This window comes from Henckelia pumila, chromosome 3, assembly GCF_033568475.1.
Source record: "Henckelia pumila isolate YLH828 chromosome 3, ASM3356847v2, whole genome shotgun sequence".
In the NCBI taxonomy this organism is placed as follows: domain Eukaryota; kingdom Viridiplantae; phylum Streptophyta; class Magnoliopsida; order Lamiales; family Gesneriaceae; genus Henckelia; species Henckelia pumila.
In genome coordinates, this window is record NC_133122.1 from 39575832 (window position 1) to 39697313 (window position 121482).

The 121482-nt window shown below is 34.1% G+C and overlaps 12 protein-coding genes, 1 non-coding gene and 1 pseudogene across 17 annotated transcripts; 7 read left to right on the top strand and 7 right to left on the bottom strand.

The window, feature by feature from the left end:
- The first annotated feature begins 7776 nt into the window (after positions 1 to 7776).
- On the top strand, positions 7777 to 9046 carry LOC140891884 (thioredoxin-like 3-1, chloroplastic). The gene is made up of 5 exons (XM_073300555.1): positions 7777 to 8151; positions 8352 to 8426; positions 8511 to 8577; positions 8708 to 8725; positions 8860 to 9046. Exons 1-5 carry the CDS (start codon positions 7850 to 7852, stop codon positions 8956 to 8958), a joined length of 561 nt encoding a protein of 186 aa, XP_073156656.1. The 5' UTR covers positions 7777 to 7849; the 3' UTR covers positions 8959 to 9046.
- A 625-nt stretch (positions 9047 to 9671) lies between these two features.
- On the bottom strand, positions 9672 to 13218 carry LOC140887710 (uncharacterized). Its single transcript, XM_073295144.1, has 4 exons — positions 13101 to 13218; positions 10545 to 11503; positions 9986 to 10065; positions 9672 to 9890 (listed from the first exon to the last, which is right to left on the bottom strand). The coding sequence occupies exons 2-4, from the start codon at positions 11442 to 11444 to the stop codon at positions 9797 to 9799; spliced, it is 1074 nt and encodes a 357-aa protein (XP_073151245.1). The 5' UTR covers positions 11445 to 11503; positions 13101 to 13218; the 3' UTR covers positions 9672 to 9796.
- LOC140887709 (gamma-tubulin complex component 3) lies at positions 12859 to 16361 on the bottom strand. Its single transcript, XM_073295143.1, has 2 exons — positions 13771 to 16361; positions 12859 to 13677 (listed from the first exon to the last, which is right to left on the bottom strand). Exons 1-2 carry the CDS (start codon positions 16290 to 16292, stop codon positions 13365 to 13367), a joined length of 2835 nt encoding a protein of 944 aa, XP_073151244.1. The 5' UTR covers positions 16293 to 16361; the 3' UTR covers positions 12859 to 13364.
- A 596-nt stretch (positions 16362 to 16957) lies between these two features.
- On the top strand, positions 16958 to 17590 carry LOC140888524 (RING-H2 finger protein ATL16-like; annotated as a pseudogene).
- Positions 17591 to 47823: 30233 nt separating this feature from the next.
- LOC140892648 (probable ribosome biogenesis protein RLP24) lies at positions 47824 to 50112 on the top strand. The gene is made up of 5 exons (XM_073301593.1): positions 47824 to 47905; positions 48534 to 48638; positions 49294 to 49407; positions 49518 to 49654; positions 49750 to 50112. The coding sequence occupies exons 2-5, from the start codon at positions 48558 to 48560 to the stop codon at positions 49919 to 49921; spliced, it is 504 nt and encodes a 167-aa protein (XP_073157694.1). The 5' UTR covers positions 47824 to 47905; positions 48534 to 48557; the 3' UTR covers positions 49922 to 50112.
- A 365-nt stretch (positions 50113 to 50477) lies between these two features.
- Positions 50478 to 56443, top strand: LOC140887906 (E3 ubiquitin-protein ligase SINAT2). 4 transcript variants are annotated; one of them, XM_073295497.1, is made up of 4 exons: positions 50478 to 50562; positions 54809 to 55099; positions 55298 to 55681; positions 55934 to 56443. In XM_073295497.1, exons 2-4 carry the CDS (start codon positions 54896 to 54898, stop codon positions 56249 to 56251), a joined length of 906 nt encoding a protein of 301 aa, XP_073151598.1. In that variant the 5' UTR covers positions 50478 to 50562; positions 54809 to 54895; the 3' UTR covers positions 56252 to 56443. The 4 variants fall into 4 exon arrangements, with proteins under 4 accessions (XP_073151598.1, XP_073151596.1, XP_073151599.1 ...); XM_073295495.1 differs by lacking the exon at positions 50478 to 50562 and adding an exon at positions 53361 to 53498; XM_073295498.1 differs by lacking the exon at positions 50478 to 50562 and adding an exon at positions 53656 to 54016.
- A 967-nt stretch (positions 56444 to 57410) lies between these two features.
- Positions 57411 to 59934, top strand: LOC140886289 (probable protein kinase At2g41970). 2 transcript variants are annotated; one of them, XM_073292817.1, is made up of 8 exons: positions 57411 to 57459; positions 57726 to 57928; positions 58078 to 58331; positions 58407 to 58533; positions 58604 to 58877; positions 59229 to 59361; positions 59475 to 59561; positions 59651 to 59934. In XM_073292817.1, the coding sequence occupies exons 2-8, from the start codon at positions 57817 to 57819 to the stop codon at positions 59774 to 59776; spliced, it is 1113 nt and encodes a 370-aa protein (XP_073148918.1). In that variant the 5' UTR covers positions 57411 to 57459; positions 57726 to 57816; the 3' UTR covers positions 59777 to 59934. The 2 variants fall into 2 exon arrangements, with proteins under 2 accessions (XP_073148918.1, XP_073148919.1); XM_073292818.1 differs by lacking the exon at positions 57411 to 57459 and adding an exon at positions 57496 to 57527.
- Positions 59935 to 60255: 321 nt separating this feature from the next.
- LOC140886290 (F-box protein At3g58530) lies at positions 60256 to 64625 on the top strand. The gene is made up of 12 exons (XM_073292819.1): positions 60256 to 60740; positions 61236 to 61295; positions 61568 to 61651; positions 61754 to 61884; positions 62002 to 62077; positions 62176 to 62246; positions 62784 to 62870; positions 62959 to 63031; positions 63111 to 63178; positions 63269 to 63337; positions 63957 to 64062; positions 64160 to 64625. Exons 1-12 carry the CDS (start codon positions 60573 to 60575, stop codon positions 64223 to 64225), a joined length of 1059 nt encoding a protein of 352 aa, XP_073148920.1. The 5' UTR covers positions 60256 to 60572; the 3' UTR covers positions 64226 to 64625.
- A 4265-nt stretch (positions 64626 to 68890) lies between these two features.
- LOC140886533 (carbon catabolite repressor protein 4 homolog 1) lies at positions 68891 to 76093 on the bottom strand. Its single transcript, XM_073293137.1, has 12 exons — positions 75498 to 76093; positions 73124 to 73886; positions 72076 to 72162; positions 71917 to 72000; positions 71757 to 71843; positions 71544 to 71630; positions 70860 to 70913; positions 70677 to 70768; positions 70452 to 70566; positions 70208 to 70352; positions 69886 to 70037; positions 68891 to 69204 (listed from the first exon to the last, which is right to left on the bottom strand). The coding sequence occupies exons 1-11, from the start codon at positions 75653 to 75655 to the stop codon at positions 69892 to 69894; spliced, it is 1818 nt and encodes a 605-aa protein (XP_073149238.1). The 5' UTR covers positions 75656 to 76093; the 3' UTR covers positions 68891 to 69204; positions 69886 to 69891.
- Positions 76094 to 81493: 5400 nt separating this feature from the next.
- On the bottom strand, positions 81494 to 83275 carry LOC140890763 (large ribosomal subunit protein eL21z/eL21y). The gene is made up of 2 exons (XM_073298794.1): positions 83004 to 83275; positions 81494 to 81987 (listed from the first exon to the last, which is right to left on the bottom strand). The coding sequence occupies exons 1-2, from the start codon at positions 83238 to 83240 to the stop codon at positions 81730 to 81732; spliced, it is 495 nt and encodes a 164-aa protein (XP_073154895.1). The 5' UTR covers positions 83241 to 83275; the 3' UTR covers positions 81494 to 81729.
- On the bottom strand, positions 82643 to 82760 carry LOC140893919 (small nucleolar RNA SNORD14). The gene has a single exon (XR_012153478.1). It is a non-coding gene; the product is annotated as a small nucleolar RNA SNORD14 (small nucleolar RNA).
- A 3105-nt stretch (positions 83276 to 86380) lies between the features above and the next one.
- Positions 86381 to 88685, top strand: LOC140891258 (uncharacterized). The gene is made up of 6 exons (XM_073299663.1): positions 86381 to 86542; positions 86631 to 86681; positions 87249 to 87300; positions 87385 to 87443; positions 87607 to 87652; positions 88533 to 88685. The coding sequence occupies exons 1-6, from the start codon at positions 86417 to 86419 to the stop codon at positions 88676 to 88678; spliced, it is 480 nt and encodes a 159-aa protein (XP_073155764.1). The 5' UTR covers positions 86381 to 86416; the 3' UTR covers positions 88679 to 88685.
- A 4431-nt stretch (positions 88686 to 93116) lies between these two features.
- LOC140888526 (uncharacterized) lies at positions 93117 to 95508 on the bottom strand. Its single transcript, XM_073296215.1, has 5 exons — positions 94810 to 95508; positions 93730 to 94575; positions 93588 to 93659; positions 93331 to 93498; positions 93117 to 93227 (listed from the first exon to the last, which is right to left on the bottom strand). Exons 1-5 carry the CDS (start codon positions 95506 to 95508, stop codon positions 93117 to 93119), a joined length of 1896 nt encoding a protein of 631 aa, XP_073152316.1.
- A 6773-nt stretch (positions 95509 to 102281) lies between these two features.
- Positions 102282 to 103450, bottom strand: LOC140892933 (zinc finger protein 8). The gene has a single exon (XM_073301996.1). The coding sequence runs from the start codon at positions 103206 to 103208 to the stop codon at positions 102339 to 102341; it is 870 nt and encodes a 289-aa protein (XP_073158097.1). The 5' UTR covers positions 103209 to 103450; the 3' UTR covers positions 102282 to 102338.
- Between the last annotated feature and the right edge of the window lie 18032 nt (positions 103451 to 121482).

A 121482-nucleotide genomic window follows, 5' to 3' on the forward strand; every position in this document is an offset into this window, starting at 1 on the left:
TCGAAATCGTATTCATCCAGAATATCAAATCTAATAGACTGAATGATTATCTGAAGTGATTCTCACTTCAATCATCCACTCTGTATTTTGTATCTCACTTCATCTTTCAAACTCTTGTCAGATTATTACTTCGAATCTGCTTCTATTCTCTTGTAATCAGTATCTATTCAGTTGTACTTTAAGTCATTGAAATGACTTTGTTTTGAGATGTTTCTTTCTTCAATCAAAGATTTGTCGAATAATCGACTTAACTCAGAATCTCGTCAATATCTATCTCATCTGAATAAAGTTCATACGAAGAATCTACTGATACTTCTTTCACTCTCACTTAGATACTGAACTTATTCAGTTGAAAAGAATACATTCGGTCAATACAATCAACAATTCCGTCTGATATGTCATTCAATGCAATTCAGCTTTGGTGACGACTTGATTCTTTCTCTATATCATTCTATACAGAGTATAGAAATAAATCAAGTCTATACTGTTATTCAGTTCATCGCTTTAAGATTAGTATTCAACTTCATATTTTGAATCTATAAATTAAACTCTGCTCTTTCTCTATTCTGAATTGAATGATGTTCAGGAATAACTTTTATGCTTAACGAGTCAGTTTCAGCTTCAAAAGTTATATCTATCCTTCAATTACTTCTTCTGATTCTTCTTTTCTATTTTCATTTCATACAGATTCATCTTCAACATCTTTGTGTCTCTCAAATCAAATCGGATCTGATATCGACAAATCATGGTTGATCTGATATCATATACTTCAATAGTAGCATTTCAACACAAAGAAAATCAGATTTTCTTTCATCATATCATCATAACATTATCTCAAAATCGATTTATTAGTTGTTACAGGAATTATAATCATCAAGTGGCAACACATCAAGACAAGTAATACCGAATCAGGTATTAAATTTCTGAGAATAGTCTCAATATCTGGAAAATCAACTCAGATAATCCATCAATCGACAAATGGTATAATGCAATCACATATAACTAACTTTCAGAACATCAATCAATCAATCGATGCCACATATGTCGAATAAATCTAAAGTCTTACTCCTGACAATAGATTGTAATCATTCCTGTAATTCATCATATCTCTATCTTCTTCACAGATTTGAATCGATAGCTGTTATTCACATCTCATATAGTGTATTCCACAAATTTGATTAGTCTATTTGGATTATTTCGTAATCAGAATTTATGCTGTATTCACAGATTTCAACGTATTCAGAACTGTTGATAATCGGCATCATATCAGATAAAATTTTATTCTCGAAATTCAATTCATCTTCTCTGATTATTCTTTCAATTCAAGGATAGCATGTTGTACCTTTACCTCAAAATGTACTCAATGTCTTCGAGTCATCTGTATTACAATGTAATAGTAAACCCAATGTTTCAATCTGAAACATTATTTCTTGGCTTACTGTTCGTCTTACAACGAATCTAATCACAATTCAGTGATTTGATCATACAGACAAATCATTGTAGACAGTAATTTCCATCAATCTGTTCATAACTACCATCTGTTTACATCATCTATACTGTTTCATCATGGTAGTTTCACAAAATATTCTTTCAAATCACAATCTCGTAACAATTTTGGAGTTTCTAAACTATCACTGAACTCATCTGGTCAACGATTTTCAAATTCATCGGAAACTCTCTGTACGTTTAACATCGAAAACGTACTAATTCTGTTACTTCTATTTGCTTTATCATCTGATAAAACAATTATCGGATGAATATTGAATTTATTGTTGTGCAATTCTTCAAATTCTGATATCTCTTTTCGGAAATATCAGGCACAATCAAATAATCAATCATAATAGAATTCATTCATTCTGATCTGAGGCTTCAATTCATATCTCTATATGGCATTCTATACTGAATTCTCATCACTTCAGTTACTTTCTGTGTTTCTTTTATATTCTAAATAGTTCTGGATTGCTTTCAATCAAAAATCATTCTGATTGGTCATATATTCATCTGAATATTCAAACCAAAATACACAAAATCTGAAATCAATTGATCGAATGCCTGTTTCGTTCTTCATTTCTATTTCTCAATTGAATTCTAATAACTTGATCTCATCTCAATGTGCTTTAATCCTTCCAAATCAATTCTCACTTAATTTGTATTACAGCAATTCGGACTGTTTTCGTATCTATCTCGATACTTCAAGCACATAAATTCAAAAGATAAATCAATCACACATTCATCTCTTATCTTCGTTCTATTTCCCAAATCTCAATTGGAAATTCTATCAGTTACGAGTCCAAAAATATTATAATATACTGATTGTATACATCAACCAATCAGTAACTCTTGAAATTCATAATCAAGAAAACTTACTTAAGTCAAGGTCATACACAGAACAATAATATGAATGACAATATGCTAAGTGAAAACAACTCACTAACATCTCAACTCAAGACGAGTAGATCAAATCAGACTCTATAAAAAAAATAAGAGTCAATCAAAATCGATTGAGGTCGGTACCAAAACCTCAAAATCAATATCAAGAATTTCAAAAATCATGATTTATGATGTAATAACTTCAGTAAAATCAAATAAAAGACTCATCTGTAACTGATTTTCATATCATCATCTATTTTGTAAACCTCAAAAGCAGTATTCAATTCATAAACATTTCAATTCTCTGATAAATTCCAGTTCACAACTTAAACTAAAGTCAAGAATCTTATAGAAATATATCTGTCATCTCTACTCATCGGCATATCTTTTCATTCTGGTTTAGATCATGAACATATCTAGTGCATTGAATATATTTATTTCGGCATACCTCTGTAATCAAACATCATATATCAACCCGAAATCACGAAATCTTAATTCGAGATTCTATATTATCATATTCAATTGCACATTATGTTCTTACTGTTCTAATTTAATCGCTTCTTATCATCAATTCTTCTACTAATCTGTATTCGATTATTGCATCATCATCTATCATGCAACATAAACAGATATTTCAATACGAACAAAAATCATCTTCAGTTTCAGTTCATCGAAGCAATAGTTCCATTCTTCAGTTCAATTCACACAGTCTCTTTTCTGATACATAGGTGATCATATAATAAGCTTTCAGCTATCATGAATCTATTGCACCAATAATAGACAGGTCAAAACAAAATAAATCTGTTATCTGAAATTTCATTCTCAGGTGCAATTTCATTCTGATTTTCGGTATACTTCTGAAATAGAAATTGTAGATAAATATGTGTTTTTCTCACACACCGTAGCATCTTTACACTTTCAGTCCTTTTGCTTCATCATTCAGCTTTAGTTCTATTAAACAAGACTATGTCTTTCATAACATACTTCATTCGTCAGCATTTATTCAGACCTATTTTTCGAATTCAAGCCATAACTAAACAACTCAATCTTGAGCTTTTTCATCATCTCCAATTCAAAGAATTATAATAGGCTTGAAAATCTAATAAAACATTCTTCAATACTCAAAATATTCAGCTTCTAAAAGGTATATGTTTTTTTTTTCCCTTCTCATCATTTTTATCTGTTGTGGCAAAGAACTATAAACAAAAATCATGTTCTAAGCACTTACCAACAAAGTAATATACCTCTGTTCTTTCATCATTTCTTCATCAAAATTCATCAACTGATTTCTAGGTTTCAAAGTTGTTATTCAATCAATCTGATGCGTCATTCATCTGTATCTTTCAGGTATCTGAACGATTGATCAAGTTCTTCAGGCCAACTTCCACCTACAATAACATCTATTCATTGGCTGATATGCTGTTCTGTTCTGTTCAATCATAGATACTTCTTTCAGCTGAGCAATAATACAGCTCTGTTCAATCTGACCATACCATTATGTTCAGTCTGGCCATACAACTCTGTCAGTCTGGGGTGCTTACATCACCCAAAGAACAATATTCTCTTCGATTCTGGGTGCTTACATCACCCGGGGAAATTCTTATAATAACATCGATAAGAATTTGAAAATTTACAAATCAATAAATTAATCAATTCAATTTCAAAAGTAGATCAAGAGTACATACAATTTATTAAATCATCGAATCAAATACTGCATAATCATGCAATACTATAAATGCATATGACTCACTCTACCCCGCTCAGCTTCTATCTCAGTCCAGAACCTACGCTCTGATACCACCTGTTGTGGGGACCTCGAGTTGCTAATCTCATTTTAGGGCAGCTAATGATTAATTAAATAATTAATCAAACAATTAAAGAATAATAAACCAAGAGCAGAAATTTTAATTTTTTTTTAAAATTTCAGAGCCTCGCTCGATCGGTTAAAGTCATCCGATCGAGCGAGCGTGAAAACAAAATTCTCGGTTTGAACAAAAATTGGTCTCGCTCGATCGGTGAACATCACCCGATCGAGCGAGCCCCAATGTATTGCTCTCGGCTCCATGTTTCACATGCCGCGCTCGTCGGTAACTATTACCCGATCGAGCGGGCACACTCCCAGAAAAATGACAGAGCAGAACTTCTTGCTGTCAAGTCTTGGTACAAGGTATAAATCATAATCAAACTCAATCCCAACATGTTATCAAATCTAAAAACATGCATATACACTTGTATCAAGTCCCACATATAAAATCATGCATTTACTACATTGAATAAATAGCATAAAAACATGCAACATCAAGCTACTCAAATTTTCAAAAGTAAACTTCTAAAATACAAGCTTCATGCTATCTATTATTCTCCATCTTAAACCCGAGTCCTCACGTGCTAAGTCTCGTTCCCAACCTGTCAATGTCATCTCAGACCAGCTCCTGCCCCATCTGTTGTGATTCACACATACAAAACAAAACAACAGCCGGATAAACTCCGGTGAGAAATCATTCTCAGTATAATCGACATATAAATGCGTTAAATAAATTCATATCAACTCTAAACATATCAACTCAAGAATAGAGTAAAATAACGCATATATCGACTCAACTTCAAATCAAGACTCAATTTATATAGCGCGCTAGAAAATAAGGCTAACCGCAACCTTGACATAGAATCAATTCAATATACAATCATATCAAAATCAATAAAGATCCACTACCTGTGATGGATCGACAATAACATAACAAGTTCATAATCAAAATAAACATAACTAGTATGTGATTTGGCGGACTACTCAAGATTCATCAATCTTGAGTATCATAGTCCTGAATCTCGATATCGTTTTATACCTTCGTATTTCTTCTGTTTTGAATGCTTCAAATCTGAAACATAACATCAAAACATTCATATCAATCTTCATTCTAGTCAATCATTTCATAATCGAATCAAATTCAACAATATATCTTCAATCAACATCATGTCAAACCTCACTTCTTCTTCTTCTTCTTCTTCGGTTCGAATTCAATGTTCTTGAGTCGTTAGCCTTCCAAACTAGTCTGAAATGAAAGAATAAGGATGCTACAACATCAGCAACATCGTAAAGAACATCTCATCTAAGTCATAGGCTATCAAACCGGCTTCAAAACATTAATCGACGGCGTAGCGACTGAAAATCGGTAACCGACGAAATATCGAAATCAATTCGAACTTCATTTCAATATTCATATCAACAATAATCATCACATATCAGCTGAATAACATCATATTCCCAGCATATCAAAAGTATACATTCGAGATACATGCTGTGACAACTCATGAGAAATCATACGACTTCAAATAACCGATTCGACATCGATACGGAAAAGATATAACCCATCAAAATCAAGATTCATGTTCAACGTCTGATCATTCCAACATACTGATTTCGAAATATATCAAAAACCACACAATACTTACATCAAATCGAATTCCTCGTTGCAAGGATTCCAGAACACTTTTCGAAATTGAAATCAGACGATCGGATCAAAAAATATCAAAGTTTTAATTGTTGGAAATGGTTTGGAGCCTTTCTTCTCCTTCACTCTCGGTTTTTCTCTTCAGATAAGATGAAGAATTCTGATATTTACAAGCCTTACACGTTTTTAAGGCAACTTGCAAGGAAATTGCTTATTGGCCCCTCAACTCTTCATTAATTGCAATTTAGTCCTCGACCAATCATTTAATTCAATTTCAATCCCAATTAATTTAAGAATATTAGAATTTAAATCGAAACTCTAAATATTCCCAAAATAAATATACTCGGATTAAAATTAAATAAATTTGGATTAATTAAATAATCCTGGCCTTTTACACTTTAGCCCTCGAATCTTCGATATTCTCCAATCAACCCCTGATCGGGTTTCATCTTCAAAATACATATTCTTTAATTTCCGAAATATGGAATTTAATCTCAAATTCCATAAATATTCAAATCAAATATTTATTCTTTTAATTTAAGAATTCTCGGAATTTAATTTTCAAAATCCGTAAATTCTCAAATTAAATATTTTCGGCTCGAAAATTAAATCTATCATTTCCATAACTTCTCAAATCAATATTAGCCCTTAATATGAAATTTAATTCTCAAATTCCACAATTAATAATTTAATATTTTCGGGCCTTACAATAAGTCTTAAAAAAAAACCTTGAATTCGAGAGTCGCTTGAGAATTATTCGAATCGAGCTCGAAATCGAAGAGTAGCACTACTCCGTTGAGTGGTAACTCAAATTCAGTTGCTGCTTTTTTCCTGGTCTAAAGTTTAACTCCAATCAAAATTTTAATTTAAGTTTGATTCAAGCTTAATTATCTAGCCATACCAAACAATCGCCCAAAGTATAAATTTGTAAGTTTTCACTTCAAATGGATAAAATCAAGGCAATCATTTAGAGCTCGTTTGACACTAACATCCTAAATTCAAGTAGAATCTCATATTCGAAACACAATCATTATAAACTAATTCGCAAACCATACCCGTTTGTTACAGAGATTAGGTAAATCTTAGATTAGAATGTCGATTGATAAGTGAAGATAAATATGTATTTAATAGTTTTTTTTATGTTTGATATGATTTTTAAAAGTGAGATAAGTTAGTACAAATAATTTAGATTGACCAAAATACCCTTTTCTCTCTCAATTATTAATCAAGTGGACCAATTTCTTTTTACCCATGTGATTTTCATTATTTATAATGAAGGAGGTAGTTTTGTAAATTACTTTTGTAATCCATGTGAACAAATATAATCAAAGATAGATTGTGTTGATGAGTTGTCCATGTGCTAGTCCAACTTTTGTCAATTCATATCACAGTCCATGTTCAAAAACCAATTCAAACATGGGCTTAGTTATCAATCCAGCAGATATCATGTTTATCAAACGGGGTTCACAAACATTAGAGTCCGTTGATTGGAGAAACCGAGAGATTCAAAAACCATTTTTTTTTTCTTAAAAGTAAAAAAAAAATTAAAAAAATAGCTTATTTAGAAGTTATAATTTTTAGGTTTTTAGCTTTTGTTTCTAAATTTCATTATATATAAAAATAAAAAAAAACATTTTTTTAACATATATCCAAATGCTACAACTATTTTTGTTTTTTTAAATAAAAATACTTAAAACAAACTGAAGTCGTTTAAACATTTTTAAAATTGTAGCTTCTGTCAAAATAGGCTTGTAATCAACCCCATCCATCCGGATAAGGTTTTGAAGTTGAGAGTTGGCAAATTTTATATATAATAAAATAATAATAATATAATATTATACAATCAACAATATGTTAGAATTAAGATATGAGTTCTGTAGGAGAAACAAAAATACATTTAATTTTAAAAAAACACAAAAGAAAGAAAGAAAAATGGAAGATATTTTGCAGTTTCTTTTTCTTGCATACACTTGTTAGGCAAAAAAAGAATAACGATCTTATCTCTTTTTCTCTGGAGAACACACACAAACATGTCTATATTATCCCCAAACCCACACATTCTGTACAGAGAGATCCACCAAAGGGAACCCCAGCAGCTTCACGCCTGGAGCTCCGGACCCGGTTCGATCTTCGCAAAATCAAACGGGTTCGGATTCGATCGGAGCAGCAACGAGTGGAAAGGAAGAGCTAAAAGAGATTTCAGGGCACATTCATTCTGGCCAGAGCTGTTCAAGCCCGACACTTTGGAGATGGAGCCAATTCAAGATTGTGACCAGTTTGATCAGATACTAGAGCAAGCTAAACTTGCCTCAAAGCCCATTGTCGTTGATTGGTCCATCTCTTTTCCTCTCCTCTCATATCCCACACTTTTTTTCTATTCGTGAAACGAGTCGACTTAATTTATATCATATGATCGTGCTTTTATTCGTCCTCTAATCCCATGAGCCAAGTGCACGAGTATAAAAATGGTGGGATGTTCGTTTATTGATTTACATGGATGAGTTTATGATATGTTAAATAATTATGTGACAGGATGGCAGCTTGGTGTAGAAAGTGCATTTATTTGAAGCCAAAGTTAGAGAAATTGGCTGCTGATTATGATACCAAGTGAGTTGTGTTCGATTTTCTATTCGTTTCTTGATATTTTATGGCGATGTTTTGCATTTGAGATGGATTTGGTTGAAATGATAGGGTGAAATTCTATTGTGTGGACGTCAACAATGTGCCTCAACCACTTGTAAAGCGTGGAAACATATCGGTATGTCGATTTTTAGCTAGAAAACTATATTTTCGTCAATTTTGATGTGACATTATTTTTTTTTAATCTCATTTTATTTTGGCTAATGTTTGTTGCTAACATTTGTGTTTTCATTGTGCCTTTCGTGAAGAAAATGCCAACAATTCAGGTTAGTTTATTATCTTGTGTCATACAGTTGATTTGGTTTTATAATATACCCAAATCATGGTTAATTGACATTGCATGGTTTTTATATAGTATCTTCATTTTTATTAATTTATAAGAATGTGTGACGCTTGGCAGTTGTGGAGTGACGGAGAAATGAAAGCGGAGGTGATCGGAGGCCACAAGGCATGGCTTGTTATCGAAGAAGTGAGGCAAATGATCCAACAGTTTGTATAAAAAAAAAAAATAGAAACAATAATCTCTGCCATATATCACAATTATCTAATGTAACACCACATGTAAATACAAGTTCTTGATTTTGTTTTTTTGGTTGATTGCTTATACATATCAACAATTCTAGGCATGTTTCACCTGAAGAAACTGCCATCTTCTACATCTTAACACACCCCCCCCTATCGCGAGTAAACCATGTATCAATCCAAAATTCGGGAGAAAATGAACCAAACAAGTGAAAGGGATATTCTATGCTACATTACGCTAAAAACAATAGATATTCACATGAACATCTCACTGGAAAAAAAAAAAAAAGTGGACCTCATCAATATTTTTTTTTGTTTTTTCAACATCATGTTCATGTGAACGGAGAAAAAATGGGGTGTATCTCTCCTCATGTAGCATATAGACTACCCCCAAGCAAAGAGGCTTTTGTGGCTTCTAACCCTTGCCTCGAAATTCATAGGCTTTGTAATCACTTTTCACCAAATTAGATTGGGATGAATCATCTATAAGTGACCAACTTAACTCCACTAAAAGGCTACAAATGCCCAAAGGTAGCATTTCCCAGTGGATAAGCCATATTGCAACAGTACTGGTATGAATTACAACTTTGCAAATGATTTGTCAAGGGCCTCAGCCATTTTACTAAAGTAATAAACAAGGAGAGGTTGAAATAAAGCAAATACGCACAACCAAACATGAGCCACAATCACTCACAGAAGAAAATCTCTATTTTGATAGCCAGACAAGTCAGGTCTTGTGTCAAATATGCCAAATTAAATAGTCGAGTTAAACATTGCATAGTTCTATTCTCGCAAGAATAAACCTGAAGCATCATTCATATTCCAAAGCCAAAAACTGCCCGTATTCTGTGGAATATGATATCTCTCCATCCCCTCTCAGTATTTTCCACCACAGTTGAATTGCCATATCTGCAATATCTTAGCCATTTACTCTCAAAGCAAATTGAAACTTGAAAATGACAAATTCAAAAATGTCAAAAAAATGTTCATCCAGGGACACTGACCTGTCTTCTTCGGGTACATCAGTGTGTGTGAGCTTGACGACTGTCACCCCAGATTCAGGCTCGTCGAAGCTAAGCCGCACCTGCATGGATATCACCATTTCTTATCACTATCAGCAAATCGAGTAACAAAATGTTTGCCTAAACTTGAATACCTACAAGGTGTGTGAAATGTATAAACACATACAGAATCACACATTCATTGGACGATGATTAAATGAAAGATATGTAGCCACACAAACGCTAACCAATACTGCGAAAGCTACAGAGACATTTGCTATGAAACATGATTTGAGGAAATAGAAACCGCAACACAAGTAAACATGAATAAACAAAATGTCGCAGTTCAATCCAAATTTTTTTTAGAAAAAATATCCAATCTTCCAAACAACTACACAGGAACCTCTAAGGACTTGGTTACATTCAACCAAGGAATGAATGTCATCTTTCAGTAACTCAACCTAAAAGCCACATATTCATAATGTGCATTATACAAATCTAATTCGCAGTAGTAACAGATGGTTTGAACACATTAAAGCTCAAGATAGTTCGGATACTCTACCGTTGACTGGATTCCTTCAGGCCAGCTACCAAATCGCCAGTTCTGAACAATCAACTTTCCCTCCAGCAACTCAACATTTTTCCCCGTCACTGAACCATCAAAGATACTAAACTCCCCTCCCACCTCTTTATTTATCCGAGCATTGCTTTGAGTAAACCCCTTCCACCTATTCTCATCCATTAAAATCTCGTACAAATCCTTAGCTCGACAGTTAAACTTTTCAGTCATAGTAATTGTCTTGAACCCCTCCTTCCTCTTCTCCTGCTTCTTACTCTCCTTAACACTTGAGCCACTGTTACTGGCCGAAATATTATTACCCGAACCAGCAGCAGACCCAGAATCAGAAGCTGGTTTTTTTACCGTCACTTTCTTAACTTCCAAATCATCCTTAGCAGGCCCACCTTTCGCCATTGCATCGACAAAATCTCTAACTTTCTCGAACACAAACGGCTTCCCTTTCGCAAGAAATGCTTCCTTCACCCTTTTTCCAACCGGCCCATCATCTTTTACACTAATTCTAATCTCGGGATCCTCCCCAGCATTCTCATCGGCTATGTAAGGAAGCTCAACAGTACCCTCGGTATTCAAAATCACAGAACTACCGTCGGAATCTTTGACCTCAGCCTCGTAAGAAAGAACCAAATTTAACTCATACCCAGGTATTATTTTCCCCTTTCGAACGTTGAGGTATGCTTCTCCTTCGAGTTTTTCGATGCCTTTGGTTTTGATGTAGAGATTTCCTTCGCCAGAAAGGATTGTTTTGTTGCACAGAAGGTTGGTGAGGAAATTCCGGGACCAATCAAGGCAATCGGTCTCCGCCCAGTGCCAGTTGTGGACGTTGGCGCCATCGGCGCGGTCTTCCACGATCCAGCGTTTGTCTCCCTCACCAATTTTGGCCATTTTCTTACACAGACAGATGCTTGGCGTGCGTTCTATAAACTGATTATCACTCTAGAACCCTACTCGAGAAAAATCGTTTTATTTTATTGAATTAATTAATTAAACATAAAACAAGAAACTACGCTATTTTTTTTTTAAAAAAATAAAGAAAATATATTTGTTTCGGATTAAAATGGACCGAATTTAGATCGATCCGATTAATTCAATCCGTTATCAATGCTCATGAATAGAGTTCAGTCTACCAAGTGTATCATTCTAACTATAGATATCATGACTCATGATCATGATAATTATGTATGTCAACTCTGAGATAAGAAATTTATTTAATAATACTTTTTACGTACAAAATAATATATTTTTATAAGTCATATCGAAAATATGTCTTACAAAATTGAACCGTGACACCATTTGATAGACGTTATTGTGTATATTTTTTTAGGTTACAAGACATTGAAATTCTAATGATCTCGTGTAACAATACCGGATTTATCAAGTAAAACTTTCAGGGTGCTCACAAGTCATAATTTGTTCATATATATATACCATAAGATTAATGTTACAAATAAATTTATTCTTAATTTCTATAAGATAGTCGGGCGCCCGATCAGCACCTAGCGCTTAGGCGGGGACTAGGCGGATTTCGCGGTATATCAAAAAAATCACATTATATAACTCCAACACAAAAAAAACATCAAATTTAAAAATGATTTCAAGTATATAGCTTCTTTTCTTTGTTCAGAAATTAAAAGTACAGCAAATGAAGATGAAGATTGGTCTGGGTAGAAACCTTTTCTATTTTCCGGACTCTGGCCACTTCGTTGGATTCCTCACAAATGAGGATGAAGATGGTTAGGTCAAGCCAACAAGTTATTTTGGCTTGTTGGACTTTAGTTTGAGGCCTCATTGGCTTTCATTAAAAGCAAAAAAAAAAAACCAGAACGTGCATCTTCCCTTCCCCAACGCCTAGCCGCCTAGGACGCACAGCTCAATTAGGCGCCGCCTACTGCCGCCGATGCCCAGGGCGGCCGATTATCACCTTTCCGGCGCACAGCTCAATTAGGCGCCGCCTACTGCCGCCGATGCCCAGGGCGGCCGATTATCACCTTTCCGGTGCGGCCAGGGGCCACCTAGCGCTTAGGCGGCGCCTAGGCCGAATTTTCGAACACTGGAAAGAAGAGTATGAATAACATTGTACTATAAATTTTAAAAGTTTTAACATTTAACCATGAATCACTAAATATTTTAACATATACACCACAATCCTATCACCAAAAGCTTGATCTTCAACACAACCAAATCCCATCCAAGAAATCAAGCAGAGCATGATGCAGTGGACATAAATCAATATTTATATTTCCCTTAATTGAGTACTACTACCAACACATAACTTGAAGTCGCACAAGACAGTATATGATTGAAACTCATAGATAAATCACTTTTTCTCGCTACTAAACCAATACAAGAATGTTACAGGAAATGTACCAGAAAACAAGAACAAAGACGCCAATTGCTCTATCACCCCTAACACAGGGTCGGAGCAACATTACAAAACTAAGACACAAAGCTCATAGCCAAAACAGCTAATGGATAATCAAATACAAATACGTGTAGAATGATAAAGACACAAACACAGGTGACAAGACAACGGCAACATACCTTCAATTCCACCATACATTACCCTCCCAGAGTGCATTTTTCGAAAGTTGCAGAAGCTCTCCTGATAGAGGAAGAGGCAACAATGATAAATATAAATGAAGTCTGATGTGAAAATCTGTCGCACGCCTGAAGTATGATTTATATACACGATCTGGCCAATATGAGATAGCACTAGACACAGAAGTTGTTCGAAACTAGCACAGCAAGGATGGATTGAACAGGCTATATGTGATTCCAATGGCAATTAGTACTGTTAGTCGCATGTTATAATAAAAGCTTCCCGGCTGAACTGGATTTCAACTGGCTGTAGAATTCCGTGAAGTCCAACCGGAACATGAGAAACTTCAAGTCAACATGTTGTTGTATCGGCAATTGTGAAATAAAACCCTCAAAAAGTGATGAATATTCAGTTGCAGTTGCATCAACAGCTTGCCCCATATTTCTAAGAAATTCCCCGGCTCGTCTTGTAAGTTCTTTCCTGCCTTCACCAAGCCAAGAACTGGGTTCTGAAGATCTGTTACTTGATTGCTTCCTTAATTTGGCTTTGTCCCGATATGAGCAGGAAGTCTCCGTGGTTCTGGATTTATTACAAACAGCAAGGAGAAAAACTAAGAAACAGTACTCATCCAGTTTAGTAGGAGAATAAAGGATGCAAAGAAAAAAACAATACCTTGATTGCAACTCATTTATGCCTTCGTAAAGTCGATCTGCATGACTTCGGAATCGCAATATGAGGTCAAATAATGTAAAAAGGGTCTTGTTAAGGTTTTCAGATCGTTCACCTAAGAGAGACTTTTCAATGATTGAGTGGAGGTACTTCTCATGTGCTCCAAGTAGATCATCTAGATCTTTAGCTACTTCCATTTCCTTGGAGAAATTAGACCACGACACCTCCAGGACTTCAAACATTATGTAGTACTGAAGATTTGTGACAAAATGATTCATCTCGTCCCAGAGAACTTGGCACTTCCTAGATGTCAAAATCAACTGCAACGTAACAGCACGTGGCAACTTAGAAAAGAACTGAGAAGTAACACGGTTTGGTTTCATTCCTTTCCAAACACCAATCAGTGCATGCTCTATCCTTCTAAGCTTCCACAAAAAGTTAAAGATTCTGAGATACCTAGACATGACAGATTCAGTGAAGACAGTATTCAATGGAACTCTTGCATCATATTCTAATGAAAACACATCCCATCCTCTATCTCCTGTCTTATGTGGCATCATTTTAACTCTTAACCTATCCAGCATATCACGATCATCGTACTGCGCATTTGATGATCTAATCGCACTTTCCAAATTTCCAGCAAGCTTGAATGAGCTTATAGTGTTAGCAGGCTCAGACAGCTCAGGGCCAACGATATCCATTAGGTACTGAACAAAATCACCTTGCCCAAGAAGTAAATATCTCTTGATTGCAAGGCAGTGTTCTCTGAACTTATACCGCGTATACATAACATCCAACAAATGCTTGTCTATTCGCTTTGCTGCTTCTGCTACTAAAGATTCCAGCGCATCAGTCTCACCATATCCAAGATCACCTCTCCTAGTAGTGGTACCAGCTGCAGCTGCCGCTTCTTTCGCCGCATCAGCCCATACTCGATCCTCGCAACAAACTCGAAGGTAATTAATGGACTTTCCAGTCCTTAGGATGCGTTGAGCAAGAGATTGAGATATGAAAGAAGGAAGCATTGCATCAAGTAGACGATAACCTTCCCTCCAGAGACAATCTGCTTTCACAGGTTGACTTACAACAAAAAATTCCGCAAAAATATCCTCGAGCTCCCCTTCCAATACCCAGCTCCTCACCATTTCAAAAAGTGGGGAACATACTTGACGAAGTAGCCTTTTCATGAAATCATTTACAAGCGGATCACCATGTTGAGCACGCATATGAATGGCACCAGCCATAGCCCCACCTTTTAGAACTTTACAACTATCAACCAAAACAGCCATTAGCCTCATCTTCACCATGGGTTCAGCAAACCAAACTGACAATCTCCTCAATGAGAGATAGTTCCCTGAGCATGCATTTTCAGAGACTAAAGGAATCGGATTCATTGCCTGCCCTTCAAGCACAACCAGTAACTTGTAGTATACCGACAATTCATCTTGTAATGCAGCACAAAATGCTTGTCCAACAGTCCCAATATCCTCAGCTGGAAGACGATCCATACTCTCTGTTATATACCCCTTGACCTTTCTAAACAACCATCCAAGCTCGCAGAGCTTCCGGACCATTGTCCTAGTAGCCCTTGGAACCTTGACAAAATCTGGAAGAATATACTCATCGGCCTTATCATCAAACTTCAGATATGCCCCATCAATCCCTTGGCATGCATAGAGCACATCCCTCACCAATACCTCTTCTGAAACCTCATTTTCTTCCTTAATCAAGTCTGCAAATTCCCTATATGCCATATCTCGAAGATTTTCAGGGTCCTTTGTCACCATCAATACCCCTCCATTCCATCCTTTCTCCACAATCTCCTTGGCTCTAACACGACTCGTGTTCTCCCTCAATCCCCTCCAGTGCTTCACATTTTCATTTAAACCCACAATATTATCTGAATAATTGCCAACATCCCATTCGCTCCGACCTTTATCCAATTTCCCAAGATTGCTCAAACCCCTCGAATTCGACCCGTCAAAACCCCTCGAATGATCAAAACGGCCATTAAACCCTTCATCACCCAAATCCTTACTCGTTTTCACAAACCTACCACGACGATCACTCAATACGTCACTCTCATGTAATGCTGGCAACCCGCCAGCAAACACAGAATCCAAAAACCCGTTAGAAATCTTATCCGAAAACCGATTTTTCTTCAATTTCTGATCCTCAGATATTCTATTCAGCAAATACAGTACAGCCCACTTATTTTTCACGCACCCGGGACCGTTTTTTAACGAGAACTTAGAGTATAGATCGGCAAAAGTTAGGGCTTCGGAGGACTTACCGGTAGTGGCGAGCCGGCGCTTGATGGACTCGACAACGGAGAACTCGTCTGCGGAAATGGAGGGCTTCATACGGCTGGAGAGGATGCGGAGAGAGTACTTTAGGGCTTGATTGTACTCTTCCTGAGTGGGGACTGAAGAGGACGTGGGATTGTCGGGTGTTTGAGAATCGGAGAGTAAGCGGTGAACAAGTTCTTTGACGAGATCTACTACTCTCCGGTCGGCGTCTTCCATGGTGGAATGGCGGCAGCGGCGGCGTCGCCGTTGTACACTGAGTTTCGTATTTTGAGATTTTTTGAGTTTTTAATTTGTTATTATATTGGGCGGGGAAACGAATAATATGGCAAATGGAGTCTGGAATTCTGTATATTGAATTACAATTAAAGAATTTTAATAACCAAAATATTGATTAAAAAATATTAAATACACAATTAATTATCAAATAGAGATATCACTTTGGCACAACTACAAAAGATAACAAAACTAAAATATTATACAGAATAGAAGATAAAATATTGGTGTGAATTTTGAAGAACAATGTATTTCAAGGCTGGATTCAAGATTATCAAATCTCCCCCCTCGTTAAATAATTTTAATTTAGTCAACTAATATATTATATTTTATGATAATAAGCAATTTTAAATATTAAAAAAATTAAATATTTGTCCCCATAAAATTTCACAAGTTCCTTTCTCATTGAATCATCTCCATTTCATTTCATTCTCCAAACGTGATTCTCATTTCAATGGAGAGATCACAAAACACACCTGAAACTCAATCTCCTCAGCACCTTTTCCAACAATGGCTTCCCAATAATTGCCATCTTAATATTAGCCATTGCAGCCATAGCATTCCTACTGATCAGCTAACTACATTTTCGTGACCAAACGTTACTTCATATGGCAACAAGTCGACCCTTTACGGCGTTTTTCCTTCATGCGAACACCGCCAAGTGTAATCATGCATTCCATCTGGATTGCATTGATTTATGGCTTCAGAACTGTTCCAACTGCCCTTTATGCAGATCGGCCATTTCTGGTCGAAACCGCTTTCGGCTTGATAAAATATGGGCGCCTAATTCATCACCTCAAGATCCACAGCCAATGGCAGGAAGTGAAGAAGACTTTGCAGTGATTGAACTAAGTGGGGAAGATGGGAATGGTGGTTTAGCTAGTACACAGCAGGAAAAGAGTCAATTTGAGTCGTTTCTTGGCACAACCTAGAACCCATTCATCAAGAAAGATTGAGCAGAATGTTGGGAAATCAAAACCAAGACAGTTTCAGCATGTTTCTTTCGATCATGGGAGATGAAGATATTCAGATTTCAGTTCAGCCCATCAGAAGATCTTTCTCTATGGACTCCGCGGTGGATCGCCGCGTTTACTTGTCAGTTCAAGAGAATTTACGGCGAAACGGGATCTTAGTCAGGTCAAAAGCAATGAAAGGAAGCAGCAGCAGAAGCCAAAGATCGTTTTTTTTCATTTCGACATGGAAGAGGATCAAGAAATGCAGTTCTTCCCATTGAGTTTTAGCACGCAGAAGGAAAGTTACCTCCCTCAATTAAAATTTTGCATCCACTCCTTCGTGTATAGTAAATGGAATCAAAAAGCAGGCACATGCAAAAGAGTTGTTACACTATATATATTTCTTGTTGCTCTAATTTTTCATGAATGAAAATTTTTTTGTTCCAAGTTTGGGAGCTTTCTTTTATCTAGACCACAAGGCGTGATTAAGGAGCCAGCGATATTGCAAATTGAGTCAAACTGGGAAAATACATTATGAGGTTCAAGATAGTGCGATCTTGGGGGAAATATCAGATCCTAAGCTTGCCAGAATCTCTTGAAAATATTATTTTAATCGAAAGCCCACATGTTTCAAATATCATTTGGCTTATATATATACATGTACAAAACTTAAAAATATAGAACCAGTACACTTTTGCTGCTAAATCTTGTGCTATATTAACCAAGTAATTGTCATTTTCCAGAAAAATGTGAAGCCATTTCAAACAAATAATAAGAATGTATCATCAAGCATAGCAAAAAAACTTGAAATGAGCAGCAAATGCAGCTTCAAATGGTTCCCCATCCAAGCCATTCAAGCTGACCTTTTACATGCAAATGTATCTTCAAAAATGTACCGACAGCCAGACTTCTATAATCCTTTTGACCAGTGAATGAGAACATGATCCATGTGACAAACTCCACTCCCCAAGTAAAAATATTATTTTTACTTGTTTTAAAATTTATTCACAATTTTGGTTGAACTTTGATATTGTTGGGAAAGATAGCCAAAATTAATTGACTTTTATGTAGCGGAAGCTTTTGATTCTTTTTTCCTTCAGTGATACTATAGGATCAAAGTGTTTCCATGATATCAATATCAATCAAGATAATAAGCACGAAGAAAATGACACAAGGATTTTTACGTGAAAAACCCAAATTAGGGAAAAACCACGGGACCTAAGTCCACCAAGAAAATCTCCACTATATCAATAATGGGTACAACACATTCCTAGAATAATAGAAGATAACAACAACGCTCCCTAGAACAACTTAGGGGATACCAAGAACTTCAAGAATAATAATTCTTGGATGACACACTCAATCTCACTTTACAAGTGGAACTCACACAAATCTAATCACATAGAAAATTTTTTCTGATGTGGAAGATCGGACATCGCCGCAACCACAGAGCATACTAAAATTTATCTAAATGACTAGGCTACAAAAAACACTATTTATTGCTTGTGTTTTTGGAATTTCTTGGGATGATTTGAAACAATGGTTTTGGAGTGTATTTTGAAACGACTCTAACTCTATAATTATTAAATAAATATGCGGAATTTTTTTTTTTTTTTATATTCCTACTAAACAAAATATGCACATATATGCCCATACATACATGCACAAAATAAAAAGATTTAAAATAAATAAATAATTAAATAACTTAAATAAAAATTGCATTCTTTAAATAAAATAAATATCTGAGTCAAACATTTAATTAAAAATACGGCATAAGAAAAATGATGTAAAATTTGCATGCACTGAAATATTCAAATAAAATATTCAAAACTCACAACCACTGAAAAATAATATAAAATGTGTAACATGCTGACATAATAAAAAACATGCAATGTGACTCAGACATCTATCACGGTCACGGGGTCACTGCATGTCCGCTCATAGGTCCTCGCCGCCGGTAGGAGCTACATCCTCCTCTACGAACTCACCTGCACCATACCAATGTAGTGAGCCTAGAGGCCCAACATGCTAACATAACAAGGGTTTAAAATAATTTAAAACAATTAAATATTAATACATAACATATACATGAATGAGCATGCTTAAAAATATCATGGCATAAACATAACTTAAATTAACTTAAATAACATAGACATACATAATACATAACATTGTTGAGCAAGGTAATTTTCTAACATCGCATGGTTGTATCCGTAGTGTAACCTTAAATCATACATTAAATACTGATCAGCGTGGAAACCAACGTACGTGGCGGTGACGAATCACCTCTTAAATTGGCAGTAAACTGCCCTTCAATAGTTCACATATGGGGACGAATCCCCCTTAAATTGTCACACTACTTCAACTTCCAACATAAAATATTTTATTATTGCTCAACCTTAAACATTTAATTATGCATAAAATTATTTCATGAATGCATGTACTTAAATAAAATATGTGTCCTTCATATATATTTAATTTAATTTCTTACTAACATATAAATTTTAAAATAACTTAAATGCATAAACATAATTAAATATATAATCAGGACACATGCAATTTCTCATGGATTGTACTGGACTGCTGGCCCTAACACTCAAGCCCAATTACTTAATTCTGGCTCAATAACATACTTAAGCCCAATAAAATTGTTCTAAGCCCAATTAAAATAATTTAAAGCCCATAAAACATTCTAGGCCCAATAACCACTTAAACTGGCCCAATGGGCCCAAAAGCCCAAAGACTGGCCCAATAACTTTCATGGGCTCAAAAGCCCATAAAATTAATGGACTAACTTAATTAAAATTTTAAAAGCCCAAATAAAATTATTTGGGAGTCCAAATAGTTTTATTTCTAATTAATTGACCCAAAAACAAATTAATTCATTAAATACTTTAAAAATAAAAAGACTCGAGCCCGGCCCACCAACCCGGACCCGGACCAACTTAACCCGACCCAATACCCTACTGACCCGACCCGAACCCAACAGAAAACCCTAAAACCCGACGCCCTAGCCTCTTCTCGGCTGCGGCCGTGAGCAGCAGCCACTCCGTGGCTGCTGCCGGCCTGCTCCGGCCGCCCCTGGCCGAAGCGCCACCGCCCAGACCTAGCCCACGTCTGGGCGGACCTGACCTGCCCCAGCCCCAGCCCCAGCCCCCATGCAGCCTGGACCATCGAACCCGAAGCCCTTTTTCCCGAAACCCTAGACTGCACCTTCCTCGGCCGAACTGCTCTAGTTGCTTCCCTGGGCTCGTTTGGCTCGAGCCATTCGAGCCATTCGAGTCCAGACACACCTAGGACACCCTAAGGATCCTAGCCAGCAGTTAGAACACACCCATGGCATCAAAACGTGAACATGAATCATGAAAACATCAAAGAACCGTGCGTCTTCAACCTAAATCAAATCTTTCTCTGAAAAACTTTAAAATTTCGATGCCTAAACATTGCACACACTTTAATATCTGATAGGTACAAAAATAGGGAAGAAAAATCATGCCTTTCACCGGAAACGAAGAGAAAAACGAGCGTGGGACGATTCCGGGACGACGGGACGACGAGCAACCTTGAAACTTCGAAGAAATTCGGCTATGGAACTACCTTGGAGATATCTGGCCGAAGATGATGAAGATGGTGGGGTGAGGCGGCTGATAGCTTTTGGTCGATGGGTTTGGGGTAGATTAGGTTAGAGTTTTATTTTAATTAAAATAGGTTTTAGGATAATTAAAAGTTTTAAATATAAAACCTAAAATTTTAAAACTCTAAATAAAAGTTAAAATCTGATAATTTAAGTTAATCATATACAAAATCCCGAAATTACAAATTTAGGAAATTTTAAAAATAATTAAAAGTCATTAAAATGGCTAAATTTGGATAAAAATGGACTCCTAAAATTATATAAAATTAAATACTAAAAATTTTGAGATAATAAAACTCAAAATAATATTTTAGGGCTCTAAAAAGGCTCATGAAATTAATTGGCTAGAAAGTTGTCATCTCGTCCGTCCACGGTCCCGTCTACGCGATAAAATAATTAAAATACTAAAAATCATAAAAATCACTAATTATGGGTTAAATGCTTAAAAAAATAAATTAAATCATGCACAAATAATTCACATAATTATTTAACCCATAAATCTAAAATTTAAATAATTAAATATCCTAATTATGCATGCGGATTTACGTATTTAAAATACCGGGTGTTACATATTTATAGGCAAGATTTTGGATGTTAGGTAAAGTGTAAAACCATGACAATTTGAATGGTATCAAGTTTGGTAGCCATCAAATTTGAGTTGAATAGTTGAATCCAAAATGAGTTGAATTCCAACAATTCTCCCCCTCAAACTCATTTTGTGGATTCAATCAGACCCGCTGCACTTCTACAGCTTTCCAGCTTTTCTTTTGGCAATGACTTTGTGAACATATCGGAACCATTTTCATCAGTATGTATCTTCTCAAGATGTAACAACTTGTCGTTTAACGCATCTCGGATCCAATGATACCTCACATCAATATGCTTCGATCTTGAGTGTAAACTGGAGTTTTTACTCAGATGGATTGCGCTCTGACTATCACAGTAGAGTGTAAACTTGTCTTGCCTTAGGCCTAACTCTTGTAGAAACTTCTTCAACCATAGAAGTTCTTTGCATGCTTCGGTCGTGGCTATGTACTCGGCTTCTGTTGTGGATAATGCCACACATTTTTGAAGTTTTGATTGCCATGAGACTGTTCCCCCTGCAAATGTCATCAAGTATCCGGATGTGGACTTTCTAGAATCAACATCACCAGCCATATCGGAATATCCATTTCACTGCTGACCAGTGATCTTTGCCCGGATTTGAGAAAAATCGACTTACCACGCCAACTGCGTGAGCGAGGTCAGGTCTCGTACACACCATTGCATACATCAGACTGCCGAATGCTGAAGCATAAGGAACACTTTCCATTTGTTTCTTTTCTTCATCACTTGTAGGACATTGGCCTGAAATTAGTTTGAAATGCCCTGCAAGTGGAGTGCCAACGGTCTTTGCCTTATCCATTTTGAATCTTTCAAGAACTTTCTGTTGGAACACTGTCGTTCTCCGGATCGAAAAAGAAAGTGATACCCGGTGCAGCGAAAGTTTTAAAATTTTATATGGAACGATTCCATATCATGGATATCAAATTCCTACGATTAAAATTGATAACATAAAATTTAAATCATATAAATTTTACCTGAAAATCTCGAAGCGAGATTATGGACACCAACAGATTAATATGCTCTTGTTGTATATCCCAGGAACTGATGAACGAACAATTCTTCAATCAGGTCCACGAACAGAAATTTAATCCCTCTGACAGACTGCACTAGAAAGTCTATCAGAAGTTTCTACGATGAGATAGAACAGATATGATCTATTAAATCAGTCTGCAAATTCAAAAATTCACAGACTGAATTTTCGAACACTGTGAGAGAGGGGGAGGGGTCGGCCGAATCCCTTGAGAGAATGCTCTCTAGGGTTTTGAAATTTTTTACCTGTGTTGTGTCAATTTCTGTACTGCAATAACTTATTTATAATGTGAGCTGCTAACAGCTTAGGGCCCATTAGTCATAAGTTCAAGTCTGACAAGCAAAGCCCGCATGTTCAGAAATTAATATAAAATTCATCGTGACTCAGATTGATAAACCAATTTCACCAATGTGCACAGAAACCATTTCTGCATCTTTTAAAGTCAAGATAAATTTTCTGAATCCGAATTCAGTGGTTTCCAAAAATGTCCATCAATATGTCATTTTAGGAAATCTTACTCCCTCTACTTTTAAATAAGAAGTCCTACTTTTTTATCCACTAAATTTAACTTTTAAAATTTAATTATCTCAACGGAGATTAGAAATCCATTACTTGTGTGACCCTCAATGGTTCAGGGATACAGCTAGCCGTGGGCTCACAACTCCTTGTGACTCGGAACAACAATTTCCGACTTACCCAACGAATCATGGTAAGAGCGCCTAGCAACATCGCCCCATGATTCCCTAGGTATCATTGATAGTGCCTGCAAGAACCAATAGATTTTGGTTAGCGCACAGTACGGTCCCTTCAACCATATATCCCGATCGAATCAACAATCATTGGTAAATCGAGAGTCGTTCGAGATTCGATAACTATGCAATGCATCTTGAAGATCAAATAGTGACATCGCATGTGCTACTAAGAAACCATTTCTTAAAGCACATCATGTACTCTGGCCAGAGATTTGTCACACTAATATCTCCTCAGATTGCATAGGATATCCACACTCGCAAGTGTGCGGTGAATCCTTGAAAACAAAGCATCGACTCCTATATGTGTCGTAACTGTACCCAATCCCGAAACCTGATGACCCTAATAGAGTCGGTAAACAAGTCAAAGCACAGTACTAGAATATAGAGTCTCAATGATGTTTCAAGTAATAAGGACTAATGGTGTACAACCAAAACCACGGAATATATCCACTCGATAAGTGATAACCACTTGGAAAGTTTGAATAGGGTAGTTCGATCATTCATCATATGAATATCCATTTGCATGCTTCGAACATCTCTATGTTCCATACCAATGAAACATGGTACTCGGCATCGCAAATGCTAGTCTCAATCTCGAGCGATCCTTATCCTTATTTGTGGACGGCTCAATTGACTAGGAACTGCTTAGAATATACAGTGAACATAAGATGTGTTTCATGATAGTGATCTCTCTATATTCACTATCTCATCTTACTTTAGTATATTTAAGGTCTTTATCAAAATAACAATAGTATATCATTATATAATAATAAGATAAAGTGAACGCCATTTAAAGAACGTATATTATATTAAACAAAGATTGTTTACAAAAAGAGACTCTCAAAGCCCTTAGCCACAAGTTGGCTAGCGGGGCATCAACTCTTTCAATCTCCCACTTGCCCTAAAGCCAACTAGTCATACTACGTAGTCCCATTGCTTCGCGATGTTTGTCAAATAATGGTCCTGGCAAGGGCTTAGTAAGTGGATCAGCGATATTGTCTGCAGAGGCCACTCTCTCGACAGTGATGTCTCCTCTTTCCACGATCTTCCGGATGATGTGGTATTTCCTCAGTACGTGTTTGGATCTTTGATAAGAACTTGGTTCCTTTGCTTGAGCAACGGCACCCGTGTTGTCACAGTACACCGGGACTGGACCAACAGCTTCAGGAATAATGCCCAACTCTTGGACGAAATTCCTCATCCAAACGGCCTCTTTAGCAGCAGCTGATGCCGCAATGTATTCTGCCTCAGTGGTGGAATCCGCTGTGATGTCTTGCTTGGAACTCTTCCAAGAGACAACACCGCCATTGAGCAAGAACACAAATCCAGAGGTTGACTTCGAGTCATCCACGTCACTTTGGAAGCTAGAGTCGGTATAGCCTTCCAATTTCAGTTCTCTTCCTCCATAAACCATGAATACATTCTTAGTTCTTCTCAAGTACTTAAGAATATCCTTCACGACTTTCCAATGCATTTGACCGGGATTGGCTTGATATCTGCTCGTGACACTCAGAGCAAATGCCACATCCGGTCTGGTAGATATCATCCCATACATGATACTCCCTACGGCTGACGCATATGGTATGTGTGTCATTTTCTCTATCTCTTCGTCAGTCTTGGGACACATAGACTTGGATAGAGAGACTCCATGAAACATAGGTAGATGTCCTCTTTTGGACTCATCCATTGAAAACCTTTTCAATATAGTGTCGATGTAGGTAGCTTGAGTAAGTCCTATCATTCTCTTAGATCTATCTCTATAGATCTGTATCCCTAGAATATAGGACGCCTCACCCAAATCTTTCATCGAGAATCTACCTGACAACCATATCTTTGTTGACTGCAACATCCCTACATCATTCACAATGAGTAAGATGTCATCAACATAAAGTACTAAGAATGTCACAGCATCCTTAACTACTTTCTTGTACACGCACGGTTCCTCCGGGTTCTTGATGAAACCAAAGTCCTTTATTGTTTCATCAAATTTCTGGTTCCAACTTCTTGATACCTGTTTGAGACCATAGATCGATCTCTGAAGCTTACATACCTTATGCTCACTTCCCATGGATGTGAATCCCTCGGGCTGCATCATATAGATTTCTTCCTTAATGTTTCCATTAAGAAATGCAGTCTTCACATCCATTTGTCATATCTCATAGTCATACCAAGCTGCTATGGCAATAAGGATTCTTATGGACTTGAACATTGCGACTGGTGAAAAGGTTTCATCATAGTCAACTTCTTGTCTTTGAGTATAACCTTTTGCAACCAATCGTGCCTTGTAGGTCAGTACCTTACCATCAGGCCCAAGCTTTCTCTTGTAGATCCATTTACACTCTATTGGAACTATTCCATCGGGAGGATCTACTAAAGACCAAACTTGGTTTGCATGCATCGAGTCTATTTCCGACTGCATAGCTTCAAGCCATAAGTTCGAATCAGCATCAGAAATTGCTTTCTTGAAGTTTCTCGGATCACATCCATGTCTGGTTCACTTTGATCCCCTTCAAGAAGAAGATCATATCTAATAGGAGGCCTAGAAGTCCTCTTGGATCTTCTAGTAATAGGCGTGTCTTGTGATGATTCTTGAGGTATAGGATCGTTATTTTGTATCTCGGGTTCTTCTCGAATTTCTTCAAGTTCCATCATCTTGCCTTTCTTATCCAATAAGAACTCCTTCTCCAAGAAGGTGGCATTTCTTGAAACAAACACTTTTGTTTCAGTAGGATGATAGAAATAATATCCGATAGAATTCTTCGGATACCCTACAAAATAACATAAGGTGGATCGACTATCCAACTTATCTCCTACTGTCTGCTTCACGTAAGCAGGACATCCCCAAATCCTCAAGTACGAATACTTAGGAGCTTTGCCATTCCATAACTCGTATGGTATTTTGTCCACTGCTTTAGTGTGGACGTTGTTCAACAACAATACCGCCGTTTCAAGAGCATAGCCCCAAAACAAAGGTGGGAGCTCAATGAAGCTCATCATAGATCGAACCATGTCCAACAAGGTTCGATTGCGACGCTCCGAAACACCATTCAGCTGAGGTGTCATAGGAGGAGTCCACTGAGAGAGAATCTCATTCTCTTTTAGATAATCCAAGAACTCGGTACTTAAGTATTCTCCACCTCGATCTGATCGAAGTGCTTTAATAATCTTACCTAGTTTGTTTTCTACTTCAGCCTTGAATTCTTTGAACTTTTCAAATGATTCAGACTTATATTTCATCAAATATAAGTACTCATACCTAGAATAATCATCAGTAAAGGTTATGAAGTAGGTGTGACCAAATTTTGTACCAATACTAAATGGTCCGCAAACATCTGTATGGATCAAATCCAATAGATTTTGACTACGCTCAGGTTTTCCTTTGAAAGAAGATTTAGTCATTTTTCCTTTCAGGCAGGACTCACAAGTAGGTAGAGAGTTAATATCAGACATATCAAACATGCCCTCTCCCACTAGCTTGTTCATTCTCCTTGAGGAAACATGACCTAGCCTAGCATGCCAAAGGTTTGCCGGGTTTTGATTATCAATTTTCCTTTTATTTGTTGTTACCGGTTTATCAACATAATTAATTGGAACGTCTTTTAATTTTAAGTTATATAGATCGTTTTCAAGTTGTCCACATCCAATTAAACATTTATTCTTGTAAATATTGCAAATCACATTCACAAAATTGCAAGAAAAACCATCTCTATCAAGCATAGAAATAGAAATAATGTTTTTAACCAAATCTGGCACATATAAAACATCTCTAAAAAATAACTTAAAATCATTCTGCAAAATTAAAAAAATGTCTCCCACAGCTTTTGCTTCAACTCGAGAACCATTTCCGAGCCTCAGCTGGGTCTCACCCATCCTAAGCTTGCGACTTCTTGTCATCACCTGCAAATCATTGCAAATGTGAGATCCACATCCGGTATCCAATACCCAAGAAGTAGTATTAAGTGAAACATTTATTTCAATATAAAACATACCCTTCGCAGTTCGCAACTGCTCGAGATATTCCTTGCAGTTACGTTTCCAATGACCGGGTTTCTTGAAGTGATGGCAAACATCCTTGGATTTTTCCACGTTTGAAGCCTTTGTCTTGTTTTTCTTCTCGGGTCCGATTTTCTTGGATGGGGCAGAACGCTTCTTACCCTTTGTACTTGGCCCCTTCTTAGCAGAAGAAGAGGAGCCCACCAAGAGAACCGGTTTATCCTTCTTTAAAGTGGCTTCATAAGTTACAAGCATATTGACCATCTCTTCAAGGAAGGCCTCTATCTTGTTCATAATGAAATTCACCACAAAACCGTCAAACGATGAAGGAAGAGAGAGAAGTAATAAGTCCACATTGAGTTCATGCTCCAATACCAATTCAAGCGTTACCAACTTCTGAATGAGCCAAATCACGCGTACCCCATGATCACGGACCGAAGTCCCTTCATGCATGCGACACGTCATTAACTCTTTTACAGTAGCGAACCTTTCAGCTCTCGATTGAGCCCCAAAAAGTTCCTTGAGTTGTACGTGAATGTCAGCAGCATTCACGGTATACTCAAATCGCCTCTGGAGTTCATCAGACATCGAAGCTTGCATATAGCATTTGGCCTTGATATCATGGTCCCACCATTTATCAAGTTTGGCCAACTCTTCCGGACTTATATCAGCTTGTGCTTCCTTCGGAGGAGATTTTTCTAACACGTAGAACATCTTCTCCGAGGTCAAGACAATCTTCAACTTACGGAACCATTCCGTATAGTTTGCGCCAGTCAGTTTGTTTTGTTCGAAAATCGAGAATAGTGGATTACGCGAATTCATTGTAATGAAATACTGAAAAGAAACAGACAATTATCAGTGATTTGTTTAATAAATATACTAAGACATAAAATATGGCGAAATTTATTTTATGAATCTCACTCCCACTATTTTAACGATTTCACTACCCTCTAGTGAAAACGAGAAACATTTTCTTTAGTGGGAACATGGAGTCCAATTGACAAACTATAGTCCCGAATAATATCAGCCAACCATAATTTTCAAAAGGTAGAGCCCAATTGCTTCCAAAGCAACCTCCATATTTTTACCTCATGTCCAATAAGGGCCCAATAATATGACGCCATTTATTGTGACACGTCAAGATGACCCATCAATATTAAGTTGTGATGGACGGTCGCCATGTGGATCCCCAATAATATGAGCCAATCCCATGGGAGTTCCACCTAACTTACAACATGTGTCGATCCAATGTACAACTTTTCGACGAACGGGCCCCCCAATAATATGAGCCGGACCGTATCCGCGGGTAGCATCTCATACATTGATCGTTGATGGAAGGTAGGAACATTTAAACAATATTTAAATGCCCTTTTGTTTATCTTGATATCAATTTTAAATCATATTTAAAATAAGAGATTTTAATTTTGAAAAATTTGTCTCATCATTCAATGTTTGTATGCTTGCGGGATTCATACAATTTAGTCTAAACATGCATACAACAATAATATCGTATATTATTTTAGGATGATCGATTCCATTTCTAATCGACCCGTGGTTGCCAATCACGAGTCTAAGTCCAATCCTAGGTAATATGCAAGTATGCAATGCAATCCTATTACATTGAGCTTCCAATTTACATTTCTTCGGTCTTTATTGTCTGCTGGGCCCACCTTTGTCTTCAAATCTATATCTCCCACTGAGTCTTATAAATTTACAATAAATTTCGATGGCAAGTAGGAGATACATATTTTAAGGGTGAAAACGGGCCATAAACCAGGCCCACTTATATTACATATGACAATTCATATTGGGCCATAAACCAGGCCCATTAATAAAACACAACAACAATAATAAAACTAAATGTAAACAACCTAACATACACCTATAATATTGGTCATGGCAATCGATCATCCTTATCCAATAATTTAATTCCAAATTAATTCATTGGATAACATGCAATGGCAATAAAATTTAAATAGATAAAATCATATTTCATACATAAAATCTTATTTTATATATAAAATCATATTTTATCTAGTTTATCCATAAAATCATATTTTACATATAAAATCCAATTTTATACATAAAATCATATTTTATTATCAATTGTATCAAAATTAATAATTAAAGATTTAATTTATTGGATTAAATTTATAAATTTCCAAAATTCAAAATTTATCCAAAAATTAATTTTCTTAAAAATTTTGGGATCAAACAATTTTGACCCATTGCCTCGTGGACCAACTGAAACAATTTTTAATCGGGCCAAAAACTGGGCCCGATAACAATTAACGGGCTGAAATTCAAAATTTCAAAAAAAATAAAATATTAATTTTTCTGGGCTGCCCGAGACGATCCTGGGCAGTCCCAGACATTTGGGCCGGGGGCCCAGATGCGCGCAGACATTCTGCGCGCAGGGCAGTCCCCGGGAATTTATTTTTTTTTTCGTTTTATTTTTCTAAAAAATCGAGGCTTGTACAATTGAATAAATTTTAATCGTAAAATCCGAGAACAGCCTGTCTCTGATACCACTGTTGGAACACTGTCGTTCTCCAGATCGAAAAAGAAAGTGATACCCGGTGCAGCGGAAATTTTAAAATTTTATATGAAACGATTCCATATCATGGGTATCAAATTCCTACAATTAAAATTGATAACATAAAATTTAAATCATATAAATTTTACCTTAAAATCTCGAAGCGAGATTATGGACACCAACAGATTAATCTGCTCTTGTTGTATATCACAGGAACTGATGAACGAACAATTCTTCAATCAGGTCCACGAACAGAAATTTAATCCCTCTGACAGACTGCACTAGAAAGTCTATCAGAAGTTTCTACGATGAGATAGAACAGATATGATCTGTTAAATTAGTCTGCAAATTCAAAAATTCACAGACTGAATTTTCGAACACTGTGAGAGAGGGGGAGGGGTCGGCCGAATCCCTTGAGAGAATGCTCTCTAGGGTTTCGAAATTTTTGACCTGTGTTGCGTCAATTTCTGTACTGCAATAACTTATTTATAATGTGGGCTGCAAACAGCTTAGAGCTCATTAGTCATAAGTTCAAGCCTGACATGCAAAGCCCGCATGTTCAGAAATTAATATAAAATTCATCGTGACACATATTGATAAACCAATTTCACCAATGTGCACAGAAACCATTTCTGCATCTTTTAAAGTCAAGACAAATTTTCTGAATTTGAATTCAGTGGTTTCCAAAAATGTCCATCAATATGTCATTTTAGGAAATCTTACTCCCTTTACTTTTAAATAAGAAGTCCTACTTCTTTATCCACTAAATTTAACTCTTTAAATTTAATTATCTCAATGGGGATTAGAAATCCATTACTTGTGTGACCCTCAATGGTTCAGGGATACAGCTAGCCATGGGCTCACAACTCCTTGTGACTCGGAACAACAATTTCCGACTTACCCAACGAATCATGGTAAGAGCGCCTAGCAACATCGCCCCATGATTCCCTTGGTATCACTGATAGTGCCTGCAAGAACCAATAGATTTTGGTTAGCGCATAGTACGGTCCCTTCAACCATATATCCCGATCGAATCAACAACCATTGGTAAATCGAGAGTCGTTCGAGATTCGATAACTATGCAATGCATCTTGAAGATCAAATAGTGACATCGCATGTGCTACTAAGAAACCATTTCTTAAAGAACATCATGTACTCTGGCCAGAGATTTGTCACACTAATATCTCCTCAGATTGCATAGGATATCCACACTCGCAAGTGTGCGGTGAATCCTTGAAAACAAAGCATCGACTCCTATATGTGTCGTAACTGTACCCAATCCCGAAACCTGATGACCCTAATAGAGTCGGTAAACGAGTCAAAGCACAGTACTAGCATATAGAGTCTCAATGATATTTTAACTAATAAAGACTAATGGTGTACAACCAAAACCGCAGACTATATCCACTCGATAAGTGATAACCACTTGGAAAGTCCGAATAGGGTAGTTCGATCATTCATCATATGAATATCCATTTGCATGCTTCGAACATCTCTATGTTCCATACCAATGAAACATGGTACTCGGCATCGCAAATGCTAGTCTCAATCTCGAGCGATCCTTATCCTTATTTGTGGATGGCTCAATTGACTAGAAACTGTTTAGAATATACAGTGAACATAAGATGTGTTTCATGATAGTGATCTCTCTATATTCACTATCTCATCTTACTTTAGTATATTCAAGGTCTTTATCAAAATAACAATAGTATATCATTATATAATAATAAGATAAAGTAAACGCCATTTAAAGAACGTATATTATATTAAACAAAGATTGTTTACAAAAAGAGACTCTCAAAGCCCTTAGCCACAAGTTGGCTAGCGGGGCATCAACTCTTTCACTTTCTCAATGTATTGTTCTTGAGATGACCACAACTTTTTATTTGGTCTGTCCCTAGAGATCTTCATTTCAAGAATCTGTTTCGCTGGTTCTAAGTCTTTCATTGCAAATGACTTGTCAAGCTCCCCCTTAAGCTTGTCTATCTTGGTTGAATCGTGACCAATGATCAACATATCATCAACATACAACAATAGTATGATGATATCATTGTCATCATTTTTCTTAAGAAAAACGCAGTGATCAAAACTGGTTCTCCTATACCCGTGACTCATCATGAATGAATCGAACTTTTTGTACCACTGCCTTAGGGCTTGCTTCAATCCATACAAGCTTTTGTTCAACCTACACACCATTTTCTCTTTGCTTTTGACTTTGAATCCTTCTGGCTGATCCATATATATTTCTTCATCTAGATCACCATGAAGAAATGCGGTCTTGACATCAAGTTGTTCTATCTCCAAGTCCAAACTAGCAGCGAGTCCAAGAACAACTCTGATAGAAGACATCTTCACCACTGGTGAGAAAATTTCATCAAAATCAACACCTTTCTTTTGGTTGAAACCTTTTACGACTAGCCTCGCTTTGTACCTTAGTCGTGATCCATTGCCTTCAGTCTTCAACCTGTAAACCCATTTATTTTTAAGTGCTCTCTTACCTTTTGATAGATTTACCAATCCATAGGTGTGATTGTCATGAAGCGATTGCATCTCATCCTAAATCGCTTCGATCCACTTATCTTTTTGGGCACTTGATACAACTTTTTTAAAACTTTTCGGTTCTCCGCCATCAGTGAGCATCACATATTCATGTGGACTGTATCTTGTAGAAGGTATTCTTTGTCTGGTTGACCTTCTAATCTCTGTCTCAGAAGGTGAATCTGAAGAGTTGTCTTGAGAATCATCTGGTTCAACTAACTCTTCATGATCACTCTGCATATCTCCCCCATGATCACGAACTATGGGTGAACGAATAGGATCTAGATTAACTGGGATTTCTGTACTGTATGGTTGTGATTCTTTATTGTGTTCAACATCACAACCAATCTCATCTTCAAGAAATACAACATCTTGGCTTCTAACAATCTTTTGATTTACTGGATCCCATAGTCGATATCCGAACTCTTCATGGCCATAACCCAAAAATATGCACCTTTTGGATTTATCATCAAGCTTGAATCTTTCATCTTTTGGAATATGAACAAAGGCTCTGCAACCAAACACTATTAAGTGTTTGTAGGAGACATCTTTCCCAAACCAAACTCTGTCAGGAACATCACCATCTAACGGAGCTGATGGAGAAAGGTTGATCAAATCAATTGCAGTTCTCATAGCTTCACCCCAAAAGGAATTGGGCAATTTGGACTGAGATAACATGCACTTTATCCTCTCACAAATTGTTCTGTTCATTCTTTCAGCCACACCATTGTGCTGAGGTGTTTATGGAACACTTTTCTCAAGTCTGATCCATGAGTTGAGCAATATTGCTCAAATGGACCCCTGTATTCGCCACCATTGTCTGCGCAAACACATTTCAACTTCATTCCAGTTTCTCTTTCAACTTTTGCGTGAAAATTCTTAAAGATCTCAAGAACATGATCTTTAGATTTTAACGCAAAGCACCAGACCTTTCGGGAGAAATCATCGATAAAGGTCACAAAATATAGAGCACCGCCGAGAGTACTATCTTTCATATAGCACAAGTCTGTGTGCACTAAATCCAAGCGTTGAGTTTTTCTACATGGAGAAAAACTTTGAAATGCAACTCTGTGTTGTTTTCTAGCTAAACAATCAACACAAGTTTCCAAGTGCATACCAGATACTTCAGGTAGGAGTTTCTTTCTAGCCAAAGTTTCCATTCCTTTTTGGCTTATATGGACAAGTCTCATGTGCCATAATTCAATGGTGGAATTCTTTGTAGACACATTAACCTCTCCACTGGATACCTTAGCCTGCATCAGATAGAGAGTTTTGCTTCACACCTTTAGCGATAATGAGAGAACCTTTGATGAGTTTCCATTTTCCTTCTCCAAAGTGATTGACACAACCTTCATCATCAAGCTTTCCAGCAGAAATGATATTAAGTCGAATATCTGGAACATGACGAACTTCTTTGAGAGTGAGACGAGATCCTGTATCTGTCTCCAAGATAATGCTCCCCATACCAATGACTTCTGTCATACCTTGATTGGTCATTCTAACTTTTTCAAAGTTTCCACTTGAGTAGGACGCATGTACCATTCCTTTGATCTCTCTTTTTTTTCCTGCATTCTCTTTCGTAATGGTTTGGACCTCCACAATTATGACACTTGAATTCTTTTCTGGTCTTAGAATTCCCCCTGGATTTGTCTCTTCCTTTCTGAGGACCTCTGGTGTAACTTCTTCCTCGATTATCAGCCGTTTCTGTGACCAATGCCTTGGTTTCAGAGTTATATTCTTGCTCTTTTCTTCTAGACTCTTCAGTGAGAAGGCAATCTTTGACTGTTTGTAATGTCATTTTTCCATCAAGAGCAGAATTACTGAGCGATACCACAAGAGTATCCCAACTATCTGAAAGAGTGGGTGCCCGGTGAGCCAACTTGTGGCTAAGGGCTTTTATGACTCTATGTATAAACAATCTTTTGTTTAATATAATTTACACTTTTATAATGGCATTTACTTTATCTTTTATCATATTATTATGTTGTGACATACTATAAGATGTTTAGATGAAGACCTTGAATATACTATAGTGTATGTAAGATGTGGTAGCACATGGGGATGGCTATCATGAAACACATCTTATAGTCACTGTATATTCTAAACAGTTCCTAGTCGATTGAGCCGTCCGTTAATAAGGATAAGGATCGCTCGAGATTGAGACTAGCATTTGCGATGCCGAGTACCACGTTTCATTGGTATGGAACATAGAGATGTTCAAAAGCATGCAAATGGATATTTATATGATGAATGATCGAACTACCCTATCCGAACTTTTCAAGTGGTTATCACTTATCGAGTGGATAAAGTCCGCGTTTTTGGTTGTACACCATTAGTTCTTACTACTTGAAACATCATTGAGACTCTATATGCTAGTACTGTACTTTGACTCGTTTACCGACTTTATTGGGGTCATCAGGTGTCGGGATTGGGTACAGTTATGACACATATAGGAGTCGATGCTTTGTTGTCAAGGATTCACCACATACTTGCAAGTGTGGATATCCTATGCAATCTGAGGAGATATTAGTGTGATGAATCTCTGGACAGAGTACATGATGTGTTTTAGGTTACTTGGTTTCCTAGTAGCACATGCGATGTCACTATTTGATCTTCAAGATGCATTGCATAGTTATCGAATCTCGAACGACTCTCGATTTACCAATGGTTGTTGATTTGATCGGGATATATGGATGAAGGGACCGTACTGTACGCTAACCAAAATCTATTGGTTCTTGCAGGCACTATCAGTTATACCTAGGGAATCATGGGGCGATGTTGCTAGGCGCTCTTACCATGATTCGATGGGCAAGTCGGAAATTGTTGTTCCGAGTCACAAGGAGTTGTGAGCCCACGGCTAGCTGTATCCCTGAACCATTGAGGGTCACACAAGTAATGGATTTTTAATCCCCGTTGAGATAATTAAATTTAAAGAGATAAATTTAGTGAATAAAAAAGTGTGACTTCTTATTTAAAAGTAGAGGGAGTAAGATTTCCTAAAATGACATATTGATGGACATTTTTGGAAACCACTGAATTCGGATTCAGAAAATTTATCTTGACTTTAAAAGATGCAGAAATGGTTTCTGTGCACATTGGTGAAATTGGTTTATCAATCTGAGTCACGATGAATTTCATATTAATTTCTGAACATGCGGGCTTTGCTTGTCAGGCTTGAACTTATGACTAATGAGCCCTAAGCTGTTAGCAGCCCACATTATAAATAAGTTATTGCAGTGCAGAAATTAGAAAACACAGGTCATAATTTCGAAAACCTAGAGAGCTCTCTCTTAGGGTTTTCGGCCGACCCCTCCCTCTCCCTCTCACAGTGTTCGAAAATTCAGTCTGTAAATTTTTGAATTTGCAGACTGATTTAACAGATCATATCTGTTCTATCTCTTCGTAGAAACTTCTGATAGATTTTCTAGTGCAGTCTATCAGAGGGATTAAATTTCTGTTCGTGGACCTGATTGAAGAATTGTTTGTTCATCAGTTTCTGCGATATACAACAAGTGCAGTTTAATCTGTTGGTGTCCATAATCTCGCTTTGAGATTTTAAGGTAAAATTTATATTGCTTAAATTTTATGTTAACAATTTTAATCGTAGGAATTTGATATTCATATGGAATCGTTCCATATAAAAATTTAAAACTTCCGCTGCACCGGGTATCACTTTCTTTTTCAATTCGGAGAACGACCGTGTTCCAACAGTGGTATCAAAGCCAGGCTGTTCTCGGATTTTACGATTAAAATTTTATCGATTGTACAAAGCCTCGATTTTTTAGAAAAATAAAACGGAAAAGAAAAAAAAAATTTCAGGGGCTGCCCGCTGCCGGAAGGCAGCGAGCAGCGCCGCGTGCAGCCCTGCGCCCAGATGGGCTGCACGCAGCAGCCCTGCGCGAGCTAGGGCAAGCGTTGCCCTAGCCCGCGCAGCTGGGCCGCATGGAGCGGCCCAGCGACGGGCGGGCAGCCCAGGATTGTCCCGGGCTGCCCAGAAATTTTTATTAAAAAAAAATTAAATTTTCGTGAATTATGAATTCTAGCCCAAAATAGTTTTGGGCCCAGTTTTTGGCCCGATTCAAAATTGTTTCAATTGGTCCACGAGGCAATGGATCAAAATTGTTTGAGCCCAAAAATTTTAAAAAACTAAGAAAATTAATTTTTGGATAAATTTTGAATTTTGGAAATTTAAAAATTTAATCCAATAAATTAAATCTTTAATTATTAATTTTGGTACAATTGATAATAAAATATGATTTTATGTATAAAATTGGATTTTATATGTAAAATATGATTTTATGGATAAAATAGATAAAATATGATTTTATATATAAAATAAGATTTTATGTATGAAATATGATTTTATCTATTTATATTTATTGACATTGCATGATGTCCAATAAATTAATTTTTGAATTAAATATTATTGGAGAAGGATGATCGATTGCCATGACCAATATTATAGGTGTATGTTAGGTTGTTTACATTTGGCTTTATTATTGATTATTGGATTTTATTAATGGGCCTGGTTTATGGCCCAAATTTGATTTTATCATTTGTATTAAAAGTGGGCCTGGTTTATGGCCCGTTTCCACCCCTATAATGTATCCCTTTATTTGTCATAGTAATTTATTGTAAATTCACTAGAAATAGTGGGAGATTTTGAAGATGGAGGTGGGACCAGCAAGCAATGATAAAGACCGAAGAAATGTAAATTGGAAGCTTAATGTAATAGGATTGCATTGCATACTTGCATATTACCTAGGATTGGACTTAGACTCGTGATTGGCAACCACGGGTCGATTAGTAATGGAATCGATCATCCTAAAATAATATATGATATTATTGTTGTTTGCATGTTTAGACTAAATTGTATGAATCCCGCAAGCATACAAATTTTAAATGATGAGACAAATTTTCAAAATTAAAAATCCCTCATTTTAAATATGATTTAAAATTGATATCAAGATAAATAAAGGAAATTTAAATATTGTTTAAATGTTCCTACCTTCCATCAACGATCAATGTATGAGATGCTACCCGCGGATACGGTCCGACTCATATTATTGGGGGGGCCCGTTCGTCGGAAAGCTGTACATTGGATCGACACATGTTGTAAGTTGGATGGAACTCCCATGGGATTGGCTCATATTATTGGGGATCCACATGGCGACCGTCCATCACAACTTAATATTGATGGGTCATCTTGACGTGTCACAATAAACGGCGTCATATTATTGGGCCCTTATTGGACATGAGGTAAAAACATGGAGGTTGCTTTGGAAGCAATTGGGCTCTACCATTTGAAAATTATGGTTGGCTGATATTATTCGGGATTATAGTTTGTCAATTGGACTCCATGTTCCCACTAAAGAAAATGTTTCTCGTCTTTCACTAGAGGGTAGTGAAATCGTTAAAATAGTGCGAGTGAGATTCATAAAATAAATTTTGCCTTATTTTATGTCTTAGTAAATTAATTAAACAATCACTGATTATTGTCTGTTTCTTTTCAGTATTTCATTAAGATGAATTCGCGCAATCCACTATTCTCTATTCTCGAACAAAACAAACTGACTGGCGCAAACTATACGGAATGGTTCCGTAAGTTGAAGATTGTCTTGACCTCGGAGAAGATGTTCTACGTGTTAGAAAAATCTCCTCCGAAGGCAGCACCAGCTGATATAATTCCGGAAGAGTTGGCAAAACTTGATAAATGGTGGGACCATGATATCAAGGCCAAATGCTATATGCAAGCTTCGATGTTTGATGAACTCCAGAGGCGATTTGAGGATACCGTGAATGCTGATGACATTCACGTACAACTCAAGGAACTTTTTGGGGCTCAATCGAGAGCTGAGAGGTTCGCTACTGTAAAAGAGTTAATGACGTGTCGCATGCGTGAAGGGACTTCGGTCCGTGATCATGGGGTACGCGTGATTTGGCTCATTCAGAAGTTGGTAACGCTTGAATTGGTATTGGAGCATGAACTCAATGTGGACTTATTACTTCTCTCTCTTCCTTCATCGTTTGATGGTTTTGTGATGAATTTCAATATGAACAAGATAGAGGCCTCCCTTGAAGAGATGGTCAATATGCTTGTAACTTATGAAGCCACTTTAAAGAAGGATAAACCGGTTCTCTTGGTGGGCTCCTCTTCTTCTGCTAAGAAGGGGCCAAGTACAAAGGGTAAGAAACGTTCTGCCCCATCCAAGAAAACCGGACCCGAGAAGAAGAACAAGACAAAGGCTTCAAACATGGAAAAATCCAAGGATGTTTGCCATCACTGCAAGAAACCCGGTCATTGGAAACGTAACTGCAAGGAATATCTTAAGCAGTTGCGAACTGCGAAAGGTATGTTTTATATTGAAATAAATGTTTCACTTAATACTACTTCTTGGGTATTGGATACCGGATGTGGATCTCACATTTGCAATGATTTGCAGGTGATGACAAGAAGTCGTAAGCTTAGGATGGGTGAGACCCAGCTGAGGCTCGGAAATGATTCTAGAGTTGAAGCCAAAGCTATGGGAGACGTTTATTTAATTTTGCAGAACGATTTTAAGTTACTTTTGAGAGATATTTTATTTGTTCCAGACTTGATTAAAAACATTATTTCTGTTTCTATGCTTGATAGAGATGGTTTTTCTTGCAATTTTGTGAATGGGATTTGCAATATTTACAAGAATGAATGTTTGATTGGAAATGGACAACTTGAAAACGATCTATATAACTTAAAATTAAAAGACATTCCAATAAATTATGTTGATAAACCGGTAACAACGAACAAAAAGAAAATCGATAGTCAAAATCTGGCAAACCGTTGGCATGCTAGGCTAGGTCATATTTCCTCAAGGAGGATGAACAAGCTAGTGGGAGAGGGCATGTTTGATATGTCTGATATTAACTCTCTACCTACTTGTGAGTCCTGCCTGAAAGAAAAAATGACTAAATCTCCTTTCAAAGGAAAACCTGAGCGTAGTCAAAATCTATTGGATTTGATCCATACAGATGTTTGCGGACCATTTAGTATTGGTACAAAATTTGGTCACACCTACTTCATTACCTTTACTGATGATTATTCTAGGTATGGGTACTTATATTTGATGAAATATAAGTCTGAATCAGTTGAAAAGTTCAAAGAATTCAAGGCTGAAGTAGAAAACAAACTAGGTAAAAGTATTAAAGCACTTCGATCGGATCGAGGTGGAGAATACTTGAGTACCGAGTTTTTGAGCTATCTAAAAGAGAATGGGATTCTCTCTCAGTGGACTCCTCCTATGACACCTCAGCTGAATGGAGTTTCGGAGCGTCGCAATCGAACATTGTTGGACATGGTTCGATCTATGATGAGCTTCACTGAGCTCCCACCTTCATTTTGGGGCTATGCTCTTGAAACGGCGGTATTGTTGTTGAAAAATGTCCACACTAAAGCAGTGAACAAAACACCATACGAGTTATGGAATGGCAAAGCTCCTAAGTATTCGTACTTGAGGATTTGGGGATGTCCTGCTTACGTGAAGTAGACAGTGGGAGATAAGTTGAATAGTCGATCCACCTTATGTTATTTTGTAGGGTATCCGAAGAATTCGATCGGATATTATTTCTATCATCCTACTGAAACAAAAGTGTTTGTTTCAAGGAATGCCACCTTCTTGGAGAAGGAGTTCTTATTGGATAAGAAAGGCAAGATGATGGAACTCGAAGAAATTCGAGAAGAACCCGAGATACAAAATAATGATCCTATGCCTCAGGAACCATTGATTGACACGCCTATTACTAGAAGATCCGAGAGGACTTCTAGGCCTCCTATTAGATATGGTCTTCTTTTTGAAGGGGATCAAAGTGAACCCGACATTGGATGTGATCCAAGAAACTTCAAGGAAGCAATTTTTGATGCGGATTCGAACTTATGGCTTGAAGCTATGCAGTCGGAAATAGATTCGATGCATACAAACCAAGTTTGGACTTTAGTAGATCTTCCCGATGGAATTGTTCCAATAGGGTGTAAATGGATCTATAAGAGAAAACTTGGGCCTGATGTAAAGGTACTGACCTACAAGGCACGATTGGTGGCAAAAGGTTATACTCAAAGACAAGGAGTTGACTATGATGAAACTTTTTCACCAGTCGCAATGTTCAAGTCCATAAGAATCTTTATTGCCATTGCAGCATGGTATAACTATGAGATATGGCAAATGGATGTGAAGACTGCATTTCTTAATGGAAACATTAAGGAAGAAATCTATATGATGCAGCCCGAGGGATTCACATCCATGGGAAGCGAGCATAAGGTATGCAAGCTTCAGAGATCGATCTATGGTCTCAAACAAGCATCAAGAAGTTGGAACCAAAAATTTGATGAAACAATAAAGGATTTTGGTTTCATCAAGAACCCGGAGGAACCGTGCATGTACAAGAAAGTAGTTAAGGATGCTGTGACATTCTTAGTACTTTATGTTGATGACATCTTACTCATTGGGAATGATGTAGGGATGTTGCAGTCAACAAAGATATGGTTGTTAGGTAGATTCTCGATGAAGGATTTGGGTGAGGCGTCCTATATTCTAGGGATACAGATCTATAGAGATAGATCTAAGAGAATGATAGGACTTACTCAAGCTACCTACATCGACACTATATTGAAAAGGTTTTCAATGGATGAGTCCAAGAGAGGACATCTACCTATGTGTCATGGAGTCTCTCTATCCAAGTCTATGTGTCCCAAGACTGACGAAGAGATAGAGAAAATGACACACATACCATATGCGTCAGCCATAGGGAGTATCATGTATGGGATGATATCTACCAGACCGGATGTGGCATTTGCTCTGAGTGTCACGAACAGATATCAAGCCAATCCCGGTCAAATGCATTGGAAAGCCTTAAAGGATATTCTTAAGTACTTGAGAAGAACTAAGAATGTATTCATGGTTTATGGAGGAAGAGAACTGAAATTGGAAGGCTATACTGACTCTAGCTTCCAAAGTGACGTGGATGACTCGAAGTCAACCTCTGGATTTGTGTTCATGCTCAATGGCGGTGCTGTCTCTTGGAAGAGTTCCAAGCAGGACACCACAACGGATTCCACCACTGAAGCAGAATACATTGCGGCATCAGCTGCTGCTAAAGAGGCCGTTTGGATGAGGAATTTCGTCCAAGATTTGGGCGTTATTCCTGAAGCTGTTGGTCCAGTCCCGGTGTACTGTGACAACACGGGTGCCATTGCTCAGGCAAAGGAACCAAGGTCTCATCAAAGATCCAAACACGTACTGAGGAAATACCACATCATCCGGGAGATCGTGGAAAGAGGAGACATCACTATCGAGAGAGTGGCCTCTGCAGACAATATCGCTGATCCACTTACTAAGCCCTTGCCAAGACCATTATTTGACAAACATCGCGAAGCAATGGGACTACGTAGTATGACTAGTTGGCTTTAGGGCAAGTGGGAGATTGAAAGAGTTGGTGTCCGGTGAGCCAACTTGTGGCTAAGAGCTTTTATGACTCTATGTATAAACAATCTTTTGTTTAATATAATTTACACTTTTATAATGGCATTTACTTTATCTTTTATCATATTATTATGTTGTGACATACTATAAGATGTTTAGATGAAAACCTTGAAAATACTATAGTGTATGTAAGATGTGGTAGCACATGGGGATGGCTATCATGAAACACATCTTATAGTCACTGTATATTCTAAACAGTTCCTAGTCGATTGAGCCGCCCGTTAATAAGGATAAGGATCGCTCGAGATTGAGACTAGCATTTGCGATGCCGAGTACCACGTTTCATTGGTATGGAATATAGAGATGTTCAAAGCATGCAAATGGATATTCATATGATGAATGATCGAACTATCCTATCCGAACTTTCCAAGTGGTTATCACTTATCGAGTGGATAAAGTCCGCGTTTTTGGTTGTACACCATTAGTTCTTACTACTTGAAACATCATTGAGACTCTATATGCTAGTACTGTACTTTGACTCGTTTACCGACTTTATTGGGGTCATCAGGTGTCGGGATTGGGTACAGTTACGACACATATAGGAGTCGATGCTTTGTTGTCAAGGATTCACCACATACTTGCAAGTGTGGATATCCTATGCAATCTGAGGAGATATTAGTGTGACGAATCTCTGGACAGAGTACATGATGTGTTTTAGGTTACTTGGTTTCCTAGTAGCACATGCGATGTCACTATTTGATTTTCAAGATGCATTGCATAGTTATCGAATCTCGAACAACTCTTGATTTACCAATGGTTGTTGATTCGATCGGGATATATGGATGAAGGGACCGTACTGTACGCTAACCAAAATCTATTGGTTCTTGCAGGCACTATCAGTGATACCTAGGGAATCATGGGGCGATGTTGCTAGGCGCTCTTACCATGATTCGATGGGCAAGTCGAAAATTGTTGTTCCGAGTCACAAGAAGTTGTGAGCCCACGACTAGCTGTATCCCTGAACCATTGAGGGTCACACAAGTAATGGATTTTTAATCCCCGTTGAGATAATTAAATTTAAAGAGTTAAATTTAGTGAATAAATAAGTGGAACTTCTTATTTAAAAGTAGAGAGAGTAAGATTTCCTAAAATGACATAGTGATGGACATTTTTGGAAACCACTGAATTCGGATTCTGTGCACATTGGTGAAATTGGTTTATCAATCTGAGTCACGATGAATTTCATATTAATTTCTGAACATGCGGGCTTTGCTTGTCAGGCTTGAACTTATGACTAATGAGCCCTAAGCTGTTAGCAGCCCACATTATAAATAAGTTATTGCAGTGCAGAAATTAGAAAACACAGGTCATAATTTCGAAAACCTAGAGAGCTCTCTCTTAGGGTTTTCGGCCGACCCCTCCCTCTCCCTCTCACAGTGTTCGAAAATTCAGTCTGTAAATTTTTGAATTTGCAGACTGATTTAACAGATCATATCTGTTCTATCTCTTCGTAGAAACTTCTGATAGACTTTCTAGTGCAGTCTATCAGATGGATTAAATTTCTGTTCGTGGACCTGATTGAAGAATTGTTCGTTCATCAGTTCCTGGGATATACAACAAAAGCAGTTTAATCTGTTGGTGCCCATAATCTCGCTTCGAGATTTTAAGGTAAAATTTATATTGTTTAAATTTTATCAATTTTAATCGTAGAAATTTGATATCCATATGGAATCGTTCCATATAAAAATTTAAAACTTCCGCTGCACCGGGTATCACTTTCTTTTTCGATCCGGAGAACGACCGTGTTCCAACACTATCTGGCAAAGAGCTCAGTAGTAACAAGGCTGTAACTTCATCATCTAGGGCAATCTTCATGGTAGTAGATTTGTTGATTAAACCCTGATAAGTATTTAGGTGCTCCGTCATATTTGCACTTTTCTTTGTATATGAGTCGTGCGATGCTTCTGATAATTGAGGCTTTGTTTAAGGCATTCTTCCTCTCAAACATAGCTTCAATTTTTCTCCACAGAGCATCAGATTTATCTTTGTTTGCAAAGTGATGGAAGATACTATGTTCGATAAAACGTCGTATGTAGCCGACAGTTTTTCGATGTAGTATAATCCATTCTTCATTTGATTGATTTTCTGGCTTGGCTTCATCACCACTCAAGGGCAAGTACAAATCTTTGCAATATAGCAGATCCAGCATGCTTGCCTTCCATATGGAATAGTTTGACCCGTTCAGTTTGAACATCCCTCCAAGGGGCTCCTCCATTGGACGTGGCTCTGATACCACTTGTTGGGAAAGATAGCCAAAATTAATTGATTTTTATGTAGCGGAAGCTTTTGATTCTTTTTTCCTTCAGTGATACTATCGGATCAAAGTGTTTCCATGATATCAATATCAATCAAGATAATAAGCACGAAGAAAACGACACAAGGATTTTTACGTGAAAAACCCAAATTAGGGAAAAACCACGGGACCTAAGTCCACCAAGAAAATCTCCACTATATCAATAATGGATACAACACATTCCTAGAATAATAGGAGATAACAACAACGCTCCCTAGAACAACTTAGGGGATACCAAGAACTTCAAGAATAATAATTCTTGGATGACACACTCAATCTCACTTTACAAGTGGAACTCACACAAATCTAATCACATAGAAAATTCTTTCTGATGTGGAAGATCGGACATCGCCGCAACCACAGAGCATACTAAAATTTATCTAAATGACTAGGCTACAAAAAACACTATTTATTGCTTGTGTTTTTGGGATTTCTTGGGATGATTTGAAACAATGGTTTTGGGGTGTATTTATAGGCAAGATTTTGGATGTTAGGTAAAGTGTGAAACCATGACAATGTGAATGGTATCAAGTTTGGTAGCCATCAAATTTGAGTTGAATAGTTGAATCCAAAATGAGTTGAATTCCAACAGATATAAAATGGACAGATGCATCCTTTGTAAAACAAGAAGACAAGTTTATTAAAATATTTGATCAAGACGGAGATTTACCAACATTGAGTGTGTACGGGCCACGAGAACAAGACACCGATCTAATCCGAACACTGAAATACATATCAGCAGCCAAAAACAAATCGATGTAACAACTTAAAATGAACAATGTAAACCTCTAATTTGAGATAAAAGGCAACTTCTCCAAACTAGCATTATTTGTTGTAAAACAGAATTCCTCAGTGTAGTGCATTGTATTACCTTTCCACAGCTGGGGTATTGCATTCTAAATCTTTTGCAGTTGAAGTTTCTTAACTTCGAGGCAAAGTGTTAGCTTATAAACTCATGAGGTATACATCCCAACTCTTTATTAGTTTAGTATTTCAATGTGGGATAATTGTAATATTGCCGACCCTTTGAGAAGCCGACGTCCGCAGCGGACCACTCTAGACGGCTTTCACTCACCGCTTTCACTCACCTTTCTTTTTTGTGGTCGCTCCTTCCGCTACGCGGACTCTCAACGAGAGCATCAAATGTTAGGTTATAAACCAATGAGGTGTGTTCATTCCAAAAGACTTGCCTGGGTGGGGTTACCTCAAGGATTTATAACAAACTCTTTATTAGTTTTGTATTTCAATATGAGACAATTGTAACACAAAGGTAATGCCTTCATAAGAGATTCCATGATAGAACCACTAGCTTTGTTCTTTAGATCCTCAAGAACTTGCACAGCTTCATCATATTCATCGCGCGCGCTAGGTCCATGTACCTCCCAGCCTTCAACTACCTTCTCCTGAAAGTTGATCGCTACTCGCTAGTGGATAGCTGCTAAATTGAGACAAAGAGGTTCAGGTTATCACAATTTTTTTCCCAACACAAATGAGTGAAATTGTGCAACAGGCACGGCTAAGGTACATTTTATAGAGGATTATTTTTTAACAGCTTGTCTGGGCTTCACATTGGAGTTGTTGGGGGGCTTGACATGTTTGTGCAAAAAAAACTATTAAAAATTCACAGGAACTAGGATATCTGTCCTCTCATATAGCAAACCATATATCACTTTGAAAATTTGTTGTTTAAAAGTAAATTGTGTAAAAAACTATAGATTATATTAAAATTAAAAACTTGAAAAATTTTCGTTATAGTTATTTATATTTTATAGTGATATGATTTTATTTTAACATACAAAAACTAAAGATAAAAATTTAATTTATTAAAATTATGATATATTTTAGAAAAAAATAAGTTTTTATGATTTTTTTATGGGATAATTCCCAATTTGGTCCCTTATTTTAGACATCTTTCCTGATTTGGTCCTCCGTTATTACATCGACCCAATTTAGTCCCTCGATTTTCGTCATTTTTCCGCAATTGGTCCATCCGTTTAATTAAACGTCAAAACGAACGGAATGACCTGCTAAGCCGAGGGACTAAATTGGGTCGATGTAAGAACGGAGGACCAAATCAGGAATGAGATCTAAAATGAGGGACCAAATTGGGAATTATCCCCCCATTATAACATTACTTTTGACTAAATGATTTTTTTATCAGTTATATTTATAAAAATATTGTTTACCTAAATAAAAATATTTTATAAGAATTCAACACATACCATATTAATATTATTTTTTAAAAATTTAAACACATAATAAAAAGTCTCGTTTATATAAAATTAAAATGTGAAAGTTTAATTTTAAAAATTTAAAGTATACTTAGTAAAAATAAATAAATATTTGTTAACAAAAATCAAAATTTTACAAAATAAATATTAATGATGACAATATGTTTTAAATATACATTTTTTTCAAACATAAAATATTTTTCGAATGAACTCATATATGTTTGTTAATATAATTGAAAAACCTTCATAAATCCAAACAAATTAAAATAAGTCAACAATTGATATAACAACTTTGTAATTAAAAAATAAAATGTATAATAAAATAAATAAAATAAATAAAAAAATATTTTTATTTATGTTAAGCAATATTTTTATAAATATTTATATAACTGATAAAAAAAATTTCATTTAATGACTCAACTTTTTTTATTTTCGTCTTCTTAATAATTTTTAAAATGGAGATCAAAATCGAAATTTAAATTAAAATTTATCAATTTTGAGATAAAAAATTTGCAAAAATATTTTTATAAACTTATAATTTATTTATTATAAATGTGGAATTTTGTTTCTCAAAATTGATAGATTTTAATTTTAAATTTTGTTTTTGATTTTCATCAAAAAAAATTATTAAGGAGACGAAAATAAAAAAGTAAAGTCATTAAATAAAATTTTTTTGATCGGTTGTATTTATAAAAATATTGGTTAACATAAATAAAAATATCTTTTTATTATTTTTTATGAAGGTTTTTCACTTATATTAACAAACCTAGATGAGTTCATTTCGAAAATATTTTATGTTTGAAAAAAATGTATATTTAAAACATATTGTCATCATTAATATTTATTTTGTAAAATTTTGATTTTTGTTAACAAATATTTATTTATTTTATACTTTATATTTTTAAAATTAAAATTTCACATTTAATATATATAAACGAAAATTTTTATTATGTATTTAAATTTTAAAAAATAATATTAATATGGCTTGTGTTGAATTCTTATAAAATATTTTTATTTAGGTAAACAATATTTTTATAAATATAACTGATAAAAAAATTATTTAGTCAAAAGTAATGCTAGAATGGGGGGATAATTCCCAATTTGGTCCCTCATTTTAGACCACATTCCTGATTTGGTCTTGCGTTCTTACATCGACCCAATTTAGTCCCTCGGCTTAGCAGGTCATTCCGTTCGTTTTGACGTTTAATTAAACGGATAAACCAATTGCGAAAAAACGACGAAAATCGAGGGACTAAATTGGGTCGATATAAGAACGGAGGACCAAATCAGGAACGAGATGTAAAATGAGGGATCAAATTGGGAATTATCTCATTTTTTTATTAAATAAATAAATATATATTTTAATAGTTTTAAAGATTTTCCAATCAACTATTCCATTTCCAGCTCCTCTTTTTTCACTCTAAGCCCTAATATTCTAACCTCTCTCGGCCATCTTCTTCGCCTGCTCGCAGATAATCGTAAGTCACTCGTTCTAGATATTCTTATGGTATAAAATACAAAACGAATAATTTGTGAATTTGAATCGTTGTATGTGTGAATTTGAATAGTTGTATGTGTGAATCGGGTTCTATGTTCAGTTTGCTCGTCTTTTGACTTTTGAAATTTAACGACTCATGAGCAGTTGAATATCTGCACCATCTTGTCTTCATGAAGTTCCAGTGCTGCAAATAAGAATTTTTTTTTTACTTGCAATGAGCTGGCTGGTTTTAATGTTTTGTTTAACTTTCTTTTCTAATGTAATGAATATGTGTTAGTGTTAGTTCAAATCAATTGCATCTATGCATACAAAATGCTCTCAACTTATGTTTATGGTCTTAACGGTCTTATATGTTCTCTTTTGAGCTTAGAATGCTAATATTTTTAATCTCATCTTTATTTTGGGTTATTGTTTGCTGCGTGATTCGGGTTTTCGTATGCATATTTCAATTTACTCCTATTGTATTGGTTCTTAGTTTCACTTGTTGACAAACTAATGTATAGCTGGAAAGACTGGCGAGTTACAAAGTGAAGGGACTAATTTAGAACGTTTGCTATTTTTTTGCCATTGACTGAATAACCAAGAGGTGGTGTTCTTTACTGGAACAGGGTGGTTTATGAAATAGAGGAACCATGAGGTTGGAGAAGTGTTGGTTTTGCTCTTCTACTGTCTATCCCGGGCACGGGATTCAGTATGTTCGAAATGATGCCAAGGTAAAACTTGAGAGTTTTCAGTCTTATCTATTTCTCTATGATAGAGTTTTGGTTATTGCCAAAATTGTGGTTAAATTTGATTTAAATTTGGAGTGGCTCATGGATGATCATATCAATTAAAAACTTGACATTTAATGTGGTTATTTTTCTCTTGAGTACAAGTGGATCGGTCAAAAACTTTGTTTCACGGTTTCAAAATTTTGTTTCGCGGTTTCACTCATGTGAAGCTTAAGTATATCTGATATTTTATTTTGTTTACTGGAATGATTGATGAGAAGGATACCAGTTGTCTTCAAGTGTCTGTGAAGATGTAGACTTCTAAATTGGAAAGTGCTCGAGCTTGAGGGGAAAATTTGATTATGAATTTGACATAGTTTTATATGTTGTTATCACATTGTTTTATGTTGTTGAGTAGGCTGCCCTGCCATTTGCAACTAAGCTGATGTATGTTGATCACGTATAGGCTGATCAGTTGGGGATTTTGTTCCAGTAATTGAACTCTGGGATGACGTTCAATCAAATTTTGATTCTCAGATGTATATGAAAATAGAGATTCAGTGCTTTCTCTCAAAACTTGGTTATTAGCCTGTTGAGTGCTTGTTTTGAGTTTTTCTGCAATTTGAGTCCTTAAATGGCCAACTATTTGGCTATGCAGATCTTTAGGTTTTGTCGTTCGAAATGCCACAAGAACTTCAAGATGAAGAGGAACCCTCGTAAAGTAAAATGGACCAAGGCTTACAGACGGCTGCATGGCAAAGACATGACTCAGGTAAGAATTATCATTACTAATTCTCCATTCATATATTTTTTATGATCTCTTTTACTCGATTCAACTGCAACAAGATGATATCTCTCATTGGCTTTGTTTGAACTTATAAGGATGCAACATTTGAATTTGAGAGGAAACGCAATAGGCCTGAGAGATATGATAGGAATGTCACAGAGAACACTTTGAAGGCTATCAAGAAAATTGATAAAGTCAGGGTTGATAGGGAAGCAAGACACCATGCCAAGAGGTTCTTCCTTGCTGATTATTGCCAACCATTGAATGCTTTTGCTTTTTGTCAATTTTTATTTAGTGGTTATTGACCTGTATTATGATATTGGACAGAATGAAGGGAAAGAAGGTCCAGTTACAGAGAGAGGCCGTGAAGGAACTGGAGCAGAGCATTCACATGATCAAAGCTCCTACTGTTCTCCTGCAAGATCCGTCGCTCACTTTACCAAAGATCAAGGTTCAAGTTTATCAGCAGCAAACCGAGGACAATCGCATGGAGGAATAATTGAATATTGCCGGCTTGCTATCTTTTTACTTCCAGATTTCCTGTTCTATGAGTGTAATGAAATTGAATTTTTCATCAAACACCTAGAATTTGACCATGTGATTATTTGGATCTTTTGTATCAATGGATAGAGAAAAAAATTTGTTAACCGAAATAGGAAAACCAAGTACACCACATTGAAAGTGAAGCTTTTCTCTTACAAGAAAAGCACAAGGCTCCTTGGTTTTTAAGGCTAAAACTTCAAGTTCATACTTCATATGTATTCTGCGAATCCTTCTCCACTTTCCACACACGTAATTAACCATAGAACAATGTCAATTCCACAAATTTAATCGGATTGATGACTTAATACAATCTAATATTAGGAATTGTCAAAAATAAAATAAAAAATCAATCTAAAACGTGGATAATAATAAAAGATGTACGAGACAGAATAATTATGCATCTGCTCCTATGGCCCCTACGTTAGTACTGATAGTTACACTGTGATAGAACATGGATGCTGATAGAAACAGCAAGCATGACGAGTTTTCGCTTCTTTATTGCAAATCACACGCCTGTTTTCACTCATTCTAATAGAAAAGGTTTATGTTGTCCAGCCTTTTGATCGATGGCAAAATCAATTTTCAGCTGGAATTAAGGTGAATCTGTCTTCCTATTTGCTTCTATTTTATATTATCAATGCTTGCGTGATTATTCCAGTGATAAAGTGGAAACTGAAAATAATTCATTAAAAACAAAGTGGCAACTAAACTCGTGCTTAAGTGGTTTCTGGAAATATTACCTTTACTGCAACCTTTACTGCAATGGTCAAGGCTACAAATGAACAACCTGAGGGGAGTACTAAGGAAATATTTGAACTTGGTGTTCAAGCTGGCTACATGTTTGATTTGAGAGTGTGATGCACACGAGTATAAAATGCTCCAACTAATAATGCTTTTGGCTCAAGCTTGAATTTTGAGCTAAATAAAGTACTTGAAATTACATGACTAGCTGTGAAAGTCCTGATTAATGATAAAAGCAATTAGCTTTGTTGCTCATTTTCTTTTCTTTTTTTTAATGAACAAAGAATTCATTTAAGATAAATGGGTATAAATACAACTACACCGGGCATCTCCGGGTGATTACAATAACTCGAAATGCAAGCTAACAAAGCCCATGAAGGCACAACATCATAGGGAAAATGGTAAAGGAAATCATCTGAGCTAATTCTTCGTTGCTAATCTTCACATTTTGCTATTGATTCTTTGGTGTTTACAACTATCGGCTGTTGATTTATCAAGATAGCTCAAGTGATATCTCACGTTCATTGAAATATAAGTACTAGGAATTGATTTTCAGTAAATCCCGCGTTGGATTGGTTTTCCAAAGAAAATAAAAAGAATTAGCCATGTTCAAGTTTTAGATAAAAAAATAAAATAAATGAAACCAATCCAAACCGATTACATTAATTAAAAAATTATGTAGTAAATTTTTTTAATTTAGTTTATTTTTTTGATATAAAGTATATTCTTTGATTTTTAGTTTGTATTGTATTATTAATGAGCTTTATAAACAGTATAATTATATTAAAATTTGATTTATTGCAGATTTTAGCTCAAATAAACTTAACCATTGTCGGAAATTTTTTAGTTTTTTAATAAATTATAAAATTATGTAACTTGAACACTTCAAAAAAAAATTTGTAACTTGCATAGTAATTTTATTTATGATATTCACTAATAACTATTCTAGTTTATGATCGAATAAAATGTAATTTTTTTGGTGTCAATTGCGCTACTTTTTCAAATTTACAGTATCTCATGCAATAATTTATAATGAAATTCAAATTTTATTATTCAATATTTAAAAATAATTATCCAAATCAGGCTGAACCGAATCAAACGAAATTCATGGTCTGATTAGAGATAAGTCATAGTTTGATTTGATTTAAAATTTTATAAACCAATTAATATGATTTTTTCGAATTTTCATGTAAATCCGAACCAACTTTTAGAGTCGAATAATTTTAGGTTTGCTTAGATATAATGATTTTAGATACATAGATTTTGATTGTATTTATATTTATGATTAACGATGAAATAATATATCAAATTCTAAATTCATAACTATTTATTTACACATTTGAAATGAATCATTCTTGGATACATAGATTTTGATTGTATTTATATTTATGATTAACGATGAAATAACATATCAAATTCTAAATTCATAACTATTTATTTACACATTTGAAATGAATCATTCTTGGATGAACTTGAAATATATTTTAATTAACATTAAATATAGAGATGTTAAAATGGGTTAGCGGGGCGGGCCGGCCCACAACCCGTCGCAACCCACCATTAGGCGGGGCGGGACAGGTCGGCCCATCTTTTAGACGGATTGGGAAAACACCAATCCAACTCACCTATTTTAGGTGGCGGGACGGGCCAACCCAGCAGGCCTACGTGTAATTTGGCGGGTTTTGGCGGGCCAACCCGCAACCCACCACAATCCACCATTAGGCGGGGCGGGCCGGCCCAATTTTAGGCGGGTTGAGAAATCGTCAACCCAACCCACCTATTTTGTATGGTGGGGCGAGCCAACCCGACGGGCCTAGCCCATTTTGACATCTCTAATGAAATATTGTATAAATATGAAAACAATAGATTTGATGTTTATGACCTAACTTTCTCTCCAATAATTGTCTGAAAAAATTTGTGTTTGAATTCCCTGATCCCAAAAAAAAAAAAAATTGGATACTCCCTAGGCCCACATATTTTTTTTTTCGAATGAAATTGAGTATAAAATATTGGAAATATGATACTAATATATGATATTTTGAGTACTAATTATTTTAAATTTGATACCAATATATGTTTTTTTAGCACTCAGATATACATGCAAATATTGGTATTAATGACACATTTCTCTTTTTGGATGAAAATTATTACAAAACATTGAAAATATGATATTAATATATGATATTTTGAGTACTAATTGGTTTAGATTTGGTACTAACATATGATTTTTGAGTACCTAAATATGTGTTGTAAGTGTTGATATTAATAAAATTATTTAAATTTTATACTCAAAATCTTATCTTTTGTATCCGATCTAAGCTAGTTAATTGCTCAACTATCATATATTAGTACTATATTTTCAATGTTTTGTAAATATTTTTATTAGGTTGATCAAACATCATATATTAATACTATATTTTCAATGTTTTGTACATATTTTCACTAGTGAATTTTTTTTAGATGTGCAAACACATTAAATCTTGCTCTGAGACATGGACTGAATGCAAATTCCAATTTAAGTTTATGGATTTAAAGCCAATTTGCCCTTAACGTAATTACTACCGAACCACCATGTCAAAGGACAACAGAAAAAAATTAAATTGGCCTGACAAAAAATTAAAATTTTAACTGCTCCCCATTCCCATGGCCAAAATCAATTTAAGAATTCGATTCACATAAAAAAAAATAATAATTAAAAAAGACTCTGTTGATCGAGAAGACGAAGTACTGCGTGGCAAAATGACAAATGGGTTTGAACTGCATGGTCGTTTTAAAAAAAAATTCACTCCCGGGTAATCCGCGTTGGTTCTGGCAAATACTATGTCAATATTTTGTAATTTTTTGTGGAATTATTTTTGTTTATTGGTTGTTTCTTAAGCAAGTTTGCTTATTGATTTTCAGAGTGCAGTTTGGATTTTTCTTGGTTTTAATTTAATGTGTTGATAAGAACAGTGTCGTTTAAAAGTCCGAAGTCTCTGTTTCTTGGTTTCGTTTTGGTCAAGGCTGTATTTTGTTTTGGTTATGGTGGAATAAAAAAACGAAGCTTTGAATCTTTTTGTTTGAATTGATGATTCTAAAAGACTTGGTGTATTAAAATCTCAAGTGGGTATCGCATTTTGGCTTCTTCGCACATGTTTTTTTTTTACCTATTTTTTATTTTAAATTTTAAATTTTTGGTTCCTATTATTGGTGCAGTAACATTTTTGGGAATGCGAGATACGTTTGTTTTTATGGTGGTTTCTTTTTCTCCAGTGAAAGGGTTCTTGAATGGTTCAACTTTTGCTGCAACAAATTGCTTGGTTCTGAGTAGGTTGGGTGAAGCAATTGGAGTTATAATTTGTATTGGTGGCTTGTTGCTCTGTGGTTGAAAATTACCAACAAACAATCATTTATCACTTTAAAATTGTAATTCTTGATTGCTTAATTTATTTGGAACATAGAATATTAGTTATGGGTGGTGGAACAATCATTATGGTTGTTGTTTGCTTGTTTGGTCAGCACTTCTTTAGTATTGTCTGGATGTACTTGTGTGGATTTTGTTTTTGTGTTTGTTGCTGCATATTTGTATATATTCTACGCGTGAAATTACCCTCGTGGTTTGATTTTGATTGCCTTTACCATCATGGTAATTGGAAACCTTCATCCGTCTCATCCGACTGTCTTTCATTTTATGTGTGCTGCCGATGTACATGGGCGTTCTTCTATCTTAATGATTTGTGAAAGAACAGTTCTAAGTTTAGAAATCACTTTGAAACTTCAAATTATTAGTGAATGGTGTTTTGTATTCGTGTTTTATGTCATGAAAGCAACAAATCCTTAGTCCTGAAAATGAAAGCTGTATTTTCAGATTTTTTTTAGATGGTTGGTGCTTGTACCTAATTGCGTTTTCCTTGATTATCTACTGAACGCCTGAAACCCCACAAAGTGGTTAGATCGATAAGTTAAAAACACACAAAAATTAATTATGTGCTTAGGTTTACATCGTTTAATCATTGTCATTAGTTTTGTGGTTTCTGTCCTTATCGTGCTGCTTTTAGTCGGCCAATTGTTTTATTCTGTATCAATGATTTCTCATGGATTTGTTTTCTATTCTTGATGGCAGGCTATATGTACATTGCTAAAGAAACTGTTTCAGCGTCTAATTGCAGTGACTAGCTAGGAATAATATTGGAGGATATCTTCGTCAATAATGGCTCCAAGGGCTGGTTCTCGCACTGATGCAACTGAATCACACTCGAAATATGATAGTTACAGAATGTTGACGAAGGCAGATGATATTGTTCATAATCGAAAAAACGCAGTTGTGCTCCGTGAAAAACATGGTGTAAAGGGTGTCCAAGAACTTCTTCAATGCCCGACCTGTCCAAATTCAATGTCTCCACCCATTCAGCAGGTCTATACATGACTAAACTTAAATATTTTCGAGAATTCATGACACAGATGCCAATGGTAGAAAATTCCTGATCTTGGGACATTTTGAGGTTTTGATTGCTAGATTTGTTATTAACTCGTGGCATTGCATCTTTTTTTCATTTACATTTGTTTTTGCCTCTGTGATTCGAATACACTACATTTAAAACATTTTACGCAGTGTCCAAATGGTCATACATTATGTGCAAACTGCAAAAGGCTTCACTACTGCTGCCCAAGTTGCCAAATTGAGCTTGGAAACACAAGGTGTTTAGCTTTGGAAAAAGTGGCTCAATCGTTGGAGCTTCCCTGCAGATACCAAAGCTTGGGCTGTAACATTTTATTTCCATACCACGGCAAGATTAAACACGAAAAGAATTGCCCCTTTCGGCCTTACTCTTGTCCACATGCGAGTTCTGAGTGTCCTGTAACAGGTGATATTCCATTTCTTGTTGCTCATATGAAAGAGGATCATGCTGTTGATATGCATGATGGATGCACTTTCAATCATCGATACGTTAAATCAAATCCCTGCGAAGTCGAAAATGCTATATGGATGTTAACTGTAAGTAAATGGCTTCCATACTTGCGAATTACTGATCTATGTTTATAACAAGAACCTGCTCAGAAAATGTAGTACTAAGTAGCTGCACATACCTCATTTGTCGATAAACAGTCATAATGAGACAGAATCCAAGTAATTAAGCACAAGGTTTTGAGAACGTCCACATCCTCCATCGTAGGTCATATTACACAAACTTGTAAGCAAGTCTCAAACTTCAATACCAACAGTTCCATGTTTTTTTACCTCATGCAGGTGTTCAACTGTTTCGGTAGACAGTTCTGTTTGCACTTTGAGGCTTTCTTACTCGGAACAGTACCTGTCTACATGGCCTTCATTCGTTTTATGGGCGAGGACTGCATCGCCAAAAAGTTCAGCTACACATTAGAAGTCAAAGCCTGTGGCCGCAAGTTGGTATGGCAAGGCGTTCCAAGGAGCATACGCGACAGTCATAGGAAAGTTCGTGATAGTCAAGATGGACTCATTATCCCAAGGAGCTTGGCTCTCTGTTTCTCTGGTGGGGACCGTGAACGACTTAAATTGAGAATGACTGGACGAATATGGAAGGTGTAAGATGACTGGACGAATATGGAAGGTGTAAGAACGAAAACGGTATATTATTATGTAGGAATAGTTGTACAGTCTGTCGAAATACCGTCATTTTGATCCTTAAAGTTAAAAGTATTCATGATCTGTAACCTTTTTTGGCCTCAAGGATGTTAAGATAGGTTACATGTATTTGGATGGCAAATCCTTGATATATAATTAAATGCATCTACTTATTTACCTGCTCGTCGTCATAATCTTGCCTTTGGATTTTGTCATCTGCATTGCATTAGTTAGCCATTGTGTCATTTGTGGTGCAAATCGCAAAACGTACGTAGTTCTAGAAATTAATATGGAAAATATGACGATAGAGATGAAACGGACAATGGGTTGATTCGATACATTCTTCGGATTGATCTAGTGACATATAATGAACTATATCTTATTTTTTTCGCGTGGGATTTTCTATATGAAAAATCAGATGTGAATCACAATGTACATCATTGGATCAACTTTTAAGATGTGAATCACATTGTATGTCATTGGATCAGACAATGTCACGAGGCCTACTTGGTTTAAAAGCAGATGAGATAAAATCTGAAATTTTTTTAAAATTATTAACGACATTTTATTATTATTTTTCAGCTTTAAAGGGGAGGGCCAAGTAATTTTGATTTAATTAAAATGAAAGTATACTTGATATATATTTTTTTGTTGAACAAATAATATGATCGTTAAGCTTAACTTGGATCATTACAAATATACATTGTAGATATCACTTATTCGTTATCGATGTTATCGATGCGAGGACTTGATAATCGTCGTAAAACAAAGTATAGCTGTATAAACAATTTGGTTCTATGGAACAATTAGCATAGATTTATAGAAGAAAATTAATGAGTAATTAATCATGGTTATTTTATTGAAAAATCATTGTGAATTATGGTTGATAGAATAAACAAAACTATTTTATAGAAGTATATAGTGAATGGATTTATTTATTTATTAGACGTGCAATATTAAGGCATGCACGTAGGCAGTAGGTTGGGTGTTATATATTATTAGCGGTCAAAAGGACTTCTGCATGCGACATTCCCGCGAGGCTCAACATTGGATTCAAAGCTTCCTCGTGCCTTTAATTTGCCCCACACAATAGATTCAGAAAAAAAAAAAAGAAAAAAAAAAAAAAAAAACAGACTTTCTTCATTCTTGAAAGTCTAAATTTGGTTCATTTTGTAAGTTTTTCGTTTTCATATTTCTTGAACATTCATGGGATTTCGGGTTTTAATCGGATTGCATGCATGTATGGTTTTCTGAATGTTAATCTACATTTGCTTTTGCTTTCATTCTCTTTTCTTTTTCCAAGCAAGTCTATTGTTAATTTGTTATGACATTCTATGGAACCGACATAATAATTATATTATATGTTATTATTTGCTGTTAAATCCATGCCTGCATTGGACAGTATCTGATGATGGTCTCATATATTTTCTTGACGCAGCAAAAATTTGTCAAAAGATGCAAGATTTAATATAGAAATCTGGTATTTAGTTTGGCTAAAATTGTGTGACTGTGCCTTCCAAGATTGAAGGATGTTGTGCTGTGGAGGTGCAGAAGAGGAAAGTTTCAGTGGTCCTCCGGCGAACCAATATACCGCCCCGCCTAAATCCGGAAACCCGTATCATGGAGGAACGAATACTGGAGGTATTATTAGTCTCTTGTCATTTTATATATCATGATGAATTTCATGGCAATCCTTGTTCGTTGATACGAAAATTTATCGTGCTTATATTATGAAAAATTTTGGGATAGTTGATCGTTGTAGCGGTTGTTTTTGGTTCGGTTTTGTTAAGGTAGCGAGAGAGGAGAGCCAAGAACGTCTGCTGCAAGAAATGGAGCTCCTCAGAAGGTTTTACCAATTGAGACACCAGCACTGTCATTGGATGAACTAAATAGATTGACTGGTAATTTTGGAACCAAATCTCTGATTGGTGAGGGCTCGTATGGTCGAGTGTTTTTAGCGAAGTTGAGAAGTGGGCAGCAAGCAGCAATCAAAAAGCTTGACACCTCTTCAGCACCCGAGCCCGAATCTGATTTTGTAGCTCAGGTATTTGATTATAGTGCTTTAGCTCTTGGATGTAACAATGGTTAGTTTTTGCCTAAAATAATGTGATGCATCCAGTTATCCTCGGTTTCGAGGCTCAAGAACGAACATTTCGTGGGGTTGCTTGGGTACTGTCTTGAAGCAAACAACCGAATCTTGGCGTATGAATATGCCACGATGGGCTCTTTACATGATGTTTTACATGGTATGTCCAAGTATGCATATTCTTGATTTCAATGAAGAACAAATTTGATTGTTGCTCTGTTGCGTTCCAGGTCGGAAAGGGGTGCAAGGGGCGGAACCTGGTCCTGTTCTGACCTGGAATCAGAGAGTGAAGATTGCTTATGGAGCTGCTAGGGGCATCGAATATTTGCATGAGAAATGCCAGCCTTCAATTGTCCACCGCGATGTTAGATCCAGCAATGTGCTTCTTTTCGATGATTTTGTAGCCAAGATTGCGGACTTTTGCTTGACAAACCAGTCATCAGATACGGCCGCTCGACTGCATTCAACGCGAGTCCTTGGGACGTTCGGCTACCACGCTCCAGAGTAAGTTAATACTGAATCTTGATATAATACTAGTACATAGCCCAAGACATGCTTTTTATATGCATAATAGTGATAAAAAAAAAACAATTTTGTTTTTAAGAGAAGTTCTAGTTGTGAAAGAATTTCTATAAGATGCCATTGATAAACAACAGATAATGTTCAAAGGAAGTGTAATCAATTCAGGAAAAGTAAAAAAATATTTCAATATAAGACCACCAAGTTGTTCCTCTATTATGAACAAGTATAGACATAGATAATGATACATTGTTCATGCAGTCCCAAATCTTTAAATATCCCCGGTCAGAAAGAGTGATTTTGCTTGAAGTTTTAAGATATAATGTGATGCTACAGGTACGCCATGACGGGACAAATAACTCAGAAAAGCGATGTATATAGCTTCGGCGTGGTTCTCTTGGAACTTCTGACCGGGAGAAAACCAGTCGACCACACGATGCCTAAAGGACAACAAAGTCTTGTTACATGGGTACGGTCTTTTTTCTTTTCTTTTCTTCTCTTTTCGGGCTAAACAATATGTCTCACAGTCTTGATGGTAATTGACCTTATAATAACTCCAACTTATTGATCTTATTTCTTCAGGCTACTCCAAGACTTAGTGAAGATAAAGTGAAGCAATGTGTTGATCCCAAGCTAAACAATGATTATCCACCAAAGGCCATTGCAAAGGTTTTAGTCTAGTGTAATATATACATCAGAAACAGATTTATGATTTGAAATCTTCTTTGAATTCTTATCTTCATGGTTTCTTTGATCAGATGGCAGCTGTTGCAGCACTTTGTGTGCAGTACGAAGCCGACTTCCGGCCGAACATGACGATTGTCGTCAAAGCTTTGCAGCCGCTTCTCAACTCTAAACCAGCTGGTCCTGATTCTAATTCATAAGAATTGAGCTTATGTGATATCTGGAAATTGGCTCTGAGTTCCGAGCAAACACCAAGTCTTGTTTCTTGGTTTAAAGAACCAAAACTAAGAACTTTGGCATTGTTTAATTTACTACTATAGCAATACTGTGTACTACGATATCTGATGCCTGCTGTCTAGATGAGTGTGTTGGTAAAGTTTCTAATTTTCATTTCGAATTGGGATGTAGCAAACTCCTTTTTCTTGAAATCTTTGTTGATATTGGATTTAATATTTGAATTAGTTCTGTCATTCTGCTATTTAAACATGTTTGGTTGAGTTTAGAGTTCATCTTATGGACACTCTCATCAATATGTTTAGTACTACTTGGTCAGAAAAACGAGTGAAACGGCGATGCGCCTCTGGCAAGTAGTACCAGCGTCCCAACAAATCAATAGGTGATGCATTACAATACAAAGATCCGACGTTTCGAGTTCGAGATTCTAAGTTTAATCTTTTTCAAATTATTTTAAAAAAAAAAAAAAAAGAAACCCCTTGTAAGGGTAGATTGTAACCATCATGGCAATTCAAATTTCCTCGTCTCAGCAAATTTTATGTCCCATATTTTCACCACTTTAATATCTTTTCTTGCCATTTTTTTTCGCTGCAATTAGAAAATAATAATTACTGAGTCTTAAACGGCGCCCAAGTTTTCTTGTGAAAAAGATCGCCAATGAATCTGCCTTGAGTGAACCTCATGGAATCAATCGTAATAAACAACAGAAGGGTGGCGTTTTTCAGTTTAAGCTAACAAAACTTGGAAAGGAAGCCGTCGAGAATGGAAGTGGACAAAGAAACTGCAGCGATGGAGGCGTGGAACAAACGGACGGTGCCAACGGTGATGAAGATTGTCTGCACCAGAATTTCTCAGAGAGATCTAACTTCCCTTTTGCTCGTCAGCCCTTGGATTCATGAAAATCTCATCTCTCACCCTTCACTTTGGCAGGTAATTTTTGTGTGTTTATGGACCAACGCGATAAGGCTTGTAATTTGTAAAGATTCCCTTTTTACTATTTTGCCAATTAAAGATCGAATTTTGTGAGCTTTTATACGGTATATTCTCTGTTTGGTGTTATGGGTTTTGAGTTTTGAGTTTTCATTATTTGTACACAATTTCCTACTTCTCCTTTAGGTTGACAAGTGTCTCTGAACACACGAGATATTAGTATGCCAAGGTCTTTCCATAGTGTGTTTTTTTTCCCAATCGAACTTGAAAGTTGTAAACTTGATCCTTCGTTTGCTGTATGGGATAGCAGGTGCACTTGTTTTTTACGTATTAATTCACTTCCATTTGGCTCGTAATTGTGGTGTTGATGTATCGACACAACCACAAGATATACACTATGTAAAATCATTCCTTCTCTTAATTCCTTGCTAACTTAAGTTTGAAGGTTGTGCTGTTTGATCTTCAATGAGCATGATTTTAATATATTTCTGTCAGGTTCTTGATTTTCATGAGATGGACAAGGCAGGGGATCGCCTAGTGGCAGCTCTCTCTCTGGTTAGTATTTTCTTCCCCCTTCCTTCTCCAATGTCGTTGGCGACTTCTATTGTTAAATGTGGTAGTTTGAGAAAATATTCTAGTAAAAAGAAAAAAAGTAGTACTGTCCAGCTTACTGGAAGCAGGATAAGTGTGCCGGGAATGAAATTACCTCAATTTCGTGTTTTAAACCTCTTATCTTTATAATTGGACAAAAAAGGAAAAAAATTGTAGCGGAGACTCATTAATAGTTGAGGTGTCTAAGGAAGGGCTTGTTTTATGTTGCTTTGCAGTCAAGATACCAGAATTTGAAGCATTTAATCCTGGAGTTTGCTCGGGATATTGAAGATAAGCATCTAGAAATTGTTAAAAACATGGTAAGATTTCAAATATAGTTGCTCGTTAATTTTCTTCTCAGTTTTCTTTCGTTCATGATTTTAACCTTTTTTTAAAAAAAATCATATATCATTGCATTGCAGTGCAGAAATTCTGTTGGAAACTTAGAGGTTCTTAATTTGAACGGTTGCCAAAAGATATCTGACGCGGGTATAGATTTTATAACATACAATTGCCCAAAATTAAAGGACTTTTCTATCTACTGGAATGTGAGGTACTTTTTACTTCTGTGTTGCACTTATGCATACACAATTGTCTTACTTGCTAATAGTATATTGGAAATAAGTCATCAACCAAGACCGATAGAATTCAGATAAAGGTTCTGTTTCAGGGTTTCAGATCTTGGAATTAAGAACCTGGTGAAGAATTGCAAACTCATTACGAATTTGAACCTTAGCGGCTGTAAGGTGTAGTGCAAATTTTGTTGGCCCAAACATTTTTCGAATTACTGATCCCTTTCTCTAAAATTATTATCTTATTACGGTTGTTTTGTGTCAAATTGCAGAATGTCTCCGATGAAAGTTTGAAATTAATTGCCAAAAATTATCAAGTGTTGCTTTCATTGAACATCACGAGGTATGATCTTTCGGGTGACCTTATATTTTAATACCATAAATGAAGAAGTTGTGAGCGCATCATCTTGTCTGTTCTATTATTTTTATGATTATCCAAGTGAAGGGCTGATTCCGTGGGTGTAATCGCCCTTGCTCAAACAAAAAGAATTTGAAATTTTATGTGTTCTTCTTAAAAATTTTAAGTCCACCCTTCCAAATCCATCGACTCTCCCGCCCCTTGTATGAAATCATGGGTCTTCCCCTTGTCTGGGTTTCGATGCTCTTCTCCCTGTTTTCTTGGAGTTGTCTTTCATAGAAAATTTGAATGGTTATTCTCGCCTTTCTGTCGAGGATTATGCGTGAGATGCCTACATCAACACTTCCCAAAGTATCAAGTTGTGTGTGGAGCTGTTGCCAAATAATGGCATATACATGTTTAGACCTGAGAATTATTTTAACAGTTAATGCCCACAAAACACAAAATATCTGGCGAATCAGTTCAAATGGAAAACATTATGAACTGCATCCTGACTATGCACATTCTGTTTGGTATATTTAGATGCACCAAGCTGACTGATGGAGGTTTGCGAATGATAATGCTCAACTGCTCCTCCCTTCAGAGCTTAAATCTATACGCCCTTTCAAGGTAAATGAACATGATTTACATTCTTCCTCTCCCAATTTTCTGGGTTTACAGTAAGGGATCGTTCGGACAGTATCTTACCTTTGTACAGTTTTACAGACGTAGCATACAAGAAGATTTCACTTTTAATTCATCTTCAATTTTTAGACCTCTGTGGCGCTCAGGTGTGATAGTAGTTTTCACAAAATTATTATGTACTGAAAATTTACCATAATCAATTTTGATTCTATTATTGCATGTCAGAATCTGTCTGATGAAGGACTTTCTTGCATAGCTAACTGCAAGAGCTTGATTTCGCTCAATTTGACATGGTATGTAAAGTATTGGAGCATGTCTTATCTTTTAGAGCAAAAGAAAGTAACCTGACGAATCATGATGAATTATGGAATTTGTTCGAACAGGTGTGTGCGTATAACTGATCAGGGTGTTATATCTATCGCGCAAGGATGCACTTTTCTTGAATTTCTGAGGTGAGTTTTTAGATCATGAAACAATGCTTTTGTGTTGCCCATTCTTGTAATTCCTGCTTTATCTATTTAACACATTCGATTACCCCAAGGAAAAATCCAATAGCCAAAGGATCTCATCATTTTTTTCCATGTGATCTACGTGAAAATATAGAAATGACCCCTTTTGGGCCATTGTATCTACACTTGGGGTACTACCTCAAGTGTAACATCAAATAAACCATATTCATGGAGGTTCAACTCTTGTCAGCATCATGGGTTTCTTTAGAGGTGACTTTTTGTTGTACTTTTTCAAATACATCTATTTCAGAAAAGATCTTAATTAACGGACCACAATGAACCACTTGGTATACTATGATTTAGTAGATTTCAACCATCAAATACTAAGTTATATATATAGAAGTGGAGACAAGGATTCTTGCTTGTGTGGGGGACCGAGAATGACAAAGTATTAGGAGGGAAGGGGGCGAAAAATATTTTATTGTCCTTTAAAATCAAGAGTTAAAAAGGAAATATAAAAGAGAAGGGATGTGTTCATTCCTGCTGGCTCCCTCTTCCTTCTAACCCTCCTCGCTTATATATAGTCTATAATAGAATTTTGATACATGTGGTTGGTTTGTAGCTTGTTCGGGATAGTTGGGGTGACAGATAAGAGCTTGGAGGCCCTTTCGAGATGTTGCTCAAATACAATCACAACACTTGATGTCAATGGCTGCATCGGCATAAAGGTGCATTATCTTTCATTGTTGCGTTGCAGCTACTCCTGCTGTTATGGTGACGATAGTTCACAATGTAGTTACACCATGCCTTCATATTTCCTTGCAGAGACGTAGCCGCGAGGAGTTGATTTGTTTGTTTCCTAAACTAAAGTGCTTCAAAGTTCACAGCTAGGTTGTCACCGTTGCAGTTGTCGATGATTTCTTGCTTGAAAGTGACCATTTTGATCTGAGATTTAATTATATGATACGACAGTATAGCAACACTCAATGGAGCTGGCCTGATGTTATACTGAATTCTGCTGTCTGGTTTTAATAAGCAATGCACAAACAATTAACCGAAATCTAAAATTTGCACATAGGAAGTACTGTCTTTTGAGCATAGAAAATAATCTCAAATCTGAACTAGTAGTAAGAAGGAATATTTAAGTTCATCGTCCGAATTTTACCCAAGCACAAAACTAAGGGGTGTGCTCGTTGCATAGGTTTACTTACTTTTTTTAAATGACAGATTTTTGTGAAGTTGATATATTTTTACAGATTTTTATAGAATCTCACAAACTCACAGAATTTTGCAGATTTGTTTTTCATGACTTTAATTGATACTAGTCAAAAGCACGTGCGACGCACGTGAGTACACATAATTTATTTATAATTTGTGAGTCATATAATTTTATCATTTCATTCACAATTTGAACATTTTACTTTTGGTAGAAAATTACATTTTACATTGTTCATGAATTCAAAAATATTTATTTTAACCAATAAAAAGTGAGTAATATCAGGTTTATATAATTATTAAGTTTGTATAATTATTATTTAACATTTTGCTCTTCATATCTATCTATACAAAAATATCAAAATCTCAAAATATATTTTTTATTTTTATTTTTTTTAAAATTACTATCGAAAGTTTTAACTTTTTGTTTTTATCTTAGAAAATTTTGTCATTTCATTCACAATTTGAACATTTTGCTTTTGATAGAAAATTACACTTTACATTGCTCATGAATTCAAAATATTTATTTTAACCAATAAAAAGTGAGTAATATTAAGTTTATATAATTATTAAGTTTGTATAATTATTATTTAACATTTTGTCTTCATATCTATCTATACAAAAATATCAAAGTCTCAAAAAATATTTTTTAATTCTATTTTTTAAAAAATTATTATCGAAAGTTTTAATTTTTTGTTTTTATCTTTTGAAATTATTTACAAAAATATTTCTTTTAACTGTTTTGGTTGAAAAAATACGCGTTACATTGTTCATAGATGTGAAAAATATTTATTTTTAGCCAATTAAAAAAATGAGTAATCAGACTTATATAATTATTAAGTTTGTTATTTGTATAACATCTTCATATCTATACAAAAATATATAAAACTCATAAATATATATCTGTTTTTAATTTTTAATCATAACATGTTTTTAAAATTACTATGAGAAGTTTTAATTTTTTGTTTTTTCTCTTTTCAAAAGTGATTTTTTTACAAAATTATTTCCTTTTATTTTAGTTATTTAATTAATTAATTAATTAAATGAAAACAAATCCCACCCATTTTGTTTTTCTCTTTTCAAAACTGATTTCGTTACAAAAATATTTTCTTTTATTTTATTTATTTAATCAATTAAATGAAAAAAATCCCACCCAAAAGCATGAAATTATGGAAAATTATTTTAACTTCATTATATTGTAACATCTTTTTTATTTATTTCTTCTAATCAACCCACTACTACTCAGTAATGAATGCATTTAGTTAATGTGTAATAATTAATAAGCCATATATTTTGTATTTATTTATATAAAAATTTATACATTTACTTTTATGTCCTAGCTAATAATTGATTTTTACATTTATATTTTTATTTGTATTCACTTTTACATAAACTTGTGTAGAATAAAAGGACAAAGTTGTAAATTCACAATTGTAAAATATTGCCCTTTTATTCACACTTTTACTTTTATAAGAACATCAGAAGATAAAACTTGAACTACCCAAAAACTCTAACAAAAAGCCAGCTCTTGAAATCGGAATATCTTGTAATGAAAAATTCAAGATTGAAAATTCCATGATCATCCGGGTAGACCAGAAAGCTCCGCTGTTTGAAAATGAGTGTACAATTTTCATAATTTTGTTTTTAATTTCTGCCATTCAAAAGCAAATTATAATCCGTGAAATTGGGAGATGAAGTTCAAAAATTCTACACCAGAGACTACGGTCAGTCATTTACAACCCAAACAAATGTTAACAAATTAAAATCAAAACGATAAGATAACATTAAAAGAATAAAACAAAAATCCAAGACAATTGTATTTAATTAAATGCTAAAATCGAGAATGATACCAAACACCAAGAGCATACAAAATGTAGTGAATCCCAAGAACATACCTTTTGGAAGAGAAAAGCGATGGTTTTCAACCCATTGAGAAACCACAGTCGCTTCTCTTTTCCTTTGTTTCTTCTCCTTCGATTGGTTTTTTTTTTTTTTTGAACGTTGTAGGGGATTAGTGGTTAGAGTATATTTAGTGGTGAAGAAAAGGCTGCCCATATAATTTCATCATGTATTTAATTTTGTCTTAATAGCCAAATAATAATGACTTAATAGCCAACAAAAATAATAATTATACTAATATTTATTATTAGATTAATGACTAACATATATTTACTTTTATATCCCTCTATTATAGATAAAGTGTGTTATACATATTTACTTTTATACCCTTGTACATATGTTAGTGGATTACATAGAAGAGTGAATAAAAGGGCAAAGTTGTAAATTCACAATCTTAAAACTTTGTCATTTTATTCACTCTTTTAGATAGGTAATAGATTTGTAAACTTTTTTCTAGAACTCTATGAATTTTGTAAATCGTGATTTTGATTTTGATTTATTTCTTAGAATTATAATCAAATGTCAATAACTTTTATTTATATTTTTTTAAAATAATTCTATTTCTTTAAAATATTTTTATCTATCAATGTAAATAATTTTTACTTATTAATTTGGTTTACAAAAATCGATAAGTAGTATTAAATTTACTGTAGTTAAGAAATTAATATAATTCTATAAAATTTAAATATATTTAATTTTATATAGCATCTTTATTTATAATATATATACGCATTCGTGTTAATAAATTTTTAAAACTACGTCAATATATCAAATCAATATATATCAATCATAAATATTATATATATATATATATATATATGTATATTAAAGTGAATAAAATCACTATCGTAAATTTTGAGTTATAATAAAAATTACTCTACAGATTAAAAAAATATAAAAAATAAGTAAAACATCAAATTTTATATAATAAATAATGAATTAATCATCAAAAATAATTATTGTTATTTTTAATTTATGATCAATAAAATATTATATTTTTTTGTCGTATAGTATAATAAGTTGTTATTTAAAAATTTTAATAAATATGATTTTAAATCTCGTGAGGTTTTGTAATTAAAATTCATAAAATTATGAATGATAAAAAAATTTATTTTATTTTATAAATAGAAAAATATGTTTGTATATATATTATTTTTAATATAACTAGTATGTATGAGGCTAGGGTTAATATAGAGATTATTTTAATAGAAATGAAAAAAAGAGTGTGAGTTTGAAATTAAATGTTCATCCAAATCTTTAGGTTGAACCAAAAACAATTATTGACATTTTATTGGTGTACCTTAGGCTTTAATTATTGTACTTAATAGAATTACATGGAGTTTTTAAAAGTTTATTGCATTTGAATACCTCTAGACTTTTGTAGAATTTTTAGAAGTCAAGTTTGAATACTACATGACTTTTTAAAACTCTACAAATGTTCATCTTGAATACCACTTAACTTTTATAGAAAAGTTTATATTGAATATCTCTAGACTTTTAAACTTCACAAAAGTTCTAGAACCAATACACCTCCTAAAGAAGATGATTTTGTTTGGACAAATACTTATAAAACGATTTTATAAAGTGTTATTTTACAAAAAAAAAATTAAAATATTTTAGTTTTAAAAATAAATACGCGAATTATCTATAAAAACATTTTTATAGTTGAAAAAAATATTTGAGCTATTAGAAAAGGCGATTGTATAGACAAAATAATTAAGATATTTGGCTGATTATTTTATAAAAATCTTTTAGTTTTCGTTTTCACCTTGCATTTTTTCTTATTTGAAAAAAACTCTCAATTAACTTTTAAAAGCTAAATTCAAAGAATACTTCTTTAAAAATATTTTTTTCCAAAACGTTTTAAAATAATCTTATTCAAACATGTACTTTGAATTTTTCAATTATAATCTTGTCCCAAATGAAACCGAAATACTCGAGCGAACGATGCATGTTTACAACCGGTTATCTAAAGCTGAATTTCAACGTGTGGGAAAACTTCTCTTAATATTAGAAATGTAAAAGCAATTCCTATTCCCAAAAGTTATAAACGTGTTCACGATCACAGAATCGATAAAGATACGAGGCATAAGTTTAGCAGACGAAATGAACCACCCAAGGGACATTACCAATAAATAATAGCATGAAATTATGACACCAAGGTAAAAACATAAGCACTAAACAGGATGGTGCTGTGCTTCTCCTGCACAAATTCTTCCCCATCTAATCATGTGGATTACAAATATTTCAGGAGAGATCCAGAATGATTTGCCACATCACATAGAGAGGTATTCTCCGCATCCAAAAATCCGAAGATCAAACGATTCTTATTTTGCGAAATTCGTGTAGCAAAGAAAAAAGCTAGCAAAGAAAAAAGCCACACTAAGCCATATTTGGAGAGGAAAAGGTCGTTGGGCAGGTCAAACATACCAATACCATGGATCATTTTTCATTTTTTTTTTTAAAAAAAAAACAAATGTTTCCAGCAGAGAGAATCGGAGTAGTTACAACCCTGGTTCACTTGCATATAAAACTTCACTGTATACATATTTCTATCAAGGGAGAAAAAGATAGGAAATTAAATATGGCATTATCATAAATATTTTCTATGAGACAAAGGTGGCATGATACAAGTGACTGTCATAACTACAGATCCCACAAAGGGATACACCTAGAAAATTAAAAGCTGAGAACAATCTAGACATTACATTCGCTTTTCTTCCGGTGACCAACTTCCAACTTTTCCTCGGCCAGACCTGCATGATGCAAAGCAAGCACACCAATCGTTACGCATCCCAATCCTAGAGCAGAAGTCAGAGGCAGGGGTTGATATAACCTCGGTTTGCATAACAAGATTAAGAGATAGCATTGGTGCAACAACCATGGGAAGGTAATTTTGAATTTCCCCTGATTCTAGAGGTGTTATCGTATATCACACTCAGGCGTGTACTGATGGAGAATCGCTACTTTTGTCCCAATTTGCAAATCCGTGTTCAATCCCCTACCAATTACGGAAGCAAACATGTCCAAAGAGAATAACCAAGACAGTGTAATTGGTGATTTGTAACCGAACCATTTTCCGGATCAGTTCAGTGAGAAAAATATATGATATAATCAGAGTGGTTTAAAAATCAAGTACTCTCTAGTATATTAATTAAAAATAAATTAAATAATGACAGATCAAGTGCTGTCCTCCAGCAGATCTTCCAAGGACCCATACAATTTTTACAAACAAAAATAGGGTCCGTTGTGGGGTATCAACTGACAGACTACTTCATGCATAGGAGAATCACCCTTGACTGGAGTACATATTACCATAACAATGCACCGAAATTGGATCCCTAAGTCATTCTTTATTTAAAAAAAAGTTTCAGGAAACAAAATCAGAGAACACTGGGAATCTAGAAGAAATTTCTGTACATTGTTGAGCAGCTTACCTATCGTTAGCGTCTAGTCCTAGGCTTACAACGGAACTCAGCCAAGAGCGCTATATGATCAGAAGACCATTCTGGAGAAGGAAGAGCAGTATCTTTTCGCAAGCTATCCTCATCCAAGAGCTCCAGCAGGGACTCCACGGACAAGGAATCGGCTACAAGGACACATACATTTCCATTAATATTACAAGACAACATAACACAAATTAGAAACTATCCAGTTATGCTAGGATTGGGGAAAGGGAAGAAAAGCAGTGAATGCCCTAAAAAAATTACAAACTACCAAAACTCATTTCAATGAAAAACTGATGCAACTCTAGCATACCTGAGTAAAATATGTAATCATGAGTACCAATAAAATCTCTTGTGCAGTTCGTAAATAGTGGTTCATTTGTAGCAGGATCCATTCTCCTCCTTTGTTCCAAAACAAGACCGACGCCAACTCTTGCAAATGATGAATATGCACTTACCTAGGGAATAAATGCCAAAACCACAAATATTGAACATTAATATGAACACGGTGATAGGCAACAACGTCAGATATTCCAAAGAGAATAACAAGGGCATACCAGTGGCAGCTGATGTGTAAGTTTGGCAGCAGGCCGAAGGATCCCAAGTGGGTCAACGACTAATTCAGGATGAAGTGGATCCACCTTCCCCATAGCAAGGAGGGAATGAGGAGCACTGTATTTCAAACCAAAAAGTAAATAACCAAAATAAAAAAGCCAACACTGATGGCCCAAGACAAAACTGCATGTATCTGATTATATTATACAAGGAGACCAACAAATCACCTTCCAGGAACTGAATTGAAATCCCCACACACCAGCATTGGGATGTCTGCACTAGCAGCAATTTTTTCCAGCCCTTTCAATAGTGTGTGGACCTGATACGGACAATAATGTAAGAGTTACTTTGATACATGAAATTCCAAAGAACGTAACATGTTACTTGAGATATTGGCCTCGGACAATAACCTGCCAAAGTCTGACATCCTTCAATTCTTGATGCACATTTACATGTGTGTTTGCCTGTTTGAGAAACATGAGAAAGATGCAGATCATGAGGCTCTCCCCCAAGTAACCATCCAAATTAAGGGTGCTAAGGGGATAATAAAACATAGCCATGAAAAAAAAACCAGGAATAAAATACACTTAATGACATCATCAAACATATCCATGAAAAAGAAACAGGAATCAAATACACTTGAAGACATCATCGACAAGGCAATTTGAGAAATTTACGGAAACCACACAGCAACTGGCATCAAACAGAGTAATGCATCAGAAAGAATCTCCATCAATAGGCATCCAACAGAATAATGTATCAGAAAGAATCTGTCAATATATTCGTACATCGGATTTTTAGCAGGACAACAAAGAATCAGCAAATAGTATTCAATTCAGCAGAAATTATCATGGCAGGTTTCCACTTTGATTTACCTCCTTCCCTGATGTCATCTTTTCAAAATCAACGTGGTGAACAATATGTATTCATTTCTTACGTTAATTTGTACATATATACGATTATAAATCTTCAATGAGGTTTGAGCTCGTAATATTTTTTATTCAAATATATTATTAAAAAACATATCAATGCTGAAAGCAAAATCACAAGTTAAAATCATAATAATTAATAGAATTTCACAATGGGAATCTTACGACACAAACAAGCTGGCGCTTTCCAGGGTTATCAATGCCCTGGTTACCGAACTTTGCTTCAAGAACTAAAATTAGTGCAACATTATCCTGCATGGAAGAAAAGTGAAATTAAATATTTGTCCACTAAAACTGAGATAAAGTCGAACAAAAGTTAACGTATCAGAATCATCATACTAATTCGAACAAAAGCTTTTAAATTTGTAAGTATGGTACCTTGACCAGTCGACTCAAAGCATTCTTCTTTTGAGCACTAGGAACCAAAGCATCAGTTAGAGATTGTGCGGCTTTGTTAAACTCAACCTATATTAAAAGATGTCAACAATGAAGCTGATATAAAGGAGTCAGAACACATTCATTATGGCACTTTCGTTACCTCATATTTTTTGACATGTGAAAATCTATCACGGCGGAAGAAAGTAGCACAACCATCAAGGGTGTTGATGTTCCCGCTAAAAACCTGCAAGCAACAATAGTATGGTGTGTCAATAACATCTTGGCTTTATCATCTTCATTTAACCTAGGTTACACCAACCTCTGTTGTTTTCCTTTTAAACAGAGCCTGATAGCCATGCTTATCCAGCTCAGGCGCAAAGAATTCCTCAAAATGATCACTTTGAACCTGACAAAAGAAAATTTTACACCAGGAAACAATGGTGCTGAGAAGGTAAAAACATTATGGGAACGACAGAAAAGCCATTATGATGGTTGAAATTCAGCTATTATTGGCAAAACAACTTGATGGAAGCCATCCATATGTTAAAGAAAGAACAAACAGCTCTCTATCAAAATGCCAAATACGTATTTGAAAAGTGCTTATCAAATATATTATTGAGAAGTGATAGATTGACAAAACAAATGCAACAGAACACTTCCTTCCATGTAAAGTGTCATCAATAAAGATGAAAAGATTTTATTATGTTTTACATGTTCTTTAACATGAAGCTACATCCAAACTGGAGAATATCTTAGCTCAACGGTTTTTTAACAAATGCCAACCACCATTCAACACAAAAATTGTTACATTTTAACTTTTACAACCTAACATTTTCAACTTCCACCAGTCTAAAACTTTTCATATCTTCATATTAATAATGAACAACTCAAATACAATACTAACATCTAAGGTCACACTTGGTTCGAATAATGGGATTATTGAATGATTAGTAAATAAATGATAAAAAATGATAGATAAGGAAATGATTAATATGGTGATAAAACATAATAATGTTTGTTATGCTTTTCATGGATAGGATAAATTAAAAATCGTTTCACTTTATGCGCAAATTATCCTTCGAACAACCTACAATTACAAAACCTACCAACCATTTTTTGGCCCATCGTTTAGATGGAGCAGGAAAGAGAATGTTGGTTTTTTTTCTGTTTTGCTAGGGCAAAGGGCATTCCTGGAATTAATATGAGATTAATTCATATGACCGATTCAGTGGGTTTTTATCTAAAAATGTAACAAACAATGGTTATCCCAAAAACCAATCCACAATCCCACTGAATCACCCATACCAAACACGGCGTAAAAGTTTTAAAAAGAAAAAACACAATATAGTTTGCACAGTTTTGTGTACCTCCTGAAGACAAACAATATCTGCATGATAACCAATTATTTCTCGGAAGAGGTTTTGTTTGCGGTAAGTCCATGAAAGAGCCCAGGATGGGCAATAGCTGTATAATTCGCTTGAAGCATAAACATCAGATAAGATGTTGTATGATAGCACAGTAAATGTCCCTGCAGAAGTAACGCGACTATCCAAATCTAGATGCCCAGGAACATCTATTCCAATAACAGAAATCATGCGCCGTGGACTGGGTGATGGGGCCGGAATCACACGGGAAGTTGATAAGGTACTAGCAGGACCCACTGATAATTTTGTTTCTGCGTCTATGACAATGCACTCAAATTTAAGAACATGACCAATATCATCAGCTGTTGGTGTATATGTCTTGGACCGTCCAACTTCAAACCATGTTTCACCACCACTCCTCTGAGTAACTGCAGCAGGATACAATGCGGTGGTGCCATTGGACAAGCTAGGATTTGATTGAGAGGTTGGCAAGTTCATATTGATCATATTTGATGTCGTGCTACCAGTACTGTTGAAACGCCCAAAGATCTCTTCCTCCTCATTTCCATTTTCATTCACAGCACTAGCAGCACGCTCATGCAGAACTCGATGATGTTGCCAGGCATCTGAAAAACACTTTGGAGAACAATGGTAACTCTTTGCAACAGGAATTTTGGCCTTAACACATCCAAGGCATTGTAATGTAGCTTGCTCGGTAGGATGAACCGTACAAACTGCGACTTTTTTATCACTTTGTACACGATACCTAAATAGAAAACCAAATATCAGTAAGAAAAACCAGTAATCTAATGCCAAATGTTATTCTATGACTATTATGTATGCAACTTCTGCCCAACTATTCATATAAAGGGGTCGTATAAAAACTATCACAGCAATAAAACCAGACGTTGTGTCATCACCAGCAGCATGTCAAGTACTACCTGAGATCAGATATACCAGAACTTTAATCAACACAAATAAAAACGGAGACTTTCCATAAATAAGATCAAAGTTTCTCTGGATTCCACGGAAAGTCTGAAGATACTATCTCATCATTCATTAGCTAAATATTCATTATCAGTCTTTAACATTATCTTTCTCGTCATCATCAACAATGCCTCGTTCTCGAACAGGTTGAGTTGACCAAATAAATCTCTTTTATTAATGATATAAAAAGAAACAAGTTTAGAGCAATTAAAAAATTGGCACGTGGTGATCCAAACCAACATACTCCCAAATTAGATATTTAGATATAAAAACAGGAATGCAAAGCATTCCAATCAGGTGTGAAACACGTGGCACATGTTTCCATGGTTCACCGCTACCTTCGTAGAATGGCAGCCGTCCCAACAAAGTTCCAGGCTAAAACGGACACGTGTTTCCAAAGTTCACTGCTAACTTCGTAGAATGGCAGCTGTCCCAACAAAGTTCCAGGCTAAAATGGATGTGTAACTATAACACCGTTTTTATGGAATGTCGGCAATTTCGCGGCTGTTGCGCAACGTTTTTTTCATTTTTTTTAAAACAAATTCCATTAAAAATTTATCTAAAATTTCCAAATTATATAACCATCTCTATTTTTATTTTAAAAAAACCCCACAAAAATAAACGCAACCGTTCTGTGAACTGCCAATGGAACTTGAACAGCAGCCTCTGCGGCGCTCAACGCGACCCAGCGAACCACGCACGTTTCAGTTGACTCGTGGCAAAGTTTTGAATTTTTCCACCAGCGCATTAATGTGTGTGACATCGTACCAGACAAATCTTATTTAAAAGCTAGACCTTTCCAATTAACACATCAAGAACATATATTTGCGACAGTGGGCTGTTAGCATCAACCAATGATGAAAAGCCCAATACTGCCGCCATTTACATCCGGCCAAATAGGGAGACCGAAATCTGACAAAAAAGAACATTTGAAAATGAGAAAGGATATGAGACCAACTTCCAGGCAATGCATTTAAGACGCGTTCGTATAATCATTGTTGGATTCCATAAATTTCCAAATAATTTCAGAGTTGCTCACACACCACTAAATTTGATGTTTTTTTCCCAAAAACATCTGCAGATTAAGATTATTCGGTAGACAATTCTCCTTCAAAATCACAATTAGTCCTAAATACAAATAACAGGCAAAAAAAGATAGAAAAACCAATCTCAGAACCCACTAAATCCTCACCACTGGTGAACACAGTTAACAACATCCAACAACAGACATATTAGCATGAAAAAACTTAAAAACTCAACTGAAAAACCCCTCGTTTTCATAGGACATGCATAAACACACAAAAAAAAATCATCATAAACAACAGAGTACACAGAAATCATTGGGTCAGCGAAAAAGTCTTACACGCAAATCAAAGCTAAAAAAACTAACCATTTATATCTTAAGAAACTCCCATCAATAGGGTTCAACTCCGTGACATCATCGGCAACAACAGAATTATCGGGGCGTTTCAAAAGCACATACGGCGTCAACTCGCATCCTACTATGGGTATATCGGACGGCAGGTGCACCCTCAGCACACTCAGCATTTTCCACTAACCTCTCGATTACTCAATTTCTCCTTGTCTTCCTCCAACTTCGAACGAAACCCTAAAGCCACAAAATGAGCAGATTTATGAAAGAACAGAAGGCGGCCTTGTGGCGGATCCGCCATTACCTGGTCGCTGCGCCAATCGCCAGCCTTGCGCTTTCAAAACCCAAAAAAATTGCAAAGAAGGAAATCGAAAGATAAAAATCTCCACCGAAGAAGGGAAATTGACAATCTCGGAAACCTCGAATCAGGAACAGCCGGAAACAGATAATTCACAGAGATTTAATCAATTCAATTTGAATTAATAATTTCAAAAAGAGAGAGAATCAATTGATTGGAGGATTAGGGTTTTACAAAAGTGAGTGTGTGTGCAAGAACAGAGCTCATTTCGACACATTTTTATAAGAGGGAAATGTGTCTGCGTACATGCATATTACTACCATATGCTGCCACACTTACTATAAAATTTTTCCATTTTCTATTTTTTGAAATGAATTATAATTGAATCTCGAATTCGAAACATAGTCACAAATTTTTTTTATTTTGATATCAGATGTATTAAGCATATCATTTAGGTAATATCTGGTAACGATATATCTATTATACTGTGACTAAAATTTTTCTGAAAAAATTAAAAGAATTCCGAAACCCATGGTCTGAACTCTGAACTTTATCTTGTGTAAATAACAAAGACACTTTAAAAAAAATATTTTTCAAAAATAATTTACAAAAATCTTGTTCAAACACATACCTAGTTTTTTTTTCACTTTTAAAACAATAAAAACAATTTTAAAGTACATGGTCAAACGGATGTAAATTTTGTGTACTAAATAAATAAATAATTTCTTATGCGATATATCCAATTGAAAATAAATTATGACATAAGATGCATAATTGTGGCCTTCAATGGAGAATATCCCATTTTCTCATGTCTCTTGGTTGCTATAAGTCTGATTTTGACTAGTTACGGGAAGAATTAATGTTTGGTTGGTTGCAATATTTATTAAATGTTCGAGCTTATTAATTTCAAAATGGACAATTTTGTTTGATTAATTCAAATTTTATTTTGCTTTCAAGCTCCAATCAAAACTTAATTCCTCCGTTTTAGAATATAGTATGTTTGGCTAAGTTTATTCAAAATAGTTTATAAGTTTCTAGAGCTTAAAAATTGTTTTATGAGTTTATAAACTGTTAGTAATTATTTTAAAAATGATTTGTTAAATTGTTTGAGTAAACTTATTTTAAACAACTTAAATATGTTGATATAGTTGATATTATAATATTTTTTATTGTTAAAATTACAAAAAAATCGTATAATGCTATGAAGATAATGTAACGAGTTATACATATACGAAAATAGTTTTAGAATAAATTTATATTAAAAAAATAACTCTTTTAATATTTTAATTTAGAAAAATTTATGTTATTTGGATTTTTTAAAAAATAATATTTAATATTTAACTGATTGAAAATATGATGGAGATTTATGAAAATAAGATATTTTGGAGATATTGAATGTTAAAATAAGACATTTTTTCAAAAAAGCAAGGTCGTCTTTACTTTTTTAAAAGTAGCTTTATAAGCTGTCCAACAACTTATTTTGACATCTTATAAGTTTTTTGGAAAATTTTTTATCAAACAAATTTTATGAACTCATAAGTTCAACCAAACACCATCTAAGTAAGTTAATATATCCCAACTTCAAAATAATAATAATAATACTAAAAATAATAAATTCCACAATTTTTGTCGTACCACCTTGAAATGGAAAAAAATGGTTAATTGGCACACAATTCCTAAAAATTAAAATTTTATAATGGGTTTAGTTTAGCCCATAAATTAGAAATCTTTTGGCAGTTAAGCCTTATTGCAACCTAAATTTTAGTACGCGCTCTCTATCTGCTCACAAATATCTTCTTGATTTTCGACAACCCCAAACAAGTATAAAGCTTCAATTATGTGGAATCAACGGGCTGAAAAGAAAGGGAGCTCTTAATTCTTATGTAATTGAAACTAACGTCCCTTGTACGTGATATATGCATATACATAAATTTTTTAATGTTAATTGATTTTCATGTTATTTTTAAAAGTCACATGATGAATTAGATATTCAAAAGTTTAAGAGTCATAAATATCTAATCCAAAATTTTAAAAATACAAACAAATATAGCGAAATGTTATTTTGGTAAATAAGATGAAATCTAATGGCTAAAAACGATGAGATCATATAAAATGACTAATTTCTCTATAAATTAGGATATAATCATAATTAGAGCTGTCAAACGGGTCAATCCATGGCGGGGCGGGGCGGCCCACCAAAAACCCACCTTTTGGCGGGTCAAGGGCGGGACGACCCACCATCCTGGCGGGCTGAAAATCCTCAACCCAACCCAACCCAACCCAAGGTGGGTTGCGGGTTAGGCGGGCCGGCCCGCGGGTTGGCTCACGACAAATAAAAATAAATAATTAAATGTTATAATTAATTATAAATATTATTTCATATATAAATATTAATAGAAACATATTAATAAAAATTTTAATTATTGATTTCATGTATTTAAATTTTATATAAAGTAATTAACACAAAAAATTTCACTAACTTTTATTAAAAAATACATATATTACAATAAAAATAAAATTAATTAATTAATTCTCCAGACCCGCGGACCAACCATTCGGGTCGCGGGCCTAGGCGGGTTGGCCCATATAGACCCACCTTTTGTTGGATTGAAAAAATTTCAACTCAACCCACTTAAATTGGCTGGCGGGCCTAACCCAAATTGACAGCTCTAATCATAATTGAATATCAAGCTTCACCAATTAATTAAAATTTAGTTAATTAAAGGTTATCTACTATAATAATAATAATATTATTATTATTCCGCTGCACGCGTTGCGTGCTTGTATTATAAAGTGAGTGTCATATTTGTAAATAAAATAATATCAAAGGGCACAAAGTGAGCTTTTAATGGCTAGAAAAGAGGAAACTGTATAAAATGACTATTTTGCACAATAATTTTGGTTTTATTGAAAATTAAGTTAGGAGATAATGGTAATTTCAAATCAAGCTTCACCAATTAATTAAAAGTTCGTTAATAAGAGGGTCTCTACTTTAATAATATATTAAGATATTATTATTATTACTAGTATTTCGCTGCACGTGTTGCGTGCTCGTACATTTTATTTTTTAACGAAGAAAATAAGTAATAAATTGTAAAATTAAAAAATAATAAAAATATAACGTTTTCATAAACAAATATTCACAAAAAATATATATCTTATAAAGTTAGTGTCATTTTTTAAATAAAATAATATCAAAGGGCATAAAGTGAGCTTTTAATGGCTAGAAAAGAGAAAACTTAGTGTCATTTTTGTAAATAAAATAATATCAAAGAGCACAAAGTGAGCTTTTAATGGCTAAAAAGAGGAAACCGTATAAAATGACTATTTTGCTCAATAATTTTGGTTTTATTGAAAATTAAGTTATGAGATAATAGTAATTTCAAATCAAGCTTCACCAATTAATTTAAAGTTTGTTAATTAAATGGTCTTTACTTTAATAATATAAGATAATAATAATAATATATTTAATTTTTTATTTTCAAATTAATGCTTTTTTTATTTTTTTTTATTAGAGTAATGTATTATCTAAAAACTTTAAAATTTAGATAAACATATGACTGAAATTTAAATCATAGATAAAGATAATATTGATTTTTTTTTTTGACTTATAATATTGAATTTTTTTAACGGTCATGATATTGAAGTTTTAACTTTTAAGCACAAATCATTTTTTTGTATTTTTTATTAGAGGTAACGGACTGATATTAATTTGGAATAATAAGAGTGAAATTACTTATTAGAACTAAAAAATTATAATAAAAAAAAAAGATAATGAATATTAATGTAATTTCACTATGGATTTCACCGAATTCATTAAGAACATGCAAGTTCTTAAAAATGCAAAATTTTAATTAAATAACAAGATAAAATAATACGATGAAGAGTGGATCATGTGAGGAGCGGAAAATGGTAAAACCTTATTCAAACCTTTAATTGAGATCAAATCTTTCCATTGAGAAGAAGTTATGTTTGTTCAACTATGCTTGAATTATAACATGGTTGATGTATACATATGTTCCTTTTTCTATTTATGCTATCACCCTAAAGCGATATATAATTGCTTGGCTAAAATTGTGACCCAATTATGATTGTTAGTTGTGTGATTTTGAAGCCTTTTAAAACAAAACTTGGTATCTACTTGTTTTTTCATCAGCTTGAAGTGCTCGATAATGATTAGTGAATGTAGTTTTCATCAGTAAATGCGCATTCCTTTTGCTTATATATTCAAAAATATCTGTACATCTAATACTTGCAAAAGTATATCTCAAACTTTAGGAACCTTTTTATCAATTATTTGTAGTTCATTTGACAACAAAGTCTTAAGTTTGAGATGAGATCTCGAGTTCGATATCCAATTATACCCTCTAACCATCGGCTATCGGTTTTGTCCCCAGTTCCAACGAGTTCTTGACAAGGGTGTCTGCCTAGACGGGCTAGATCAATAAACGAGAAGCTAATAACTCCCCATAAATTCAAAATTTTAATCCCCTCTCCCGTCTATATTAAAGGCAAACTTGATTTCAACCCAAAAAAAAAAGGCAAACTGAATAACTGATCGACAATAACATAAACTAAAGTGCAAGAATGCTGGGATGGGGTGATATAAGTTATGTCAAAAAGAATTGTCACGAAGATTTCAACATAAACAAGTAGCCGTGCCATAGAGGCAAATTAAGAAAGAAAAAGTTACTCATAGAAGAGCATTATTTAGGAGGTTCGATGCAGTAAAATGTGCATATACAGTGGTTTCCTGCGCATCTCCCCCACCCTTGCGGCTTCAAGGAGCATTTGTGCATGCATTTGTATGAGTCACATTTTCTTGTTTTCGTCCTCTCGTGGCACCTGTGCTCCGGAATCCAAACAGAATGTGCTTCAGTCGATCCCCAGGCTGCACCCAAAAATAGATTAAAAGAGAAGAAAAATGTAAAGCACCCAAACGAAACATTAGCATCTGAGCAAGCATGTAGTAACATAACAGTCACTAAATAAAGAAGCCATGGTTTAGAAAGAAGGCCAGACCTGAAGAAAAGCTAAGAATGGCGAGGAAAAAGATCGCTGCAGATAAAATCTTCATCCTTAGCTCAGTTGAAAATCACCACCATCGAAGTTCTGGCTCCAAGCCCAAGTATTCTCTTTAAAAGCATTTGCTCGAAGAAAAGCACCACCGTTTGTGGAAGAAAGGACTGGAAGTAATATTATATATGCTAAAGTGAGAGAATTTGTACTTGTAGAAAAGGAAGCCTTCATTGGTACATAAGTTTAAAATATTGAAAAAAGCATGCAAGTATTTGAATATATAGTAAATAAAAAATCAGTAAGCTTGTTCAATAAAATCACACGTCATGTTTGATGAAACTTCTGAAAATAATCATGTTTTGATGTGTAAAGATAAGATGTATTGTACAAGAATGGAGTAGAAACTCGGTTATGAAATGCTTAACAGGTCCTTTACTCCAGCACAAGTTCTTTTCTTTGCATCCACTCCTAAGTTGAAGCTACATGAGCTCATTTGGCGTAGGATCATAATTGTTTTGAATCACATGAATGACATCTTGCAAATTGCTATAGGATCCATTGTATTTAAGAATCTCTACTTATTTTATCGATTGGTTCATTTAATGAAGATGAATTAACAATAACACGAGGCCAAACAATGGTTTGAAATAAGCAAACCGAACAAAGGTCCATAAGGTATATGTGCATCAGTGCTTACAAACCATCGAGATAAAACCATATCAACTCATCTGAGGGCAACTTAAACGCCATACAACACCAGCATGTTTTACTTTTAAGGTCAGAAATCCATCTGTTCCAAAATTGGTCTAAATTATCAACTCCAAACTTGTCCATTACACAATTGATGAAGGAAAATAGAGGCTAGTCCAATGCAACAATATCCAAAAAGAAATACAAAAGAACAAGAAAATCCACAGGTATCCCAGCCAACCCTCAGTAACCACCCTTGAGATCATTGACCACATCGTATGGAATAGGAGTGACAGTTTCTAGAGTTGCCCCTTCCACCATGAAACCAGGTTTGGGTCCCTGTGGCTGCCTCTTGGTGCTAATAATTTTACCTTCTGCCTTAGCCTCGGCCTTCAGTTGGTCGTTCTTTTTAATCCTTTGCAGGATTTCTTCATGGCAACGTGATGGCTGTACGTGCTCCACGCGAACATGTATTCTCTTCCTTATGATTCTGTTGCCAACCTGCAACAAAAATAAACACCACAGTTCAGAATAGTTTTTCCTCGTGTTGAAACTTCAATGCATACAGCATATCAGTGGAGAAAGCATAATAAAATTTTGAACCATGGCTTCATTATTTGCTACGTGTCATATTTCTACAGCTCTCAAGATACATCAAACACATAGAAGAGAAGGCAGACAGAAAACTTTCTCAGTTGTGCCAGCAAATGCCTGTGCAAGTAAAGATTCAATAGTCCAATGTTCAGGACAATTACATCAGGCGGTGAAATCGACCCTTTGAATATAAATCGTGACACATATTTACAAATCCCTATGGGAAATGTCTCAATCATTCAAGAACCAAAAATATATATAGTTGAATGACCAACGGGAATAAGAATTACAATCATGAACCTTTATCATCCACACACACAACTCTCCACAAGTTACTTTAAATAGCCCAACTCAAAGAAGTTAAAACTTGAAAAGTTATGAATAAATCAAAGTATATAGCATTGCCCACATTCGGCCATTTGCGTAGCTCATGCTCTAGCAGATAGGGAGTACATCTTTTTTGTGTAAAATTGTAAATACTGGTCTGGCCTATGTTTAATGGAATCTTTATCTCCGAAAAAAGGTATATAAACGGCCCACAATCGCCGGCATTAAGAAAGACAGTCTCAGACATCCAAGGAAAATACAGCAGAAGCTCTCAAGCCTGGCGAAGGCGAGAGCTCTTGGGCGGCCACTGCGAATGTTTTGAGAAACAAGCCTTGTGTTTGTCATCATCGACATAATGCATTTTCTTTTATCAGAAACGATAATATCATACAAACAGAATTATCTGATAATATTTCATCCCAATTGCGCAAAGAAACAACCTTTACCGAATTTGAACGAGTTATTCTCAAACAAACCTCGCAACAATAATTCCAAAGCACTCAAAAACATCCCAGTTTGCAGCTTAAATGACTATAGCAACAAATCAATACAACCCAAAAAGACAAAAAAAAATGCGGTAAACACCAAATTATCACCTGCTTATTGACTTCAACTCCGATTGCACGCTTGGTGACGTTCCAGACCCGACCCGTCCGCCCGTGGTAGAACTTGTGGGGCATACCTTTATGGATCGACCCGTTAACTTTGACATCAACGTAATCTCCGACTTTGTAGATTCGCAGGTAGGTGGAGAGATGGGTCGGACCCTTCTTGCGGAAGGGGCGAGCGAAGAGATCCCTCGTGCGTGCCCGCAAACCGTGACCCGCAGGCATTTTCCTGTGCTGTGTGAAGGAAGATACTGCCGGAGATGACGAATGAAGTGATTAAATAGTATGGGGGCACTAGGGTTTTAGGACTCGTCACAAATGGGCTTGGAGTTGACATCAAGCCCAATTGTATGTATTTATTTTTTTAAAAACTTTTAGTTTTTATTATATATTTTTTTTTAAAAAAATTATTTTGTGTCTATTATAAAAATTGTTCCGTAAGAAAGAACAAAATATATACTCTTATCTAATCCAAAATGCTAAATTAAATTGTGTACATATAAATATTGTTTGGAGCTATAGATGAGATGAGTAAAAGACGTGATAAAAACGAATATGAATAATATATAAAATGAATAATATATTATTTGATATATTTTTAACTTCCATGATTATACTGTTTATTATTTTATAACATTTTCCCAAACACAATTACGTAATAGGGGTGAGCAAAATATCAGTCAAACTAAGAAAATCGATCGAATCGAAAAAAATCGAAAATTTTGGTTCGGTTTATTCAATTGGTCGGTTATTTTTAAAAAATATCAATTTAATAGGTTCGATTCCGGTTTTTTTTTTTTAAAAAAAATATCAGTTTAATTGATTAAACCGATATTTATTTATATATTTAAAAAATACATATTGGGTCTTAACTTTGATACCCAGGTGTTTTTATTTCTGTTGGGCTATAGACATTATATACCCAATTTTATTTAACTCTAGTCCAACTATAAAAGATATCTGGAACTCATTTGACTCATGTCATTTTTCCACTTTTTTCCATTGATTTGTTGCGCCCTAATTCCTAACATCAGAATTCCTCCACTTCACATCATCTACAGAACGGCAAGATTCGAAGTAAAAACAAGTACTAAGAACGCACACAATATTGGTAGGTTTTAAACCTTGACTTTGAAGATTTTCTCTCATGCGAACCTCTATACAAACTCCTTGATTTCTTGAAAAGAGGCAATTGAAAAACGATTGTGGTCAGTTAGATTTCATAAATCATAAGTTCTTTTCCATTCTCTTCGATTTTGTGATTTTCATGTACACGTATGTGTGGAGATGGTTTAAAAATTCGAGATAATTGTGCCTCTGGCTTAATAATTCATTTTCGTATTTTTTTTTGTCAAAATGCATTTTAAAAAGGCTTTTTAAAAAAATAAAAAAATAGGTCATTTCGGTCAAACCGAAATAACCGATCTTTAATCGTTCGGTTTAGTCGGTTTTCTTATAAAAATTCGATCGGTTCAGTTTGTTAGAAAACTTGATCGGTCGGTTCGGTTTTCATAATTTTGGTTCAATTTTAACCGATTGCACACCCATATTACCTAATAATGAAATTGTTTTAAAATTGATAAACAAATTTAATTAACATTAGCATCATTTGCACGCAATGTGTGTATCCATAAAATTTTTCGAATACATAAATTTTTTATGTTGATTAATTTTCATACTATTTTTAGGAATGATATATTGAATTAAATACTGTAAAAATTAGATTAAGATTAAAAAAATGTATAATAATTTGAAAACTTTCAAAGATAGATAGACAAGATATGTATTGATGAATGATTAATAGGATATTTTTGGAGGTAGTTAAAACAAAACGAGTATATGATGGTCTTAACGGAAAATAAATCAAGTTTTCATCAAATTAATTGAAAATTATTTAGTAAAGAAAGAAGATTTTAATTAAATAGTGAGATGATAAGAACAGTAGATAGGACCATTGCATATTATCTTCTCCACCCAATACAAATTGATAGATTAATATGTCAAATAATATTTCAAAAATAAAAATAAATTATACATCAATCTAGGTAGCCGTTTAGACGGACTTCGAACTTCCTAAATGGCGATTAAGTGGATGTCATAACACCAAAAGATATTAACGATTTAAAAATCTAAACGATGAAAAACCGTCTTTTCACGTCTAAACGCGATACAAATATGATCCTATATAGGAAAACCATCTTCCATTAAATCATTAACACGAGAGGTGATTTTTTTTTCCCTCAAAAGGTGTGGCCAAATTACAACACCAAAAAATATTAACAATTTAAAAATCGAGACGGTAGAAAACCGTCTTTTAATGCCTAAACGCGACCCAAATATGATTCTATATAGGAAAACCATCTTCCATTAAATCATTAATACGAGATGTGATTTTTTTCCTCAAAGGGTCTGGTCAATTTATTTTTAATATTAATAGATTATGTAAAAATACATTATATATGCAGAATTTGAAGGCAATCTTATACAAGTATCATTTATATGTGAGCAAACATTTTTAAAACAACATATTACTTTTGTAAGATATTTATCTAAAACCCATTTTTCACATGCATATTTTATGTTTTTCTTATGCATAATATAGGCATAAAAACATAAACAAATATAAATAAAGTGTGGAAGTGGGGTGAGTGTTAGAAAATTTTGAATATGTCATAGAAATATAAATGAATTCAACAACTTGAGGTTCGTATTGATTGAACATGATTTTCTTAAGATTTTGTTTCGTTTTGGATGTTGATGGAATACGACAATTTTTTCTCAATATACAATATCGTTTAACTTGTGATGATAGCACAATAAATCACCACTATTACAACCAGAAAAGCTATAAACTATTTTTGTAGTAAAAGAAGGATAAGCAAGATGAATCCTGCGTTACTTTCTTTTTTTCATTTTTCTTTTATGTTTTTTAATTATTTAATATTATATATATATATATATATATATATAAGTTTGAGTTTGAATTAAAATTATATTTATTTTATATTTTCTTTAATCATAAAAAATACACCATTTCATTAATTAAATTTAACTATTTACATAAATTATGTATATATAAATATATAAAATAAATTGATAGTTGAGATATTTGAATTGAATGTGAGGTTCATAAAAAATTGTTTGCTTTTTTTGTTATAATGGAGAATTGAATTAGGTTTTATGTTTTTGAGTTGCGTTAACATGACGAAGTGAGAAACACAAAAAAGCTATCGGTAGCTCCTACTAATGTGGAATTGTGGATGACATATGTATGGATGTAATTAATACACAAAATTGGACTAAAATGAACATCAATATAATTAGAAGGGGGAAATGTAATTAACCAACCCATAAATCCGCGCAGTTTGAAGAAAGTGCTGGAGAAAAAAAGAATAGGTCGAATGGGGACTCGAGAAGTGTACGAGGAGAAGCTTCGGAGAGGGAACCTCCACCACGATCCCACCATCAAACCCGGCCTCGGCTCCGCCCGCTGCCCGCGCTGCCTCTCTCTCTTAAACCCCTCCAAGGTATATAGTACGCTAGCATCGTTACCCGGTTGATTTTGTGTCTATTTTTCACCATCTATATTGTTTTCCCTCGTTTTTCTTGCTACAGGAGAACTCGGAATGGAGAATCGCCCCAGTTCTGCACGATGTTACTGCAGTGGTATAGCCATCTTATTGAGTATCTTTAGTTTTTTTTTATGTTTGCGCGTTCATGTGTGTTAATTGAATGTGAATTATGTGGTGCCGTTGTTACTAGACCACTCTTCTCTGATATTTCCATGAAGGGATGGATTCTTTACATTTCAGTGCTGATTCCTTTGTCTTGCTCTGTTTGTGTGCTGTGAAGCTCATTTATTTTCTTTTAAATATTGCTTATTTTAGAGATACTTGGGTCGTTATATGTATATGTCTGGGTGGGGGTGGAGGGCTGTTTAATGCTTTTCAGGGTTCTCATAGTTCATAAGTAAGTTGGAGAAGGAGATGCGATCGATCATCCATGGTGTTACTTGTCCTATTCTGTTTCTCCGTACACAAACCGAGTTAGGTTCCGAGGAGAATTGGCTATCATGTGCCTTGCTTTTGAATTGGAGACACAAAGAACACTTTTTTATGAAATATAATTTGTACATTTGGAGCTAAATGGGACCTCTTGCCTATACACAGCGCACATTTGCGTCTCCAGTCACGATTCACCCTTGACGCAGTATGCTTTTCTATGTTTTGATAGACTGGTTCTGGACTTGGAGGGTTGCTTAGTGCAGTCCACGGATTCAATACAGGTATAAAAATGTACTTTTTACTCGAGCAATCCTTTCATGTTTGTTTGATCAGTGATGTTCAGCACTCATGATGTCATCGTGCAGGAATTCCTTATGCCCAAAAACACGTGAAGGGGCCAAAGTGGCTTCCATTTATTATTGGGGTATGACGTGATACATCTCTTCCCGTCTACTCTCTTAACTTTTTGTATATTTCTTCGTCTGCTATCAGCTGTTTAAATTTCATGAATACGCTTAATGTCTTCTGTTCACGTTTCTAGTAGCATTTTCACCTAAACTTTTTTTTTTTCTTTTTCTCTTTCCCAGATTCCAGTCCTCTTAATGTTTTCTGCTGCCAGCGCTGCTTTTGGAGGTATGAATCTAGAGGGTTCATCTTATCTGAGGCTTTTATAGCATTGCCTTTCAACTATATTTATATAAATTTTGAGACGATATCAGTTTGGTACTTTCAGGCTACGATTAATATGATTTAACCTTTTAAAATAAAATAAAAGGTTTGCTAGTAACCAAGTTAAAGTTGGCATATGATGAATGCGCGAGAGAAATAAGTTAGGCGATTGCAACAATCCTAAAGTAGAAAACATTTGTATTGTAAGTTGTACGACCAAAACTTCTGCTTTCACTTTTTTAGAGGAAACAGATTACCAAGATCTTGCAAAGTGAATGTGATGGTTCACGCTACCTTTAGTGGCATTCGACTGTTGTTATGAACTTGTGATGCATAATTGAACTGTCGTCAAGCATTTGACAAATTAAAGATGTTTTGGATTTTATGTATCGCCCCAAACTTTCTCTTTTCTGAGTGACAATGATGGTAATATATGTAATTACCAAGCACCTGGCATGTGTATCCCACTCTAGAAATTGCTGTGAAACTGCTGATTGTATTTTTTAAATTTGTCCTTACGAAAAGTGGCTGGTTAATTGCTCTTAGTTTTTGTCTCGATTTTAAATTTACGTAAAGAGTGGTAATCTGGCACCGGGGAATTTCACAGACTGTGAGTTTGCATTTCTAAACCTTCAGCAATTCCATCAACTCAGCTATTTTGTCAACCAACTTGTCCAAATTGAGACATGGCTAATTTTATGGAGAGCATTATAACGCAGAATGACTTGAGTTTTGACAAAAGTGTCTAAACACTTGTTTCATTTTCTTTTTAAGACATTTTGTTACGGAGCTATTGATCTCACTTTAGTGTCTTGGAGTAAATCAATGATTACTGATTTCACAGGCTATGCACTTCCAAAGTTCACTCAACTGACTGTGACATCCTACTATACTGCTTCAAGCGCATCACACTATGGCGTGTCATTGCTCACTAGGCACATTGAAGATGACCGATTATCCAGGGTTCAACATAAAGAGCTTAGAAGATAACTTGCAGGTGCTGAAGTTATATTTATTGGTATACTTTGTCTTCAGTTTTGTAATTAACTCGTACTTGGAACTAAGATGGTGATCTTAAAAGTTTGTTTTTCCTTTTTTTTTTTAAAAAAAAAAATCCAAGTGTTGTGTTCCTCTTCAAGAGCTGTCAGTTTGTTCACTGCGATTGGATTTCACGTCAATATGTACCTTCTATTCGTATTAAAGAATTTGAGCATATGTAATTCATCTCAGAAGGGATAACATCATCTTTGGCCTGTTTGGACCTAGGTCAGATATTTATTACGCATTATGAGAATGCTTATTGCTTAGTTTATAGAACTTATCTCTCTACTATATCGCCCGCCCCCTCAAATCTCATTTTCTTGCCATTGGTTCAATCCAGCAGGTCGGATCTATTGTTGCAATCACAAATTCAGAATCCAAATTCTATTGCAAATGGAATAAAAATATTCTCCCAGAGATAACTCTGTACGTACACTAGCAAAAATGCTAGTATTTCCCTGGCCTAGGCTAGTCACAACCTCTTCAAAAGAAAATAACCGAATGAAACCTAGCAAACTACCACTCCTCACATTTTATTCCTCTTCCCTCGCACATCTAGATCCTTCCACGGGTTTGAGACATGGGCTTGAGACTCTTGGGCCTAAATCCAATGTATTAAAGCCCATATAAGTATTGTCAGTAATGAACTCTACCTTCGCTTGGCCACCATAATCCTATTCCTTAGAAGATAAAGAGAAGCAGGAGAGTGCCCGCGTCAAAGAGGACCGTGTTTCTTATATGGCATATTTTCTACGGAAGCCATGAAGGATAGTTCTCATCAGATCTAATCAAGGCTGTCTTGTGTCACTGAAAGATTGTTAGTGGAAACCGTAGAAAATTCAACAATTGACGAGGATATAATTTATTTTGGAAATGGAATCTGGTTCTTAAGCATTTTTGTGATTTATGCTCAAGTTTATCCATAATACATGTTCAGTTCACTTGGGAAGATTAATTTTCGCTGTTGCTGGTTTCTACCTATCTTCTTGGTTTTGTAGCTATAATTTTGGAACTTGTGTGGTGGCGATCTTTGAAACTTGCTACTTTTGAATTTAATTTTCTTGGATATCTACTGCCTGCACCATCAGAAGATAATTGTTAGATCTTCTTTGTGCGTATCTTGAAATTTTTCGTGCTTTATTTATCGGCCCCGTAATCGGTTATTTTTTTTTAAAAAAATGGATAATTGGTTTAATTGTTGATGCACTTCTTTTGGTTAAAATTATGATGTTTTTTTTTTCTTTTTCTTTAGTTCCTGCTCCCACCTTCTATCTAATACGGGGGGTTCTTCGGATGCATCTTTAATCCTTCAATGATGTTTTTTCTGTTGTATAAGACTGCGGCTCAATTAATTGTCGTTTTACCGTTTTCATACTGGCTAGGACCAAGTCAATGAATCTTGGTTTCAAGATACAATTGCCAACAGTTTTTCTCTTTCGACAGCTGAGACTTAATTGGTTGAAAATTGAAATTAAATGATGTCCCATTGTTAAGGGTATGAACTGTTAAGGATGAGCTGGTAATTCAGAATTCACCTTTTTATGTCGCTTTCTCCATTATACCTTTGACCTATATTTCTCTGCCTTTGCTGGCACACTATGCAGAGAAAACAAGAGTTTACCAGGCATATACTTCAGAATTACAAACAGAAAGGGGACTATTATGGCAGCAGACATGTTATCGGTTAATGAGACCCTACCTTTTGGGTAATGTCCAAATCATTCATTCAAAGGTCTACATAGTGTTAACATGTCAAATCATGGGTTGTTAGATCTCCTATTAGATTAATACCTAGGTTGAACTAAACCCATGTTATCCTAATTAGTTTGCATACATTTGGGGTACAAGATTTGGATTTTAAAGGACAAAGAATTCATTCCGTTTGCGCTTGGATTGAAGGATTTTGAATCCATTTTATTCGATTATAGTTTTATTGTTAACAATGGAACGATATATCAAATACTAAATTCACGTCATTATTGAATAAACTTGAAGTTCATTATGATTAACATGAAAAACTATATAAACTTGAAAGTGATATTTGAAATTTATGGTGTTATTTCTCTAAACTAGACACAAGATTGGATCCAATGTTTACCATGTATCAAGCTTTAAATGCTCGTCAACCTTCTTTGGGTAGTTTTACAATTTTAGTCATATATGTATCTTTCTGAATTTGCTCTTGTATATTGTGAAATTTATATTTTACCCTTTTTTTCTCGACGACATTGATGTGGTGTTGACGTAGTAACAATAACGTGGCGCAGACAAATGCTTTGTTACATTAACACAGTGTTTGGTGGAATGGATTTGGAATTGCAAATGAGATTTTGTGATTGATATTTGATGATATTTTATTTACTTAAACGAAATCTTTACGAAATTGGTCGAATTTCATGAGATTTAATGGGATTTGATCATAAATTTCAAGTCTTTTTTAAAAACTTTAGAAAACTATTTATTCAAAATATATATTATCGATTTTAACGATTCTATTTTATATTTTTTCCAAACATTAAAATGAGATTTCATTTCCATGGATTTGAAATCTAAATTCAAATTCCATTTTTTATGAATCCAAACAGACTGTAACACTCCTAAACATACTTAAATTGCTACAAATGGGAAAAGTACATTTTAGTTATCATACCCATAACAAAATATTTTTGGTCACTAAATAATTGAACATAACACTTTTAGTTCTTAAAGTTTAAAAATTATAATAAAATTAGTCTTTGTCATTTATTTTATAGTTAAATATATTTGTAAAGACTAATTTATGATATTATTAAATTACTAGTACTAAAAATGAATAATAAAAATGTCGTGAAAAGATAAAACATAAAAAATGGTAAATGAAACTTTCATTTTGCTTTAATATATTTTTATGTTCAAATTGAAAAAAATTATTTTAAAACAAAAATTATAAAAGAGTTTCAAGATTAATTTTCGTACGATATGCATTTTTTTATTCTTTATAATTTAATATGGGATAATTGCATTTTGACCCCCTGTGAAATGTCCAAATAGCTAAAAACCCCCCGTGAAAAATAAATAAGCTAAATACACCCTATGTTATACAAAATGCAGCACACGTACCCCTAAATCCGTGAAGTAATATTCACGCGCTGTGTGATGTGAGTATTGTTTGCTATTTGGAGATTTTTCAACCCAAAGTACCATAAATACCCTTAACCCTATATTAAATCATTGGCTACTTTTTGCTCTTCTTCAATAATTCCATCGGGCCAATTGTGAAAGATTGCAATGGAGTTTTCTTACAAACCCAGAAATCCAACCATTTTGGAGCGCTTGGATTTAAGGTACCCAACTCCTCCAACTTGTTCTTGCAATGTTAGAGCTGATATCAAAGTTGTGTTGTCCGAAAAGAAGAAAACCAAGGGCCTTTTATACTACTGTTGCTCGAAGAACCTGTGTGGTTTCTTCCGTTGGTGTCACCCCGATGATTATACTTTGTTTCCAAATGAAGATGGAGATGAATCTGATGGTGAATTTAAAGGTCAGAGTTACAATAGCTATGGTGGTGTGAAGAACAGAGATAAAGGCTTTGAAGAGGAGGCTACTTCTACTGCGCGAGGAAGAAATTCTGCTGAAATTGAAGCTGGTTATGTCCATGTTTCATGGGTTGCTTGTGCGTTGCTTCTACTAGTGCTAACTGTTCTTTTGTTAAAGTAGTGGGAAGACAATATGTGTCATAGCCCATTGTTGATGTATTTGAAGTTATTGTGTTTCATTTGAGTTGTGTTTCATTCTGTTGCATTGTGTGTGTTTCATTTGAGTTGTGTTTCATTCTGTTGCAATATGAAATTTGTGTCCTGTATTGAATCCAAGTGTTTAGATATGAAATTTCAATTTCTGTAATTTTTCAGTTCATCAATGGAGCAATTTATGTCTTATAATTTCAACTAAAGATCATAACTTTTTTGAAGAAAAAACAACCATTACATAATTCTAACTTCGAATAAAACACCATAAAGAAGCATCAAAAGCAATTTTATGTCTTTGTAGATATTGCATTCCATACAAACCAAAAGTAATCAGTAGCCCATCAATAATGACTTAATACAAAACACTAGAAAACAGCAAAAATACTGTCATGTACAGACTACGGCCCCCATCTTGGCAACCTTCTTCCCAACCTAGCAGTTGCAGTAGCTCTGGCTATTGCATTTGTTTTTCCAATTGCAGTTGCCGTAGCTGTAGCTCTAGCACTGGACTTTGCACCAAAAGCACTTGAATCACCAGCTGCAGTAGCAGTAGCTCTACCTATTGCAATTTCATCTCCAATTGCAGTAGCAATAGCAGTAGCTCTACCTCTACCTCTTGCAGTTGCATCTCCAATTGCAGTGGCTCTGGCCTTGGAACTTTAACCTCCAGTTGGTTTTGCAATAGAATTAGAATCCACACTTGCATTTGCATCTAGTTTTGCCCTATTCAAATGGCTCATTTGCACCCTTCTTGCAGTAGTGTTAATATCCTATCATCATTTTGTACATGTTAAATTCATAAAATGACACTAAATTACACAACACAACACACAAAAGAGGCACAATACACAATACCATCAATCTATTACTTACACTTGAATATATATTTGATGCAAATGATGTAGAACCAATAAAATCTTGTTTTCCAGAACTTTGAGGTGTACCACTCAATGATTTATAAGGCATAGATCTAGCACTTGCATCTCCACTTGTAGCTGCTACTGCTGATTCTTGATTTCCAGCATGTCCTTCACCAGTCCCCTACATTAAAATTAATGTCAAACACATTCAGTTATGAATATGCAATTGAAATGATTACATGTGATTGAAATGTAAATATGAATTTCCACAGCTGTGTTTCGGGGCCTAGCAGTTTTGGCTCTGCTTTGGGACCTATCATGCACAGATTCTTCATTAGTCCCCTGCATTGAAGCCACTATCAAAATAATTCAATGTTATGAATATGTGATTGAAATATATATATGAAATTACCTTGAAATATTTGGATCTTGGATGTATTGGATTTTTACAAGTTGCCTTGTGATGAGATTGTTTCAAACACCTTGAACATGTATGAGTAAGACCCTTTCTTGTAGAAACACTGGTTTCCTCATCAACTTGTCTTCTTCTCATTCTCTGAGGTCTGCCCTTTTTGCTCTTATAAGCAGGTGCATTAAGTGGTTGATAAGGTGCTTTGCAGTAATCAAGTTCCCCTGGAACAACATGTATCATGTGTGAGTACACCTTTAAATATTCATCCTTGCTGTAACAGTTGTGTACAAAATCCTCCAACCTCAACCTACTATGACCAATAGCAGTGCATGCATGAGAGCAGGGATAGCTACATAACTGGAACATCCCACATGTACAAGTCTTCTTCAACAAATCAACCACATGTTGTGTTAAAACTCCGTGTACTGACAAACACTGAACTTGATACTCATTTTCACCAGAATATATAGCAAAAAAGTTTCTGGAAAACTTCTGATTCTTGTTAATCCTTCTCAAAATGTTAGGACATATCTGACCAATGTATTTCTCCATACCAGTCTTCTTGACTTGAATTCTCTTCATCAACTTGTTTCTAATACACTCCAGCATTGTTATGATAGGCTTGTCCCTTGCATCTATAATAAAACTATTGAATGATTCGGACAAATTATTGACTACACAGTCAGACAAACATCTTGTGGAAAAATGGCTTCTAGCCCAATGAATTGCTGGAATTTTCTTCAGCCATTCATATGCTGTCTCTTGACCTTTATTTGACTTAGGATTCACTTGTTCAATTTTCTTCAGTAGCTCCTCAAACTGATTCTTGTTTCCTGTTGTAGCAGCCTTTCAAAATAAGTCTTTCAACTCTAAACTTTTGAATTTTTTTTTGAAGTTTTGATACATATGCCTCAAGCAATATCTATGCTCACAATCAGGAACAAGTTCTCTCAATGCTTCTACTAATCTTTTCTATCTATCTGAGATGAAAGTCCACCCATCTTCTCCCATTCCTCCTATATCTTCCAACAGAATTTGAAGAAATCACGCCCAATTCCCTCTGTTCTCAACTTGCACTACTGCAAAAGCTATTGGCACCATATTATCATTTCCATCCCTACCAACAGCTGCCAATAGTTGTCCACCATGTGTTGTTTTCAAAAAACAACCATCTAGACCAATAATTGGCCTACAACCTGCTAAAAATGAGCATTTCATTGCATTCAAGCTAAAATAAAGCTTATCAAATGTTGGGGGCTCAAAATCTTCCTTTCTTTGGAGAAAAAGAGAACTTCTTGGGTTAAAATTTCTCACCGTTTCACAATAATTCCACAGTCGATGGTACTGTAAACTGTTGACCCCTCGTAGATTCTGGACAGCAGCCTTCTTAGCTCTAATCACTTTCCATTTGTTCACTTCAACTCCACATTTTGTCCTTATCATGTTTTTGAGCCGGTCAATCTTAATGTCACAGTTATCTCTAACAATCTTCTCAATTCTCCTACCCAAATACCTGTAATTTGCAAGCTTGTTCTCATTAATTCTAGCACAATTATGCTGACCTGAGATTGTCTTGATTTGAAATATTGATCCACCCATTACCAAAGACGCATGAATCCTCCAATTACAACCATTTTTGCACTCACCTGTTATCCTAGTCCTTTCATTTTTCTTCAAAACTAATTCGTAACCTTGTCTAACACTATGATCTCTCAAAACCTCCCTAAATTCTTTTGCGCTCTTGAATTTCATGCCCACAACTAGTGAAAAATTCTTCATATCTTGTCCATCTTTGAAAATTGGATGCCTAGGTCCCTCTTCATCAAGCCCTTCATACTAAGATCATCATCATCATCTTCATCTCCATCACTATACCATTCACACTCAGCTGTGGTTTCACTTTTCTTCCTCTTTTCACCTACTTTACTCTTCCCCCTCTTCTCATTTCTAAATTTGTTTTTCTTTGAAAAACCATCACCCTCAGTATTCAAACTCTCAACGAATATATCTTCATCACTGCTCGATTGAACATCATCCAAACCTCCTTTGGATGATGGATTTGAATAATTTTCATCACTTGAATCATCAAATTCGCTAGAATCTAAAATGTCATCATCTGCACCACTAACAAAATTAGTAGGATCAGGGTCATGAGAGCCACTTTCATTGTCAAGTACTTGTTCAGAGGCAGGATTACATTCATTCTCAAGTACCTGATCAGAGACTTGGATTTCAGGATCAATTTCATTCTCACTCACTTCACCAGAGGCTGGAACATCTTTCTTATATTCAATATAATCCACGGGATTAGTAGGTACAATGTTTCCTAATTCATCTAACACCATTTCTGGTTCTGGCATTGTTTCTTCAATCCATTTGGTTACCAAGTCTGAATCATTATACAACGAATACATATTCGACACATCCACATCTCCAAAAATATTCACCAAATCGTGTTCAATCACTACAACAGGAATTCTATAAAAAAAATTAACATTCAAATTTTTTCCACCACAAAGCTTGTACAGAGCATATAAATCCATAAAATTAAACCTGTCAAAGTTAACTTTTTTAAACTCGTGCTTAATCCCTCCAACATAAATTAATTTGGGGTACGTGCTCTTGGGATTAACTTGAAACGTACCTCCATGCCATACATCGAAATTAATTGAAAGATCCAGATAGCGTGAAAGAAATAGAAATGGGAAATTGATTTGAAGAATAGGGTTTCTGCAAGAAAGTGGTCAAAGATCGTGATCTGCAAGAAAGTGGTGATGTGTGGGTATTATTACTTGAAGGGCAAAATAGTCTTCACCAAATTATATATAATTAAATAAACTCAAATATTAAGATGGGGCACGTGTGTAACTTGTTTAATAACATAGGGTGTATTTAGCTTATTTATTTTTCACGGGGGTTTTCAGCTATTTGGACGTTTCACAGGGATCAAATTGCAATTATCCCAATTTAATATTAATGTTTAATATTTACAAACATAATTATTTATATTACATATTTATATTTGATATATTAAGAAAAATAAAATTTTATCTAGTTCGTCTCTTATTATTAAATAAAGCTAAATAATTAATTAGATTTGATATCAAATCCAATTATTTAATAATAAAGATACTGGATAAATTTTATTTTAAAAAATTATTAAAAATCACATTAAGAGATGTTCTTATTAAAATATTTATAAGATATTTTAATTTTGAAAACATATATGATTATTTTTTTATGCAAAAAACGTAATATTTTTTGTTTAAATAACAAATCGTAATAAATTTATTTACATATAATAACAGTATAATAAATTATAATTATATTTATGTTGTAGATATGTGATTATTTATGGTCTTTATTTTTCATGATTTTTTTAAATTTATTTTGGTCCCTATAAATTAATAAATATCACAAAATAATCATAAAAATTATTTAACCATAAAACAAATGATAAGGGCTAATTGTGTTGTAATTTTAAAATTTTAAGAAATAAAAGTAGGGATGACAAAAAATCCCGAAATCCTGACCCTTTCCGAATCTCATCCCATTTTCGTCCCGAAAAAATCTCAACCCAACATTTTTCGACCCGAATTTCAGGGATTATTCCCGTCCCGATTAATATCTAATTAATTTATATTTATAATTATCTAATTAGAACAACAATGTAGAATAAGATATGCAATTTGATAATCTATTTAACAAAATGTACCTGGTAATTTGTATCCGAACATTTTATTAATAATTATTCGATGCACAATATGACGTTCTTCTCTTGACAAAATCCTGAAACATTATCTGGAATATTTTAATATTAAATATTTTATGTTGAATATTTATTTTTTATTTAGAAATATAATTTCTAAATAGTATTTTAAATAAAATAATCAGATTTTTTTTTTGTTTTTTGAACGAAATCTTAAGCATGAAACAAAAATTCGAAATTTTCTCTACCTACCCGACATAATCCCGAATGTTCGGGTTTTGAATCGGTTCAATGAAATTCAAGTTCAAAATTGACAAAGAAACTATAAATGATATTCAACCCAATTGAGCTAGGATTCGAGACCTTTTCGTGACAATATTCTCTCCTCTTGTGTAATTTGTTAGTTTTGAGCTAAAATTTATAGCCAATACTGTGGAATCTCTTCCCTCACTTATGTGCATGCGTTTATGATTCCTGTCCCCCCACACACCTTATTGAGTATTAGTTTCGTAGGACACCACACATTTGTGTGTGTACGTGTTTATACTTTATATATTTGTATTTGTATATTTTTTTTTGGAAGCATTTATATTTGTATTTTACCACACTTATGAGTTAGGACTGTGATTAATGTGCCTCAGTTGATCATGGTCATCATGAAAATATATTATTATTTTTATGTCAAAATTATTTACCTTTATTGTAGATATGAGTCGAATCAACTCATCTTACAGATCACAAAAGACCTCTTTTGTTTTTTGCCACTAAATATTGTGGTTAGGAATTAATCACACTGCCTATACTTACTCAAAAAAAAAAAAGCAAAAAATTAAATCGTACATATAGGCTTATTATTTATTGTATGTAGAAAAAAGGCAGCCCCTCTTCCATGCATACGCATGTTCAATGCCCCAATAAATGAAATCCAGTTGATGTTTCATCCTTGTATTTCCCTTTTTCACGCCTTAAATAACCTGACTCGCTGCATATAGTGAAATTATTCCGCTAATTTTTTATTCTGTATTCTCTCCATCCCCAAATATATCTGTTTATTAGGTTTTTCACACAAATCAACAAAATCATTTGAAAAACAAAATTTATTATTATTTTTTTAATATATTTAAGCATCTCTCTTGTAATTAAGACGGTCCCATGAGTTTAATTAAATCCATGAGATGAGTCTATTCGACTCATATATATAATCAAAAGTAATATTTTAGACATAAAAATTAATATTTTTTCATATGACATGTCAAATAAGAGCTATATATGTCTTATAAAATTGACATGTAAAACCATCTCTTGAGGATTTTTATGTAGAAACTAGACTACATATTCGAAAAAAAATTGAGAAAAAAACAAAATTTATATAATTGTGAAATGGGGAGAGCTAGGGAGTATCCTTGGCTCTCTCTCACACATAAATGTAGCAAAAAAAATCTAATCAATTCACTCGAAGACGTGTGAGTGCAAATGGAATTAGCTGGTGTCAGTATGTGTAGGCATTTAACAGCATTTTGCACATTTGCTTATCTTTACTAACGTCAAAATAATTCTTATTTTTGTCTTACATTACATATGTTTTGTAATGGTATGTGCACTACTGGACGTAAATGTTAAATAGTGTTGAAATTCAAACTAGGGTCGGTGTAGGTTATTGCCAATTTTTTTTTTCTTTTTTCGTTTTTTTTTCTCTCGATCTAGAATAGTACTTTAAATCATTGATATACATAAACCTCACATGAAATTCATGTGGGATTATGCATTTTACACCCGACGAGAGAGAGAGATTTTCCCGGAAAGCAATGTTTCATTTGCCATGGTCACTAGCTAGATATGTGCACACACATATACACGTATATATAGATATATAAAGTTTTGATCTCGTGGACAATCACCGTGAGCAATTAAGTGAGCATCTACTGACACGTCAACACGTAGTTATCCACGAGATCAAAACTTTAAATATATACAATATATATATATATATATATATATATATTAGATTCAACGGGATGTGACATATATAATTAATTTCAAATTTTCAAAATTTTTTCCTTTTTTTAATATTTTTAAATTAGTTATATTTCTTGTATCTTGACATTTATGAATGAACTGCATCTGCCGCTGCTGAAACACATGCATATTCGTACCTTGCTTTTAATTATGTTGCAGTCAAATTATTATCATAGTTATTGCCTGAAAAATGCATTGATACATATTGATAGTACATTTATTCATTCCCCTTTTATCATAATCAAAGTCAATTTTTAGGGATAAAAAATTTTTCCATACAAATGTCGTTACAAAGTAAAAACACAGTTCGAATAAATTTGCATCCTTCTACTCAACAAATCGAATAATACTGATAGAAGTTTGCTAAAACATTCCTAAAACTGATTTATTCGACCCTACCTATAAGATAATGCCCTTATCACAAGTATTAATGATCAAATTGATTTTTCACATAAAAAATAAGATTTGGTTTCTCGTATATTGTTGCATCAAATCTTAGGACGTTTACCTCGATCCTAATTCCTATCTTTAAGATGGTGTCCTAAGGATTGATCCAATTGTATAAAATAAGTCACGTTTCATTTTTCACGTCGTCCAATGCATAGTTCCAAATAAAAAAAAATCAAATGCGATTATATTATATGTCGTCGTTGCATCAATCTTTAGCATAACGACAGGGTCGAATCAAGCAATACCAAGAGCATGTCGTTGCATCAATCCTTAGCGTATTGTCCTAACGAAAATCAAGCAATATACCCTGATGATCGAATCGACCCATGAAACCAGGGGCATGAAAGTAAATACATATTTTGGGATTAATTGCCTACTACCCGTGTACAACATTGTCATGTCATATTTCATTCAAATCACGAACCTGGATTTGAAAATTAGTTACCGTAGGATTCTTATTTGAAAAAAAAATTACAATTTTGATTATGTAATTTTGTCACTTTGTGATTTTGGGTATTCATGTTTTTAGATTTTAGTTTTTGTCCTTTATGTTTTGATTTTTGACAATTTTAGTTTTTTTTGTCGAAAATGCTGATGTAGCGCTACACACGTCAGCTTCACATCGATATATTAGCGCCACAACATAAAAAAAGGAATAAATTTGTCAAAAAAACAAAAAATAGGGGACTAAAATTAAAATCTGACAACATTAAATACCAAAATCGAAAAAAACTAACATACAGATCAAAAAACGAAATTTTTCCTCTTATTTTTCCCCGGTCAATGAGTTAAATGTATGTGTGCAAGTGAAACACCACACTTATTTCCTTTTTCAGGCCCAGCAAAATGATTAATACATGAAAACCCAAAGCGACGACATTAAAAGTTGTTCTGCATGCAAAATTAATATTTTGAAAATTAAGGAGATTAGGTACGATATTAAATTTGAGAAAATGAAACCACTGGGAATTTTTTTTTGTTTGTTTAAAGTACATTGTTCCAAAATATGGTAAATCATAGGCGGACGGTCGTCCACCGCATAGTCGGTGTTAGACAATTTTTTTTTGTCTATTTATATTATATGTTCACCATAATTATATTTCTCAATAGTTTTTTTTTTTTTTCAAATTCAAACTCAAAATCGATGGCATAGTCATTCCTTCATCGAGAAAATATGCCAAATAATCCCGTAAAATAATTAAAAATAAAAAACATTACATATTAATCTGCGGAGATTTTGAGTCATTTAGGCAGCTTAATTAGGCGGCTGATTAATGTAACGACATCAAGAAACACCGTCTATCTAAAAATTGGTGCGGTGGACAACGACTGGATGTCTAAGGACCGACTAGTGTCCCTAGACAACGCCTTTTAGAACAATGTTTAGATGTAATATATATTTTTATTTATCGGTATATAATACATAGATTATGTTTCTTGTGAGACAGCCTTATGGATCTTTATCCGTAAGACGTGTCAATAATGTCCACATTTACAATAAAAAATAATATATTTGACATTAAAAGTAATACTTTTTTGTAGGTGATCATCAAAATAAGTGATATATCTCATAAAATTGATCCGTGAGACCACCTCACAGGAGTTTTTGTGTAATATTTTTGAGACGATCAATTTACAAGATATAAATTTGAGGTGTGTTGCGAGGTTGGTATATTGTGTATTAAAAAAAAAAGTAAAAGAAAGGACTGGTATATATACATAACGTAAATAATTCACCGTGTTAATTAATTGGCGACGTGTTGTGTAATCGCTTTAGCATACCAACCGACAGTTTAAAAGGCAGCATTCGAGTTGTACCCTTCGGGGAAAAAAAAAAAAAACAATGCCTTTATTTTTTTTGGTTCCTTAAATTAGTAAAAACTTCATTAATTCGTTTGCAATACGATAGATCTCCCTTATTATATTCACGAACATTATGTATCTCTATACAATATCATATATATGTTTAGTAACAAGATTTTGCCTCCACAAAAGATATTCAAAAAGAACAAAATCACATGAGAACGATACATTCTTTTTTTAAAATTATTTCTTTTTTAAAAAAAATCCACAAAAAGGCTAGCTAGCTAGTCCACCCATCATGAGAAATAATATCAAGTATTAAAGTTCTTCACTGAACTTTAATTAGTAAATCAAGAAAAGATTTTTTTTTTTTTGGTCACGATTATTTGAATGGAAATTACTAATAACCAACTAGTGTGACATACTTAACTTAACTCATCAGTCAAGAAAACAGGATTATTAATTATTATAAATCCTCGATCAAGTTAATTAGTTTCCTCACATCCATATATATATATATATATATTATAATAAGTATGTAGAGATTAATTGAATAATTAAACTAGCTTTTGTTACTCGTGAGACAATTAAATGAATGCTCAATTCCAAGAAAACAATTGAGATGGATATATCAAAGATGTAAATCCAAACTCACATGATCTTGCATGCCAGGTTTGGATTCGTACCCGTACCCGTACCCGTACCCGAATCGATTCTGAGAACTAGGGTTGCTACTAGTAAAAGATGGCAATGGAGTCTGTCCCTGCAGGTTATACTGATGCGTCGGCCGAGCACCGAAAGACGACGAGCTATGAGCGTCCGGGACCCGCCACAGCCCCAAAGGGCTCCCGTTAATGGCCGGTTGATTCGAATTATACGAGCCATAGCCGCCGCCGTAAAGCCTGCCGCCGCCGGTATTAGCACCCGCGGCAACACCGCCGCCGCCGCTCCACGAGTGGTACGCCAAAGGTAGCGACGGCGCGGACCCGAGCTGGCGCGAGTAGTTCATGAGGCCGTACACGTGCGCCTCGGACAAGCCGCCATGCGCCATGGCGGACTGCAGGTGTGCCCGTTTGGCGTGCTGCCGCTCCCTCTTGTGGGCGTTCTGGTGGCCCCCCAGCGCCTGAGAAGTGGGGAAGTTCCGGCAGCAGTAATGGCATTCGAATTTCCTGCTGCTACTGATGTCCGAGTTGTTGTTGTTGTTGTTGTTGTTCTCGTTGATCATACCATTAATCATCTGCTCCTTGCTGGCGTCGTCATGATCTTCTTCTCGATCAATATTGTTGTTTTCGTGGGGTTCGTCGAGTGGTACAGATTGAATAATATTGTTGTTGTTGTTGTTGTTGCGGCCTCCGAATTCTTTGCCGAAAAGCCTGATGGCACCACCAGCAGAGCTGGATCCCTTCTCTTTGAGCGGCGCGGGGCGTATGAAGGGTAACTGAGAGAAGGAGTCCACGTTCATGAAATCTCGGGTCTCGCTCTGATCCATCTTCGACTCCATATATCGAAACGATGTTTTTATCTAGCTAGCTAGCTTGAGAGGGAGATTATCAAAATCAAAATGAGTTAGAGAAATGAAAATATGAAAGAGGCTAATTAAAGGATATATTTTTCTTGAATGTGGAGGTTGTGGGGTCAAACATGGAGAGTGGTCGTTGATCCATTGATTAATATTTGGAGCAAAACCTCAATTCTTTTGATGAATATGAATTGGAGGGGATAAGCTAAGGTCCCCCCCATGCACTTCTTCCTCCAAGTTTTGATGGTAATATATATGTGACATACAATATAAATGGGTATTCATCTTATATTGCACTTGTTTTCAGCTTCCATTTTTGCCTTTAAAAAAAAAAAGGAATTTAAAGATTTTTATGCTTTTATTTTATTATTTTGAACTTAGATGCATGATAGGTATTGTTAAGAGGATAGAAATGACTGTCATTGTCTTGCAATAATGACCACTCCTATCACTACTTCTATTCTATATAAGCATTATTTCCTCGTTCTGGGTTGAAAATATGGAAAGGAAGAAAACAAACCCTTGTATTAACTATTAATTAATCCACCATATTATAATCACTAAAAATAAACAATTTGATGTGAAACCACTTCCACTTTTTAAAATTAAAAAAAAACCATTTTCGGTCTTGTAATTGTGTCATTTTCTGCGACATTTGTCCTTTAAGTAATCAAAATTCGATTTTAGTCTTCTAAATTTTATTTTTGATAATTTTAGTCGTATAATACTATACACATCAGTGTTACATCAGCACTGCATTGGTTTTATGTTAGCTATCGTCGGAGAAAATACGAAAATCAACAACAAAAAAAGAAGAAGGTAAAAACCTGAAACTGAAACTTGATAATATAAAAGATCAAAATTGCAGAAAAGCAAACATATCATACCAAAATCAGGGGGAAAAAATCGTTCTATATATATTAATATCACCCTTTTTCATCGATTCTTGATCTGTAATTAGACTGTTACCCATGTAATCTTGGTCAAATATTTTAAATTTTGCATGCCTAACTAGTTAATTAGGTTGTACATTATAATAACTGTTAATTAAAAATGTCTGAGATTTGTGGTTGAAGCAATGAATATATATGTCATGTCATATAAATCTCGTTGTTGGAAATACACATATGAAATACTTCAATTTTATTTATTTATTTATAAAAAAAATTGCTTAAAATTGTGTAAGTAATTTAAATGAATTAAATGAAACGAGAGAGATGTGAGGAAAAAGAAGGTGGGAGGGGGTGGGTCTGAGTCAGGGATGAGGTACAAATACTTCTTAAATACTTATGTAAGTATTTGTTGGAGCCATTCTGCAGTGGTCCTAAAAAATCTAACCAAGAATATTGCATACAACATCAATTAAATTTTTTGAACTAAGTGATGCCCCCCACTTCTTTTTTACATAAAAAAGGGGTTGTCACAAATTATTAAAATATATGAGCATTTATATTATATAATATAATATATGTGCATGTCTGCCTATATATATATAGTAATAGTAGGGGTGATTTTTTTTTTTTTTTTTAAATATGACGGAAGGGTTTGTTACAATTACCCGATTTAAGACTTGAGATCTTACTTCTTAGTGTCAGGTCGATGAATTATAAATAATCGATATAGTACGTAGTAGTGAATATATTCTCGATTAACTAATCGGCATAGTGTTTTTTTTTTATTTTTGTTTTTAGTTACTTGCATTAGCATTAATGTTGATGAAATATTGTTAGTTACAAGAAATTAAAGAAAGAAAATTAAATTGGATGAATGGTCCAGACCGGGTGTCTGCATGGGATATTTTTCCTGTTACAGTGTTAGCCTTAAAAGAGTGGGTTAATCTGCATGTGAACCTGTCCTGTCTATACATATGGATATAAATTAGGTTTCTGCGAGATGATTTCACAGATCTATTATCATTAGACGGATCGATTTACATCATATTTACAGTGAAAATTAATACTTTTGATTAGTAATATTTTTTTATTGATCGGAACGGGTCAAATAAGAGATATGTATCACAAAATTGACATGATGCGATTAATTGATAAAAATTAAAAACCCGATGGTAAAATATGATTTGATTGATTGTAAGGTCTTCTGCAAATTAATTGGTAAAATATGTGTACGTATGAATTATGTGTACGTATGAATTATGAATACCATTAACTGATAAAAATTAAAACACGATGCGATTCATTGTAAGGACTTCTGCAACAGTACGTACTCACTACTGCTACAAGCTACTGGCGCTTTTGTAGTTAGGTCCCCTTTTGAGTTAAATTTTTATGTACGGCACTGATTAACTAATAATTGCTTATTAAAAAACCATGAAATAGATTTAATTTTTTTTTTTGTTATTTACTTTTGTTGTAAATTTTTAATGCACGCACTGAATAACAATCAATATTTCCCTTTAATATTTTCTCAAACCGTAAAATAGTTTTTTATTCGTTTTCATACATCATATCATAATTAAAGTTTTTTGTACGACACTCTGTTAATTAATAACTGCTTATTAAAACTACGAAATAGTTTTCTTTTAGTTAGTTTTACCATAAATTCTCTTAAAGTTCATATTAAGTGCATAACGTTTTAATCTTTGACCAATATGTCTTTAATGTAGGCTGTATATTAATTTATCATATTCTATTATTTGCCCTTAATAGCATTGCGACAACATGAATATATGTGTGTCACAATTTATATCATCTAAATTTTATTTATATACCTATTCTCCAGATTAAATAACTCTAGTTAATAATTGATTACATGCAGCATGTGTATTACTAATATTCCTGAAATTTTTTATCTTTTAATATATATATATATATATGTATATTTATTTATTTATTTATTTAGTAAAGTGTTGGGATCAGCTTGGAAGTTCTTAAGAGTATTTCGGGGCTGGGTTAGGAGCCGATGAATCTATATATATATTCTTGATCTAAATATATAATTGATCGAGCGAGTAAATTTGTTATAAAGTACAAAAGTAACTCGAGCTGATCGTATATACAACGAATTTTTGGTCAATCTTTTGTATAATGCGTGAAAACAGATTAAAGCGTGTGTGTCATAATTGATTATACGAAAATAGATAAATGAACACAAAAATCTAATTTTGGAAGTTCGAATATCAAATCTAGATTTTTATGTCTCTCCTTCCTCCGTTCTCGGAAAGTTTCGTTAGATGACTTTGATTTATATAATCTTGTTGTATAAATTACCAGATCAAACTGAATACGCATCTCAATTAGAACTCCTAGCAATTAATAGGAAGTGCACACTACGTCTCTGGAGATCAACATGCCACTTCTTATAACCATTCTTCTTCATCTTCTGAGTGAGACTATTTGGTAGTGATTGAGAAAGCCTTTAAAAACACTTCTCAGCTTTTCTATAACAAAAATTTGAAAATTTTGTTAACATCTTGATGATCGACGATCTGATGTGGGCGTTGAAGTCGTTCTTATGCTTGAGGTGCCCTTAATTTTGATTGAACATGTATATATGGATGGGATGTGCATGTGAGCATATATATACATAGATGAATGCATCTATATATGAGGACGAACATCCATAGTGTTTCGAAAACGTTACGCATTTTAATAATGACGATATGAATCCTTTTATGTTGTCATCGTCAAGGCCTTAAGCTTCACTTTTTTCTCAAAGATATCATATTAAAATTTTACATAGATTGATTTCAAAAACTGATCACTAATAGTCCAAAATATGTATTTGTTGTAATTTTTCAGAATAGTGATGCGAGGAGCTGGTAATTACCCTTTTGTAAAATTGAAATCATGCACACAATTATAAAACCCCCTTTGGTTGCCATATAAAGTCACAGTCATGGCAGAAGATGCGAGGGGACCAAACACCAACATGTGTTTACTTTACATGCATTATTCAGTACATGGTACATATTGTTTCTATTATTTCTTTGGGTACTTTATATATAATATATACATAAATTCACACACACACACACACTTTAATCGAGTATATATCAAACAACATAAAAATGGCCAATTGGCCATCACAATCCATACTTAATATTTTAAAAATAACATCGTGACCCAATAAATTTTTATAACGTACTAATCGGCACATGCACACGATATTTGTGTTAAGCAATTTTTGGTTTTTAGAAAGGCAAATGTTATATGTACAAATGAGTTAACAATTTTGATTACAAAAGTATAATTGAAATTACAAAAATATTTTTATATTTTATTTGGAAAAAATCTTTTAAAAATGTATTTACAGTGGATGCCTAAAAAATTAGAATTTGAAATTGAATTTAAAATTGAAATTGAAATTGAAATTGGAATTGGAATTGGAATTGGAATTGAAATTGAATTTGGATATTCCATTTTGCTCTTTAGAAAAATTTTAAAATACATATTAGAATTTACTAGCATAAATTTTAGGAAAGTGATATTTTGTAAAAAAAAATGTTAGGAAAACTTAAATTTATAACTAAAGTTCATAAATTTATTAATAGAAATAATTTTATTGTTTTTATAAACTCAAATCTCATGAAATCCGACCAATTTGTAAGGATTTCACTTAGTTAAATGAAATTTCATGAAATCCCATCAAATACCAATCTCGTTTTAAAATTTTATTTTACCAAACACCAAAATAGTATTTGCAAATCTAAATCCCACCAAATCCCCTTCAAATATTTTAGTCCACCAAACACAGTGTTAGGATAATTTACTAATTATAAATATAATTTGTAATTCAATTTGTACATGTAGCATGATCCACTTAGAAAAGAGGTGCATTAATTAACCGGAGAATGTCCTCTTCTTTAGGCCACGATTGGTATACTAGAATGAAATAAGGTAGGAGTGTAATCAATTTTGGAATGAAATAATAATAGGAATTGAATGATAGGTCTATTTCATTCAAATTATTGATACCAAAAAAATGAAACAAGAATGAAATGAAATAATTTTTTAATTATCAAATAATTTCTTAACTAAAATTAGAATGAAATCATTATTAATTATCAAAAAATTTCTTAATTAAAATTCAAAATAATAACGATTAAAAAATGATATTATTATTATTAAATAATTAAATTTATAGATATTAATACTATATTAATTATTATACAATTACCGTTCTCATAAAAATAATATAACTATTAATCTTAATTTTATTATTGTTACGTATTTTTTTAAAATAATTTTATTTCAATAAAATATTATAATAATTATTATTTAACAATAATTTTATTTTATTATTTATTTTTGGATTATTGTTACATGATTATTAATTTTAATTATTAACATTTTCATCATTATTCATTTATCATTATATTTTTTATATTTATAAATGATAGTGATTTGTGTGATATTATTATTATTATTAATATATGATATATAGATTTATACTGGTGAAGCTAATAAATAAAATATTGTATAAACATGGATGGAGTAGGAGTGGGAACGATCATTCCCATCTAAAATAGATGAAATGACTATTCCCATGAATATGAGAATGATCATTGACCATTCTCATTCCAAAGGCAAACCAAGCATTGGTGTGTAAGGAATGAGATGTAAATGTCCATTAATTTGATTCCTATCTCATTACCACTTACCAAACATGCCTTTAGGGTTTTAGTTTTTCCATCATTTGTTAATATTTGTATTAGTTTAGTTAAAGTAAAAGGGTTATAAATGTAAACATATATTGATTTCATATTGGCTAAAGAAATCGGTTAGTATACATTACTCAAGTTTTATGAATTCTTTGTAATTATATATTAATTCAAACTCACTTTGATTTGGTAGATATCGGAAAAGTATCCCCGACATTTTGGCCTACTTGTCATATTCAAAGAGACTTATCTTAACCAAATCTGCACAACAAAATTTGCAAAATCCTAATTGGCGTTATTATTATTTTCATTATTTTTACATACAACCATTTTCATATAATAGCATGTTATAGGCTTATAGCATAACGTGTACGGCCTCTCCACGCATGTTAATTGCGGTCCGAAAAGCTTGCTTCTCAAATTACGCCTTGTGTCTTTGCTTAAATTTTGAATACATAATGGATCAAAACTTAAAATTGGAGAAATTAATATATATATATATATATATATATCAGAAAATCATTTTTCTCAATAACATTTAGGGAAAATAGGTTCTTTGGTCAACCAACTTGTTGATCAATTTTGATTTGTAATCCAGTCAGTTTTCAAATTTTGATTTTTATACGCACACTAACTTTTAATTAATATTTTATGATCGATGTACTTTTCTGTAGACGGATGGTTGTGTAAATTTAAGCTCATGAATTTTAAACAGAAATATAACCAAATAAGCAAATAAACCAAAGCTAGTGTTTCTGAGAGGATAATCTGCATTCACCCCTATATTTTATGATATTATTTGGTGTTATGGTTGAACTAGATGCATGAATGATGTGTATAAATATGATAAAAAAATATGATAAGGTATGAATGAGTAATATATAGAGATGAATAATAAATTATTTTTTATGTTTTAAATTTGTAAGATTATTATATACGCTTACTATTATATAATGTATTAAATGTCCTTAGTTTTTAATTGTAGACAATTTTAGGGAAAATGTTATGCTGATAAAATTTCCCTCACATCAAGTCAATCATGTCTTCATCACATTGATTAAGAGTGATGGAACCCATATGTTTTTTTTTTTAAAAAAAGAAACATCGCCGGAAGCGGTGGGTTAGGCAGACCTCTACCTGTATATAAACATAAATAAGCAATACAAGGACACCTTAAAGGAGGAGGAGGACTAGGCCAAGACCTCCTCAACAGGCTATACAATGAAAATAGTCACATCCAAACAAGTATGGTATCAGAAAAAATACAATCAAGACAACCCTAGGAACTAAGTGAATACAAACAAAATATCAGTGACAACTAAGAAATCATAAGCAGAAGTCATCCTGAGCAGCAAAATCCACGACTCAAGCTAGGTAAGAGAGTCACAATCAGATGCATAGTCACTGACCAAAAGAGGTCGCATGAAAAAAGAGTCGCAACCGCCAACAACTAGCAGACCAAGCGCGACCGCCAACCAGAAGAACGGGATGAAAAAGTAGCAAGGATATGGCGTAAAAAGCCCAAACCAAATCCTAAAATCCGAGTAAACATGAAGACTAAAAAAGAAGAAGGCATATGAATCCGCCACCGTATATCACCATCCAAAATAAAGAGTCAGGCAAGGGGAAACCACAGTGAGCGCCTGACAAATTTATCTCCCTGAAAAAACAACTCGATCGGGCCCGGGAGACTAGCTAACTCCAAAAGACTCAGGAAGAAGGTCGGAGAGCTATACCTGCAAAGAAAAATAGATATATACATATATAAAAAAAGGTCTAAACAGACCTAGAACAAGAGAAAAAAAGAAAGAAAGCCCAAAAGAAACGACCAAAAGCAAGTAAAAAGATCTAGGTAAACCTAGCTAGATCTAAGGTAGGGAATCCCGGAGAAATCAGAACGGGCTAAGGCAGCGATGTGAGTGGTTAGAGGAACATCAGTCTCCAACAAACAATGCCTATGGTCATGAGCAAGTCGCGCCAGCGCATCCGCTACCGAATTCCCTTCCCATATGTTGTGACATCATGTGTCATGATATGAAATTAAGTTAGCCAAAAACTAAAAAAAACATGAGATGAGTAAAAATTTGTGGCTCGTCTTATTTTTCATCTATTGTACAAAACGGTATCTGTGTATTTAACACTCATCTCTTTTACTACGTTAAAATTTTTATACTTTATAAGATAGATGAATAATCAAATATATAAAATGTAAAGAAGGAGAATGTAAATAACTCGTTTATGAGAAGATGGGTGGAAAAATAAGATTATTTTTAAAATGAACTTAATTATATGGGCCAAATATAATGCATACAATCATATATATACATATATAATTTTAATAGTTAACTTCTAAAAAAAATAATTTCTTCCCAAGAATAAAATTATTAGCTCCAACTTATATGGGCCAAATATAATACATATAACCCCCTAAAAAGTATAATATATATAATCATATATATATATATAATATAATATTTTAATAGTTAACTTCTAAAGAAATATAATTTCTTCCCAAAAATAAATGTATTATACCCTCCCCATGTGTATAATCAAGAGAGAAGTAATTCCAACAATTTCTTGAAACACATAAAAGTATATATGTAAAGGGTATACACACACACACAATGCATCAATAAATATATATATATATATATATATGCATACAAATGAGCTATATATATAACATATCTGTCTGTACTTTCTATCTACCATGTGGACGTGGACTATGTTGATTCACAACCATATAATCACCACATGCACCGCCACTGAAAGCACTGTCACCATCCTAGGGAACCCTAATTCTCTTTCAAGTGGTAAAGAATGAGTTTGAGTTTGGCTCTTTGGCTTGCTTCCAATTATAGTCCCAAACACATGTATATAAACACAAGTGGATCGATTGTTGAAAATTTTGTAAAGAAAAGCTCGTAATTAATTTTTTTTAAAGCATTTTCAAACAGTACCCTTAACACCAACCACCATACAAGAAAAAAAAAAAAGAAAAAATTATTCGTAAGACGAGAAAAATTTCAAGCTAAATTTAACAAGCATTGTAATTGTCACATGTCTCGAATTGGGCTCGAAAATGGGTACCATGTCTGCTAATTGTTTTGCAGTAGAGATGGATGCTAAGGGGATTGAAGGGTCGCAATCAAGTTGTTCCACCCTCTCACTTTCAAACAAGGTGGATTGAATGAGATGTTGCCCATGAAGAACTCTTGTCTTCGGGACCTCATCTTTATCTTCGTCTCATCTGCATCATCATGCATGCATTCATAACTATCCTAGGACCACCATAGAACTAATCAATTTTCCAATTTATATATATATAATTAATGTAATGGTGATTAGTTTTATAGACAAGTGGTTCCACTAATTACATATTTTTCAGTTATAAAAAGGGAGTCTATGTTACATCAAGATAAACACGAGGTGTTCAGACAAAGATCTCGCTTGAAAACAAAAAACAAAACAAAAAAAATATTGATGAATCCCACATGTTTGTTTCAAGTGAGATGTGCGTCCAACATCTCGTAGAAAAAAAAATACATAGAGCGCATATTTTTTTCTTCGGTGCAGCATAAAATTCCGAAAAAAGGTACATGTTTGAAATTATACCAAACATCGATATTCATATTCTGATATTCAACTTCAACATCGGCAATTTTTTTTAAAAAAATAGTATAAATATCCTTTTTGATACATTATTTAGTCTAAACACCATATTTTGACCATACGTTCTGCTGGTAGAGTAGCACATTTTAATTATTGTTTGGTCCCCCGGCCCAAATTATTTTTAAGTCGTATAATAACTAATATCGATTTATCAACGCAAACAAACGAGAGATATTTTGGCTAAAATAACCATTTAAGAAGCAAATAACATTGTGGACACAAATAGAGGCACATGTGCGATCGGCCAAAACATGCATGGGAGCCCACGTCCTTTGAAACCAAATATACATTTCGAAATTAAACACATGTTAATTGATCTTGCTATAAAAGAAAACAGTACAAGAATAATATTTACTGTACATATGCATGTGATCACAATATTAACAATGTCGATAATTATAATACTTACTCACACAAAGTACATCAAATGTCGACATAACAACAACCTAAAAATTTAATTGAATCCCCCCATTTTAAAAGCTTGATGGGCAAATTAAGCCCCAATGGTATTGTTGTCTTTCAACTCAAATTTTTGGACCACAAAAGGGCATCTTTTCAGATGTTAGCATTAAACCATGCTCACAACCACACCCTTTGGCTTCGAATTCGCGATCTCTCCTTTTCGCAACTCGGAAAAATACAAATATTGACAAACAAAGTATTTAAAAAGAAAGCAATGGTTTCATGTGCTCCTACCAAAGATTCAAATATCTACATGGATAGTGACATTGTATTTTCACTAACGTGTAAGCTTATCAACCAAATATATGGTACATGCTATCCATACCCTTTAGCTACTTGGAGTCTAACTATACCTAAATAAAGTCACATTAAAGTCATTAAAGTATGAGCAAGTGAGCATTGCCTATTTTTGCTAGCCTTTTGAGTTCGAGTTTTGACCTAGCTAGCTATTTCTTTTGACCAATTATTCCACTTGATTTATTCATGATATGATATGATACCGGAAATAGATCGATTGAATGGAATCATAATTTCGGTAAATATATTTATTTTCTAGAATCAAGATCAGATAAATATTAATTAATCGATGACTTAGCCCTAGCTCAAGCCCATACGCGTGCCTGTAAATGGCCGAGGCCGATCGAGCCACACACGCTATGTAGCAAAAATAAAAATAAAAATAAAAATAAAAATAAAAATAAAAATTTTCATTTGGAGTCTTAGATACACACTTTGCGCTTCGTATTTTCTCTGCATTTTGCCTCTAGCTGGCCATACGGTGCCTATAAATTGGTATTGATTGTTCATGTCGATCGACACATTTAATGATTTTTTTTCTTCTTCTTATGATTAACTAAACTGTATACAATCTAATGCATGCCAACTAATTAATTGACAAAAAATAATAAATTGAGTGTGTATTTCTTATTCATTAACTAATGTTGATTAAATTAATTTTATTGAGAAAGTATATGAGTTTGGATGGAAATGTAAGTATATATATACATAACTTACCTTGAATCTTTAATAGTACTGAGTTTGAATTAATGCATGCTCATCGATATTCAATCAACCATGTACGTTTCAGCTGGTACGAACCTGCTTAAATAATTGAATTTTAGCAGCAATTAGTTATATATAATATATGCTGCTGAAATATCGTTTTCCTTAAATCTCTCAAAGGATTTCATGATGCACTTGAAACATATATATTATTTCTTTGTCTCTCCTTCTCACACACACAAACACACTGTAAAGATGCAGAAGTCGTAACTCGTAACGCTGAAAAAAGGCTAAAATAATTAGGTTTAGCTTGTGTTTTATTTTTTTTTTAAAAAAAAATAACCGAAGTGATCTTGGGGCTTGAAGTTTAGATAAATGTTGAAAAGTGATTTTGTTTTTATTTTTGAATACATGCGTTAGATCCAATTCAGCTCAAAAGTTAATTTTTTTTAGTTTCTTAATTTTTAAAAATTGTTTTTGTAATCAAACACTACAAAAAAAATTTTTTAAAAAAAGTATTTGTTTTTAAAATTTTTTTTTGATCTTTTCATTACTCCAACGAAAGAGACTCTTATTTTAGACTAATTAAATGCTTTTATAATTTTTAAAAGTATTACAAAACATATCCAAACACATATAAAACTATAAAACACTTGTTTACACACATACACACACACAGATATATATATCACTTCTCATGTATTAATTTCTTAATTAATCCAGACGCACTCTTAATTTACTTGTATTCATTAAAGAAATGTGGCTAAGTGATATGCAATATTATATTATATCATAATATTATATATCAAAGATAAAATAGTTATATCATGAATAATGTGTCATAAAAATTTTTGCTTGTAAAAAATGTAAATTGAAGCACATTTTTGGTAGTTGTAAGGCAACATCGACGCTTCATAGTGTTCCCCCATTTACTACATAACTACTTAACAAATGGTCCACGTTCTTGGCTTCAGATGTCGACCTTACGTACACAACCACTTAATTATAATATATATATATATATACATATATATTAATTTTAAGACTGTTTGGGTAGATTTTTTTCTTTGAAATTTCTGAAAAAAGATATGAATGTTATAAATTATGCAATTAGCCTTTTGATTATAATATGCATAAAATGCATTCAAGAAAGAGTATATAAAAGTACGTGATTTTGATGCAAGTTCATATTTTCAAATTTAAATGTATATTATTATATTATTTTATTATATTGTGTTATTATAAATAATATTTATTTACTTACCAGAACAAGTGAGCAGAGGCTCTTTTTTCCCTATACTTTGCAATCATTTCTGGTATCGTTATCAGATGACAATGTAACATAGTGACTTGACATTGCCACCATATACACATTACACGCATAGTTTTCGTTTTTTGAGGATAAAAAAGGGAAAAACAAAATTGTTAGAGTCCATGCATTTTGTGGGCCTTTTGTACTTTACCTATTTAATTACTCTTTCTTGGAATTATTATTATTTTTTTCAATAAATGGTCCCAATTTTCATGTTCCTTTCTCCCTTTTAATTTCCCAATGCTTGGCTTCCATTAAGATATTAATTAATTAATTTCTATAATCGATTATTAATTCGAAATACCTTATCTTCTTAAGAAGATCATTAGCTCCAAATCGAAATCAAAATCAAAAGATTTGAAACTCATCAATTCATTTCAACCTTCTTCCAAAACAAGATATAAATTTACCCGAAAATATACAAAAGTCATCTCTCTGGCCTCTGTAATATCTAAAACCCAAAAAATTAGGGACCCTTAATTGGCATACAGTTTATATATATATATATATATATAACTGTATGTTATATATGCAATGTGACCAAATTATATCTTATAATATGTACTGGTACTGATATATAGTAATAGCTAATTGTGGTAACATAGGTAGCTAGCTACAAAAAATATAAATCTTCGTATATGTATGTTTGCAGCTAGCTATGTGAATATTTGCTAATTATATAGATCTATCTAATTGTGGTAACCTAGCAAGCTGCATACAAACATAGAGTGTAAAGGTGGAGAGTTGCATGATATGGAACCTAGCTACACTTCTATACAAACATACAAAATAACAATAATAATATTTTCCCCCTATATTTAGATTGGTTGTTATAATATGTAAGCTATGCTGTTCTACAACATAATATTTACTGTTATCTGATGAAACATAAGCCAACTATATATTAAAATTGTTTTGCTTCAACATGATGACACCAATATAAAATTACATTATAACCCGAGTAGTAATCTGTGCTACCATGCTTCCATTCCTATGATCATCGAAAAATAACAAAATTCCTCCCTCAACAATTATTGTGCATTAGTTGCTTTACCAATTTCGAATGTTATAACGTGTTCTTAGGGTTAATTTCATCCACACCCCTTGTGAAAAGTTTAAAAGATATAAAACACCATGTGTAAAATTAATAGCATGTTAGACCCTATGTTTTAAAAAAATTAGCAAGAAAACCCCTATGAGAGGGTATAAATGTGTCCGAGTTTGTATAACATAGGGGTGAAATGTGCTACATTTTAAAAAACTGAGAGATGCATTATCTATTAAAAATTTTTAGAGGGTTTTATGATTTTTAGACTTTTCACAGGGGAGATTAATGCAATTAGCCCCGTGTTCTTATCAGTTTGGGCCTAAAGCTCTGAAATCGACCAATCACACACAAGAGTTGGACCAGACAGTGTTTGGGCCAAGAATATAAGAATTGGGCCGAGAAAAGAGGGCTGACAAATGGGCTAGAAGGAGGATGGAAACAACCGGTGGGAAATTAGGAATTCCCTGATTGGGCTACCCGCTTGGAAGAAAGAAGAGGCCATCAACGGACTCCAACGAACACATGAGCTCGAGTTACATTGGAAAAATACAAAGGAGGAGTTGAGGTGCTGAATAAAATAGAGAAATCAAGGAAGTGTAGAAAGTTGATTGTGAATATGTATTGCGTTGTAGCTTGATCAAGAATTTGTATTGTATTGAACCGAGCTGTATCTCCATTCTTGTGATAATTGAAGATTGCCTGCGATAACCAGCCGAACCACGTAAATTCATGAGTTGGTTTGTGGTTGAATTCTTTACTGCTTATGTGAATGAATTGTGATCAGTTGAGGTGATAATCTCGAGCTTGTTTATTTCTTGAATTATGATTGTGAGAGTTCATGGCTAATGAATGCATGTGCAAGTTTTGTAATGTTTAGATGAAATGTCTACTGTGGTGCAAAACCCCAAAGATTTTGTCAGGAGCCTGATGCCAAATCTTTCCTCAGCTTAATCACTCTGTTTTCAACAATGATCATCCGGCCATTAGTCTAGTGTTGAGAAAAAAAACCACGTTATATAATGTGTGGGGTTGTTTTCGATGAAAACAGGTGCGCAGTCAGAAATAAATTAAGCAGTGTTCAAATTTTTTGAAATATTAATGTATTTATAAACTTTATATATTATATAAAAAATAATAAATCAATATGGGCTGAGCTATAATCATTTTAGACTAAAGACATAAAAAATTTGGTTTGAAAAACAAGATATATATCTAATTTGGGTAAAAGCAGGCCTGGGTTGTAGCAGTCCAGACCTGCCACCCCCTCCATCCGCCCATGGGTGAAAACCATTCGACGCTCGGGGGTGTGGGGATAATAGTCTTTGGAATGGACTAAAATATTTTGTTGTGAATGAACAAGATTTGGACATGATCATGTGTTGACAATGTATATTTGTATTGTTGGATACTAATTTTTAGATATATCATAACTGTAACGTCGAATAATATTTTGTCTTTTATGCTCTGTGCATCATGTTCGGACGTATTTGATTGCAAAGTGAAACAAAATAATTCAAGTAAATTCGACGAGCGATATAACCTATTGCATTGATTCCTTGCTTGTGCGCCTGCATCTATACAAATGCATGTTCATTAACAAACAAACTTGGTTTTCTTCCTTTTCAACTTGGTTTCTCTTTTATGTCTGCTTTTTTATGATTGGATAGTGAAAAAACCTTGATTATATATCCTCATTCATATTCTGATATTCATTTCGGAGGTAGCTAGCTATTTATTCATGTTGTTCTTGGAGAAACTGAGCATTAACGTCTCGCATCGCTAAGGGGCTTCAAGTATTAGGTTAGTGTTGTGCTCACAATTTCGATCAAGTTTGGTTGGTTTTTTCTTTTCTTTTGACAAATTGAACTTGCGCCAACTTTAAGAAATTTGAGCGTGGAGGCATGAACATGGATGGTGCCAAGGCTGGGGCACTAAAAAGTGGAATATTGTGGTTCAATGAATGTATTTTATTTTTCTTGTTGTGATGAGATTGAACCTGTTCAAAATTATTCATGTGGAAATACATTACAAGGGTAATTACTTGTGAAATTTGACTAAATACACTAATCTTGGTGGCTTTGAAGTCAACACTGTGTGGACCTCTTGGTTTCCTCTAGTAGATGGCCCACAACACCTAGCTGTTTTATTACATTTACCATTAATCTCTTTTCAATTGCTGCTCGAGCAAGTATACTTTATTCCATTAATTATTCGGTAATTGGATTAGGACACCAATCCAATAAAGTTTTGGCTCCTTGCTCTATAGTGTCTAGGTCTACTTTTAGTAGTGGTTAGATTAGATATAAATGAATATTTACAAATTTTCAAGTACCTTTTCACCGGTCCGATCATTCGTAGATTTATTCGACTCCGTCTTTGGATGAAATGAATCGGGTAAACAAATTTGTGCTAGTGGAATACAGTAAGGGTTCCTCTTGTACGTACGGCAACGGTCCCTGTCCCAATTTGTTTGTTAATGAACATGCATGTGTGTAAGTATTACCTTACCTGCAATCCCCATTTGTTGGGTTGTTGAGTGTTCATGGACATGAATTGAGCATCTAAATCAATTATTGTCAACCACTATGGATGGTGAGATCTTTCTTTTTTCCCCCTTGGCCACCCACTCGATCTCATGTTTCCTTTCTTTCTCCACGATTGAAATTTATAATCTTGAAGAATTAATTCAAAATAATCGATGTTTTCCGAAGTTCGATGCCGAGTTATCGAGTTATTCAGAACGGATAATCGATTTAAATTAGTTTGTTCAACACGTAAACTTGCACGTAGGCCGATCCACCGTCTCACCGACTGAAAATCTCCGACTCAATCCAACCTAACCCAACCTAACCTAACCCAAGTTGGGTTGCCGGTTAGGCGGGTCGACCCGCAGACTATCTTAACAAAAATAAGTAAAAGATAATTATAATTAATTAAAATTTTCATTTCATTTTATAAATATTTATAAAAAATAATTATAATTATTGATTTCAAAACTTTTATTAAAGAAAAATACATCGTCATAAATCCATAATGTAGAATCTTTTTTCTTTCGGGCTCGCGGGCTGGGCCATCTTTAAATGAGTTAAAAAAATTTCAACCAAATTCACTTGAATTTTGTGGTGAAATGGATCGATCGGACACAGGGGCGGCCCTGGCCCTAGGCAGCCAGGGCACGTGTCCAGGGCCTCAAAATTTTTTTAAATAAATTATTGTATATATTTATATATAAATATTATATATAATGCTCTCACACAAAATCCATCCACACAAAATAATTGTTTAAGTTTTTAATTTTGAGAGTTTCGATAACACTTTGTCCCTTTTGTCAGTTTGTGGTTTTGTGCTCGCGGCTATGTGATATCGATGTTCATGATTTGTTTTTAAAACTAGAAATATTGCAAGAGATGTTACCTTTGGAAGCATATGACACAAATAAATCTTGGACATCGATTAAAATTTTAGAGTTTGTATTAAAATGGATATTTTCATATGATCATGTTTGCGTATCAAATTTTATTGACTATTCCTGTGAATGTAGCATCAGTGAGATAAGTTTTTACAAGTTAAAATTATTGAAATTTTATTTGAGAACCACAATGAGTCAAGAGATACTGAATGGTTTGGCGATCCTCTGCATCGAAAAAAACATATTGAAAGATATATCATATGACGACATAATTGATGATTTTGCTACAAAAAATGCAAGAAGAGCCAATTAAAAATAATATTTATTGTTGATTAAATTATTTCGAGGAATTATGTAAACCTTCTTTCATTTGTGTATTTTCTTGATTTATGTATTTTGGCTTATTTTAATTATGTTATTCAGATGTTTTTAATATATATATATATATATATATATATATATATATATATATATATGAGTTTTCAAGTTAATACGAAAAGACCCATATTTTTTTTTTGAGGGCAAACATCTTGTAAATTTATTAAGTAGTAGAAATATCAGTCGTTACAAGAAAGGGCCCATATTTTAAGCTTTGCTCAGTGCCTCGTTTTTCTTAGGACCGCCCCTGATCGGACATGTCCAATTCAAGTTGACGGCTCTACTTACACACACTTCTTTAACTGTATGTATATACTTTTGATTAAAATTTAAGCCTTATATTAATGAACTTTTAATTGATTTGATAAAGTCTTATTTAAAATTGTGATTATAAATTTATCGATAAAATTCTTTTATTTTCCTTTTTTTTTAATCGATTCTTTTATTTTCCTAAAATAGCATTTATTTTTATATATTTTAGTCATATCTTAATCTATTCAGCTGTATAAATACGGATGCAAAAGAGTACAAAAAATTTTGTCACTCGACCTCTGTTATTATCAAGCAAATTCACGTGCTATCATAGATATTTCTAAAAAAATTTAATTCCCAAAATTATCAAAATAATACTCAATGAATTCACAATTCCAAAGATGTCGAAGTTCAATTACACGCTATAGTGTATCCAGCGAAAATCACACCCTTAAATACACACTATCCAAAATAATTTACCATAATGTGGTATAAAAATGATCTAAAACGTATATTTTTGTTCGTGTTATAATATTTTTATATATATAAATTAAGGAACAATATTATATATATATATATTTTATAGAACACAATTACACTTTTAAATATAACACGTTTTGTTGAAATCAAACTAAATTTAATGCCAGAAAAAGCAAATTATAAATTTTCACTTTGCAATATAAACTCGAGGATTTTTTGTGATTTTTTATTATTATTTTCTTACATTGAATGAGGATATTACAATAATGAGATTGTCGTGATTTTAATGGTTATCACACTTCCGGTTTTTTTCTTTTTTTTGCGAATGCAATTTTTTTTTTAAAAAAAACTTTTTTAAATATTATTTGTATTTATTGACTATTTTTAATTATCAAAATATAAATTTACCATAAAAATATTTTACAAATCAATTTACATGGACACGTTTGGCTTGTTGAATAAGATAATTAATGTTTTATAATATACATTACAAACTGAAATTTATGGATTATATAATTATTTTTAATTTCAATTATTATAATATTTAAGCCAAACACTTAAATGATAGACAGGAAAAAAAATCACATCCTTTGTATCAAACAATATAGAATTAATCCTTTC

What these genes read in the sequence shown, in the direction of transcription:
- LOC140887709 (XM_073295143.1), bottom strand. Translation starts at nt 16,292, where the DNA reads ATGGAAGACGCCGACCGGAGAGTAGTAGATCTCGTCAAAGAACTTGTT. An exon ending in ATAAATGAGTTGCAATCAAG is followed by an intron (nt 13,678 to 13,770) that starts GTATTGTTTTTT and finishes TAATAAATCCAG; the next exon opens with AACCACGGAGACTTCCTGCT.
- LOC140887906 (XM_073295497.1), top strand. Translation starts at nt 54,896, where the DNA reads ATGGCTCCAAGGGCTGGTTCTCGCACTGATGCAACTGAATCACACTCG. An exon ending in TGTCTCCACCCATTCAGCAG is followed by an intron (nt 55,100 to 55,297) that starts GTCTATACATGA and finishes CATTTTACGCAG; the next exon opens with TGTCCAAATGGTCATACATT. An exon ending in ATGCTATATGGATGTTAACT is followed by an intron (nt 55,682 to 55,933) that starts GTAAGTAAATGG and finishes TACCTCATGCAG; the next exon opens with GTGTTCAACTGTTTCGGTAG.
- LOC140887710 (XM_073295144.1), bottom strand. Translation starts at nt 11,444, where the DNA reads ATGGCCAAAATTGGTGAGGGAGACAAACGCTGGATCGTGGAAGACCGC. An exon ending in CTGAAGGAATCCAGTCAACG is followed by an intron (nt 10,066 to 10,544) that starts GTAGAGTATCCG and finishes ATATCCATGCAG; the next exon opens with GTGCGGCTTAGCTTCGACGA. An exon ending in GATGTACCCGAAGAAGACAG is followed by an intron (nt 9,891 to 9,985) that starts GTCAGTGTCCCT and finishes AAGATATTGCAG; the next exon opens with ATATGGCAATTCAACTGTGG.
- LOC140890763 (XM_073298794.1), bottom strand. Translation starts at nt 83,240, where the DNA reads ATGCCTGCGGGTCACGGTTTGCGGGCACGCACGAGGGATCTCTTCGCT. An exon ending in GAGTTGAAGTCAATAAGCAG is followed by an intron (nt 81,988 to 83,003) that starts GTGATAATTTGG and finishes TTTTTGTTGCAG; the next exon opens with GTTGGCAACAGAATCATAAG.
- LOC140892933 (XM_073301996.1), bottom strand. Translation starts at nt 103,208, where the DNA reads ATGGAGTCGAAGATGGATCAGAGCGAGACCCGAGATTTCATGAACGTG.
- LOC140886289 (XM_073292817.1), top strand. Translation starts at nt 57,817, where the DNA reads ATGTTGTGCTGTGGAGGTGCAGAAGAGGAAAGTTTCAGTGGTCCTCCG. An exon ending in TGGAGGAACGAATACTGGAG is followed by an intron (nt 57,929 to 58,077) that starts GTATTATTAGTC and finishes GGTTTTGTTAAG; the next exon opens with GTAGCGAGAGAGGAGAGCCA. An exon ending in AACAAAGTCTTGTTACATGG is followed by an intron (nt 59,362 to 59,474) that starts GTACGGTCTTTT and finishes TTATTTCTTCAG; the next exon opens with GCTACTCCAAGACTTAGTGA.
- LOC140891884 (XM_073300555.1), top strand. Translation starts at nt 7,850, where the DNA reads ATGTCTATATTATCCCCAAACCCACACATTCTGTACAGAGAGATCCAC. An exon ending in AAGCCCATTGTCGTTGATTG is followed by an intron (nt 8,152 to 8,351) that starts GTCCATCTCTTT and finishes ATTATGTGACAG; the next exon opens with GATGGCAGCTTGGTGTAGAA. An exon ending in GCTGCTGATTATGATACCAA is followed by an intron (nt 8,427 to 8,510) that starts GTGAGTTGTGTT and finishes TTGAAATGATAG; the next exon opens with GGTGAAATTCTATTGTGTGG.
- LOC140891258 (XM_073299663.1), top strand. Translation starts at nt 86,417, where the DNA reads ATGGGGACTCGAGAAGTGTACGAGGAGAAGCTTCGGAGAGGGAACCTC. An exon ending in AGTCCACGGATTCAATACAG is followed by an intron (nt 87,301 to 87,384) that starts GTATAAAAATGT and finishes GTCATCGTGCAG; the next exon opens with GAATTCCTTATGCCCAAAAA. An exon ending in GGCTTCCATTTATTATTGGG is followed by an intron (nt 87,444 to 87,606) that starts GTATGACGTGAT and finishes TCTCTTTCCCAG; the next exon opens with ATTCCAGTCCTCTTAATGTT.
- LOC140888526 (XM_073296215.1), bottom strand. Translation starts at nt 95,508, where the DNA reads ATGAAGAATTTTTCACTAGTTGTGGGCATGAAATTCAAGAGCGCAAAA. An exon ending in CAAGATCCAAATATTTCAAG is followed by an intron (nt 93,660 to 93,729) that starts GTAATTTCATAT and finishes GCTTCAATGCAG; the next exon opens with GGGACTAATGAAGAATCTGT. An exon ending in CATCAAATATATATTCAAGT is followed by an intron (nt 93,228 to 93,330) that starts GTAAGTAATAGA and finishes AAATGATGATAG; the next exon opens with GATATTAACACTACTGCAAG.
- LOC140886290 (XM_073292819.1), top strand. Translation starts at nt 60,573, where the DNA reads ATGGAAGTGGACAAAGAAACTGCAGCGATGGAGGCGTGGAACAAACGG. An exon ending in TAGAAATTGTTAAAAACATG is followed by an intron (nt 61,652 to 61,753) that starts GTAAGATTTCAA and finishes ATTGCATTGCAG; the next exon opens with TGCAGAAATTCTGTTGGAAA. An exon ending in TGAACCTTAGCGGCTGTAAG is followed by an intron (nt 62,078 to 62,175) that starts GTGTAGTGCAAA and finishes GTCAAATTGCAG; the next exon opens with AATGTCTCCGATGAAAGTTT.
- LOC140886533 (XM_073293137.1), bottom strand. Translation starts at nt 75,655, where the DNA reads ATGCTGAGTGTGCTGAGGGTGCACCTGCCGTCCGATATACCCATAGTA. An exon ending in TTCAATTCAGTTCCTGGAAG is followed by an intron (nt 70,567 to 70,676) that starts GTGATTTGTTGG and finishes TTTGAAATACAG; the next exon opens with TGCTCCTCATTCCCTCCTTG. An exon ending in TGATTACATATTTTACTCAG is followed by an intron (nt 70,038 to 70,207) that starts GTATGCTAGAGT and finishes GTGTCCTTGTAG; the next exon opens with CCGATTCCTTGTCCGTGGAG.
- LOC140892648 (XM_073301593.1), top strand. Translation starts at nt 48,558, where the DNA reads ATGAGGTTGGAGAAGTGTTGGTTTTGCTCTTCTACTGTCTATCCCGGG. An exon ending in ATGTTCGAAATGATGCCAAG is followed by an intron (nt 48,639 to 49,293) that starts GTAAAACTTGAG and finishes TTGGCTATGCAG; the next exon opens with ATCTTTAGGTTTTGTCGTTC. An exon ending in GCAAGACACCATGCCAAGAG is followed by an intron (nt 49,655 to 49,749) that starts GTTCTTCCTTGC and finishes GATATTGGACAG; the next exon opens with AATGAAGGGAAAGAAGGTCC.